General features: G+C 41.4%; 2 protein-coding genes across 10 annotated transcripts; both read left to right on the forward strand.

The window, feature by feature from the left end:
- Positions 1 to 23,523: 23,523 nt before the first annotated feature.
- OSBPL8 (oxysterol binding protein like 8) lies at positions 23,524 to 108,963 on the forward strand. Of its 9 annotated transcripts, none has more exons than XM_082280516.1 (25): positions 23,583 to 23,701; positions 37,991 to 38,065; positions 40,144 to 40,261; positions 52,378 to 52,481; positions 61,624 to 61,758; positions 78,610 to 78,680; positions 82,008 to 82,088; positions 82,927 to 83,028; positions 84,217 to 84,420; positions 88,216 to 88,300; positions 89,435 to 89,606; positions 93,291 to 93,525; positions 94,929 to 95,113; positions 95,811 to 95,892; positions 96,580 to 96,678; positions 97,123 to 97,219; positions 97,568 to 97,666; positions 99,176 to 99,273; positions 99,963 to 100,052; positions 100,622 to 100,758; positions 101,118 to 101,303; positions 103,641 to 103,728; positions 104,129 to 104,231; positions 104,788 to 104,893; positions 105,124 to 108,963. In XM_082280516.1, exons 5-25 carry the CDS (start codon positions 61,668 to 61,670, stop codon positions 105,257 to 105,259), a joined length of 2,547 nt encoding a protein of 848 aa, XP_082136642.1. In that variant the 5' UTR covers positions 23,583 to 23,701; positions 37,991 to 38,065; positions 40,144 to 40,261; positions 52,378 to 52,481; positions 61,624 to 61,667; the 3' UTR covers positions 105,260 to 108,963. The 9 variants fall into 9 exon arrangements, with proteins under 9 accessions (XP_082136644.1, XP_082136643.1, XP_082136641.1 ...); XM_082280512.1 differs by having other exon boundaries at positions 61,627 to 61,758; XM_082280517.1 differs by lacking the exons at positions 37,991 to 38,065; positions 40,144 to 40,261 and adding an exon at positions 60,780 to 60,872 and having other exon boundaries at positions 23,570 to 23,701.
- A 421-nt stretch (positions 108,964 to 109,384) lies between these two features.
- On the forward strand, positions 109,385 to 111,424 carry BBS10 (Bardet-Biedl syndrome 10; the record flags this gene model as incomplete). The annotated part of the gene is made up of 2 exons (XM_082281050.1): positions 109,385 to 109,566; positions 109,635 to 111,424. 2 exons carry the CDS (start codon positions 109,385 to 109,387, stop codon positions 111,394 to 111,396), a joined length of 1,944 nt encoding a protein of 647 aa, XP_082137176.1. The 3' UTR covers positions 111,397 to 111,424.
- Positions 111,425 to 144,179: the final 32,755 nt, after the last annotated feature.

Here is a 144,179-nt window from a genome sequence, read left to right on the forward strand (position 1 = left end):
AGGCAACAGCTCAGCACATCTGCTCTCATGCATACTCCTTTTTCTTTGTTATTCTTCTGAAATACATTCCAGCTCCTTACCCTGCTTGAACTGACTGGAATAATGAGGAGTCTTATTCAACATCTTGGCTGTCCTCTGCCTTGTGTTTCACTTCTTAATGAGTGGAAAGGGTCAAATTACTAGCATAAATTCACTCCAGTAGCTGCTCTGACTATCCATACTTTCAACCAGTGCTACTTTACTTGGACCAATTACATTCTTCTAATTTGCTTTTCCTTGCCAGTGTCACTGTCTCAGTGCCTGACAGCTTCTTACAGTTTCCACTAATATATCCCTATCCAGCAGTTCTGACCAAAGGTGTCCTCCCCTTTAGGAGAACTCAAATGTCTTCATTACATTACTGGAATCATTCTCTGGCTCCCTTCACTGTGGAATGTAGTCAGTCTCTTTCCCCATCACACAGAGGAGAGAGTGTGCCCCAAGGGACATGCTTCTTTTGGTCTGCTTTGGGGAAATGCAGGTTCCTACGGCACACTGCAGATACACATTTGCTGACTGCAGGGCTCAAAAAATTAACTCAGAAGTACAATGACAGCATTGGAGGTGACAATTCCCTGCCCCCACCCCCCCCCCCGAAACTCACAAATGTAAGGCAAAAAAAAGAATGAAAAGTACAGGTCCTTTTGTTAGACTAGAATTTTAAGTATCTTCTAATTTGACCCTCTCTCTCTAAATCCTTGATCTGTCTATGAAAACACACACACAAAAAAAGAAAAAATCAGAAAGGGTTAAAAGTTACTGAGAGAGACACTTTTGTAGATCAGAATTAATTTTTTCATTGATTTTCTGTACTTACATTACACTTTCTTGGCATCTCGGTTTTAGTCGTGTGTCTGTAAGTTGAAATGAACATACATTGCTCCTTATCTCAGTCAGGAGGTTAGCAGCTCTCCATCAGTGTCACATTTGTTTATTGGTCTGGTTATTAGCCACCCAAATTTGTGCCCTATGGAGGTATCCTTTTGAAAGATGAGCCCTTTCTTTAGTGACTACTTCTTGCAGACAGTTACTAGTTTAGAAATTATTGTTCTTTTCAGCAATGCATGCCTCTTGCTTACTTTTCTAAGGTATTACCCTTCTGGTACTCCTTGGAAACCTGTGGAGGTACATAAGGAAATTTGCATATGCAGATTTGAAAAGAGACCAAGAGGACTTCTCTATTTAGAGTGCAGCGTAACAACATCATGCAGTGGGTTATGTTGATTTAAACTGATTTCTGTGGTGTTAGGTCCACGGTAAACACTATAACTGATGCAAGACATTTAGTGCCAAGTAGAAATATACAGTCATAATAAAAACCAAATGAATAAGCACTTTTTAAAATAAAAGCAACAACAAGAACAACAACAAAAACAACAAAAAAAGAAAAGCATTTTCACATAGTTCTACAATCTGAAATGAGATTTTGATTACAGGGTGATGGGCTAGACAGAGATGTCTACGGTTATTAAACACATGCAGCTTCCTTCACTTGAGTAATTTGGTATTGGTTTCCAGTCAAGGAGAAAATATTAGCAGAAGATGATGCTGCAAAAGCATAACAAACCTGGCTACGTCAATTTTAAAGTCTAAAAGGGTCATTTAGAGATCTGCTGAGAACACTACATTGCTCTTTATTGACCTGGATAACACACACAAATTCTAGTCCCATCTGTACCGGACATCCAGAGATTAATACAGGATTGCAATATTACAGTTGTCATTGTAAAGCCTTTCCTCCAAAGATAAAGGAGCTTCAGAGTCATTAGTGAACGAGACCATACGGTATTCCACTGAAACAAGCTTTGCAAAGATGAAACACAGGAGCAGCAGTGAAAAGGACCCACAGAGTTTCCGCTTGCTTTGAGAGGTGTGGTGGAGCTGTGTGTCCATTTGTGGTTTCTCACAGAGGCTTTTATCAACAGCAAGCAAAACATAATGGCTGCAGAAGAAGGTGCTGTACACAACAGGAACAGGAAAGCTCACTCCATTTTGGGCTGTATGGAGAGCTCTGTCCATCCCTGTTTTTCTCAATCCCAGGCAATGTTGTGCTCCTTAAGTCCTGAAGGACACATTTGTGGCCTAAGAGTTGGGCCTGGCACAAGGAACAAAGTCTCACTCCTGATGCCCAGAAGCAGTGCAGAAAAGCAATCCTACACAGAAGTTAACCATATAGAGAGTATTTTTTGGCAAGTCAGTAGCAAAACTAGAAACAGGATCTTATTTTTCTTCCACTTTTCTTCTACATAGGCACAATTAATTTAAATGTTCACTACAAAGGAAACATATATTTGAGAATGCCAAGGCTTTCTTCAGTACTGCTCTGTCTCCAGTGGAGTCAATGGATGGGCAGCAAGGATGAAATTTCTCTTGATCTAACTCATGGTGCAAGACAGTGCCTAATTAGACAGCTATTTGCTAAGGAGTCCATTTTCACTTCTCTCTTTGTTCTTCTTCTTTTATTCCCCTCTTCCATTTCTGCAGTTAATTCCGTTCAGTCTTTCTGCAGGAGCTCTACAGAGGAAAAATAATGAAGTTACCTGTAGCCTGTTAATTAAACTTTCTTCTTTTATTAATTGTGCCAGGAACACTCAGAAGTGAAGGCAAAATTTTGATGATTTTGTTAATGACTGATCATTACCAGTTCCTCTAGATTATCAACAGTATAAAAGAAATCATAGGCATAACCGTGCTTCAACAATCAGTGTAGGAGGCTGGAGCCCAAACTCTTCTAGAAAGAACAGTTGTATGAGATACGTAAGTGGTAAAGTCTTGTAGATGTGTAGGAAATTGCTGTTTCTGGTTTTAAAGCTGGTCTGTAAAGCTTCGTTACAGCTCTTGTCATCTTCATGTTTAGTTTGTTTATCCATCATAAAATATGATGGATGAACATATTTTTAATTCCTTTTCTCTTTCCTCTGCCCCCTCAGTATCCAAATGTTTCAAGCAATATCTTTGCAGGGCTATTTTATTGCTACTCCCTCTTCTCTTTCTTGTCTCCTCTGCTTCCTAATTTCCATTACTAGTTAATTACTGTGAATCTTGTTTCCATTTTATTTGGACATAGATTGTTGGTCTTCCATGCTGTCAAATGTGGTTTCTTTTCCTTAGGAGAAACTAATTTTTCTTGCATCCCAGACTGTTGTCTCAAAGTACATGAAACACTCAAATCCCTTATCCAGTTATATACAGGTTCTAGCATTTGTCCTCTTCCAACGACTCCCTTCTCCAGTCTTCTCTCTAGGCACCTTTCCCCTTTTCACCACTCCACTCCACCTCCCCATCGCTCCCTGCTGTACACCAGTTCTTGTCCTGCTGTTGCCAGGATTGATGCAGTAGAAGGAGCACTGAAAATCCAAAATAGGCTGGATTTCCTCTCAGCTGTTTTATCAAGGACCACAACGTCTTCATCAGCCAGAAGCAGCATCTGCAGGGCTCTTGCTCGTTATGTCTCAGCTTGGGCAAGAACTGTGCTTACTGCAGATCAGATTTCTCAGGAAAATGGGTACCAATCACTGAAAAGTCTTTCTGGATCAGTTCACATTAACTGAGCTACTGTAGTGCTTTATAATCTTTTCAAAAATTGTCTACTGTCAGGAGACAAGAAAATAACAAATTTCTGACATGAGGCCATTCGCCTGCCAAATATCGACTTCCATCTCTAAAGCAGGAAGGCAGCAGAGAACTTGCTTTAATATGGAGAAGCACTGACTCATGCCAGGGAGTCAAGTGAGGCTGCCAGGATTGGGAAAGTTCTGTGTGGCCAGCAAGGTGGCAGCCGAAGAGTCTCCATGCCTTGCTGGTGCTGGTAGCTGCTCTTCTTAAATTCAGCTGAATGAAAGGGTTCCTTCCAGTGAAGTATCTCCTGTGAGAGACTGAAATGTTAATGACTCAAAGCAATCAGCCTTTTTTGGAGGCTGCAGGGTGCTTTGCGAGGGCTGGGTTTGCACCCCCCAGCCAAGGAGGAGAAGGATCTATCAACAAGAACCTGAGTTACCCTCACCTTCAGGGGCTGGTCATAACACCCCCGAACCTGGATGTTCACATTACCCAAAAGAGGCTCTGAAGACCACCAGGAAGGGTCAGATCATTACCCAACATGACAGTGAATCAAATTATGTTGGCAACATTCATTGCTGCATCGCTACAGCATAAGATTCACAATACCTCCCTACCAAACCACTTTCAGTTCTGCTCTCTCAAGAATTTTGTTCTGCTCTGCTTTATTCTTGCTTTTTCACCTTTTTGGCCTCTGGAACTGTGGAAGGGTGTCTCCCTATCCATTTATCTATCTTTCTTTCCCATCATTAGACTTACTCAGCCTCTCAGAGTCATTAATAAAGAATCTTTCTCCTTCAGAGATATGGTTCCTGATGCCATCCCATCATTTCAACACAATCACGTAATATCCCAATTCCTGCAGTTATTTACAGATAAAAGTAGCATTAGGAAATAACTGTTTGGCTGTTTATTGATGCCCCATAGTACCTGGGGAAAAAGAAGAATGAGTACTCCAATACTGCTTTCTGCGAATCACCAGTACTTTCTCTATGAAACATAGATATGTGAATGTAGCTGTGCCAGGGAGGCCGGTGTGCAAAGGAAGTATGGAGACATTCTCCAGTCTTCCTCCCACGTGGCTGATATAGAACAGACAAGATGAAGCACCAAGGAAAGGAGAGCTTGTGCGGAAACCATGAACTACCAAAGTGCACGCATAGCTGCAAGATTAATAAATTCTAAGATCGTGTCCCAGGCCTGAGGTATGATCACTAAATCAATAGGTATTATTTCCTGTTTTGGGTATTATTCTCGAGTCACTCCCTCTCCTAGATCTGAGAGCTTCTTTCCATCTCCAACATTATCCCATCCCCCAAAGCACAAGAAACTATCTGCCTCCATTCTCCATTCTCTCTGCACCGTGCAGAGGTCAGCTGTGCATGTGGCTTCAGTCCTGAGCAACTGAGAGGATAACTGGCCATCTTGCAGATAGTTATGCCCAGAAGACACGTCAAACTCACCTTTCCCCTCCCTCCTTCTCCTTATTCCCAGGTCGCAGGGCAGTAAATTGCTTTTGATTTGCTGTCTCAGCTGGTCTGACCAGTGAGTACAGCAAAATGGAATCAAGGCTCTGCCCTCTGCCCAGCTGCTCATGGTGAAGGGAATCACAACTCTGAATATTCAGGTGTCAGGTCCTGGTAGCACCCTTAAGGTTGTAGGTGAGGTTCTCAATTCCCAGAACTAGTACATGGCTTTGACCACGGTCTAATTCTGAGTCTAACCCTAATCTGCAGGGCTCTGAAGCTGTTAATTCCTGCTGCTGGCCTGCCAGCTCCCAGCAGCACCAGCACACAACAGAAGCCTTCAAATGCTGCTCTTGCTGTCAGTGAGAGCAGCACAATCTTCTGGGCCATATTAGTACTGCTGATAGGTGGGAAGGCAACAGATGGAAAATAGGTTTAAAAGCTCTGGGGACATCCATGATGCTCCAGGGACTGCAGATGGCTGGGAATGAACACAGTAAAAGCCACAGCAAAATTATTCAGGGTCTCTTACCGTCCTAGAGCTGAAGGAGCGATTAGGATACCTTGTAAACAATGCCCATGACAGATGGTTGAATATCTATCTATTCAGAGGTTGCTAATAGAAGTATTATGGCAAACCTTGAATTCTGCTAATCTACAAATTCTAAACCTGCACAAAAGATACATGGTAATGTTAACTCACAAACCAAAGAGCATAAATAGAACCTACACATCCGGAGACATGAATTAGTACTTCCTTACTCTTATTTAATGTGGCTCATTAGAAGAACGAGAAATATATGACAGCTGATTTTTTAAGTGACTTTCTCTCTGCTCCACTGACCTTGATTTTGAATAGGATGTATGAATTACTGCAGAACCACATTGCATTCAATTCTCTCCTACTACCTTCTCAAAGAGAGGGGAAAAAGTTCTTGAATTCTCATCTATTTAAAATTCTGCTTGTATTAAGAGAGCACAGGCAGAAGCCTTAACTTTCATTGTAGGGTTTCACAACTGGGCTACAATCTGAGGCAGACAGAGGCTGGTAGCAGAGCAGGGAACAGCACTCTGCCCATCACTTCTAATGGGTTGACTTGAAGAATAGGACATCAGATAAGAAATGTGCCAGAATTGGAGTCTGAAAAAAATTTATTTGACCACATATTTCTGTAGATGAAAAACATTATATTTATTTATCATAAAAATCAAGAAACACAATAAAAAAACAATTTTGGCATGAGCTACACGAGTACCTGATAACTAGTTGCTGTTCCCAGTGGAAGGAAACCCTTCCTACTCGGGTTATTAAGTTTCTAAACCCTCAAACAACAATTTCAACAATAAAACAACAATGAACGGTTAGCATTAGAAAACCTAGAATGCAGTGTTTGCTAGAAGATGAGATCTCAGGAGTTATTTCAAAGTTTAGCTAAAAGGATGTACTTAGATCAAGAGTTCATGCTTACAGTCCATCTTCCTAGCCATCATTCTAACTCTTCTCCATTGTATCTGAGCACATAATAAAGACAAATTGATCCAAAGAATATAACCTTATCTCTTGAGGGCATTGCACCCAATTTTCAGGTAGAAAGTTGAAAAACTCACTGATGTGTGACTTGCCAAAAGATGTACAGAGAATAATGTATTGATGCCTAGAGTTTAAACCTCTCTGCCTTACCCAGCAGCTGCTTTACCACACAGTGGTGAATAAGGACTTAAATTACATTGTAGCAAAATATTATTTTCTCACATTATTTAAACAATTTACTAGAGTAAGTCGCATAGCCAAATATCATAAGAGCAGCCATGTGATGTCATATGAAGTCTATCTAGCTCAGTATCCTACCTTCATCAGTGACTGAAAATAGATGTTGAGAGCTATCACAGAAACCGGAATATCCTTCTACTACCCTTCTACTCAGCACATTTGCTTGTCTGAACTTCCTAAACTGCATGTCAAAGCTATGTGGAAAAATTCTGTGGGCTTTCATACGTGTTATGGACAAGCTATGACAATTCAGCTGTAGTGTAAATTTGAGATACATGGACTATTGCTGGCTGTCCTGCCAGATGGCTTCCACATCTCTTCCATCAGAAGAGATTATCTGTTTTGTTATCTGTTGAACTCCTAACTCCACCAGTTTTGTTCAGGGACCTGCAAGTCAAAAAAGGCTGGATGTTGCCTCTTTAGGGATTCGGTTTCAGGTGATTCAACTTCCCGTTGCCTGTTTGTAGCTGAGAAAATTCTGCCATCTGCTGGAGAGAAGAAAATCCGCTCTGGGTCCTGCAGCTGTTAACTACTCCTCTTCTGCGTCTCATGTGTTCTTGTCTCAATGTTGTTTCAGTAGGTTTTTTTTTTTAATTTTAAAGTTTAAGATGGTTTAATTCTCCTGTGTGAACAAAAATTTGCTAAGTCATTTATGTGCATACACATGTTAACACCTCTGGTGTTAACTCTGGTTTTTAATTCCCACTTCTGTTTCACAGTGAGACAAACACAGTCTAACATCATTTGTACTAATTAGAAGCTGCATGTGGGGGAAAAAATCTTACTTTAGCATAATTTATTGCTTCTTGAGGTATAAGGTGACTTGATCTAGTACATTTCTAAAAAGCAGCGTTTTCATGCTGACTAGAACAGAATATAAGCAAATTAACTCAATAGTAGCACACCAATCCAGTACTGCTCATTACTTACCACTTCGCAATTTCCCACTACCTTATTCCTAGGAAGCAAGACCAACAATTCTACCTGTGCCTGTGTCTGGGAACAGGAATGGCTTTAGTCAGCTCTTCAAATCTTGGTCAGTACTGCAGGTGAACTGAGGCACTTGAGCAAAGCCCTTGTCACAGCAGCCACTTTTTCATTCTTTAGAGGCCATCTAAGACTGAAAACAAGGAGAAGCCCTTGAACTCCATTACCTGCTGGGAGGTTTGACACCAGTTTTTCTTAGAGCGCACAGCAAATGCAGCGCTGACCCATGCACTGCCGGTCCCGTGCTGTGGAGGACTAACATAGGCTGGCTGTTTTGGGGGACAAGATATCTCACCAAGAATCCATTTCTTTGGGATGCTTTTCACAGCCAGCCTTCTTCAAGACCCCAAACCAGTACGGAACATGTGCCCATTAGATATTTAAGGCATGGTAAGAGTTTCTCTTTGTCCTTCTTTCCAGCCTGGTATCTGTTTCAGCACAATTCAAGTTATCTGAAGGACGAACACATTATGGTGACACTCCTGTCCATGTGAGTGCACTCAATGGCACACCCCGATTAAAGAAGACAGAAGGCTGGCATATTTTCCATCCCTCACACATGGTGTTTGTGCCCTGTGTTAAACACAGGACCCAGCTCATAGATGCAAGCACACATACATGCCTACAGGCTGGATCTTGCATCCTGGCTCCATCTGCCAAGGCTTTGATGGATGCATTGGTTGGAGTCAGAGCAACAGTTATGGCCCTCTTCTGTGCTTCTTCTCCAGTAGCACCATCCTGGCTCCTGCAGCAAGCCCAAGAGCAAAGACACCAGGAACGCATTCTTGGATAGGTCTGCTGGGGTCACACGGAGCTTGGCTGTCTCACAGACATTTACTCTACTTACCCTTTTACCCATGTAAATGGTAGTGGTATTTCTCTTGCAGGTAACCATAGATTTTGTGCTATGATAGAGCATAACAAAAACCAGCAGGAAGCTAGGAAGACAGAGAAGTTTTTTCCTCTATTCTTTCTCAGTTTCACTACTTAAGCCCCAAATGTAATCCCAATGTCCAACATACACCTATCTAGATACCAGTTTTTAAGTGCTATTTATAATGATATACAATCTAAGAGTCAAACTCTGCAAGTCACAGGCTTTAAAAATACTATTTTATTCTTTCTACCATGTGTAAAGCAAGACAACCAAAAGCATTGTGACCCATATTTTTAACGGTTATTCTGCTTTAGTCATCTGCAGTAACATCATCAAAAGAAGCAGAATGATTTATAGCCTAATATATAGCTGTCTGCATTATGAAACAGTAAAAAAAAGGAGCACATGAAAACCCAGGAAGGTAGCTAAAGTATCTTTGATCTCATTATTATTTCTCTCTTCAAGTACAAAAATGAAAACAGTGGGTTTCACTCTGCATTCTGTTCATCTTATACCTAGAATAATACACAGAATCATGTAAAAGGACCGTTGTCTAACAATCCAAAATCCTTTATTTGAAAAGGTGAAAATCCACCAGCCCACCACTTGTTCCTTCCTGGACAGCTGCAGAAAAAATGAAAGAAAAATATGTATTCTGCAGTGTATCCAAAGATGGAATAATCTAACTCTGGCAGATCATTGAGTTCTAGGGAATTTTCTGCAAAATGGCAGTCAAGCATGTGCTGACAGGGAATGAGGGCTCTGGGAGATTTTATTACAAAGTTACAGCCTGGAGTGGTAGCTGCGAGATGTGCCTCCACTGATTTCTATTCTGTGTGCTTGCAGCAATCCGGCAGTTACCATAAAACTTGTGCCTGACTAAAATGCGTCGGGCGTTAGGCAGGATATTTTCCCTTTTATAGGATACTGCTGCAGATTAGAATTTCTTTTCGTTGTACAACTAGATAAGAATATAATGCTGGAGTCTCTTGGTGCTTTACATTTTAATGCAAATAGGTTCTTCTGATCTAAAGCCATATAATTGTGGCTTTTTCAATTCACAGAATTGAAAAAAAAAAGCTAGAAAAATAGTTTGCACCAAAATAAGTCCCCTGGTGTCCATAAGGTATGCTAAACAAGAATATGGGAGATTTTCTCAGGGAGTATCAGAAAGAAATATTGTAAATAATTTAAAATGCATACGTGCAAGAAGATGCAGAAAAGATGTAAAAATAAAAAACTGGAAGAAGCAGAACAGCTAATTCTTATGACTTTTAAGTGAAGATAGAAAATCCACACTGGAATCTTGCTTGCGGACACATCTATATTACTCCAGCTGAATTATGACTTGTATTGTTATGACTTACCTGTTACATCAGGTTTATCTGATGTAACACCCCTATAACAGACACCCACACAGATTTTATCAGCTATTTGTTTGGATAATCAACTTGATAAAAATCAACCTAGAACCACTTAGGGCTATATACATATTGACCTGCACTGCTATAATTAAACAATTTCTAAAAATCTCATTGAATTCTATATATGGACAAGACTTGAAATATCTTACTGAGTAGTGCTCAAAACAGCAAAAATCTCTTTTGAGGAATCCATTGCTAATGCTTCCATCATTCTGGAAACCAAGGTCAGAGAAAAATGCATTCTCTCTCATAGGCCTGTGAGTGAAATGGCTAAGCACATCTTTGTTTTATAGCTGTTTGATCACTCTTGTTCCTTAGGCACCTATGAACCTCAACACCACTCAGGTTTATGCACGCAGGTTCACACATCCCCAAAACTGGCATTGGAAGAACACTAGTGTTTGAGAAATGCAGTCAGAGCCAGGAAAGGAACAAGAGAAGGATGCCTTTGCTGGCTTGTTTCAGTGCCTGACCACATGCAGTCCTCACCCTGTACACTTCCTCATCTGAATCAGGACTGCTGCCTGAACACAGCACAGGGAATGTACCTGAACTGGGGAAAGCAGTGAGCAGCAGTAAGTAAACCATAGGTGCCTTCAGGAATCAAAACAGGGATAATTTTAAAGGTAACACTTGCTAGTAAAACATTCAGACACTGAAAATGTTCATTTCATTTCGAAATCATGTTAAGAAGGTCACCATCATGAAAAATTTGTAAATATTTTAATTAGAAAAAAAGCCCTGCACCCAGCAGTAGAAATGAGAATTCTCCCTGAGCCTGCCCCTACCAAATCAGCAGAGTCCCTGTCTCCCACAGCCACTCAGTTTAATCTTGCTCCAGCTGCAGTTGTCTTCTTCTCATCTGCAAGTTCTTTTCCCCACATACCCTAATGGTTTCTGTTCACCCTATTTCTTTCCTGTAGCCTTTTCTCTCTCAGACTGCATCTTTCCACATTGCTTGCTCTCTGTAGCTGAGACAATGTTGAATACTCCTCTCCATCTGGTGTCTTGCCCGCCCCCGTTCACCCTCTCAAGTAAAAACTTCCTTGAACAAAACTCAGCATGTAGCAGAACTAATCTGCTTTAATGTGATTTATTATAGACATGATTGTAGAAATCCAAGCCAAAGCTCAAAATACTTAACAAGCATCATGAAAATAGCTTCCTATTGCCAGCAACAGAGTAAGAAGCTTTGAATTCTTTTTTTTTCTGACTGTTTGTTATTTATAGTAAGCAGGCAAGCACAGGGGGTGACTGCAAGTAACTCCAGGCCAAACAGAACGATGGTGAGATTTGCCAGGGTATGAACCTGTCATCACTCTCTCTCACTGAAGCACAGAAAAACAGGGAATGAGGATTTCCTGCTTGATACCCTAGGCTTTTGAATAGCCCATTCTCTACCTCAATAAAAGTACAAAATGAAGAGGCATTTCTTCCTGCAGCTGACTGCTAGCAAAATGATGAGGCATTGGTCTTCCTGAGGATTGGAAGTCTGGTGCGTTTTGGCAAACCCCTTGTTTGAGACGAGTTTCCCTGCCACCACCTAATGAGTTAAAATGCCCAGGATGCTGAAAGAAATAGCAGGCAGATGGTGCTAGTGATTTATGCATTGTCGGGTGCAGAGGATAAGTGAGAGTGCTTATAGGAGCCATCTGCAGCTTTATACACTGACCCTACAGTCCATTCATTGTATTTGGGCTGGACACCAGCGAGAGGAGCCTTCAGTACAGAAGGTGGCTGTGAGCTACAGTGGAAGCTTACTAAGGTCAGTTGTACTTTACTTAGTGCTTGGAGATATTGTGAGGACATTTCTATATTATTATATTGCTATTAACATGCAAATGGACTCTACAGTGAAACACAATGCATATTGCTTCTGAAAGGCCACCAGCCCGTGTTTTGGGACATGTAAAGCATGCGTTTCAAAACTGTTTTTCCTATGAACAGCAGAGATGGGTCTGAATTGTAGTAATTCAGACAAGAGTCACACTGTACCAAAACATTTGACTTAGTTGCTTAGACTTGGAGTTCAGGGTCAGGTCTGTCTACTTAACCAGACACTGACCGCGAAGGAGAAATCCCATGGCTTTCAGATAAGGGTAAAATCCTGGCCCCATGGAATTTAATCAGAAGTTTGACTGGCTCCTATTCTAGCACTTCAGGATGGAAAGTTTTGATGTCTTGTTGCTATCCTCAGCCCCTGCCTCGTGGATCTGAGTAAGCAACATCAAGTTCGGGACTTAAACCAGCAAGAGGACTACTGGAGTGTATCCCTACAGCTCTTGAAAACTACAGGCTGGAAAATACTGAAGCAAATGTGGAAATTTATTGGAGAGACAATTTATCCAATAATTCAAAATGCAAAGGGAGGGCCCAGAGGTAAAGCACATCTTCATTAATGCAGACAAATATTCTTGAAAAATTCTGAGCAAGCTGGGACAGTCCTGACATTGAGGAAATGAGAAAATACAAACACTATGGCATTAAGGCATTGTGGCATTAAGGTACCAACTTAGCAAGGGGAAAAAAGAAAACCCACACTAAACCCTGAATAACACCCTAAGAATATACTTCTGGAGAACGTATTTCTGAGACTGTCCTTCACCTGAGGTCTCTGCAAATGCAGCAATAGAAGGAAAAAGCTTTGTGCCTCTGAGGCTTTAAATTAAGATTACTTAAGAAGGCAAGGCATTTTCACAACCCATCACCATCCTCACAGACTGGTATCACAACTAATGTTTGCAACAGTACATGATCTGCAGAGATAGATAAAAACATGTATGTGAGAACTTTCTCTCTTTTTCAAGAAAAACCTTAGACTTCTGGGGACAAAAATAACTTCGCTACCACTTGATTACATTATTGTTCACAAGTGTTTGCATTAATAGGGATAGAGTACCTGGAAGTATTTTGCCTTGTTTTTGGTTTTCAACACATAGGGCCATACATGGCAGATACGTTTAGTAAGAGGCAGTCTCTCCCTATCATCAATAGGCTGATGTCTGCTTTTAGTAGACACAAAAATGGTATCTGATGGAAGACAGGAGAGGGTTTTTAGAGGCAAAACCATGCAATTGCACCTAGATTTGGGTTGGATTTTAGCATTTTTCAGTTTGAAATTGTTTAAAATCAACATTTTCTTTTTAGAATTTTTTGCATGTATATGAATAGTGGTATTAACAATTCTATGGCCTGCCTAGCCATTTTTGCATTACCAGAGAAAACCACGGATTTACCAGAAAGAAAAGGTGTTAAAGACCTCTGTTACAGCTGGGGATGTCATGTGAAATGTTGGGGATATGTAGTCCCAGAGAGGCCTGAAGGGAAAGAGTGAGAAGGGAAGGAGTTGTAGAGAGGAGAGTGGCAGAGAGCAGTCATCAGACAATCAAACGCTACCTCCCCTGGGTCACTGCATGACCTGCAGTGAAATAGGAGCCTAGGATGGAAGCATGAGAGGTGTTTGGCCAAAGCAGAGCCTAAGGAAGGAAAAATGTCTCTTAAAGTGTTTAATTATGTTTCCTCTTTTTCCACCCAAAACCTGAATCAGTTATCAGTAGCTGGTGCTAACTGGGAGTAAATAAATAAAAATTCCCTGAGCTGAGAGGGTTTCACCTGAAACAGAAGGAAGAGAAAAAAACCAAACAAACCCAGTTATCCCCCCTCCTTGCAATTCCAGGAAATTCAGAATTGCCTCCCCCCAGTTTTTCATTAATCCTACCAATGGGCTGGTTTCTCAGAGGCTCACAGGCTGGGTACCTACCAGCAGTTACCCTCCCATCGCCCACTTGCGCAGCTGTGCCCTTCACTGTCCCGCTGCACCACGTGCTCTCTATTTCCATCTCATTTGCTTTCAGGTCTCAAGTCCACATTTTTTCTCCTGTTCCTATTCATATGCCTCCCTCTGCTGTTTGTTTTTTATTCTAGACTTCACAGTTGTATCATTTATGTGAAGTACAGCAGTTCAGAACACACTCTCCTAACAAGCAGTGCTTTTCTGAGGGGTGCTGGAGAAGGAGCAGCTGGTTTTAGTAATAACCACAGTTGTCCTGTAATGATCACTTCATTGACTTAACAGAACCCTACCCATAAAGGCAGGATCAAATTCAGAATCACTACAATTTATTAGAGTAATCATCTAGGTTTAGACTCAGCCATTTTTAGTTATGAGAATTATTAAATGGAGCTGTTTGCTAAGTTAAAACTTTCATGAAAAAAACGCAGACCTTGAAACTATGTTTTTCAGTTTACAGGATGTAATAAGCTTAAATCTACACCCATTCCCACTGGTGAAACTCACTTGGAAGGGGTAGAGTCATTTCTGTAGTATAAAGGTACCACAGTTCAGAAACACACACTGGAGAATAATGTAATAAGGTGTCCAATTGCAGTGGTTTTTTTCACTTGTATGTGTTCACGGTTATTGAAGAAAACTTACACTGTGTGAATGCTTTGCTTCAGCAAATAAATGCTGTGGACTGGCTGGACTTCATGAAGTTGCCTTTACACAGGCAAAAATAGAGGAAAAAGCAGTGTAACTATCACTAGCAGAGAACTTTCACATTTATTTCAATAAAGTACATAGAATAAAGGATACTATTGTATTACCTTTAATCATTTTCTAAAATCCACAGGAGCCACTGTCAACTTTTCTATTTATCAAACCAGAAAATTAAAATTCAATGTATCTTATATTCCCACTTTACTGATGCTGTATGTAAACTGTATCTTTGTACTTACTAAGGTATTACCAAATTTAAAATACATCACATTGACATCCTTCCATTCAGAAAATTCCTTGGGTAGAGAAAAAGAGGGTAATTCCACATGATTTGTTCTGATTTATTAATGCCAGCTGTTGCTCATTACCTTGTTATCTTCTAGAGGCTACACATAGATAACTTCATGCTGGGCTGTTTCTAGGAAGGAAAAGGGGGCTAAGGGTATTTTCCTTGGTTGTTTTCTTCTCCCCGTCCATCCTTTCAAAGGTGGCCACTATGACTTCCATTTCACAGGCCTCTAGAATTTCCCTCATCCTTGATAACATATATTCTCTTCTGCAAATAAATAAAGGGCTCAGGACTCAGGCTGTTACTCATGAACAAGTTTCATGACAACTGTACATACACAAGACCTAAAAGACAGCTCAGATATTTCATAAGATAGAAATGCAGAGCCATCTAGGCAACTTCCAACTAGATTTGCAGACAGCAAGGCTGCAAGCAGAGGGATGACAAGAAGTTTCCTGTAGCTGGGGCAATGGTGAGCATACACATCATATTTCATTTGTTATGTTTACATCTATAAACACAGCTCTCATCATATCAAGATCAGCCTGTCAAGGACCAGATGTGAGACACTGGCCTTTAACATATTAAGAAGATAAGAAAAACATGATGAAGAATGCAAAATAGAATTGCATGACATGGAAAGGACCTAAAGACACATGGAGTGTGTTACTTTTACATAGTTTTCTCTGCATCAGGCTTTCTTATGATATAAACAAAGTATCAGGTAACACAGGAGCTGTGTGGTACAAGAGCTGAAAGAAAGTCGTTTGAGCTGCCTTTCCCTGATTAGAAAATGTTTCATAAGCTTCTGACAGGCTGGAGACCATGTAATCACAACACACATTTGCAGAGGTGGATGGAGTCTTGATTCAATTGCACTACTGCTAAATAAAAATCCAACCAAGACTCTGAGACATGTCTGTGCTTTACACGGAATTAATGAATGTCTGTCTGTGAGAGGAAATCAAATGTGACAGCACACTTGCTTTGACAAAACCCCCCAAGCACTGACTATACAACTACCCTGAACAGTGAATATATAAGTTTTCTATTCAGTAATGATGTGCTAGAGACCAAGCATTTACAAGCTAAGTGAACTTAGCTGTCTGCCAAGAAAAGGAGGCAAAGAAGGAACTGAGACATGATCAACACTGCTTAAGGTTAAAATGAGGCCCGGAAATAGAATATGCTTCATGGATTATGCATTAACGACATACAATAGAAAGACATAAAACCTGCATACATTAAGGGTATGAATCAAGCTGCCAGTCAAGGGTCAGGAGGGAGGCTTACAGCAAGACAGAGTCTGCTAAGGACCAACTGCAGTTGTTGCTTCAGCTGAGGCATCATTCTCAACAGCTTGACACAGGGGGACCATATTCATACCTGTCATGGTCCAGCTGAACAGGCTTGCTTAGCCAGCAACCCAAAATAGGTCTGAGAAAGGGAGGGCCTGGACTCACTCAGAGTTAAATGAACTTCCTTTTCCAAATTTAGGCTGGTATTGCATTCAATATAGAATAGAGTTATTGAAAAAAAAAGAAAAGAAGGGTGAAAGAATCATCCCAGGTGACAAAAAGACTCACAAAAGGCGACAGAGAAGCAGAAAAGAGAGCCTTGATAAAAAGCCTGTAATGGAGAGACCAGCAGATACTGCCCACTGACTTGACAAGAGACCAGAAAGAAGCCTCACAGCTATGGAGGTCCCTTCCTGCCCCTACAAGTAGGCTCTGTCCTTTTGAAAGACAGGTTTATGACTTTAAGTATATTTTCTTCCATTCTATAACTGAGGAAAACACAACATATCAGCAAGAAATTCTGGAAAAGAAGGTTCAGCCTGGAGCATCCTGATCTTAATGTGTACATGTCTTCCTTCCTTCCTGAAAAAACTGGCATGTGGTAAAGGAATTGTGCCTATGGGTTATCCCCAGCCACCATCTTGGCACCATGCAACTGCTCACTCACACACCCCACACCCCACTCTGTGGGATGGGGAGAGAATCCAAAAGGTGAAGATGAGAAAACTTTTGGGTTGAGATAAAGAGGTCTTAATAGGGAAAACAAAAGCCACGCATATAAGCAAAGCAAAATAAGGAATTCGTTCACTACTTCCCAGCAGCAGGCAGAAAGAACTGACGTTCCGTACAATGTGAATGGTTTACGTCCTTCACGTTTACCATTCAGTGCAAGAGTTGATGCACTGCTGTCTTCTATTTCTTCACAATACCAAAACTATTACGAAGAGTTCTGAGAAAACTGACTGCAAAGGTGTGTAAGCTAAGTGGCAGGTGAAATAGATGCATTAGGTCTCCTTTCTGGAAGAACTCCCTCTCAACACAATTACTGGATTAAAATCCTACTGATACAGCTAAATATAATCCTATCAAGCTCACTTCACTGTACATGAGAAATATGAAGTTGTCTACATGAAAGTTGGAGGCTAAAAACAGACACATGGGGGGAAGGAATGTCTCCAAGACAGAAGAGGAGCTGATACAGCAGATATTTAAAGAGGACTTGTCAGACAAGAGCATACTGAAAGCTGCAGAAATGACAAATCAGATCAGGGCTAAGAATACTTGAACTGGTGATGCAAAAGAATAAAAATATGTGGGTACTTGAAAAATGCCTGAGTTGAATTAAAAATCCTGTAACATCATGTCCTAAATAACTAAATATAATGCAGAAGATCGGGACTGACATATCTCATAGAGACAAGCTTAGATCTAAAGGAAGGAAGAACATTCTGCAGTGCCAAGGTCTGTGACAGAATGAGTAGTTCTGCATCTAATAAAATAAAAATGTGCTCTAACAGTGGAAAACTAAGTTTGCCTTCTTTTATGTTAGTCCCATGAATGACTGGGGTAAATGATGGATTACTGCAGCAAAAGTAATTTCCTGAGGATAGCATTCATAACTGTGAAGAAATTGAAAACAGTGAGAATTACTGTATTGTAAATAAGAAATACTTCAGATACCTGCCATACAGCTTTTAGAATCAAAGAGGAAATATTTTCATCTCATTTTTAATTAGCATAAATGTGCTGACTTTAAATTAGAGACTCAAACCATCAGCAATGTCAGTGGCTTTAAAGCTTCAAAACGTGTCTTCTAAAACAAGTGCGCAGTACCAAACTCAATGATAAAAGCGCTACTTCTAAACATTGTTTCCTACCATGTACAATGTACTTGCCACCCAGTAATAATCCTTTCTAAATTTAATTAAAATTCTAATTTCACTAATGTCAGAATGCAGATAATTGCTCCAAAACATGAAGCTATGCAGTGAGGCCACAAGAGCTCAGAGGCCCCAGAGCTGATGGCTCTATCAGCAGCACTAAAGCTCTCCCATAGAGGAGGGACCCAAAACTGAGCTTTCCATCAGAACTGGCTAAAACCACTTTAAGTGCACATTTACTTAAGAAGTTTTTTACTTCTCTGCCAAACCCCTGCTGCTTTTTAATTAAGACCAAGTTTCGTTAATTCGAACAAAGGTCTCCATCTTAACTTCTACTAAAAATGATTTTGTTTAAGCTGAGAACAGAAGCCTCTGTTCTCTTTGACAGATGCTGGAAGCTGAAACTTCCGGGAGAGCAAGAAAGACAGCTTCCCTGAAAACACAAAATTGCTGTATTTTTCCTCTTCATATTTTTAATATAGGATTTCTGGGGGTTTTTTTCTGGTTTTGTTAATTTTTCCCTAGTTGTTAGAGCTCTTTACCCCTGTAGATGTAGCAGGAAACTGCTATCCACTTCAGAGAAACAAAAAAAAAAAAGTGAGCGTGTTCAGAAGTCTCCCTTGCCAGGACTGCAGAATTCTCACTTTACTTCAGACTCTGCTGTTGCTTTTAGTCTTTCTCTGTTTTCCTTTACAAAAAAGCCCCATGTGGTGTGTGTTACCACTAGATAATAAGACAACACCCAGCAGGATTACAATGAATATCCTCTAGCAACTCTGCAAGTATGTTATCTGAGAATAATGCAGATTTCCTTATCTTCTTTATGAACAGAGCTTGTTTGTGTTCCTATAGCATATACCAGCCCTAATCATGTGCATATCATAATCAAAGATATGCACAACCACAAAACAAAACAGTCTGCCTTTTTATTGTTCACCTTTAACTCTGAAGTATTTTATCTTGTTTTCTGAGAACAGATGCACTTGGGAACTAACCCTGAGATGGTGGCACTGCCAGAAGCTCCCACACTCCAGGGGGAAGTTGTTCTTCCTGTGGCTCAGCTTCATGTCTAGCACACAGCTCTTCTGTCACCATTTCACCCCTTCTTTTGCAAGAGCTAAGTCAGGAAGGAGCAGCTGCAGGTAGCTGAAGTGAAAAGCTCGCTTCAGTATGGAATTGCAAATTTTATCCTGTAAGGAAAAAAGGGACCAAATGAACTCCTTGTGCTCCTGAGTGCACTAATAATCCTTAATGGCTCTAAGCAGCCTCATCTGCAGCTTCTACTTACACTGATAGGCCCAAGAGCTCTATTTAAGCACAACCCTGGGCCTGCAGTTCTTATTTGAGCTATGTTAGAAGAGTGCTAAGTCTGTGCTATAGTAATTTTTGATCTGAGTTTTGACCTGTAGACTGCCTGGCTTGACACCAGCCTGGTCTCATTGCCTTGGTGGTTGCTGGACCTCAACCTAACCCTAACTAAGGGATCTTGCTCCTGGCTTCTCCTTGGATCTCTGTCTTCATTGTGATATTGCCTTATGATCCAGACTTCTGGCTGACTGTCTCTAGGTCTGTCTGGCTCAACTGAGTGTGAGAGTGGGTCCTGGATGGTGAGGTACTTGCTCTGACAGGTATCTTACCAATGTTGGCTCCCCACTCGCCTTTCCCTTAGGGAACAGTCCTGTCCTTGCCGTTCCCTGACAACCTCAAACATCAAACCCTTTAAGTTACTTGAATCCCTGCTGTTTTAAATGGGTTGGAAATATGCCCTATTAATTAAAATTAAACTAATTAAATATGCTCTATTAATTAAAATTAAATTAATTAAAAGCCTATGTTAAAGATGGAACAGAGCTTTTCCCCTTCCATGGAGCAGTTTTCACATCCTTTTTCTGACCCTCATATTAACAGAATTGGTAGTTGTGGTGTTTCTGCAGGAAAAAAAATAGATAATTCTTTTATTCTGCTAGCTGTGGGCCTCCTGTTGGTTTATTCCTGGTCACAGATGTGTAACAGTGCAGGAAAATGCTTTCCCTAGTCCAGAGCATCCAGCTCTGGGATCCCTAACATAAGAATGATCTTGACCTGCTGAAAAAAGTCCAGAGGAAAGCCATGAAGAGGATCAGAGGCAGGGAGCACATCCCTTATGAGGCTGTGAGAGTTGGGGCTGTTCAGCATGGAGAAGAGAATGCTCCAGGGAACCTTTATAGGATGTTCCAGTACCTGAAGGGACTCTACAAGAAAGCTGGGAAAAGACTTTTTACAAGAGCATTTAGTAATAGGATAAAGGGGCATGAATTTACACTGAATGAGGGCAGAATCAGACTAGATATAAAGAAGAAATGCCTTGCAATGAAGGGTGGTCAAACACTACAACAAGTTGTCCAGAGAGGTGGCTGTTGTATCATCCTGTAAACATTCAAGGCCATGTTGGACGGGGCTGTGAGCAACCTAGTCTAGGTGGAAGTATCCCTGCACTTGGCAAGGGGTTTGGACTACATGACTTTTTAAGGTCCCTTCCAACCCAAACCATTCTAGGATTCTCTGTATTTGAAGTGATAGTTAAGTATTTTTTCCATCTGATAGTCCTAAGGAGTGAGATGAAGCTGTGGTACTTTAAGGGTATTTCACCCTCATTTTCCCTATAAGAGATCCTTTAATGAAAAATATCTGAGACATAATTCAGCATTGTGCAACCCATGAAAGCATCAGCATGTATATCATTCAGTGTAAGCAGAGGCCTGAATTCTCCATAAACTGTTGCTACTTTGGTGTGCTGCCAGCCTCCCCCTTCTATCTCAGACAAGACTACAAGAACCCTATAAAGCTAGAAAAGCACTCTAAGGAACAAGTAACAAGAGTTTACCAGTGCCCTCCAGGAGAAGCAAAAAGCATTTTGGATTCACCTGGCATACTCACTCAGCTGCACGGAACAGCCTGATATCACATACTTTGTGTATCTGAAACTGTGACCCCTCCATGGGTGTTTACCACAACTTGAAGAACTCCCATGTTTTTTATGGAGCTCTCAAAGTGTGAAGGTGTGAAATATGGTGTCCTTGAAAATAGCTTTTAAAGCTTTGCTCCATCACAAGGCAAGACATAAATGAGTCATGAATTGCACACATGCGCAGGACTGCTTCCCAAAGCTAGAGTCAGTCTGTTCTGTAGACTACAACCACCCTTGTGAGTTAAAGCTCTGCAGTAAGAAAGCCTGGGTGAGCAGCTCTTGTCAGAGTGAATTATCTCATTCCAGAGCCATCCTTTGGGAAGAAGTATTGTTTAATTATAAAAAGCTTTGTACAAAGAAACTTCAATTTTGTTTTCATCATTAGATATGTTCTCTGTATTATTCAACATTTTATACCTCATTGGTGAGAAGACAAAGCAATCTTCCACAGCCAGGAGCATGTACATATCTTTCTACAGATGCATAAAAAAGTATTGAGGAAAGAATAGCCAGCCTTTTAATTAACTCTGATTCCAAGGAACAGAATGAAAAGATTGTGAGTGGAACATTAGCCCAAGATAATGGACTCCTAGTGACACTGCTACACAATTGAGATATAGCAGATGATTTTATGAAAATTGGACAGAGCAAAAAGACTTATTTTTGGAGTTGGAAACATTAATCCTTTGTCAGCTTTTCTGAGTCATTCGTTGGGGGTCAGTGCTGAAGGTGCCAGATATCTTCTGAATATACTGACAGTACTTTCCCTTGAAATAGAATGAAGATGCTCTGCATTCTGCAACTGCTTTCAGCACTGTCAACTCGCAGGCAATAACAACCTGAGGTGTACATGCTGATATTATTTGGAATACAGTAATATATGTAAGTAGCTCATGGTGGTTCTTATTACCGAGGACGTGTTTAAAAGTGTTAGGAGAAGAGGAGGCTCAGGGGTAACATTATTGCTCTCTACAACTCCCTGAAAGGAGGGTGTAGCCAGGTGAGGGTCAGTCTTCCACGCAGCCAGCAACAAGACAAGAGGACACAGCCTTAAGTTGTGCCATGGAAGGTTTAAGATGGACATTAGGAAGGATTTCTTCATAGAAAGGGTGATTAGACATAGGAGTGGGCTGGCCAGGGGGGTGGTGGAGCCACCGTCCGTCCCTGGAGGTGGTTAAGAAAAGACTGAATGCGGCATTTAGTGCCATGGTCTACTTGACATAGTGGTGTTAGGTCATAGGTTGGATTCGATGATCTCAGAGGTATTTTCCAACCTAACAGATTCTGTGATTCTGAGAACTCACATTTTGAGGTGACAAAAAAAAAAAAAAAAACCCAAAGAAAAAAAGCAATGCGCGTTTCCTCTTGCGATGTTCATCTGACACCACGTTTCTCAGTTTTTCAGGCATGCTTCAGACCGCACTTAATTTCCACTGCAACTACTTTTTGGCCGCCTAAGTTATCCCGTAACACCACGCGGGGTGACCGATACTGCGCTGCCGCGCTACCCCTGCATTCCGCGCAGCCCGCGGCTCCCACCGGCAGGAGCAGCGCCGCTGGGAAGAGCGGGCACCGCTCCCGGCAGCTCCAGGGCCCCGCTCCCGGCAGCTCCAGGGCACCGCTCCCGGCAGCTCCAGGGCCCCGCTCCCGGCAGCTCCAGGGCCCCGCTCCCGGCAGCTCCAGGGCACCGTCCCCGGCAGCTCCAGGGCCCCGCTCCCGGCAGCTCCAGGGCCCCGCTCCCGGCAGCTCCAGGGCACCGTCCCCGGCAGCTCCAGGACCCCGCTCCCGGCAGCTCCAGGGCACCGTCCCCGGCAGCTCCAGGGCCCCGCTCCCGGCAGCTCCAGGGCCCCGCTCCCGGCAGCTCCAGGACCCCGCTCCCGGCAGCTCCAGGGCACCGTCCCCGGCAGCTCCAGGACCCCGCTCCCGGCAGCTCCAGGGCACCGTCCCCGGCAGCTCCAGGACCCCGCTCCCGGCAGCTCCAGGGCACCGTCCCCGGCAGCTCCAGGGCCCCGCTCCCGGCAGCTCCAGGGCACCGTCCCCGGCAGCTCCAGGGCCCCGCTCCCGGCAGCTCCAGGGCACCGTCCCCGGCAGCTCCAGGGCACCGTCCCCGGCAGCTCCAGGACCCCGCTCCCGGCAGCTCCAGGGCACCGTCCCCGGCAGCTCCAGGACCCCGCTCCCGGCAGCTCCAGGGCACCGTCCCCGGCAGCTCCAGGGCCCCGCTCCCGGCAGCTCCAGGGCACCGTCCCCGGCAGCTCCAGGGCCCCGCTCCCGGCAGCTCCAGGGCACCGTCCCCGGCAGCTCCAGGGCACCGTCCCCGGCAGCTCCAGGGCACCGTCCCCGGCAGCTCCAGGGCACCGCTCCCGGCAGCTCCAGGGCACCGTCCCCGGCGCTGCGGCGGCTCCCGCGCCCCCCGCGCGCCGCTCCCGTGGGGCGGGGCCGCCGCCGCCCGCGCCTGCGCACGCGCCTCCCGCCGCGGCGGATGAGCGGATCAGGCGGCGACCGGGCGCGGCCGCGGCGGGAGCAGCAGCGGGAGCGGTCGGTGCCGCGCGGGGCAGCGGAGCCCGCGCCTGCAGGGGAGCGGAGGGCAGGGCAGGGGTCCCGGCCGCCGCCCACCCGCACCGGCCGGGCGCCTCTCCGTGCCTCCCGCCGGACCCGCTGCGGGCAGAGGTGAGGGTAGCGCCGGCTCCGGGGCAGCGCCGCAGCCACCGCGGCTGGGGACGGGAGCGGGGGGCGTGTGACACGCCGGTGCCGCGCTGCCGAGTGTGCTGCCTCCCCGCCGGCTGCCGGGCGGGAGGGGCTTTCTGGGAACCCCCCGGCGTCTCCGGTAACGCCGGGCCCGGCGCTTCCCGGGGGTGGGTGTTGCTGGGCGCCGGGAGGGTTCGGCACCGGCCGGGCTGGGTCCCGCGGGCGAGGCTGAGCTGGCTGCGGCGGCTCGGTGTGGTGTCGGGCCGGCAGCACGGCCCCGCGGAGCCGGGCACCGCGGCCGGGGGCTCCGGAGCCGCGGGCCGGCTGGTGCCAATCGCCGTGCGGACAGCCCGGGCCCGCCGGCCGCCGTTGGAAACCGGTCGCGTTAGATGCAGTTAAAATGTAGCTGCTGTGGCTGCCGGTAACCTCCTTCCCGTCACACTGGGAAAATTATCTTGTGCTGTAGCCGTGCCCTGGAGAGCGAAACGTAGTTACTGTCCCCGGTCCCGTGGCGCTGCCAGCTGCGCTTCTGTATCTCTATCAGCAGGCCTTGGAAGCGGCTCGCTTCCTAAAGAGCCTGGGCTCTGCGGGGGCTTTGCTCAACGAACTCGGTGATCGTTCAGATGAGGTTCACACGGTTGCTTGAAATAATAGTCTTCACAAATTGTGTGTTGTAGCAGTGCGCTGTAGAATCCTTCTCCTGAAAGGAGGAAAGCCATCAATTCACTGTGTCACTGAAGATGTTTTTAACGTGTTTCGTGCTGCCACTGTCCAAACAAAACAGAGTTCTTGGGACTGAGGTCAGGAATCCTTTTAAAAACAGCTGATTTTCATCTGGCAACTAACATAACTGTAATCATTCCAACTTAATCATAGGAAATATAGATCTCTTTGATCTGTTAAGTGTTAATACAATCGGGGCCCTGCTAATGCTTGTTAATTATCAGCCTCAGTTTTGAAGTTTTGAAAACACAGGAGCTGGTACTGACTTGTTAGTCTGCAGTGAACATGATGGGCAGTAACAGAACTGTGTAAGGAGCGGTGCTTCCCACTTATCTTTGTCAGCTCTGTTGTCTGGAGAGGGAGAATTTAGAGAATTTAGAGTTGATACAGTTCTGGTTTTAAATGATGTGGAAAATATGAGAAGAACATAATTGCACTCCTGGCTATCAAGTAGCTGTAGAAGGGACTGCTGAAATTTTCTGTGTGCTGTTTTGTTTTAGAATTCCCTGCAAACTTCTGAGGTCAGTTGTTGTGTTAGCCATGTACTAGTTTTTAATCAAAACTCCTAAGCTTTGAAGTAATTTGTTTTGTGATTATACAACTTCCCAAAACCTGGCCATAGAGCTCTCCTTTCCAGATGCTTGTTTGATGTGTCTGCGTCAGAATTGAAACTATTTGGGGAAAAAGGAGATGTGTGATTGTAGTCACTTGGGGACCCTTTGGCTCCTCGTTATTTTTATTTTTTTTGTTGTAGAGTTGTGAAGATCACAGAATCATTTAGCTTGGAAAAGACCCTAAAAATCATGTTGTAAGTAAACCAAATTTGTCAAGGCTGATGTAGCTTAGACCTGGCAATAAATAAATAAATTTGTTTCTACTTTATTCATGGGTTAGGGAAAGAGCTCCTTTTAGACATGCTGCTTTGTCAAATTAGTTAAAAAATTACTTTTTAGTAAAGGGCCATTCAGCTCATATTTCTGCTGCACGTGTAAACCCCAAGAGTACCTCAAACTCTGTTCTATAAATGCTTGTTGATGTTTGTTAACTTTTACCACACAAGGAGGAATTTTCTGATGCTGCAGGAAACAATGCTGGACTCGTACACTTTTTACAGAGAAATGAATGGGGACAGAAAGTCAGACTTCTGTACTCCTGTTCTTTTAATAGTGCTTGCTCTGTTATCTCAGGTTTTGCTCCAAAGAGAAATAAAATGCAGAAATGAAAGGAAAATAATTTTGGGGGAAGTTTACTGAAGATTGATTATTTTTAGGTGGCCTTTCCTTAAATTCTGTTGAAGTGATTGAGAAGGGTCTGAGGCAATGTAGCACTTAACCTTTTTCTTTTGTCTGGTCTGCTGTTACACTTTCAAATAAATGGTCGTGCAACTACCTAGTAAAGAAACTATGCATACTTTGTATTCTGTGAAGCTGTGTTCCAGGCTCCTCTCTGTCCAGTAAATCTTTGCATAGAACACTCAGCCAAGTTTTAATGAACTGTGTCGAGTCAGTTATTAGGCTTTCATCTCTTCACTGATTACTGTTTTACCACCTGCTTTCCCACTGCATTTCCCACAAATTCTGTTTCCTGAAGCATGCAGGAGAGTTTTCTAAGTTTTCTTTTCTCCCTTCCTGTGCCGTGTAATTCCTCTTGCTTTAGGCTGTCTGTCAGATAACTTATCTCTTATTGTCTTGGTCTTCTGTTTCAGAACAGAAAATAAATTTGTTGGAGAAATTACATAATGTTGTATACTTAAGACTTCCCAATGGGCCAAGCAATGCGGTTTGTTTTAGTTCTGTTTGTTTCTTTTTAATGAACATGCATAAAGCTCTACATTACTCAAATTTATGATTAAACACAGAATAACAATTTTTATTTTTCAACAAAATGGAGTGTGAAGGAAAACAGAAAAAGACCTTCAGTGAAGAAGTAGTGATAGCTGTAAAAAATAGCATAGTCCTACTCTCTACAAGTATGGGTTTTCTCCAGTCTGTATAATGTAATTAAAGTAGTACAAACACAGAAGTTGATGATCCTATTCTCCAAACTGTAATGTGAACATCTTGGTCAGGCAAATTGTGGTTCATGATAGAGTATTCTGTTAATGAAGATCTTGCTTCTATGGCAGATGTACAGTTGGGAAGCAGAGAAGCAGTAGCAGAAACCTTTTTGAGGGAGATATTTGTGTAGTCACTGTTTCTACAGGAAGAGTGAAGCAGAGTAGTTCTTTGCCTAGACTGTTTTGTTGAATTGGTGAGGAAGTTAAAAAGTGTCACACGATTCTTTAGATGATTTCCTGAGTGAACTGCCTTTACTGTTTGGCTTCCCCCCCCCCCCCTCCCCCCCAGTGTTCTGATGTGGTCATAATGATGTTGGATTAGTTAATCTTTTCTGTTTTGTTAGACAGAAGTTGCAATTAGCTTCTGTTAGAACAGGTGGTTGATGCTAATACAGTTCAGAAGTATATATCTGTTTAAGACAGAAGAAATTATGGGCACAGTTTTGGTCATTTGTTTTGTTGAAAAAAACCCAACCAACAAAAAAATCCCACAGCAACAAAAAATGTTTTTCCCAAAGCCTTTGATTCAGTTTAGAGGACTGTCTCTGAGTTTTGCTTGAGCGATTTCTTTTGCTGTTCTCTTCTCTTTTGGATAAAGTTGATAACCTCTGTGTTTAGCTTCAGCTGGTCAATAGTTCCCTTCCTTCCCTCTGCTGCCTGCAGCTTTCCCACTAATGCAGGGTCATACCGTGGGTTTGAAGCTGGAGCTATGTGAAGGGCTTTGTAAGGCTCTTGCTTCTGTTGAGAGTGTGTGAACAAATATTGAGACGAGTGTGACTTGCACAAGATTTCTAGTTATTAGAAGGTCTAGTAACCAGAAATTAGAAAAAATAAGTTACCAACTTTGAAAAATTAATACTTCATGGCATTGATAATTACTAGAGGAGATATAGCGTTGCTGCCTTGTGGACTAATTTGGACCCTGGACTTGGAGAATCTGCATTGTTTTGGAGATTTTTTTATGAATTAGCATCTGATCAAGGAGGTAGTTTCCCTGCATAAGAAACTCCATCAGTTTAGATGCAGTAGGAGCAGCTCTGTGTAGCTTTATCTTAAAACATATGCTTGTCCAGCTTGCGGGAACAGCAAATTGCATGCTTTCCTGGTGATTTGTCTCATTTTGGTAATTTCATATCGTGGTAGAGAGCTTGGTGGAGCTTGATGTTCTGAAGACTAATACTGACTTTTAAAAGGAAGGCTTCTGTAGAGTGTTGAATCCTGTAAATGCAGCATGTGAAGTTCGGGAAATGGTGTTCATAATAGGCCACTGATTACCAGCAGATATGTTAAAAGCGTTTTATTCAGAGTGACTGGTCCTGGATTGTACACAATTGAAATCTGGAGCAGTATTTTGCTATATTTGTTATAAAACAGTGTTTAATTCCATCTGTACTCTACAAGAAGGAAATCTGTTGCAGATGTAACATGTAGAGTAGCATAAGAAGCCTCTTGAGAACAGCTAAAACTGCTTGACAGATGGTAAGAGGCATTTGGGAAGTAAGATTTTCATTTTCGGGAAATAGCTTGGACTTCTGGTGCTAGGAGAGGAATAAATAAACCTCGTTTTCTTCACATTCTTAATTGTGGATGTAAGGTTTTATCTGAGCTTGTTCCCTCAGCACAGGGTACGGCACTGATCATTTATCCTCTAAAAATGCTACATCTGTCTCTCTGGAAGTTCTTAAGGTCACATTGACTTTGACACAATATAGGAGTGTGTGTATCTCATCTTCCTTTTTTCCATTTAACCGTTCATTCATCTGTTTGAAAGTGTTCTCATTGCATCTAAGCTTGAGCTAGCTCACATGCTATCTGTATGTTCAGACATTTTCCAGTGCATTAATCCTGTCACCCAGTGTTGGTGTTGCAGTACTGCAGAAGCTGTTAATATGACTATTCAGTTGAGATAAGGAAAACCAGCATGTTTCCTTCCAGAGTCATCTTTTTCTTGCCTGCAAACAGAAGCCATGGTATTTTGAAGGTAATTTCAAAAGACCAGTGAGTTTCTTTTGAATAGGCTTGGACTTGGAAGTGCGGGTTTAATACTGGTCATTTAAACATGTGAAAAAATTTTTATTTAATTGAGTATTCTTGCTCAACTTAGGGAAGCATGCTTGTTGTAGGGAGACATTTTTTTGGTTGACAGTTTTAGCTATTTAAGGAATTACACATCAGAAGATAAGTGGGTGTTTTTAGAATTCACATGTTTAAAGCTGATAGTAAGCAGGTGGTCTAGTAAACAGAGTTGGGTTCTTGACTGTGGCTTGGGCATTATTTATCTATTCCTAAGAATTCCCAAGGTTTAATAAATTAAAGGATACATTCCACCCCAAAGTAATGAATAACACCCATGAATGGTTCATGTGACTCTTCAGCCAGCAGAAGTGTCATTCCAAACCAGGCTTTGTCTCATGTACAGTAGGTCTTTTTCTAACTATCTAAGAGGGCCACGTCTCAGTGATTGGCATATTTTTCCTCCAAAATGTTCTTTAGATGTTGTATTTCTTAGAGATGATTTGGAGAGTTAAGGCAAACAATTTATTGCTTGTAACTGGATAGTGATACTTGAAAAGAGAGTCATATTCTTGATATAAGATTTGTGAAAGCAAATTATGGATTTAGTTGGTGTCAAGTTCATGAATTATAAAAGATTCCTGGCTTTATTCTAAAGGTGAAGTTTGACATACAAAGATTCATGAGACATTTGGCCAGGTACGCAGCAAGTTCATTTGCTTGAAATTTCATGTGGAAATTTTTTTTATAATTATAGCATCCTTTATGGGCAAAGTTGATACTTTTTTTTAGGTAAAATATGGGTGACATTTGCTTTGATATTGCATTGACCTAATTTTTTAGTTAATATATTCATATTTTGTGGTCTTGCAATCTTTGCAGGCTTTAAAAAGAAGTGTGGTAATGCAGTAAATCTGTGATTAGATATTCCTTAAATGGCACTGAATTGAGAAACTTGAAACAGTAGTTTCCCTGGTCTGGTTGCAGTGTAGTAGAAAAGGTGACTTGGTATGAGGATACGTGGTGATGCATATAAGCTCTTTTCAGTACTCAATAGCATATTTTTTCTTTCTTTCTTGCATGTTTGGTTCTAGTGTAAATAGCTGCTTATGGGTCACTGTTTTTTCTTTGAACCAGGCCATGGCATGGTTTGTCTCTGCAGGGGATGAAAATAATGTAGAGTGTATGACTGGAGTTAGGGAAAAATACTGTTCACAGCTGCATGAAGCTTTCAGAATAAATCCCAAGTTTGCCACCCCCTGTGCAAGCTGTTCCTTCCAGTCTTGTCTCAGAGGTGGCTGCCCGAGAGACCTGCAATGTGTGTGGGGACGGGTGGTGGAGAGGAGCCGGGTAGGAGTTTTGTTCTTTGTGCGGTGGGATGCTGGTGCTGCCAGGAGAAGAGGAGGCAGTTTATTTGCAGTGGAGGTTTTGGTGCAACTTGTGAACCTTTATGCTGCCATAGTCGAATACTGTTCTTTAGCACAGAAGGGATAGCTAGGATATTGTTTAGGCATTAAAGCAGTGAGTCTGCATAAACTGCAGTTTGTTGTTTGTCAGCTGTGGGACTCACGTACAGCAGCACCATACTGTACCAGGAGAGCAGGTTTCCTATTGTTCCTCACTGGAGAACTAGTCTGGGAGAGGGACTGAAACATACTAGAGTTTGTCTGAAACTCTAAATACATCGCAAATACAAAATCAAATATTTAACATGGCTGTAGAAGGTCTCCTTCCTTGCATGACTTTACCTTTGTCTAATAAGAGCTCTCTTACAAGGCTTTTGATGTAATCAGAGTTCTTGTGATAATTTCTTTCAGTACTTTTTCCAGTGGAAAGCAATCACAAGAACAAGTTTATTTGTGTCTCTGAACAGAACTGAGCCAGTTTAGATATCCATTTAGAGCAGTGCAATTGATTACATAATGCAAGGAAAATGTTTTGGTCTAAGCAGATGTGTTACGGCAATGCATATAATGCAGTCTGTATTACTTGGGCCTGACTTTTAAGAGTGAACCACTTTTTATTCTCCCTCATCCCCACCCTCACATGTGCAGTATGGAAATGAGGCAGCTTACCTGCTTGATGGAGTAATTTATTTGTTCTTAGGCAGTTTACCGTGGGTGCATCTCCTGCTTTACAGATGGGCACAGATAATCCTTGTGCTTCCTGTGTAGGAACATGTCAGTCGTGCCGACTCCTTGCCATCTACACCATGGCTGCTGAACGTGAAACTGCATTTGTCTGCTTTACTGAACGCTGCCTCCATAGAGTTACAACTGGGAGCTAAACTAAATGTAAATTGTAGGAGTGGTGCTGGGTGGAGGTGGTGTGAACCCCCGGAACTGCTTTGTTTCAGGCTGTGGTCATTTCCAGGTGAAGAGTACCTGTGAAGTCAACCAAGTGCTCTTTTCCCCAGTAGGTGGATGTATAATTCAATTTTTTTGGTAGAAGTTGAATACTCTGAGTAATGTTAGTGTTATCTTTTTTCCACAAGTCTTGGAAGCTGCTCTGCTGCACTTTTTGAGGGACTATTGGACACTCAAGATTACTGGATTTTTTTACAAAGAAGACTGGGTAACTTTAAAAAAAGGATATGTATTTTAAGTACTTGAAACATGATGATTCTGTTAATGCATAGTCCATGCAGAAATATGGAATAAGGTATCCAAAGACATCAGATTGGTACCTAAGGGAAGTGTTAACTTTTTCTAGTATACCAGTTCTAGAAACAGAGGAGTTGTTCTGAGTTGAAACATTAATAAGATGAAAGTGACAAGGCTTGGAAGTGGCACAGCTATTGCTCCTTTTTTTTTTTAGGTTTTTTTTTTGAGTGTTTGAGTAATTATGAATATGTTTAATCCACATCTGCAGGAAACATAGTTTGTCTAGATGCAGAGTTAAATAAAATAAAAGCTTAAGTATTATTTGTTGAAGATGTCAAATAACAGCTAGTGTGATTGAGAGGGAAAACTGCAAAGAAGTTCTGTAGACTTGGGCCATAAATAGGCATCAGCTTGGTGTAAATTCATTGTTTCTAATAGCTTGTTCTCCTTCTGGACAATATTGCCACATGGAGATATTATATACCAGCTAAACTTGGTTAATAGTCTGCACTGTAAACCTGGGACAAATGGAAAGAAAATTTGGCTTTGACTCATCTCAGTGGGTTTGTTACATGTACTATACAGCCACCATACATTTATTGTGGGTATAGTGTGCCAGACAATGTAATTTTGGAAAATGTTAAATATTGCTAGTATGACTGTACAGTTGAGTAACTGATTTTGCTGCAGCAGAAGATAATGCAGGCATGCTCTCTTCTCTTAATGCTCATTATTCTTAAAGCTCTCTTCCTCTTTGGGAGGTGAAGAGAGAGGTCTCTGCAACAGGAGAAGTCATTTTGGTCTTGTATTGGGGAGCCAAAGGTCAAGGTCTACAAGAAGAAATTTCTGTATCAATATTAGTTTTTAGGCTTGCATATTTTCCAGCTCTCCTGATGGCTGATCATGAATGATTCTCTGAATAAGAAATCTGCTCCTCTGCTCTTTCCATTTCTTATGGGGGACCTTACAATGAATGCTTTGTGCTTCTGTTATATTGCCTTCTGATTTTTGTCCCTGATAATACACTTTTCCAATTCAGACAATGTCACAAAAGTTACAGTAATGTGAAGGACAGGGAAAGGAGGAGGATTGAGGAATACTGTTAAATTCTTACCTAAAGTAGCAGATAGGGTTAGTGTAGTGTCACTGAACATCTGGCCATGCTTTTTGTAGCTGATATCTAACATAATTGAAGTGGATGTAATGTGCACATTACTAATGGAGGGGTATCTTTTGTGAGTGAAGACCACTTGCATCACTTTCCTAACCTAATGACATCTTCTCTGCCAATGTTGAGATGGCCTTTTTGCTTCTCTTCAGTCCATTTTTTCTGTGTAATTAGGAAGGTGAGGGCCTCCTTCTTGCTAGCTTTATTGAGGAAAAGACATCTGGGATTACTGCTTTTTCTTGTGAGATATGACCTGTCTGCTTTGTCTGCTGTTCCAACTACATTACCTGTTCCAATTTCACTGGATACTTACCATCTGTCTTCTGCCTTGGTCTCCTACAAAAATCACCATTAAAGTGCTGAAGGGAATTTTCTGTCTGACTTCTTGTAGCTCTAGGCACCATCTGACTAACTGTGACTTAGCTTTTTCAGGGGAGTATAGTTTTAGAAGAGGATACGATCAATTAATATTGATACGGAAATTTGTTCTTGTAGACCTTGTTCCCAATACAAGACCTGAATGACCCTTATATTCTGTTCAGATAGGTCAGACACTGTGAAGGAGTACTAGCCTGGAGGAGGGTTTATTTTTTTCTCTTCCTGAAGTGATGTGCTTGCCCGTGTTACTCAGGCAGTGGTGCGTGCTGTCTGGATGTGATACATGGGCTGTGTGGTATCTGCTTTACTGCAAGGACTTGCTGAACCTGTAGAACATAATTTGCATGTGTACATGTATATATTTGCATAGGAAAGAGTGTCCTAGCAATACATTAGAAAGAGATAACCTCCTGTGAACTGCTAGCTGGCAAATCTCAGTGCAGGGCTCCCAGCTACATCTTCAGCCTAACACAACAGTCGGGGCAGCTGTGACCTGCAGTCCTTCATCTTATTTGCAGCCTCCTTTAGAAAAAAAGTTCTTGGTATGGATAAGTAAAGCAATTTGGCTTATCTGTATGATGCAAATTGCAGACTTTGAAGGTATCTCTTTGCTTCAATTAATGTCTTTAAAAAAAAAATTCTAAATCGAATGTGCACAATACATAAAAAGTTACAGTTCTAATGCTAAGGGTCTTACTGGGCTGTCTGTTATGATCTGTTGGAGGCTGGAAGATTTATGTTACAGCACATATTTCCTCTGCTGAAATCAAAATTTTGTAATTTCTCATCAGTAATTGAAATGTACTCTTTGATTGTGCAGAGAAGCCAATAAGCTAACATTTGGATCTTGTTTTGTACACAGAATTGAGGACCCCACACTAACCTACCTATAAAGATTTACTGCTTGCTGTTTTTAAAAACACTACTTTGATTCTAGATTGCAAGCCTTGAAAAGGGTCAGGATAAGCCTTAATGCAAACAGCTACACTAAAAGATGTGGGATGGAAAGTCATCAGAGGAAAGCATGGACTTGAGGCCTGGGATACTGGCAAGCAGAAAGCATTTCCTCTACAGAAATTATAATTCCATCTATTTAAAGAGCATGCAAAATTACTGAGGGTAAGCAGAATTTTTAAGACACAATTCTGAAATCATCAACAAGAATGAATGTTCTTCCTTGATGAAAAAAGTTCTCCTTTGATTAAAAAAAAAAGTCTACTAAGGCAAAGCAGCACCAAGCAGAAAGTTTATACATGCCAATCAAGGTAGAATGCAGAACAGGGAGCTGCCCTATAAAGTGAAAGAAAAACTGGCAAAAAATGAACCTGAAAGAGTGTACAGATGGATCTGTACCATGTCTGCTACTTTATTTAAATATTAACTATACCCACTTACTGTCAGTGCTTCAAAGAACACCGCTCAATATTTGTCTCCATGCGCTAACAGGAATATTCTTCTTTGAAGCTCAATAATCAGTTTTTTTCAGTGTCATCAGCTCTGGTTGTCAGCTTGGAGCAGGGAAACATACTTTCTTCTTATGTAAACTAAGAACTTGTGTAAGGAAATGAGGCTTGTGGTCTGAGAGGGCTTGTTTTTTGGTGGTTTTGCTTTGCTTTCTTTTTAAATTTGTAGAAGACCTCTGCTCTGGTCACTGTTAGATCACATGTTACAAATTGTGCTACTTTGGTGTTCAGAGACACATTCTTGTTGAATTAAAACAAGCTTTTGTACTTTCCCCCCTGTTTTTGGCTTATAAACAATATCTGTCTACTGAAGACTTAAAAGTTTCCTTGTATATCTTAGTGTTGATCTCTGCCTTCTTCCTAAACAGAGCTTGATCTGTGTCAGAAAGAAGGTTAAAGATCTGGTAGGTGGTGGTTATTTTTCAAGCTTAAGAAATCGATGGCTGCATGTTGTACCATTTGTTGAGTATAGTTATTTATTTTTTGTTACTAATTGACCAGAAAAGAACTCTAATACACTTGTTTTTACTATTTATTTTATCAGTTATCAAATTATATTTCATCTTTCTTCATGACATGAAGAAAACTGGATTTTTTTGTTTATCTTAAGACACTTTCCTCCGTGATTGAGAGATTCTTTGTAAATATAACCTACTTATAAACAGGACTTGTGTTATCTCTTACTGTAAATATACTGAAGTAATCTCCATCTTATTAACTGCCATATTAGCAGCATAGATAGAATTGAGGCATGAACAGAATAAGGCAAAAGTCAACATTGAACTGTACTGTTTTAGTTGCTGTATTCTGTGAATGCTTCACAGTATCATGAGTAGTCTTTCATTCAAAAAGAGAAGAAATTATTTATCTTTATATCTTATGTAGATTGAATATTTGCCAATAGGAATCTCAGACAAATATATTGTAGATGTAGCTTTGCCTATCTTCCTGCATATTTGTTCTTTTTTCCTTTACATGGATTTATTTCTGAACTCTGTTCCTGAATTATTCTGGATAATAATTTGTGGACTCCTTCCTCTTATTACAGGTACAAGAATTCATCATGCATCTGAAATGCTTACCAGCATGACACTTCTCATGCTGTGAACAGTTAAAAATCATATCTTCCTGTCTTCTTCATCAGAACTTGCAACAGCATCTTATGGATCAGGCTGATGAAGATCCAGCAGAAAAATTAGATGGCTTAGTCTGCTTTTGGAAGAAGAGACCGGTAATTTTTCTGTAACACAGTGGTCTCTTGGTATTGCTGTGTAGCAGCAGGAGGCTCAGGCTTTTCAAACTGCTGGTTCTTTTGGGCTTTGGGTTTAATTTTAAACTTCAGGAAGCTAAGGCTTGTTGCATTTTAAGAGAACAGTGTTAAGGGTAACTTCATTGTGTATTGTTCTTAAGAACTAAAGACAATGAGTTATAACTTTTTTAAAATTCTGTATATGGAATATTATCTGGCAGTTGACCTTTTGTGAATTTAATATGTAAAAAAGCATTTGTGCTGGCAGCCCAGGAACAGGAAAGGGAAATTAGAGTGGGAGCGTCCTGGTGTTGATCTCAATGTACAGTGTTTAAAAGTGATGGCTGAAACATGTCTGAGGTATCACAAGTAAATTTGGACTGTGATTCATTGTAGGCATTTTCTAGATATTTCTGTGGGTTTAAAAAAATGCATTAGTTTCCAGTGTTAGCTAACAATTTCATTTAAACAACTTGGTGGTTTTTTTGTGGTGTGGTTTGGTTGGGGGTTTTTTGACTGTTAGTTTCTTGTAAGTGATTAAAACATAAACTGCTTGTTTAGCAGATATTTCTGTCTTACAAATGCAGGTTTAAGAAGCTTGGGTTGTCCAAATGAGTAGCATCTGTTGTGATTCATTTGGCTTTAAGGTGTTGGGGGAAATGTTGTGGAAGCAAGGTCTTGGCTTATAGAATAATTTTCTGAATATAGTTTAGTGCCTTCATAGAGATGGTGTTTGAATTTGCACCTCTGTCTGTAGACTTTCGGATGGAGGGAAGGAAGAAAGGGATGTGTTGGTTTTGTTTTGTTTTGGTTTTTGGTTTTTTTTTGTTTGTTTGTGGTTTTTTTGTTGTTGTTGTTGTTTTTGTCAGGGAGCAGATGGTGTTTTAATGACTTGTAACTTGCTGTAGCTGACCACCTGCAATCTGCACAGTGTGTTCTGCAGCAGGGCAGCCCAGATGGGAAATTGTGGAGGAGCAAAAAGTAGCTGCTAAACACGTTTCTTGTGAAGTCTTAGAAAAGGACCTGAGTGAAGGAAGGTGTGCATGTTACCAGGGTTTTACACTCAGTCTGAAAGCTCTCACTGAATCCTCACTCCCTTCTCCAGTGTCAAGGGTCCCAAGAGTTGAGTGGTGGGGGAGAAGAAAAGAAATGATGAGGCTTTTTTATTACCACTCGCAGGTGTAATAGGTTCAGTTTTCCAACTCCACTTAGCATCTGTCCTCTTCTTGTGACACAATGCTGCTGTTGCCATCAGTACTGAACGAAAGCCCACGTGAGCTCTGGTGGCCTTAGTCACCATCCTGTTGCAGGGTCATGTTTGCTTGAAATTTATTCTGTGATTTAAAAAAAATGCATTTATCTCCATGTTTGTCCTGCTGTAGTCATCTTTCAGGTGATGGCTCTGTGTCATTAACTGTTTCGGTTATAATTGTCTGACGATTCTCAACATCTTTTCTCTGTCCCAGCTTTATTCTATGTCCATAATACTTTTATCTTTAGCCCCATGCACCTCTCTCTCCTTTCACTTAAGCATATAGTAGCATATTTGTTTTTTTCTTCTTTGTTGCTGTCCTGCCTGTCTTAGCAATTCAGAAACCTAGCAGTGTTTGTCTATATTCTTGTGCTTTGCTTCACTTTCTCTGGAGAAAAATACACGTGTTCACGGATGGAGGCTTGCATGATGCATGAATATTTTGCAGTTGTGAAATTTTAAATGTCTCTACTTGAATCCCATGCATGGCAGAGTTTGCTGCTTGCCTTGCCAAGATCATGCTATTGTAACAGTGTGGGAGAAGCTGCAGTTCAGGTGCCTATGTCAACATCTCCTCCCTCCTCAAACAAATTACTGCAAGCATAAGCTATAAAGCAAAATTAGTAATACTCTGCTCCTCCCAGAACTGAGTCCAGGGAGGTTGTTATCAGCGTAAATTTATTTGCTCTGACCAACACTTTTAAGAGCCCTACTGATGATACTCTGGTGGAATGCAGTGGTATCAGTCTGCCCTCCATTACAGCCTTGGAATTCATTTCCTAGGTTAGTGAGGCCAACATTGTGTCTTGGCTTCTGCTCCTCCTTCATCACTATTTCTGGTGTCTCATGCATCTTCTAGTTCCCAGCAAATGTTTTGCTGAGTAGCAAAGATAGTAATTTTGATCTTCAGCAGGCTGTCCTTCATCCTAAGGAATGGAAATGCTAGACTCCTGTGAATTCTGATTCGTGAGCATTACAAAGACAGGCTTGCATGCTCGGTATGCTGGGAGCTAGTGTTACGTACTTTGCTTGAGATGCATAATGAGGCTGACAGCTAGGAGATGAATTTTCTGGGGGAGCATTGAAATTGCTGTTGTGGTGGTTCCTAAAGCTACTGACTTGCTAGTGATTGAGTAATTTTTCTACCCATTGCGAAATAATGTGAAGCCACCCATGGTGGCATGGGATTTGCACAGTTTGCTCCTCAATCTGCTTCTGGCATGTGCAGCAGAACACCTAAGGGTTGTAGCAATGGGATACAGCATACTTTGCTTTTGTCAACTCCTGCTAAAATTTTAGAAAGAAAGGGAATTGGAAGTCAAGGCTATATATATATACTTGGATCCATGTTACTTATGTTTTCCAGGAGTGAGTGGTAGCTCATTCCTGTGAAGCTTGTGCCGTGCACATCGTGATGTGAACAATCAGCCTCCAGACAAAAGTGAGTGCTCTTGGGGGGGAGTTCCATGTGGAAAGTGTGTTGCTGACAGACTAGAACTGTATCTTAGTGTGAAACTGAGATGTCCTGTGCAGGCTATTATTTTCTGAAAGTGCCCCAATTTCAAGTAAAGTGAAAGCCCAGGTGATCCAGATGTACCCACCTGCACTAGAACTGCACCTTCTAGTCAGGAATATGAGGTTACTACGGAGAACTTGGTTTTATTTTGGTAATCTGAAATGAAATGTCTGAGTGTCTCAGATCCTATGCATGGGAACAGTTTATTGTGGATCTCTGTTTTAAGGATGATCTCACCTGTGGTAACTTAACATTTTTGTTTGACTGGCATTATGGTACATTTCTTTAATCATCTGAGAGGGTTGCTTTTCAAATTAAAGCATTTTGCATACTTTCTTACTGTGTATGGTATGTTGTGGAAATGCTTGAACTGAAGATTCTTGAAGCACCCTCACAGTGCATTCCCTGTTCTGCAGTCCTTAGCCCCAGGTTAGGGCAGGGAGGTGAGCTCTGTGAAATACTGCCATCTACAGCACTGTCAAGGATAACTGGACAGCAGCAAGAGAGCTCCTTGGAAGTTATAAGGCTTGAAATACGCCTTATCTTGACATGAAGATGATTCTGACTTTCAGCCACCGCATAAAGGACCTGTTTTCAAAATGAAGAGCTAATTTAGGCTTGTTTAAATATTCAAACAGATGCCTGTTAAGCAGCTATACTGTGTATATTTAAAAATAAATTTATAATGGGGAAGAAAAAGTAATTAATGCCACTCTGAACTCCAGTAGTGAACTCCAGAAGTTATACTAAAATATAACACTGGAATATATCACTGGAAACAAAATTCTGATGTTAAAACTGGATAGTTACTATAAAATCAGCTCCAGTTCACTAGAAAATCAGAAATCACTTTACCTACCTTTCCTTCTGTTGAACAAATAAAGTTACAAAAAGAAATGTGATAGTCACAGAGTCACATGCATCTAAATTTCATGGCAAGTAGGCATGTGGAATTTTTTGTGTAAGAGGAAATATCTATGATGTAGGAAAGAAGAAGTTAGAAAGAAAAATGAGAATTCCAGCTCCTTCTGCCTGTCTAGTTGTTGTGCTAATTTAAAAATGGCAGACATGAAAAAAGCAGGTTGGGTGACATAAATTATAAGTAGATTTCCTTGTCAGTAGTCAATCTAAAAGGCAGAATGAATGAATGTACCTTACTGGGGAGAACAAAGTTAAGCTCTTTGAATGGAAATGGCACTGTACAATTAATATCTGTTGTTAAAGATAGCATGAAAAGGCAAAATCAAACTTCATAGCCCACCTAGATCATCTTTATCTTTTGTTTCTATGGCTGTTTTTTTCTGTTAAACCTTTGATTTTGCCTTCATAAATCTTAAATGTTTCAGGATCTTCATGAAGAATTGAAGAATTTTTGAGTCCTTGTTAAAATGTGGTTTATTTATGAATTACAGTTTTTACTGAAACAGCTAACAGATCCTTGAAGGTGTCTAAGGAGACAATTGTACTATGCTTTTTTTTTTGAGTGAATGCTATTCTCCAGTCCCAAAGTAGGCAGACTGCTTAGCATTTTAATTGGTTTTCAAGATGAATTCAGGTTTACTCTTCAGGGCCAAAGACAGGGTTATGAAGGTTAATTATACTTATCAAGATTTGGGAGCAGTCAATTCTCATTGCATGTGGAGTGTTGGCGTAGTGCTTTTTTTAAGGGGGGGGAAATTGCTTATTACTTCATTCTGTAACTGGAATGCTTGTGTGCTTATCTTGGTTAGGTGCTTTTGATGGGTGTCTCAGTTACTTCGCAGTTTGGTGCTTATAAATGGCTTTGAAATATCTAGCTGGCTATTCACTTTTAATCTGGATTTTATTAAGTTAATAGCACTCCTGGAGTTACAAGCCCTAATTTCATATTCTGTGTCTGTTGCATACAATTTGGATATGAAAAAGCCAAAGCTGTGAATGTCACAGACTTTTTAGAAGCTGTCATGGGAGTGTAAAATTTGCCACTGTATTAAGAATTACTGGCTTATGGTATTTTTTCTCAGGTTGTGATCATCAGGAAGAGGACAGCTCATCCTGCTCTGAATTCTGTTGAGGACTACAAAACGAAGGAACAAAATCCTTTCAAATAGGAAAGATTATGTATGCCAAGCTGTTTTTGAGGTTAGAGGCTCTGCATGCTTGTTGTTGTCATGAAAATCACTATTACATGTGCTTTTTCTTTACAATTTTGGAAAAAATATCCCAAAGCAATAAATTTTTACTCTTCTACATGTTCATGATAAGATTTCTTGAACAAATCATAGCTTTTAAAAGTTAAAGACTAGTTGTAACTGCACTGTACTTGGTGAAGTTGACTGGTTTGTATCTGTGACAGCTGGTTTTGGATACTCAGTTAATAGTGGATTGAAAGGGCAGGACACAAGGTTCCTCCAGTTGCCCCTGTCAGCACTGCACATGGTTGGAAGCATGGACTGCTGGTTACTCTTAGAGCTGCTCCTGCAGGAAGTCTAAATGGGTACCTGCAGTTTTCTTCCTTCTGACACCTCACAGCAGTGTGTGAAGTGAGTGTCAGAGACGGAATGTGCCCCAGGAACGTGCTCTCACTCTATGGGTAGGTTGGGATGTACATTTTTGTTCAGTTACAGCTTCTGAGCTGTTGCTGCCTGGCTCCATTTATTTTGTAAAGCATGGAAATTGGTGTTTCATTCTTTTCCTACATGTTAGACTTGGAAATAGATGTGTAAGCTGCCTTCAAGGGAATAAAATGTGTAACATTATACACAGAGGTGTAGTTAACTGCTTTGGCTGAGATACAGGGTATTGAATTGTTTTATGCTAGTGTTATCTTGGTAGTTAAGCTTGTGTTATCTTGGTATTGTGTGTGATTTTCAATATGAAAATAAGTTATAAAATGCTGTTAACTGATAATTCTTGTCAGTTTGGGGGACAATACTGGGATATTGTCATGCTGTGAAAGGGAACGATGAAGGTTTTTTCCTTTTAAAAAAGAAACACATTCTCTCTTGGAATCATTCTTTCCCTTATTTATCGTTTGAGCTCACAAGTATTGCATCCTTCATTCCCAGCATTTGTGTCTGTCTTGTGTCTGATCCGGCATTCCTAAATTACCTGATGTCTCTTGCCACTTAACTAGCTCCTTTAACTTGCTGAGTATTGAGGGGCTGGATAGGGGAGGGTGAGGAGGCAGGATTCAAAACTTCCTATCACACAGTCCTATGGGATTGCGCAGCTGAGAGGATTGTATTCACTTTAAATCAGGTGCTCAAGCTATCTGATGGCCCCTTTAAAACATTTTATGGGAAAGAGAATTCCCAGTACTTAAGTAAACTGGATGGAAGGGCAGGAGGAGGTGCCTTATCCATTAAATATTTGTTTAGCCTTGGACAGAATAATGCTTTGCCAAGGATGTCATTTTTTCCCCTGTTTTCTTCTCCGAAGCATTTCAAAGAACTTCCAAGGAAGTGTCAAGGCTTTGTTTTCCTGTCTGTGCTTACAGCCACTCCCTGGCTGTCAAGGAGCAGAACCCTTTATCCCAACCATGACACGTACTCAGTTGATTCAAGCAGAAAAAATAGTATCTTCTATATTGGTCTCTGAAGCAGAACATTAAATGTATCCTGATAATATGTGGCTCTTGCTATGAAAAGTCTTGGTGTTTCCTTGCAGTACTGGGAGCAAAAAGCATTCTGCTCTTCAGAAATGGGATATGTTTAATTTCTGTTTTTGAGGGCTGGCTTTGATCTGTGAAAGGCTTGACTTCTATTTTCACCTCTGTCAAAAGTAACTTTTATATAAGTTGCTTGTTTGTTGCAAATAGTGTGAGCAGTGGCCTGGCTGACATTAGGCAGTGATACTGACCTGATTTCTGAAGGCTGTGAATTGCAGGTAAGTTGTCACTTGATGGTGCTTGTAGTTCTTCCCTGGCCGTTTGTTGTGGCAGGTCAGGTGCTTCTCATTGCCCAAAGAAATGTCATAGAGGAGCTTGTAATTTGTAAAATAGAAATGGGTAGGTAAACAAGAGGTTTATTGTTAGGTCACTTGCCAAGTCTGCAATGCAATACTGTTGTACAGTTCCTGTGGATCAGGCTATATTGTTTAAATACTGCTGTTCATCCTGTTAAACTAAAAGCTATGTGAGATTGTTGCAGCATTTCCAAATCAAAGTTGATTGGCAGTTACTCAGTAGCTTCAGAAGACAAGCTCAGATGTTTGGTGCTAAAAGCACTAGTTCTTGTTAAACCTGTAAGAAATCTATTTGTAATATTTTTTTTCCCTGTATTTAAAAAAACTCCCACAGAACAACAATGAAGAACCTCCCAAAAAAACCCCAACTTTCCTCCCTAGGATTCCCCAAAAAACCTCACAAACCATAAACAAACAAACACAAAAAACCAACCCTGCCAAAAACCCTATGAAAGATCCTGAACTGTGATTATGTAGAACAGCACTGACATCTAAAAAGCAAAGTTGGGTTCATCAGCTCATTTTACTTTAGCATTAGAGTGAAAAAAACCCCAAACTTGGCAGAACCAATGGAAATCTAAATTAGACTTTCTAAAGCTTTTTAATAAACCATGATGTGTAAACCAGATACTATTGCTGCCTGTTTGAACCTGCTACTACTTTAAGTTAGGATTTCTAGGGTTTTTCCTATTGCAGTAGGTTACTCTGACCTTTTGTTCTTAAATTCTTGTACAGATATCCTGTATCTTAAACTTGTGTAAACTACTTTCCAGCACTAGCCAAAAGAAATACAAATGAAGGCCATTTCTTATGTCATCAACTCTGTTTTAATATCAAGAAGAGATACTGCTGCTAAAATAAGAAAATTAAATTGTACATGAGAATAAACATAAAGTTCCTGTTTGAAATATCTGCATTTCAGCTTGCAGAAAGACCATTTTTTAAGAAACCTCTCACATAACATAACTGTAGTACAGCCAACACAGCTCAACTGAGACTTGTTTGTCTGTGTTAAGTCTTCTTTCATATTTTTCATCTTGGAACTTGCATTGATTTTTCTATTTTATGGTATTTCAGTTTAGAGCAGAAATTAGGATTGTAGTTAAAACTCTCTTAACTGAGCTCCTGTGAAGTGTATTCATGGTGCTCATTAGGTAATCTCAGTTCCTACTTTGGTGAAACAGCCATTGGGGTACAGAAAAGTGGTTCTGTACTGGTAGGCCTTTGGGAGCTATGACACTTAGGGTATCCTTTCAACAAGTGTGAAAATTTAAAAGAAGCCTTAAGGTTTCTTTCACCTCTTGAAAATAAGTTGGGCATCCTTTTCAGTTCTCAGAGGCAGCAAAATACATAGTGTGAAGGAAGAGCTAAAAGCCTAGTAGAATTACCGTTAGAAAACTGGTCTTTGCAGTGACTCAGTTTTGGAGGTATATTATTCATTTAATGGAATTTTTTTTGGATTCATTTAGGAATTCAGTTGCAATAGCATCTGATGTGGCAGTGAACCAGTGTTGGTACCTATCTGTCCAGGCAAAATCTCTGCAGCTTCTGAGATACAGGAACTTTATGGTAGTTTAAGCTAACTTCTTACTTTATTTGCAGTAGGTGAAAAGCACTCACCTAGTCACATACAGTTTATCTAGCAGTTAATAATTAATTGATCTGTAATAGTATGATTATTTGCAATAGTTTAGATATACTCTCAGGATAGCTTTCTGAAACTTTATTCCTTATGAAGTAGATTGTATTCTTGACCTGCAGATGAGACTTAAAATATTTCTGTATCTATGATCTCATTATAACTAAAATGTTTAGATACATCATTTGATGTATTGAAGTAGACTTCTAACATTCTCTTATTGAGGGTTTTTCAGCACAGTGAATTAATTCTTACATTCTTAAAATGTTTTTCGTAGTCTTGGGTTTTGTTTTGGAAAGTTCCATGTGGAAGAAATCCAGATATATTTGTTCTCTCTGGAGGGCAACTGATTCCACTTTGGCATCAGAATCAGAAGGATTTGTTCTGCCACCTGTCCATCTTGTCTATGGAAACATCTCTGCTGACTTATCTTACTTTTTCAATTAAGACAAATGTCTAACAACAACAACATTACTTTTCCTTTTGGCTTGGCTTGATTCCCTTCATTTCCTGAAGTAGTTTCCAGTTGGTGTTGGGGGGGTCTGTAGCTGTAAACACAGTCCGTGCTTACCCAGGCTGTTAGGGTTGGAGTGAGGTGAGTGAAAAGCTGTCCCTCAGCTGCTCGTTACCACTGCAGCGCCAGACCTGCAGAAGTCCCACGACCTAGCTCAGTTTAAATGACAGACATTCTGTGAGTGTGTGTTTAAAATAATTTGCAGTAGTGGGGATGCCTTTTGACTGAAGAAGGTTAGGGAGCACCTGCACAGACAGTCTGCAGGCAGTCCCTCAGCCACTGTGGGGAAAGAGGTGGTAAGGACCAGGTGTGGAGGACTGGTAATCTCCTAATCCCTTTCACCTGTCTCTAGAAGAGTGTGTCACACTTCCTCTTCATGCAGCTGCTAAAATGAGAGATAAGACAGAGAGTACCATGTGAGAGCCTGTTACTAGTAACTTGTCAGATGTGAAAGAAAATCGCAGTGTGGAGTTTTAAAAGTAATATGGTTTGCAGTGTCTTTAACCACTTAGTTTTAGCCCATCTTTTTTTCTTCAAAATCTAGACTATCATCGGCCATTTTGACCTTGTATTGAGGTGGTGTATGACACCCACTTAGTTATTTTGCTGGTTACTACTGCAGCAAAGTTATTATAAAATATAAAAATTTATGTAAGGATAAAAGGCTAGATTTGGTGTCGTAAGGTTTGAATAAATCTTCTTTCCCTACTTTACAGTGAAACAAACAAAAAATCTGAGTATTTTATGAAGCTTCATAGGTTCTGTCTTGAACAAAATCAGTGCTTTATTGTCTCTCTTATTTTTATGTTCCAAAGTTAGACCAAGCCCCAGGTAAAAATGGCTTGTGGAAGTGAAGTGTATAATGCTGCAGATAACTAGACAACCTTTAAGTGAAGAAGCAGATGTTTTTACCATTAAGACAAGCAACTCATTTGAATCATGGGAACAGTCTTGCAGAATACGTATCATGAAGACTGGGATAAGTTTGGGAGCTTTGAAGTGTGTTTCAATGGCCAAAGGGCTCCAGAACCGTAGGTACTCAAGCTTTTAGAGAGAATGTTGGGATTTAGTACCTGTAGGTGACTTTTACCATCTTTTCTGTACTCCTTCATTTTTTTCAGGACAAGTTTGTCTGTGGACCACCAGTTTAAGGTAGTAATTATTAAAGTTGCAGTGGGTATTCAGAAATTTTTTATGCTTTCCTTGGCCTTTGTTGCCATCTAACTCTCTCAAAAGATAGAAGAGGTATCTGGACTATGCCAGGATTTTTATAGATGAGAGATGTTTTCAAGTCCTGTTCTTAAGCACTTCAACTTTCCTGGGGTTTTTTGGTGGTTTGGTATTTGATATTTTTTCCCTTCTGAAAACAGCAATACAGAAACAGAGGAAACAGCTTGCTCTACATGTGGACTGTTTATTCAGGAAATGAGAAGGCAGGTGATGAAACTCAGGGTGGAAGGAAGTGTTTCATAAGGGTAGATTTGGTGCCTGATAGCATTAAGGGATCACAGTGTACTTGGGGGACTTGAGGCAGTTGTTGATTCTGGTGTGGTTATACTTGTAGCAGACTTTTGAGCATTCAAATGTTGCAATTCAGAGTTAATGTAACTATGCAGTTTGCCATCTATGACTTCCCCTATATAATTACTGGTTTTGTTAAGCTCTACTGTGAAGTCAGTTTGGACTGACTTCACAGTAGAAGAAATTGAATCTAGAGATTTACTCAACTCTCAGATTGATCTTCTGCTGAATTTTTTGACCCTGTTGCCCCTCCTCCATTTTTACCAGTAACTCTGCTTCAGTTCCTGCTTTCTTGGAACTGATCTCAGCAAACATGGGGTACTTGGCATGCAGTGGCACTGTGTCATGTGCAAGAAGCTGGCCTAATCTGTAGCTTGATAATGAAGTGTACTTGGTGTGCAGACTTGTTAGCTGAGGAAGATGATCCGTGGCCTTGCGCTACAACCAGGAGGCTGCTCTTCCTCTGGTGCACTGTATTCAAAGAGCCTTGAGAGTAAGACATGTACTTTTATTGCCTTCTGTGCTCCCCCGCTGCATGGAGCAAAGTGACAGTGCGTTCAGCAGTCATACAACAGCATGAAAGACACTCAGATTTTTTGAGAGCCTTGGTTTGATCACCCTAGTTAGATTTAGGGTGTAGATTTTCTTTAATCTCTTAAAACTGATCCTATACCTCTTAGGAGTTGTAGGTAGCTATAACTGTTATAGTTAGCTCTTGATGTCTAGGAAACTTGTTCTTTTTGGTTTGTTTTAGCACTTAGATACCTTTCTCAAGTGTATTACCTTGAACTTTGTCATGGACCTTACAGAACTGCTTACCTAGAGTTCACCTGGTTATCCTGACAGATCGTTGAACATGAGTCAGCAACCTGCCCTTGCCATAAAGATGTATGGTGTTCCTGAATGCATTAGATAAGGCATTGTCAGCAGGTTGAGAATGGTGATCCTTCCTCTCTACTCAGCACTGTTGAGTTCATATCTGGGGTGTTGTGTACAGTTCAGGGCTCCCGAGTACAAGAGGGATGTGGATGTAGTGGAGAGAGTCCAGTGAAGGACTATGAAGATGATCAAAGGCCTGGATCATCTCTTGTGTGAGGAAAGGCTGAAAGAGCTGGGTCTGTTTAGCCTGGAGAAGAGAAGGCTCAGGGGGAACTCATCAATGTGTATAAATACCTGGAGGGAGGGTATAAAGATGACAGATAAAGGTTCTTTCCAGTGGTGCTCAAGAGGTACAAGAGGCAATGGGCACAAACAGAAACATGGGAAGTTCCATCCCAACATCAGCAACATTTTTTGACTGGGAGGGTGACCAAGGACTGGCACAGGTTGGCCAGGCGGATTGTGTAGTCTTCATTCTTGGAGATACTCAAATGCTGTCTAGACATCCTTCTGTGAAGGATCCATCTTGTTGTGACTCTGCTTTACAGCAAGGACCTAGGTGAATTTTTATCCTTCTTGACATCACTCTAAGAACTAGTTTTGTTTTCTCTTTGTGTGCCTTGCCTTTGCTTGCTGCCACATTGATCTTTAAAGTCAATATATAATTATGCTTGTGTCATCTTAAAAAAAATTTACAGTATTTTCTTATCTGATACTCATATCAGACAATTTAAATGCTTCTATTTATTTTAGGCTTTAGGGAAAGAAGGCAGGCGACCTGCAGAGCTTAGGTCAATTTGGAGGTCAGAGCCCAGGAGCACGCTTCCCTTTGGAAAGGCTGTCCAGAACACAGCAGCCGTTTCACCACGCAGCCCAGGGGCAGGTCACGGTGAGGCTGGCCTTGCTTGTGAGGTTTGGTGCTGGAGTGCAGGAGGGTACTGTGATACTGTAACAGATCACAAAGCAGTATCACAGTGCAAGTGCCCTATCTAATGACCGTAGGTGATAGTCCTTAGGAAGAAAGCTAAAACCTGCCTATATAATACAGTATGCAGGTGTTCAAGTAACTTGGTCCATTGACTAAAAAGAAAATGCATTAGATTCAGGGGTCATCTCTACCACTTGGACTTTGTGGCTGCACCTTGGCTGAAATTCAGCAACTTGCGTGGGGACAGTGGGGACTCTTGATGAAACTCTCCAGATGTAGTGGAGTGTTTGAACTGAAGCTAATCTTGTGGGGGAGAAGGGGAAGAAGAGTCCTTTTGTGAATTGAATTATGATTTAATGTTATAAATATAGTACCAATAGGGTATTACTGCCATGGTGTCAGGGCTAAACTCTCTTGTGCCTGGAACAAATATCATGTTTGGTGATGAGCTCTTGTTATGCTGGCAGAAAAAGGGCCTTACATTGCCTAGTAAACCCTGTATTTAGTTAAACAAACATAACCTGCAATAAAAGCTTATGTAGTCTGGTTAACATAGGGAATATGTAAGTCAATGCAGAACGCTGCCGTATCCACTTCACTGATCCCTACAGGACTGAACAAAAGCTTGCAGTTTCTCTCATGCCAAGGGACCTAAGTTGTGCTGCTTTTAGTCTGTGGTCTGTGTAACTACATCTAAGATAATATTGTATAACAGTATAGTACTGAGACATCCATTTTATGGCTCTTGAAATTATTTTTTTTTTAATGGGCAGGAATTGTTGTCCTACCTCTTCCCATAGGACTTTTGAGCATGCATGTTTGTAGATGGTTAGAAAAGATCCTGTTCATGCAGGGTAGTAGCTTTCATTGATGCATATTTTTCTTTCCTTATGTGGGAGACCTAAGGAGGATTTTCCTTTTCTCAAGGTGCAACAAACTGAAAACCAAATTGTTACAAAAACTACCAATGGCTGAAGCAATCTGTTAAAACCATAGAACCACAGAATGGTTTGGGTTGGAAGGGACCTTAAAGGCCATCTAGCTCCAACTCCCTGCCATGAGCAGGGACACCTTCCACTAGACCAGTTTGCTCAAAGTCCCATCCAGCCTGGTCTTGAACACTTCCAGGGATGGGGCATCCACAGCTGCTCTGGGCAACCTGTTCCAATGCCTCACCACCCTCACAGTAAAGAATTTCTTTCTAATATCTATTTGTCCTGAGATGAAAGCAGAGTAGAGCTGTGAATGACCTGGTGGACTGACCTGCTGACCACGCTTCTTTTGATGCAGCCCTGGGTACAGTTGGCCTTCTGGGCTTCAAGCACATGTTGCCAGGTCATGTCTAGTTTTCATCCACCAGTATTCCCAATTCCTTTTCCTCAGGACTGTTCTCAACCTGTTCTCCACCCAGCATTGGGTGTTTGTGCTTGCAAGTGTGTTTGTCCTGGGGATTGCCCCAGCCTGGGTGCAGGATCTTGCACCTGGTCTTGTTGAACTGACTTCCTGAGGTTCACACAGACCCAGCTCTGAAGCGTGCCGAGGTCCCTCTGGATGGCATCCCTTCCCTCCAGCTTGTCAGCTGCACCACACAGTTTGGTGTCATCATCAAAAATAAGATGGAATGCAGGTGTTAACAGGACAGGTTATAGATTGTGTGATAAGAAGAAAACATTTCCCTTCTGGTTTAAATACGTGTTTTCGACCTGCTCAACCTTCTTCACAGTTGGAGAGAATGTGCTTATTTTGTGGCAGGATTTGTCTGATTGGTACAGGTGCTTTAAAATAAGTAATACATTTGTGAGTGCATGATTGTATCCATTGTCTATAAAGGAAAAATTGCTGACTAGCTGGATGCCATTATAGAGTTATTTTCAAATAATTTCATTTTGCATGTGCCCTCCTGAACACTTAAGCTTTTAAGAATTAAGATTGTCAAGGAACATTTGTTAATTAAAACCTCAAGTTGACCAAATTGCAAACACTTGTGAATGTTACAGAGAGCAGCAAAAGCATGTAATGAATGTTCCCTAAAAGCGAAAAAAAATCACTAAATCAATAAAATGGTGCATTTGGGGTTTTATCTTCAAATCTAATGGTTGGGTTAGGTAAAGTAGAAAAGAGCTTGCTTGCTTGTGGAAGTACTCTTCATAATAACCTGGCTGCATTTACAAATAAGTAAATTCCCCTTCCCTACATTGGTTGGAAAGTTGTTTCAAAGCCTCGGGGCTCAGATGGTTAGAAGTGTTCTGTAATTTTCAAAATAAATCTGTTCTCCAGAACTTATTATTCATACTTATTTGATTCTTTGGCAACATCCTTTTGCTGAGAGAGCCCTTTTCCTTCCTTTGTATTTATTTTGGCATATAACAGAAGCAATATTGTTCACTTTCAGCCTTCATTTTGCCAAGAAAAATAAGCCAAGCTGGCTGTCTACTCATAAGCTAAACAGCTTGGGGGAAGGTAGTCCTTAACCATTTCTGCAGCTGCTTTACTGCTTAAACATGAGCAGGTAGAATTTTTTCCTTCCCTTTCCCAGAAAACTTCACTGAAGCCTTTGGGACCCTGCTGGATTATGAGTGTCTTTGGGACAGTGATCAGAATGCTAAGAATTAGACATTAGGCTACCTGTCTGATGGTACTGCTCTTGACACTAAGATAAGGAAGGATGTAGTGTCTGTGGTCATGTGAACAAATGGAGGAGCAGATTACACCAGGAGCATTGACAATAAAAATTAAGAGTTAAAAAAAGTTTGTTAAACATAAAAATGCGTTAAAAGTGGTTTAGGCTGAATGTTCTGTCAGCAAAGATCTGTTCCTTTGGATAACTTGAGTGTGGTTACAAGTTTGTGTAACTGAAAAAAGCAAAAAAAAATGGCTTTAAATAGCAGCGCACATATCTGTTTGTAATGCCACTCATTTTTCATCCTATTTAAAAGAGTTTGCTGTAAATTGAATATGCATGCAGTCTGGTGTACCCAATCTGCATCTCGTATTTGGGTGTGGAAGGTAAGGGTCACAGTGCTTGCTGCTCTGCGAAACAGAGCTTTGGGGTGAATTCCTCTTTCTGTGGTAATGACAGCTTTCCTTTTATTAATGCAAATTAATCATTTTCAGTCATCTCCTTTCAGATGTCTACTGTTTCTAATTTACATGAGAACATCTAGCCATGTGCTTCCCAGTTATGTGCCTCCTCAGTTAATTACTCAGGTGCTTGGGCAAGGTCCTCCTCAGTTCATTGGACTAAGTCATAGAAAGCTTTTAACTTTGCAATTTTGTTAGCACACAGTAATTTTGTTAAACTATTTTTTTTATGGTTCCTTTTGTGGATTACTGGCATATATTACGGTAATTTGCTAAAGTGTATTAATACTGTATGTTTTTTCCTGAGGGAAAGTTCTAACTTGCTTTACATAATACAGAACCAAAAAAACAATTATAATAAAACATTGAAAGCAGTTGAATAGATAGTTGTTCTTTATGGTGAGATTTGTTTTCATTAGTGTCTGTTTCCTGAGACAGACCTTGAACTATGAGATCCTGTGTATTCTGGTTATCTGTTTGTCTTTCTCCCGTCCTACATTCAGTATGCTCCTCAGGTTCCCTGGCAGCACTGTGATGATTCTTCCCACCTCACCCTTCCATTTTCACTTAATCTGTTTTTACTAAACCTTGCCATTAACCCGATGCATAGATTAAGCACAATATGTTAACAGCATAGCGTAAAAAAAACCCCTCACCATCTCCATGCTAGCTAGCCCTGCTCTTGCTCAAGTGTTGGTTTAGCAATTAAGTTTGTAATTTAGCTGCTTCCTGCCCCCTCACCCCACCCAAGACAAAAGGAAAAAGAAATTGTCCTTGGGCTAATTGTCTGATTGCTGTGGCTGGCAGGAAGGGCAGAGTGAGAGCAGCTTTGCAGAGGGACCACAGGGTTTTCTCCCTGTGCAGTACTGGCTGTACTGTTTTGAACAGGTAGGCACACACCCTCCTCATCCACTACTGTCTTGTTTGAAGGTGCTCTTGGAGAGAGAGGCAGAGTGATGGGCTGTAGCTGGGCATCTCAATAGGCATCCCAGTTTGATCTGCACCTCTCCTGAAACTGGCTTAACAAATCAATGGTTAGAGCGCTTTCTTTCCACCAAGTTTTGCTTGATTCCAGACTGTGTGCTTGTCTCACTAATGACTTCAAATATGCAGTGAATACTAAGATCATTGTAGATTTCATCCTCTTGCAAAAAAAGTAAATAGGAAATGCTTAGAGAATGAGGCATTGCTTTCTGGCTGTGTGTGGTGACCCCCAGATGAGTGCCCGCTGTGCCACAGAAGGGGCTGGCTTGCACATATTATTTAATTTCTGTGTTTTGGTTCCACAAAGCAATATGTGGTTGTTTCTGGAGTTATGCTGGGAAGCCCTCAACCCTGCCTGCTCCAGAATAGCTTTGTTTTGTACCTAAACAGTTGGTGTACACATGCCCGTGGGGCGGGAGCGGTGTGCTGCTGGGAACTCTGCAACAACGGGAAATACGGGGAAAACGTGTGGGTTTCTTTTTTTTGCGTAACTCTCCCGAATTTGTAGAAGTAAATGCTTGCCTCTGTGAGTAGTTTTTGTTTTGGCCATTTTATTTGAAACTATTCTGTCCATTTCTAAGTTGATTTCTATGGGTAAATGTTCATGTTTTGTGAGGAACTGTAAAATGCAGAAGTTACCATATAAGAATGTTTACCCTGTTAAAACATAGGGGAGAGAAAGTGTAGCTCTCTAATGGATTTCAGCCCTTGGAATTAAATTATTACATTTTTGATTTCCTCTCTAGGATCTCAAGTAGCAGGATGGAAGAACTCTAACTGATAGAGACAGAGAACGGGCCCTTGCAACATGGAGAATGTTCCAGTTGATGGGGAACTGGATAGAAATTCAGTGAGTAACTTAAGTGTGCCTTTGTGTAATGAGATGAATGTGAAGATGCTTTTGCAGGGAGAGGGTTAAATGGCTTGAATCTGTTCACTTTTGGTTTGAATTGATATTTTTCTGGTGAATGCATTTGGACTGTCATGTAGTATCATGTATCATTTACTAGATTCTCATGGCAAGAGGGCTGACCTTCAAAAAAAATTTTGGATTTTGGATTTGATTTGATTTTAGCATTTTGTCTCAGAGTCCCAAAGGAAAAAGGTATTCCTCTCAGTCTAATTGGCACGTTGCTAGTTAGTGACTACGGACAATAGAAAAAATAATGTAGTTCTTGATGGAATGAGGAGCAGAAAAGACAGAAGGAGTGATAATTATATGAGAGTAATCTGAGGTGTAAGAGTGATAAGATGTACTGATTATAAAATTTCTGAAGCAGTGAAGCTCTTTCTAAGCACAGTTTAAAAACAGGAAAGGCTAGTGGGTACTATTGTGCTTCATCATCATCATAAATGTTGAAATTATTTAAGAGTTTAGTTTTTCCACAAGCTGTGTTATGTAGAAGCACTCTAATAGCTGAAGCAGGAAATGTTTTATAGTTTCCAAAACACTGCCTCCCAAAGGCAAAATAGGAGATGTTTTCTGTAACTGAGGTGAAGGTCAAGTTTAACACCTCATTACTGACAAACTTTATTTGTGATAGTCAGCTACTACATGGAGCTATTAATTTGATCAAGTATTTTATTACTGTTTTTATCTTAAGTGATGATTTTGGAGACAAACTATTTTGCGGTGCATTAAGAAAATTCTTGGCTTTTTTCTGTAATGAACTAATTCATTGGTTTGCTGCTGGCCCATGCATCTATATCCCAGATGCAGCATAGTATGAGTATCAACTCTCACCTGTGCAGTAGGGTATTTTTATTTTTTAAAAAAATCCTGTCAGTTCAGTTGCTGTGCTCCTTGTTTCCTCAAAATATATAGAAAAGTACCAGTTTAGAAAACACTTCAAAGTAACATAAAATGTGCTACTTTTCTATTTGTGACATTCCTTCAGAATAGCATGATGTTAAGAAGGTACCTCAAAATGAGTCTCTGTTTTACCAAGACTCTTTTGGAAGAGTGCTAAGTGTAAGGATAGATTGCCTTTCATCCTGTGTGCTTCTGAAGTGTCATCTCACAATAATTTTTTTTTAACTGATGGTATATTGTAATAGGGTACTCTAAGCATTTCTTGCCAAAATACCAGCTAGTGGGGTAATTGTCTTAACTGCAGTTACAATGTCAAGTTTTCTGTGTTGCACTACAGGCGTTAAAAACATTTTTGAAAGCTTATTTGGTAGTCTAATATGCTTGGCCTAGTGTATATTGTGAATAAAAGTGAAAATTAAATATTAAAAATGTCATACATATTTTAAGAGAGAGTGACCCAGTAATTTTGAAGACCTTCAGTCAATGCAAATCCTGAAACTTCCCAGAAATTTAAATTTTTTAAAATCTTGTTTAAAAATTTTCAGTATTCTGGACTTTTAGGGGCAATCTGTTTGGGTTTTTTCTTTTTAAATTCCATTGTCATGGTAGAATTAATGAAATACACGAGTTGCAATGTACATGAGGAATACTGATCAACGGTTTTCTCCACTTTTAAGTCCTTTGAGATGTGTCTAGGAGATATCTGAAAAAGCTTTTTTTAGAGGTGTCAGCTTTGTAACTTGCTTTTTTGGCTTGTGTGTAAAAGAGGAACAGATGGGGAGATCACAGACCTTAACGCTGTGCTCTTTCCTTTCCAGAATCAGTATAGGCAGAAAAGTCTTGTGTTAAATGCTCTTATTGTCTAATAATTAGGTTGATATGTACTGAATATAAATTTGAAGACAAAGGCTTGTGACAACTCAGAAAACTATTTTTGTAGTCCAGCACCATTAAAACAGTGCAAAATAATAGATGCTTTGCTTTGAGTTCTTGAGAGCAGTTTTTGTCTACTTTTCTATAAAATAATAATTTAATCAAGTATCACTGCCCCAGATCTTAGAATATTGCATGGAAATGTATGGTATAAACTATTGTTTTTTGAAATTATTTTTTTAGTAATTTTTACTCATTTCTAATTTTTGCTAAAACACATATTTAATAAATAATTTGCCTGTAATATAACTCGTACAGTCAGTGTCAGTCCTTGCTACTTAATCCATCAACAGACACAAAAGTACCTTTTTTCCTAGAAGCATTGAGTAGAGGTTCTTCTTATTGATCAGATTTCTGAATTGGGTCAGTGGTCTTGAATTTAAATGTAACTGGATTAATTTTAATGGTTTACACGTATTAGAGATTATCTTCAGCAAGGTGAAAACTCAAACTTGGCTTTAGAATGTTCATGTAGACTATTAAAAATTTAGCTTTATGTTTTGATTGTAGAACTAATAAGTGTTTTTAAAAAACTTCCGTAATATGAGATTCAGACATGCTAGTGTGACATATGCTTTTTTTTTTACCCTAATATTCAACAGGAAAAGGATTTTGTTTTTTAGTAGAACTTGGCAGATAAAACTTAAAGTTTAGTAGCAGTTGTTATAAGCTTTATTTCTGAGAAATGAGAGTCTAAAAATAGTGCTTTTTTGAAGCACATGAGCTGCCTTTCAAGAAAAACAGAATTACAGCTGCTGTCTCATGTGATGCTTTATATTGCTGGATTTATATTGCTGGTTTTACTTCTTAGTCAAAAACTTTACTGGGAGGAGGACTAGGCTTTATATATTTTGGTAGCAACTTTTTAAAGTAATTGTGCCTCTGTAGAAGTGAAATTGATCACGTAGTGTTGAGAGCCTGTCAAAGGACTTGTTCTGTAATCTGTAATCAGAGTCATCAATTATATAATGTGAAAATAAGGGGAGGCCTCTGGAAATACGTGTTTGTTTCTCTTAATTTTGTATGTTTAGAATAAGAGTTGTGGGTGGTGATGGACAGGAATGTCCTGAGGGCATTCTTTTGAGAGAAAACATTGAAGTAGTAAAACTGTCATGTTTTGTTCCCTTAGTGGTTTGGAACCCCAGTCTGCAGTGACATGGATTGCAGATGATAGAGGTGCAGTAGGCCATTGGAAAATGAAATGGTCTTTTTGGCCAAAATAGTCTCATTTCACCTTAACATCTTGCACTGATGTTTACAAATATACATTCTGCAGGTTTTAGGTAAATACACGGACCAAATACCTCTAATGAAGAGAGGGGATTGACCAGGAACAGAGGGAGTTTGGTGTGTAAACAGAATGTCTGTTGGAGAAGATCAAGGACAGAGTTAGACAGGCTTGTGTTTCAGCCTCTGGCATAGGAGCTGTTTGTACCAGTTCATAGGATTAACCATGCAATGCTAAAATATTTACATGAAAAGCCCCTGCATCATCGTCTCAGGTGACGGGTTGCCCTGCTCTCTGGTGTCATGTTGTGTCCTGGCCAGGGCTGCCTGCAAGGCAGGCAGTGAGACAGGACCTGCCGCGCTGCCTTTTCTCTCCTGTTTGTTCCACACGTAAGTACCGCGCTGCGAGTGAACATCTGGCTGAGCCTCAGGCACTCCTGATCCTCTGTGTCTGTGTACAAGGTATTTTTCCAGCTCCGTTCTCTTGCTTTCCGGCTCCCAGTGACAAATAAAGCAGCCCAGTGCTGAATAGCCGTGCTCCCAGTGCTGAATAGCCGTGCTCCCAGTGCTGAATAGCAGTGCTCCCAGTCCTTCAGTCAGCTGCTGGATCTCTGTACAGTTTCTGCAGGCTGCTTCTTCTCTTGTCAGCTACTATTCTCTTGAATGTAAAATCAGCAGAGGGTAGGACAGTTCCAGTCTGAACATAAATAGTTTCCAAGTCTGCAGTATGTTATCTGTACATTAAGAATAAACACTTTGCCTTGAAAGCCGTTGAATTCTTGAATATTTTTCATGTACTACTGGTAAGTTCATGGGTTTCACTCTTTGACCTGAATTTAGTCTCTGGCAGGAATAGAAGGTTATTTGCCAAGTGTGCTTATATTTTATTTCAGTTTTTTCTGGTCAATCAAGTCCTGTTCCAGAAAGTGCAGAATTATGAAAGAAGGGTTCCCTCACCTTTCCAATGATGTGTACTGCAGTTGCTGTACATTGATTGCAGTACTTTGCATTTGCACATTGCCCTGTCAATTTACAGTTTAACACCCTTAGGCAGATATGAGGGATAAAAAAAAATGAATCAGTGTTTTGAGATCAGGAGTGCAAGACAAGACTCCTGCTTGCAAAGATTTTGATTATGATTTTTCTTTTTTTACATTTCCTGCTGTTAAGTCCTGATAAGAGAGGCAAGATTGGATCCTATTTAAAGCAGAGCAAGGATTTCTCCACTTTATGGAGCACAGGTTTTTTATTTGGGATATAGAAGATATGTCATGTTTGGATTTATTTTACTTTTAAGGAGGAAATGTTCATGCGGATCAATATTCTTTTTTCTCCTTTTCTACTATTCACAGATTTCAAAGGTAGTAAAACCTTTAAGACGTAAGTGGAATTTGCCCTGTACGTGTACATGGCTGAGCACAGCAGGATCTCAGCCTTGACTGTGGTCTTGGTTAGCAAGGATTTAAAAAAGATTTCAGATCAAATATCAGAAAGGAGTACAGGCTATTACTGTGCAGTTACCATCCTTTAGTGCCTGTATGTGATGGATTCAGTGGGAGAGAAATTATTTTTTATGCAACTTGGTTCTATGGAAGTACTTAGATATGAAGTATCCTCTTAAATTTAAAACCGCACTGTTTGTCTTGCATCCTGAGCAATTTCAAATGTTACCTGTGTTTGTAGATGAACTGAATCTGTGCCTTCTAAGTTTGTGTTTGTATGCAAAAAGCAGATAGACTTGGATCTAGCATTTGTAGGTGCTTGCATATTACTGATGTCTTTAAAGGTTTTTTTCCTTCCAAAACACTTTTCTGAAAGTGCAGTGCTTTTGGAAACATTTTGTGTTACTTTAGCTTTCTTCAGAGCTTCAGTCTTTTGAAACCATTCCAGCTTAAAATTTCTTAAAAAATGCTGTGTATCAAGTCATATGAGCACTAAATTGCTGCTGGAGAGTTTCCACTCAGAAGAAGTGGTTGAGGCAGTTGCTGTTTACTAATGATGGCTTCTAATAATGGCTTTTCTGTAAGCATATTTGTCAGATTTGTTGCTTCAACTTTTCTGAACTGCTGAGTCTCTGTAGGTCTTGCCTTTGGCACTGAGGTGCATGTTGTATTTTAGTTATGAACTAACACTGTTTTCATTGTCCTTCTTTCCCGCTGCTGCTGCTGCTTTTTGTGCACTTGCTTCTTCCTGGCCTGGATTTTTATGTTTGCTGTTCTTCATTCCTCAAATGTATGTGTACACAGCATCATGGTGAGAACAGAGACTCTCCTGGACCATCAAGTAAGTGACTCCTCTCTCCTACATTATGTTTGCACATACGTTCATAGTAGTTAGCATATATCTTTGCATATAGTTGCTGAGATAAATACTAGGTTTTCTTCTGTATCATAATTGAGAAGTTAAAGTGTGATGAAAATTTGCTGTTGGAAAAGTGTATTGCCTGGCATACCACTCATCCAAATGTCTCCCTACCTTAGCTTTTATTTTTTTAGTGGGAAAAGTTTATTCTTCACCTCTCCCAGTTATGGCCAGGAAAAAAAAAATCTTTTATATTACTTATCTGGAAAAGAAAAAGCTTTTTTTTATCAGTTTGAAATGAAATCTTCAAATGCTATTGTAATATAGATAGTAAAGGTACGGCAATAATGGTTCAGAAAGAGTTTTTTATTTTTGAGCTTGTCTGTTTAGAGTGCTATGTGTGGTTCACCTGATGTCAATAATTTTACATATTCAGAACTGAAGAGGTGTATATATACTGTAATACTTCAGGGTTGGATCTGATGAGGTGCTAGGGAAAACTTCAGGTGTATCTATGTGCTTACACGCAGCCAAAGACTTACTTTAGCTTTGTGGGCATTTGTGTGATAGTATGATTGGCAGGATAATTTTGCCTGGGATTAAGAGTTTGTGTATGTGGGAAAAAGAAAGGTGCAGGCACAAATTGTTTCTTTTTTCTATGAGAAATCTGTGCAGAAGCTGTGGTCTTAGCTGATATGGCTTATTACAGACATTGGAAAACAATGTTGAATTGAATTGCAGCAAACCTCTTCCTGTATATGATGTCCTTGTGCTATTTTCAGTGGTGTAGGCACTTCCACAGGCTCATTATAGAAACAGAGGAAGTATGAATCTGACACTTCAGTTATTTTTTTTCAGAGCTTTACCTGAACTAAATTGGCTGTAAAAGACCCCGATTTATGTTTCTAAGGTATGAGTTGTACCGACAAACTTTTATATTAGTAATTTGATGGCCAGTAGGATGAACATGAACAAAGTATGTATTCTCAACTCTCAACAGTTCTGTTGGTATTGAAATGTGCCCTCTAAAGAGTCACAAGGAGGCTTTGATATTTACTATTTGATGTTTCTTCTCTAAAATATTGCCTTGTTTTCTCCCTCACCTCAGATGCAAACATCTGAGCATTAGGGTGAGGCATTTTGCAGGAGGGGGGCAACTTCCTCCTAGTGGCTACTATGGTCTGGATAAATAGTTATGTTCTTAACTAATTTATTTCCATTTGTTTAGTACTTTTATAATGGTTTGTATAAAAAGGAGATTTAAAAACTCTCCCGCTAATCATTTTTCAGCTTTGTAGATGGAATTTCTCAAAAACTCACTTGGTTTAAGAAGTTCACCTTGAATCCCCAGGCATGTAAAGTGCTTGCCATGTGATATTCTGTATTAGGTGATACATAAGCTCTGTTTTGTAGGAAAAGAGCCTTTCTGACAGTGCTAGGAGTTGTTGCAGGACCTAATTGACTCCCAATGAAGGAATATGAATTTAACAGTGAGCTTGAAGCTTGTAGTCCCGTTAGTATGACTGAGTCACCATTGCTGAATGTAGCTCATGCTTTAGTAACACCTGTGTGCAGAGCTTGCTTACACTCCGGGTTACTGGCAAGTGCTGCCTGAGAAGTTATTGCATTGTGACAGCTTAAAGAAACCTTTGGAATTCCCAAAGCTTAAAGCTTTCAAAAACATTAGCAGTGCTGCATGCTGCCCATTCACAAACAAGCCTTCTGCACAGGTCACTCAGGAGAGGGTTGCTAGTGCTAGAGCCCATGTTGTCACCTGCTGCAGTGGCATGGGAGCTGGCAGGGGCACCTGAGAAATCCCATCCCTGTGGAAGCTAAGTGGCCAGTGGCTCATCAAAAGGACTTTTCAGCTAGTTGGCTGAAAGTTGGTCTTACTTCAGTGCACTGTACACCTTTAATCTTTAAAACAAGTATAGCTCACTCTCCTTGCAGCGACCCGTTTTGTGCAAACCTGGCAAGCAGCTGTTTTCTTACCCCCTTTTTATTTTTGCATACCAAACCTTTTGTGGTACAGTCCCTTCCCAAGACTTCAGCAGCTGCCCAGCTCCCCCCTTTCCTTTGTAGTTGCAGAACAGTAAACACCTAGTTAGGTACTACAAGAAGAGCAAAATCAGACACTGCTTTGAAATACCAGCCTTCTGGCACTGATAGACTTGAATTCTGAACTGGTAAAATGAGCTTGTTGCCTCCCTTGTCCATTTCCTTACATATTTTTCCTCAGCAGCACTTCACATAGAGTATAGTTTGTCTGGAGCAGAGCTTCAGATGGTTTACCTGGTGTAGAAAAATACAGGTGGGTATATTGCAATCCTTGCAGTCTTCATAGAATCGTTTAGAATGGAAAACACATTTAAGGATCAACAAGTCCAATAGTTAACCCAGCATTGCCAAGTCCACCACCAGACCACTTCCCCAAGTGCCACATCTACACATCTTTTAAATACCTCCAGGATTGGTGACACTTTCCTGGGAAGCCTGTTCCAATGCTTGAGAACCCCTTTGGTGAAGAAATTTTTCTAATATCCAATCTAAACCTCTCATGCCACAACTTGAGGCTGTTTCCTCTTGTCCTGTCACTTGTTATCTGGGAGAAGTTACCTTTCAGGTGGTTGTAGAGAGCAATGAGGTCTGCCCTGAATCCCCTTTTCTCCAGGTTAAACAGCCCCAGCTCCCTCAGCCATCCTCATCAGACTTGTGCTCCAGACCCTTCACTATCTTCCTTGCCCTTCTCTGGACACTCAAGCACCTTTTTATTTTTTCATACTGCTTTGTGTTCATTCCAGGTTTTGATGCAAAATGTTTCCACTACTGTAATAATAGTAGTGATAAAGCTAAGAAGGCCTTTGTACTTTGCAGAGTCCATCCAGAGAATAGAACTTGTTTGGTTTGACTCAAATCTTCTGCTGAACTTTTAAGGAAAGCTTGGGAACTCTTAAAACCATCAGTGTTGTAAGTTCCAGTCTTTTCTTTAGTAAATATTGCTTGTTTCCCTCTTTGAACACGTTGTCAGTATATCTGCTTTCACGTGACAGGTGTTACAGAGACAGTCATTCTTTGACTATGAAAAAAGGTACAGTTTTGTTGTGTGCAGCTTAAGGAAATGTACAGAGACTATAAAACAGGATGGCTGGCGAGGTTATCCTAGAAATAGGTAAGAAGACACCAGACAAGTTTTTCAGACTGATGAGGTTCAAGGAGAGTAACTCTTCTGCTTTAAGCCTTTGCCTCGACAGAATTTGTACATGATGTTTATTGCTAAGACTTGTTTCTTGTGATGTATATACAGACATTCATCTTAGCTTTCTGCGATGTTGGTACAGCTTGATCTGGCAAGCTGTTTCATGGGTTGGCTGAGTTGTGGCTAGTTAAACCAAAAGCTATCGCAAAAGTGGTAAAGAAAAGAAGGATTTCAAAAGATAAGCTACAGCTCAATGCTGTATCTGTATTCAGTGTCAGCCTTTCCAACCTCATGCTAGTCTTTGTTTTCATCTTCTGCCTCATGTCTTAGACCAGTCTTACTGGCTTCTTTCTGCCATCCTCTCCAAAGCAAATACATGGTTTGAAAACCTCAGTTTCTAGAATGAAATGTTTCGCAAGAGAGAAGTTGAAAACCAGTTTCATGAATAGCAGTGAAGTTCTTAATAGAAATCTATGCACAAGCACATAACATCATTGAATGAGCACCTATTTTGTATTTCAGCAGTGGTAACAAACAGTGATGAACAGCCTATAACTCCAGGAAAAATGAACCAGCACCAGGGGAAAGAAGGTTATTTTACTCCAACCAAAGAGTTACTCCAACCATGTCTCAGTCCAGGAACTGCCCACAGTCATGGTAAGACAAAGTTATTTTTTACAGAGGTTTTAAAGAACTTAGATTCTGACTTTATCTGTTCCAAATACTGGTTCAAAATCACTGCCTTTTACAATAAAGAGGTAAGGAAGAAAGCATATTAAAATTTTGTATGTAATTATTTGTATCTTTATGTGCTAATCTGAAACGGGAAAAAATGGCATTACGTGATGCACTAGTTTATTAGAGCATGCTATGATTTGTTTGATGGGAGAACAGTCCACGTGATGGTAGATGATTATTTGTGTGTAGTCCTGTAAAACCCACAGTAACGTTCTTTTCTCAGTATTTAAGTTGTGCCTTTATGCAGCAGTATTGTGATGTACCATAAGTGGAACTTCTGTGTAAAGATACTTCAACAATTACTTCTACTGAAAGATCCTTCTCTTTAGAAAAAGAAATAAAAAAGTCTCAACACTACTTTTTGCCAGCTTTCAAGTGGTCCCTCTGCCTTGCTAATAAACCTGTTGAAAACAAGCTCTGTGTATCCATGAGAACTGACTGGATGGAAAGTGAAACTCATTAGTAGACCTGACATGCTGATAGTCTATTCAAGAAACAAAAAAAACCAAGCAATAGTTGCTTTTGTGCTTGTTTGCTTTTGAAACTACTTGTATTTATTGCCTAGGAAATCATTAGACATTTTTCTTGGAGTATTCTTAGTGAAAACTTCAGGCTTTTAAAATTAATATTCTCTCCCCTTTTACTATTGGCAGCCATGCTAGTCATCCATGCTTCCTTTAGTTTTTTTCATGAGCGGTGTTCCTGACATGGTTTTATACTTTTTACTGGTTTTGCTATGAGTTTCCCTAACTCCCATAGCTTGCTTTGTCAAAGTAATGATATTAGTGTTTCAGAGTAATAAAGGCAGTGTCTTAGGTAACTTTGAATCATATTCCTGTTTTCCTATTCAGTACTATTGAGATAAGAAAAAAACTTTGAAACAAAGACAGTTGTTACTGTGCTGAATCTGGTAGTATTTTAGTGTATTTTAAAGTTATTATGGTAGTATTTTTGGTACTACACACAGTTAGCTCGGATATATTTTCTAATTCCTGGTGTTACCTCACTGGAACAGCACTTGATGTCCTGTGCCTTGTTTCAAGCTTAGTCTGGAAATATCTTCTGTATAATATAAATATAACTTGTTTATAATTTTTATTATGTTGGAAGAACTTTTGGTTATTTTCTCTCTGTACTGTATTGTATCCTTTACTAGACAAATGCTGGAGTTATGTAAGTGTATTTGAATATTCTAATAAATTCTTCCTTTTAATATTGCCGTTCCCACTAATTTGTAAAGTCAAATTGTTGTGTTTTTTTCAGGGCTTTCACTCATAGGAAAATCATTGAGATGGGCTTGAAAACCGCTAAGACTTGATTGTCCTATGTCAAGTTCCTTGCAGATATTAAGTTTTCTCTCCAGATTTTTTTTTTCATCTGAATATTTCAGGGCTTATGTATGTGGATTTAAGCTGGTTAAATGTATTTGTGCCTTTTTTTGCATCAGTCATCACTGACTTCATTTTCCAGGAGCACTACTAGGAATAAGGCTGTAGTTTCATGAAACAAGAAATTTGGCTTGCATTTAATTTCAGTAGAGAAATGGTACAATGTGGGCTAGGCTTCAGCAACCCACAGTTACTGTCTTGCAGCCTATCTGCAACTTGGGAGGTGATTTTTATGGAGTGGGTTGACCAACATTTGAAAATTGGGTGAATGGTAGTTATTCCTATGGCAAAATTACAGTGCTGGAGAAAATGTGAGCTTATTACACTGGAGAAAAAGAGATGTTGTGAAAGCCTGAAGAATATGAAGTAGAACAGAGTTTAACGTGATGGAGTACTTGAGGCTGACTGTTGTAACTGAAATCCAGTTAACGAAGGTCTTACAGTATAATGAGACAGGGAATGCTTAGATGCAGAATTTGAAGGCATTTACGAGGAACTAAATGGAAATACTTTTAGTCACTGATACCTGAAGTCATCCTTAGGAGATGGGCAATGTAAATAATTCAATATCATGCTAGGCACAGGATAACAGAGAATCAAAATAGAAAAAATGTGTGATACAGTTGACAAAGAGCTGAGTAAAGGTACATAAGGGAGAAGTGTGACACAAGTACTTAGCATTTGCCTGTGGACAGTTGGATGTTGTGCAATGCCGTTTGGCCTCTTTTACCTAGGCTATGTTGTTTCCTGCTGCCTGAATAAAAAGTGCCTGTGTTGCAAGGATCTTTGGTATAGAACCTGTAGCTCAAAACCAGATGAGTCGGAATGAAACAAAGCTTGTGATGGGGCAGTCTCTGGAACAACCAGCACTAACTTTGGTGTTAACGTGGAGACCACCATGGTGGCTGTCTAGCATCTGTCCAGGGACAGGCATGCTCAGTGGCCATTTCTTGGAAAATCTACTGGAACAAGCTTAATTTATGTCTTCTGCTTGTGTTTTAAGTCAGATCCTAATGACAAGTATTACAAATATGGTTAAAAATGCACTAGTCTTAACATGAGGGAGGGGAGGTAAATATTTAACATCATTCTGAGCCACTGACTTCCTATTTGGAACAAAGAGAACTATGTAATCTGTCATTGTAAAGTTGTAAGTGATATGTATTTTATCATTTTAGGTGGTCCTGTATAAATACTGTGTTTTCATTTGTGACCATAGCTCTGGATTTCAGAAAGCTTCTATTTTCCTGTACTTGGTTTCTTAGTTTAAGACGTGTTTTCCTCCTTCCTCATTCCTGTCACTCTTGTGAGATGGAACTTAGTATGTTGTCCAAGACAGAGACGGAAGTCTTCTTCTTGGAGTCCAATGCAGATTTATTTTACAGATGTAGAGTACAGTTTGATCTGGCAGCATTGTCTAGTGATTGTTCAGCCAAAGTCTATTTAAAATGTCACTGTTCTGTATAAACTGTGCATTGTTTTACAAAATATTTTAAAGATCCTTGAAGTTATGCTGTCCTTTATTCTGAGGCTGAAGTATCTTACCTGTGACTGGCATGTGTAGGTGTGGAGGTCGCACTCACTTCCATTGAAAGCTTCAGCAAGGTTTGATGGAAATGTATTAAAAAAAAGGGATGGTGGAGATTTTTCCTGTATGATATTAACCTGTTTATGTAGAAAGTTTAGTATTTTAGTGGTCAAGTGCTAACTTGGCCCTATATAGCATGATCCTGAGATGGGCTTTTAATTTTAATTTTTGTGGATTTAATTTATTCCTGCCTTGCCCATCAAGTAGTTAACTAGAGCGTCAGAGTAGGCTAGTCCTGATCATAATGCTAAAACTAGTGTGTCTTGAACATACTAAATGATTATACTATGTTTTTTTGCTCAATATTTTATTTACATTTGTCAGACTTGGAATAAGACCTAAATAATTCAGTAGCCTTTTGATGGAAACTTTAATGAGCTTGGGGAGTTAGCTTTATCTGTTAAGCTTTGTTTATGTTTGTGGGATGGTGTGTCTTTAGGCTTTAGTGTGCAGCATGGCCTCAACAACTCACCAAGACCATATTTTTTTAAGTGTAGTGCATATAGATGTTAGTACTGCTAAATCATCTTTCAGTTCTAGCAGCTGACACACAGATAGTATGATGGTAATTTAGCTCATTTTCTGTGTTTGCATTCAGTGGTTAAAAATGTTATTAACTATTAACGAACAAACAACTAAACTTCTATCAAGATTATTTTTGGAATTTTTCCTTTTTAGCCTAGTGTGTGACCAAAAGGAATAACTGACAAAATTATTTAAAAATTAACATTAAAAATATCAAGTACAAGACTGCATTTTCAAAAGTTGTAGAGCAGGACTCTGCTTGCTGATGTCATCTATTTATGTCGAATTATCCCTGGTAAATTGGATTCTTGTAAATCTTATTAACTCAGGCATACTGATTTATTTCTTTGATAAAATGAATCAATGCAGAAATAGTGATCACATTAAATTTATGAAAAAACTCAGTCTCCTTATAAATGATTAATATTTTTAGCTTTCTGATGTTTTCTTTAAACGTATTTCAAACTTTCTATGAAGACAGCATAGGTGCTTAAATAGCAGTATTTGTGGTAAATAGAGGAATCTAGTTAAGATAGTATTATTTAAAATTCTGTAATAGAATCCTTGAAAATGTCAGACTTTTCTGTATTTTTCCTGTCTTTATTCAAACATCAGTGAGATGCAGATGAGGTTAAAATGTGAGCGTGTTCTTCTGGGACGTGTGTGCCCAGAAGGAGCCTGACATGAGATAAGAAACAGGATCTGCTGTTCTTTTCCAGCAGAGGAGTAGTAGTTGTTCATTCATTTTGCAATACGATAAAAATGTATCGTGTTACGTGACTGAGAAACAGAAGTGACTTAGGTGCAGGCAGGTGGGTTGACAGTGGAAACAAAATTACATGTCTGCCAGTGATGATGATGACCTTCAATTGGAAGGAGGAAGTGAAGCTGGTTTTGGGGAAGAGTGAGGGCGTTTTTGGCTGTGCTGAGCTTGTACTTTAAACAATTCCAGAGGAAACATTTAAAGGATATGCTAGTGCTAGGGTTTTAATCCACAGGATGCTGCATTTTTTGAGAAAATACAAATTTTTGTATGCGAGTAAAGGTGGAAAGTGAAGAATAGGCATTTTCAAACAGGAGGTCCTAAAGAACAGTTATTAGCTGGGATGAGATGCCTTTTGAGCCTTAATGACCCAGAAAATATCAGACTCAGATATTACTGGCTGTGTACCCAAGGCAACTAAGAAGTTAAAGTTGGTTTGTTGTTGACCTGTGCAACTTGCAGCTTTTAAAAAAACCTATTTGTTTCAGTTGTTTGGCTCAGTTGACAGCAGGAACACAATTTGTTTCACTGGGTAATAAGAAAGGTCTGGAGCTCCTGACTCGTCATCCCTGTTCTGGATTCCTGGTGGTCAGTGTGCAAGAAGCCCCAGAGATACAGCAATGCATCTCCTCTTAAACAGCTGTCAGTGAAGACAGATTACTGAGGACCAAGAGAAGGAAAGATACAGCCCTGTGACAGTGAACTCGAAGCCTTTTCAAAGCATTAGCAACTCTACCTGAGACAGGCATTTGGCTGTGGTGCTCTGGGCACCTTTCTGCCAAGAGGTCACAAGAGCCTGTTCTTTCATACAAATGCATGAAACTGGAGCCAGAGCAGAGAGGAACTGCCTTGGAGCTGGGGAGAGAAATGTCGCTGCCCATAATTACAACAGCAGATGGAGGCATCGAGCACAGGCAAGGCTGTAACTCCTCTGGGAGTTGATCACTGTTTAAATTCCAGTTTGTGCTGTTACTTTTTTTTCCAACCAGTGCTTTCAGTGTATTAATAATTCTTTTTGATTATAGTATTTGGCTTGCGGATGGCAAAATCTTGCCAGTCTGTCTGGTTCCAGACCAAGCTGTTTTCCTGTATAGTTGGGTTATATTTAATCTTTAATAGTGATTTCTGTTTTCCTTTTCACATTTTCTATGAGTTTACTCTCTATATCTAGACAGACTTAGTTATGGAAGTAACTTCATGCAGTCTCCTGTTTCCCTCTATCTTTTCTTTGAATAGAGAAGCTGAAGAGAGGTGAAATAATTTATTATCTTGACACAGTAAGAACAATTTATTACTAAGCATATCACACTTTGTTACTTCGCTTCATCTTCCATAAGTCTGTTTCATTGTCTCCCTGCTAAAGAAGAAAGGCCTAATTGAGGCTCTCCAAAAATCTTTTTTTAAATACTTCCATATTAACAGTAAGTGTTACTTCTGAAGTAAGGCACCTTCTCTGCAGAGTAAATGCATTTAACGTCTTAGAAAAATGTTAACACTTTTGCTTTCTCCTTCTGCATAAGAATTCTTTCTAAAACCTTGCAAGCCCTCATGCTTGGAGACTCTTGGTCTTTCTTGCTATTTTATTAGGAGGTGTTTTAGTTTGTCTTGATTTGCTTTTGATGATGAGGAAGTATTCTGTAATCAACAGTGTGCAGGAGCCATGGGCACTGGTTGTTCTTTAGGTGGTACTGAATTAGTGTTGGTTGTCCTGCTGCAGGAACCTGAGCCCAAGGACACAGGGGGGTCACTTTTTAGTTTTTTGATGGAGTGTGGAGGTGAAGCCCCAGTTCCACAAAACTGTGTAACTTAACTTGGAGTAGCTTTAGTGATGCTTGTCTTGAATGGCATATGAGTGAGGCTCTGGTCACAGTAGGAGGAAGGAGCTTGAGCCTTAAGTAATCTGATCTTAGTCTGTGTTGTAAGACTGAGTTTCTCGTAAAATGTTTTAAGTTCTGCTGTGTGTGATTAGTTTCCTGAATACATTATCCTGACCTCCTACTTTCTTACTGTAATGCATACTCTGGCACATTCCTCTCTGCTAGTCATTGTGTGTTTATTAAAACTTGCCATTTCTGAAATGCTACTCCACCCAGTATTTGTGGCTTGGGTAAATTGCATATACTCCTTTCTGTGTGGGTTATAGCTTTATGACAGCGTGGTACTGGATTTAAAAGGCACAGCAGGGCTGATTGCTGTGAAACATCTCAAGCAAGTCCTCTTTCTCCATGACAGTCTCTGCAGGACAGGCCTACTTGAACCGGAGCTGTGACCTTGAGAATTTCATAAGGGCTGAGATGACAATGTTGAAACCTGAGCAGTGAGCAAGGCTATTTACTCCATGTGGGAGGAGCCGAGCAGGCTGTTAGCAAGTGAGGAGGTGCAGCCAAGTACAGTTGCCAGCAGTGCATGGGGAGCCTTGGTGGTCATTCATCACCACTCTCAGGCTTGCCTCTGGAATTACTCCTCAGCTAAACTGCACTGGAGCTGGAAATACCAGAGAACAGAAGAATACTTGGTGAAAGAAATCTGCCTCTCTAAACTACTCTCCAACTTGTAGCCTCATGGTTTAGGTATAATTTTTTTCTGAATCAAATATCAGTGCTGAAGGCAAGTATATCTTTAATACCCTTCTTATTAAATAGGAGAAAACCACTTTTACTTCAACTCCACATATGAAAATCAGGTGTTGGATAAAACCTTTTTAGGTATGATAGTCTAGCTGCTTTCCTTTTTTGTTTTCTGCATGCTGCAAAGAGCGTGTTTGTACTGCATGTAGAGAATTATTTATGACCTTTCATGGACTGGGAGAGAATCCTACTGGAAAAGGTAGCGATGTTGAAATGTCAGGGCAAATTGCTGTCAAAATTGCAGGGCAAGTCTAAAAAGCCTCTGTCTTCCTCTACTACACCAACCTGTCCTTCCTCCTTCTTTTCTCTCTAGCTTTCACAGAATTTGATTTTAAGAATATTTTGGCTTTTCCTTGGGTACCTTTAAGGAGAAAAGGGTTATTTTTTTTAAATTTGCATCACTAGACATACTCTTTGGTTGTATTACTGCATCAGTATCAGTTTGTAGAATGTGTTTGTTATTCTAAACTTCTAAAATCTCTATAAAAAGGATTGTTATAGTTACAGTTCCTCATTTGGGTAGTCCAGATTTGATTTGAGTTCAATTTCATGGAATTAATACCTGTACAATTTAGAGAGGTCTTTTTTTGTTAAGACCTCTGTTTTGTGGTTTTTTTAGATGTAGATATTTTTCCATTGGTGAAATGTTTTAAAGCTAAAACCAGACTTTGTCAAAAGTGTTCACAAATTGTTAGAACTCTAGGTATCTTCTATTTGACTTTGTTTTGTACACTGAGATTTACATTTTGCTCCAGTCAATATCCTGGAAGAATGTCTTAAGCATGGGATTATGGTTAGTTTTCAGCTAGTATTTACTACTGAAGAAGCTCAGATTTAATATCTGGGAAGAATATGTGAGAAATACGTTCTGGCCTTTAGAAAAATGTATACATTAAATAAGTTTTCCTCCTCTAAAGAGATGTTCAACAGATTGACTGAGAATGAATTCTTCCCCTTTGTTCCCTCTTAACCTCCTGCCCTGAGATACATGAACTAAGTATTTCAGTTGTGTAGGGATTTTTGTCTTCCTACTGATAAAGGTATTTTATAAAACAGAGAAACCAGGAAACTTCTTCTCTCTTTCAGTGGCATACTTAGTCTACTGCCTCCTATCATGACTTTTCATAAATTTTTTTATGAAAATACTCACATGTTCATGCGCAGATACACTGTGTCATGTCCCTGATGCCTTTAGGCTAAAGTGCAGATACTTTCCTGTTTATGCAGGCTTTTCTGCCATGTCTCACTTATGGAGTTGGACTTGGCTGTAGTTCTATTTGTGAGTATCTGAAACAGTGTAAGTTTCTAAGCTGTGTATGAGAGTGCATTTTCTAAGTATGTCAATTATTAAAGCCCTGGAAGCTAGTATCAAAAGTCTAGAAGGCTGCCTGGGACATTAGTCTAAGATCACGACGTCTGATTTCATCAGTACATGGACCTTTTCTGTCTGAATTTATTTTCAGAAAGGAGAGAAGAAGAAAAAGGATTTATGGTGTTTTTTAGTCTTTGAGGGGTAGGGAGTGAGCAGATGAAGGAGGAAGCTTAAATTAGGTTTTTTCTTTTCCTCTTCTGTTGTGGTGGTGAGACAGAGTCATATTTTGGTAAAAGGCTCAGAGCCTGCCTCTCCTGGGTTGCTGTTGAGTTAAAGCAGAAGGTGCTTAGAATACCTGGATAACAGCTTCCTTGACTGGAGAGAGCCTCAGAGAGGGGAAACGTAACATTATTCATATTGAAATTCTTAATTTTATCTATCCAGAGAGTTCACTTTCAGTTCTAAATGGAGAAAAGGGCATAGGAAGGAGAAAGAGGTATTTTAATCTGTTCCTGTTTACAGTTTGGCTACATGAGCAGTGTCAAGGGACCTGCGAGGGCATGAAGAGGAGTGAGAGAAAGGCCTTCAGGATTATGTTGTTTCCTGAAACCCCTGGAAGTGTAGGCACTTTTTTTTTCAGTAATGTGAACATAAGGTGGCAGAGAAGACTCAGTTGTGAAACAAGCTGCTGGGCTGGCAGGCATGGTCAGGCATGGTCAGGCATGGAGGCAGATGCAGACCAAGGGATGTGCAGGTGTCTGATGGAGGAGCCACCCCTCCCGTTGGTCTGTGTGACTCAGCCATTCCTGTACAAGACATGGAAACGGCCAGATACCAGGGTCAGCAGAGCTCTGGGCAGGGTCACAGCCCTGACTCTGAAAGAGGAGATAACAGCCCCATTCATTAACTGGGCAAGGTAGGTCTGTAATGAGAGGATACAGTTCCTTCTGTGTGTAAGGGGAGTTCTACTGCAGCTTTCTCTTGATTTTAGTTAGAATAAAAAAAAAAGAAAATGCATATTCTGAATAGATTTGGACCAAGGTATTTGCTCTGTTTTGTAGTTAAGACAGGTTTGGAGAGGTGATATGGAGCTGTGTTTATTAAAACAAAACCAAAATCAAACAGAAAAAAAGGTAGTGTTCTCCCTCCTTTAATTTCCTCCTCACTGCCCCACCATTCCACTCCTTTAGTTTTTTAGCTGCTCTTTCTGTTCCTTCTGGGACATTTGGACAAGGACTGCTTCAGCTGAAAGAAGTGTGAGACACAGGGCTGGGTAAATGGAGACAGGCCTGAATACATGATGCTCATCCAGTTTTTCCTACTCCCTGTGCTTAAGTGTTTTTCATGCAGCATATAATGGTTTCTATTGATGGCTATCCATGCCTCATATTTGTTTTTATCTGGTACATCTTTTTACCTTGTCATATATTGGGAAGTTAACTACACTTCTTTGTATAAGGGGATGGAGTAAATAATATTATTTGAGGATTAATCACATTCATGCTACTATTGATTTAATTTATGGCATGTGTTTCACTTTGTAAGAGAAGGAGACCTCTAGTATGGAGTAAGGTAGAACTCTAGTTCTTAAATTCAAGACAATTCTTGGTGTCCTGTTTTTTTAGCAGAGAAGGTTTCAAAACCTGTTTCGTCAATCATAAGATGTGGGGAAAATGGGACCCACAGAGAAACACCAGATGGGAAGGAAGTTCCACATGTGGAAGAGGGTGGCTGTGCATGCTAGTCGTTGTGGCAAAGAGGCTACTGATGTAACCAGCAGTGGATAAAGGAGGTTAGGGAGAGATTATTTGACTTTATTCTGGTAGCTGCCAGCAGGAGGAGTTTGGATCAGCGGATTTCTAGTCTTGAAGCACAATTTACTGGAATCTTTTTTATGTTTAAAATTTAAGTTGGTCCATTAAAGTGTTTTATTCCTTGAATAAAATATTTGGGGCATTAATAATAAAAAGCCTATTTGTGGAGATTATTTAGGGCAGCTCTTCCAGGAGTCAGGCTGGTTTGTATATATAAATACGGGAGAGTTTTGAGAAGAAAAAGCAATTGCCTCACCTTTTAAATAAAAATAAGAAGTGAAGTTGTAGAGGCCATGGCAGTCAGTTGACAAAAGCTAGTTAGGTGAGTGCCTGAATGGGAAAGTTTGACTTGGCTGCACAATGCAAATGATTGGCTCCCTTTTCAGATTCCCGTAGTGTACCACAGTATCAAACAGGGAAGCCACATAGCTCATGAGTTGTCTGTTGTGCGATATAAATTTGGGACTTGAAAGACTAATGGGAACTTGATTTAAGGAGTCCTTAAAAGATAAGTACCATTTTTGTGTGCTTCAAAACTGAGAGGTAAAAAATGAGATGTGGTGTGTTTCCCAGAAAAAAGGAGCTGAAGCAAAGCCATTGCACTTCAAGCATCCTAAGGGCTTTGATGAGAGAAGTATAGTGTTGCTTGGCTTGCTGCTGATTTGGCAGCCTCTGTCTCTTCACTGCATTTTTCATGTGCGCCCTTCGTTTGTTTCTTTTTTTTCCTCTTTTGTATCTTACTCATCAGAATGTGAGGTAAAAGGCTGCTACCGCAACACTCTTGTTCCAAGCAGCTTATGCTAGCCAGCTTTCCCAGAGAACATAATCCTTACACAAACACCTTAACTCATGAAGGAAGAAGGTCCAGTGCGACGTAGGTTTTCTTCATGTGCTGGGATTTCTTCTGTGTTTTCTCCACGAGCTGATGGCCGAAGGCTTGTCCGGAATGCTTCATTTGGCGGATATAATGAGCTCTCTCCTGCTTTACCAGGTTTGTTTCGGTCTTGCATTCCTTAAAATGAACAGAAGCGAATAAAATTTTCACCTCAAAGTTTTAAGCTCAAATGAAAATAATGTACTGAAATGTTGGTAGAAATCGGAAAGAGTACTGCTTGTATGCATTTAGATAACAGCTCTTTGTAGTGGCAAGATTTGCAGACAGGCAAACGAGTAAGTTAGCTTTTACACTGCCACAAATCTCACTTTAAAATGCATTGGTGGATTTGAGACTGACTGGAATGTTTGATTTGGTTGTTTGGGCTTTTAGGACTGAGGTTCTGTGATGTGGTTTATAAATGCCTTCCTTTCTTGTACTTTCTACTGCCCCCCCTCCTCCACCACACACACACATAATGGATCTGCTTTAAAATTGTAAGGTACAGCAGAAGGTTTTCATTTAGCTGTAACTACTGGAAAATCTGCAGGCTGGTCATCAAGGGTTTGACATAAAATGACAAGACAGAAAATGGGGGCTAAAACATAGCCTTGCTAAACTCTGTAGTGCAAGATTTGGGTTTCAATCTCCTTTTGCTCAGATACGTTGTTTCCTAAAAATCAGTACTGGAATATTGAAATGGATTGGTAGAGTTTCATTGTTCCTAATGTGCTCTTCTGATGCAGGTACCTGAATTTCAGCAGTTTATTTCAGAAAGCCTTAGTGCTTGAAAATGTGTTACAGGGTCACCCATTCCTGAAAGGGGACATAGTACAAATTGTGCATTCTTTCCAGGATTGCTCTGGGTCTGTGATTGGTCTTTGTGCACAGATGCACTTTATTGTGTAGTCCCACCCCACACCACAGGGCCAGGATGCTGCAGGGGGAAGGAAAGGGGGGAATAAAATAGTTTTCACTTTCTATTGCAGAGGTCTCCTGGAGCATGGCTCACTGCATTTGTAAGCCCTGGTTCTGAAGCCCTGGAGCAGAGTTGGGTGCAGAGCATGGGGGAAGTTGCAGACTGGCGATTAGGGGGTCTCTGCAGACACCGTGTCTTAATAAACTTGTTTTATCCTGGAATGTTTCCTTTTACTCTGCTCAGGAAATGATTAGCCTTCTACCAAGAATCTAACACTGAGTTTTATTCAAGCTGCTTACAGAATAAAAGATCTCAAAGCTTGAAAGCATGGGGTTGGCAACTAGACAGATGCTTCCTACCTTTAAAATAAATGTGTAGTCTGGTAATTAGTGAAAACAAAAGGGTTTCATTTTGTATTTGCTTCCTTTTTGAATAGAATTCTGCAATTAAAGCTGATCACTGTTCATAAGCAGACAATAAATGACTACTTAAAATGCAGAATAAATGGAAAGAGGTTTTTAATGAAAAAATTCAAGTGTGTACATAGAATTAAAAAATGCTTTCTCTTTTGAAGTCTTCCATTATATCTGAAGAATTTAAACATTCCTAACATGCTTAATAAGCGTTCTTTATATACTCTTTCAGATTGGCTTAAGTAAAGAGTAATTGTCTAAAAGATACTCATATGTAGTTACAGTGATGACAGTCTTTGGTTAGGTTTTTTTATTTTATATGGTGCTTGCAAAAGAAAACACGACTGTGAGAAAACACATAAAAGGAGTTGCTTACTTTTCTGATTACTTCACTTTTAAAGTCCATGGAGGAATCTGAATTAGTTAATATGAAATTGTAGTCTTAAATCTGGTTGTCAAGAAGCTTTTGAAAGCCCGTCAGTTAAAAAGACTACTGTTCCCTGTGTTCAATTCTTTTAAAAGATTTTTTTCCCAATGTGTTTATTATATAGCACCAGTATTGACAACTCCCACTAAGTACAGCTCATACTTCTTCCAGAAACATTTTCCAGCTCAATTATTTGTTCCACAAAACTGCACATGCACACCAGTAATCAAATCAGGCTGTTCCTTTCTTTTCACTTGGAAGTCAGTAATATTGTTGCTTGGATTGCTGTTTGTGATCTTTTCCTGCATTGCATTGCTTTTTTGCTGGTTTCTTCTGTATGTTTCAAAAAGAGCCTCCAGTGGATAGTAATTATTTCTTTTATGGATAAAATAGATCTGACATTAAAATGTAACCATGTTTATTTTCTGATGTATTTTTCTCATGTATCGTAATTGCAAATGGCATTTATTGAGAGGCACAAAGCCAGTATTTGAGATGAAAGAGTTATGTGGTAGGTTTTGGTTTTTCCCTTCCTTCAAAATTGATTGAAGGGACAGACTGTGGGTGCAACTTTAAAAAAATACATGTTATGCTTGAAAATTGAAATCTATTACCTTGACAGTTTTGTTTGAAACTGTACCCTGCCACAGTCTTTATCCTAAATAGTCTCTAATCTTGGAGTGTACATAGCCTTGTTTTTTGTCAACAGTGTTTTGAAGAAGTTTTTGTTTGGTTTTTTTTTTTTTTTTTTTGGATTGTCTACATAATCTGTTTCAATCTCTAAAGCAGCACTGTTTGACTTTGTTTCATCAGCCTCTTGTATACAGTGGTTCTAGTTCCTCTGTCAGGCTCTTATATCTGTCTGAAAGCTCCTAATGAGTTTAATGTAGATTTTCACCTGCAAGTTTTGGAAGAACATGCTGAGGGAGTGCTCGCAGTAGGAGCGCACTAATGGACAGTTTCCCGTGGCTTCTAAGGTCATACCATGAACTGTGGCTGACTGCACTGGCATTGGGATCACCTTTCAGAGCCCATGGGACCTGTGCTGTTAAGATAAGGAAGGTCACACTGGGAGAAAGTCTGTTAAGATGTGGTGTTGCTTTGAACATAACTGCTGATGCTCAAAACTGCTTTAGAGAGTACAGCAGTGGCACTGCTAACTTTAAAGGTTGCTTTCAGGATTGCAGGTAGAAAATGATACATAAATTCAAAGGATTCAATAGAGAGGAAATTACAGAAAGGGACTGTTCAACACCTGAATTTCTACATTGTAAAATGTGAGCTCAGGTTATTTCGTTAAAGAGCTGCTAATTGAGTTACAAGATGGGAAAGAACAAGTAAGCTAAAATATTAAGTCCCAAACCACTGCTGATAAACACTGAAAAACTTGAAACACTTTCTTTATATTACCCCCTGCTTCTATCCTTTTGTGCCCTGGCAATCTCTGCTCCAGACAGCTGTCTGTATTGTGAGCTTATCCCCCTACAGAGAGGGGGGGTTACAAGTAGGATGGTGGGGGATGCAAAGCTGAATAACTGGGTTTCCTCACAGACCGAGATGGGGCAGTGCAAGGTGTTCCAGCAGGTGCAGCACCCTGACTTGGCTTTGCTGATGAAGCCCTGAGAGAGCCCTTTTCTGTGCATGTGGGGGAGGGAGGGAGCAGTTGGTGTGGTGGTATGCTCATGAATCACCTGGCACACACACCTCTCCAGCTCGAGACACTGAAAGCAAGGAGATGAAATTCATGGAAATGCCACTGAACTTTGGTCTTCATGTCCAGTTCTCTGTGACAGAATAGTTCTTTCTGGTTTCATTTCTTCTTGGTGATACTGATGCAAAGCTTGTTTGTGAAAATAAAAAATGTATGTCTGTTAGATAAGGCCATGTAAAGTTCTTAAAACTGTTGTGCTTTAGAAAGCAAGCTTTGAATAATAGCTTCTTTCCGTAAGAGCAATCCTGACTTAGCACTTCCTTGCTGATTTCCCTCACTAAGCCTTCTGTATGTGCCATTAAATAAATAAAAATGGCAAAGACATTAGAAAATGCCTGCACTGCATTTTCAATGGGACTTGATTCCTTTTTGAGGAATTTCTTTGGGTGCTGGATGAGGTCTGTTATGGTCCTGGGGTGTTTTTGACTGCCTAAGGCTGGCATCGAATCCAGTGACTTCTCAGTGAGCTAAGGCAAATCTAGCCTCTGAGGCTTTAAACAGCCTTTGTTTTGTTTCATGCCTGATAACTAATGCTATAGCAAATGTGCTTTTGCATTTGTTATTATCCAGGAAATGTGGCTTCTGGTATCTGGATTTTTTATGGATTCCCTAGTACTACACATCTGCCTGTCAAGGTACTTCTTCCCTTTTGTTAAATGGTCTTCTGTGTTACAGATTTTCATTAGCTGAACAAACCTGTTGCAGGTGTGTGTTGGAAGAATTTCAAAATTTAAGGATTTAGTGAACTGTGCCCAGGTGGGGCTTCTATGAAGATGTGTAAAAGTTGTTTGTAAAGGCATGTAGGGCTTCCTTTTATTTATGTGAACATAGAATGAGATATTGTACTGCAGTATATAATTTTAAAAAATCTGATCTTGAAAAATAATATCTGCACAAAAATAATAAATACAAAGGGAGAAAAAAACCGGAAAAAACTGATTACCAGACCAAAACCAAGAGGAATCTCAAGATTTCTCGTGTAACCTGGAGATCAACCTAATGCCTCTTTAACTCCATGAATCTTCCCAAGATGTGTAATTGTGACAAATGAATCAGTTCTGTCTTAGAGTTTCTATGTATCATAAGTTGTGGAAGGGGGAAGACAATAATTAGAAAAAAAAAAAAAATTCCTACAATGGACAAACTACCCAACACCACTGCTACCAAAAGTTAGAAATTCTTCCAAAGCTCATAGTTTCCCCGCACATACACACATTTCCCTGAAGAATGTGAAATCAAGGAGTTGCCCTGGTAAGTTTTCTCATTTCGGGGATCAGAATACCGACTTGTGTTCCAAAGTCGGGACCATGCCCGGGGGGACGCTCTGAAGCTCTGGTGGTGTCGGTGGGTGCAGCGTGCCCGGCTGGTGCCGTGTCCGGGGCGGTGGCCGTGGGTGCCGGGTGTCCTTGCTGGTGCGATGCCCTCTCGTGGGCACAGCTCTCAGACACCCCCAGCTTCTGAGACCAGGCTTCTCAGCTGCCTGGGCTGTTCGGATATCCATGTATGACTGCATGGTTTAATCTGCCTTCGCTCTGAAGGGCGAGTAAACGATGGCATGCTGACTTACTCGGATAAATGCATTGTGCAATTTTTTTTATTCCTGTTTATAAAAGCTGTATGCTACCACCACCCTATTCAAATAAAATGGAACAGCGAGTGAGATTGTTGTGTCTTGTAAGCAGAGTAGGCGATTTTTTGCGAGAGGGTGCCAGGTTTTCAGTCTATGCTCTGTGGCACATAGCAGCTGTGTGGCAGCACCCATACCAGTTGTGTCCCTGTTTTCCATTGTCACACATACACAGACTTACTTTGCTTTACTGGGGAGGTGTGGGGTTTGTCACAGAAGAAAAACATGGGATTTTGATAACTGTTTTAATATAAAGCCTTGTAGTTATGCTTCTTCAGTGTCAAGTTGGAAGTATAAATTCAAGGCTAATGTAAGGAACTTTTTCCATTTTCTTGCAAAAAATTCTGACTGGTGATTTTCATCAGATTTGCTTTCATATAGCTGGTATTTAACAATTATCTAGCTACAGAAATGAACAAATAAAAAAAGGCTTTATTTAGTACTCTTCTCTGTGCCTGCATGTATGCAGGAGAATGAGAAAATAAAAGGATGAAAGTTGGCACATTGTATTTACAATTCATCAGGTGATTGGATCAGGTGTGGCATTTTCCAAATACAGTGGACTGTTCTTGCATCTTAGTGGGTATTAAATTAGTGTATATTGTAGTAGCTAGTATGTTTTCAACTGATGAGACAGATTGGTATGTATATGTTATTTGGAAATCCAATTTACTTGTACTTTTTAATGTTAAACACATAGGTAAGTTTATTTCAAAGGCTAGCTCATGTAAATTGTTAATGAATTTAAATTATTTGCAATAATGCTGGTTTTTTTCCTTAAGGTTTTGACAAAGGGAAGGACGAAGCATCACAAAGTAAAGAGGATGTGGCATATTCTATGTCAAAAAGCAAGGTAAGGAAAACAACTTCTTAACCAGGCTTAAAAATGTTGGTGTATAAAGGAGTTAAGCATTTTTAATTAAAGGCAAATGTATTTAACTTTTGTTGTAGATAATCTTGAAGATTACTCTTCAGATTCAGCAATAGATAAAGATTAAAGGGAATTTCTTAATATAGATCCCAGGATGACATCACATGCACATGTGTGGTTCAAAGTAGTGAAAATTAAATATGGAGTCTTCTTGCTGTTGTCTTGGAGTGGGATGTTTCCTTGCCATAGATTTTAAATTACCTTGCCATAGAGTTTGAAGGCTCTAATTTACCCAGCTATATGGTTTTGTGTTTTCTGCTAGCATGTCCACTGTCTTTTTACAGAGGCAGATGTGGTAGCAAACACTTAAACAGATTGTCAGGGTGCAGCTGGTGTGGGCTGCTCTGGAAGGTGAGGACCAGATCTTGAGCACAGCTAGCTCCCAGGGGAAAGGGGGAAATTCCTGATTTTTTGCTGCTTTTGTGCACAGCTGTCCCCACAGTGCTCTGTCCTGGGCACAGGCAGCCACACCCCTTGGAGATATGGTTTGCACTCAAGGTCTTGACACAAATTTTTCTATGATATTTGACATAGCAGAGCTGTAAAGAGAAACATTCGAAAGATATTGAAGGAAAACGAAGAGACGTAAAGATTATAGTAGCATTTCCCAGCTTACATGGTGTCATTGAAATTGCAGCGGGATAAGCAGTTTCATTTCTGCAGCTGATGCTGCAGTTTTGTGGTGTGTAGCTAAGCATTTCAAACTGCTGATGTCCTACACGTGACTTGGAATCATGAAACTTTGTATCTTTTTGCTTTAGTGTATCCTAGAGCCTCACTTGTCAGGGATATCAAGGAAGTGTACTTCACCATCCAGCTTTCTTCTGATCAAAATATTGGTCCAGAAACCTCAAAATCAGTTTGACTTAGAAATCAAGTTAATATGATCTCTTCTGACTTGGATTTATTCCAGACTCTCAAGAATCATTTATCTTTGACTATCCAATTCCTTTTTCCTTTCCCTTATATTTATTTTTCTTGGTTCTTGTCTTTCCAGGATCTTAAGTCTTTGTGTTCTTTGCTATTACTTTTTTGTGTCTTTCTTTTGAAAATGAGACCAAGATTCCTAATTCTGCTAATACATGCTTTTTTTCACCCATTTTTTAAAATTGCTGCATGTGGGCCCTGATTATACTAGTGGAAGTGAAATAGCAGCCCTTCTTCCTAAGGGAGAATGGAAAAGCAGTGATGGGACTTGCCTGGAATCTGGTACTGAATGTACTTTGCTGAGAGTTACAGCAGGTTCTCTTAAAGTGTTTTATTCTAAATTTTTTATCCCATTTGCTATGTGTAGATGTAACAGTGAGAAGGTTACTGGCTTAAAAATATGCACTGACCTGTCTCAAAACACTGAATAGGTAAATCTAGACCTTTACTCAGTGTCATATTACTGAGATTTAAAACTGAGACAATGAGAAAAGGAGTTTTTGTAGCCTGTGAAACTTCCTGGTTTGGGGCTTTTATATGTGTGACCTTTAGATTGCCTTAGCTTTCTGTTAGTGAGCAACTAGAATATTTTTTAATGTTTTGCTTAAGTTGCTCCATTATAGCTTGCATAATGAATTCATTACCTCTTCTTATGTGACAGTGATAAGCATTTCTCCCCTCTTCTGTTGTTACATTTAAGGTACTGTATTTCCTTTAAATTCTAGAGAGAGGAATTTAATTTCAAGTTGTATGCTCATCTTAAGGCTAAATTTTGAGTGTCAATAACATACCTTTATTGCAAAATAAAGAGGTTTCCTTCAGTTTTCCAAGACAGATACAGAAGTTAAAGAAAATTTACTTATCATTAAACCAGTTTTGAGCTAAAATTACTTTTTGTCAGTTATTGCACATATCTTTTTTACAGTAGCTAAGTAGACTCCTGTAAAGTCTTAGTTCTGAATAAAAGATGTAAAATAGAATCCAGGTTAAATTGTTCAGTACAGCTTGTGAATCTTTGTGTTTTGTTTCCTTTGTTTGAGCAGCTTGTGAGTTACGAGAGTGCTCAAGTGCACTGTTTTTACTATTGCAGTAAGTTTTCCTCAAAGCTTGCGTATTTTTGACTTTCATTTTATAGTATTCCAAAATACAAATTCAGTGAATAGACTTTGTGCTGTAGTTTGAGATTTGAAATGTGGAACATCTTGAGGGTTAGTTTTAATAAAATGTCTTTGAATTTGAATTGAATACACAGTTTAGAATGTTACGCTGATTTTTTTTTTTTTTTTTGACAATGCAGAAAGTTTGCATCCACCGGGCTTATGTTTCAGTGTACAAAGAAATACAACTCTTTGTAATTTATCTGAAGTTTGTATAGAGTGCATACCTTCTCAATGTTCTGACTTCCAATAGGAATGATATGAAAACTCTGTGATAAACTCCTCTTTTTCCTTTTTCTTCCCCCCCCTAAAGAGTGCTGTTCCTAAAGTGACTGTTTGATGTCTTCAGTTCCCTTTGAACTAGTAGGCAGCAAAAACCCTAGGAGTAAACTTTGAACCTTACAAGACATGGGGGAGAGGTGGGGGGGGAAGATCATGTGGTGCTGAGGGAGCTCGTTGTCCTGCATGAACAGGACTTGGGTGTCACGAAAAACCTGGGTCTCAGTCCTGCCTGACACCACTGTGAGCTTTGTGAAAATGACTTGCAAAGTAATCAGAGCGTGGAATTAGGGAGCAAGGAGCAGAACGAGTGCCATTAGTGGGCGTTTCTACTCTGATGTTTTATAGAGCACTGAATTCTAGACTGAAGAGGCTGTATTTTCCTTCATGAGTCACAGGGTAAGTGCCTCTATAGCAGTCCGTTTGGAGAAGCTGTCAAGTTGTGCATGAAGACAGCTGATTCTGTATTCTGATTCATACATCCTGGGAATGACTCCTGTGTTAAAACACCTGTATCCTCCTAAAACATTCTCTCTCTGCTAAAATAATGCCTAGCTATTCAAGCATTCTCTGTCTAGTAACAGTCTACATGAGCTAAATACTTACTGTGTATAGGTCAACTGCTTCCAAAGGAATCTCAGACTTCTTTCCCATAAAACCCTTATGAAAAGAGGCTCCATGAATAGGTGGTGAACACCTCATGTTACAAGTTGTAGTTCGTTGGTTTGGGTTTTTTTAATGGGGAAGCAGTAGAGAAGTGAGAGGGAATGGGAACCTTAGAAACATAATTGCACTTCAAACACTTTAAAAAGTGCAAGCATCAGTAATATATTCTTGTATCTGTCATTGTCATTTATTTATTTGTTATGTGTGTTGTGAATTTCAGTCTGAATCCAAGCTTTTCAATGGCTCTGAGAAGGACATCTCTCAATCTTCAAGCAAACTTACAAAAAAAGAATCTCTCAAGGTGAATTAATTTCCTAGTAACTCTTCGTGGACAATAGATGCATTTATGTAGTTTTATCTTATTCTCTAATAAGAAGACAGAAATGCCAAATGGAATATTTAAGTATTGTGAGAAGCTGTGCTGTTGAGTCTCTTCAAATTTTACTGTATTTTTACTTGAATAATGGCATTCTATAATGCAGTCTTTAAGATGGCACAATGTTGTAGAATAACGCAGAAGATTATAGGTTAACTCAAGTTGGCAGGGATGTCAGGACACCTACATGCAATGAAATGACAAATGGAATTATCAATATTACAATTTGACTGCATTTCTATTGCCTTCTTCCCCGTGTTGTCGCAAGACCAACCTCCACTGCTTGGCAGATACCATTTCAGGAGAAACGTAGAATTATTTGGCTTTAAATGAGGGAGATATGTTGCTGCAGATTTCTCCTGGGGAGGGAACATAACTGGTGGGTAAGGACCACAGATTGGATAATGTACCTATAAATTGGAACCTAGTCCAGTTTTGGTTTTGTACTTTACACCAGGAAAGGAAGAGAGGAGGGGGCTGGTTTGGTTGGTTTTTTCTCCACTTTGATTCTAACAGGAGGTTCAAAGTCCTCAGTTTAAAAAGAAAATTGCAGAAGAATCTGAAATTGGCTACGTCGTAGCTGCTCTTGAAATAATTGTTCGCACTTTGAAGTCAAATACTCTGTTTTAAAGTTATTTTTCTATATCTGTATTGTGAATTGAATTTAGCAGGTTTTTCCTCAGCTTATATTGGTCAGTGCCTTTTTGTGCTGATAACTGGATTATGGCCGTGACACTGTAAATATTTTTATTATTATTTACAGGTTCAAAAGAAAAACTACAGAGAAGAAAAGAAGAGAGCCACAAAAGAATTACTTAGCACGATCACGGACCCCTCAGTTATTGTTATGGCTGACTGGTTGAAGGTCAGAATCCAAGTGTGAAACCTGAGTTGAAGATAGAGCAGTTAGTTGCTTGCTGCTTTCTGGCCAGAATAGAAAAGGCTCAATCTTTTACTTGCTGTTAATGTTTTTCTACAGGCACAGCAGCCACTAATTGCATCCCAAGGTCTCTGTGCTCAAATCCTAGGGGACTAATAGAGGAACCTAGCTCCCACTTACTGCAGTCACCCTGGTCACATGCATCCTGTGTGTATTGCCATCACTTTGGGATGAGTTGGCTTTGCAATTCTCATTTTGTCCTTCTCATTTTACGCTTTGAAGTGCAACTCTGTTACATACATAACAATAGCAAAAATTATTCAGTCGGATATTTGAATGCAGATTTCTCAGTGTATTTCTCATAATTTTCCTTTCCTCTTTTAAGAACTAGCTGGTACTGCTATCTCAAAGATAGCAGTCCATGTTATCAACAGTAGTGCAGTTTATACATTTCAACGTGTTCCTTACATTTGTAAATATATTCTTTGGCTAGGAATAGCATAGTATACTGTACTAATAGTGCAAGAAAGAAGATCTTTAACCTGTTTTTACTGTTTGCTCCAAACAAATAACTTGCCAGGAAAAAGTTTCTCCAGTTTTTGCAAAAATTGATGTAAACAGGCCAAAACACTGCTCAGAGGTCAAGTTGTAATTCAGTTCTACAGACACAGAAGCAATTAAAATTCAGAGTTGACAGAATTGATGCAAGCAGTCTGATGAGATGTGGAAATTCCGGGAATTCTTTTAATTCACAAACAGGTTGAAGCTAACAGCTGTTGTAAAAGGTTTTATCTAAGAACTTTGAATATATGAGTTATTTTGTTAATATCTTGTTTTTATTATCAGATGTCTGACCTGTGTTCAGAGGAGCTTTATTTCCAAAGATTATCATGTCCTTGTGCTAGTGATAAAATATATTTCAAATAGGAAAATTCATTAAGTTTTCAGATGAGTTGTCATACTTCCCATATCTGGATGTGTGCATACCCAGTTGTAGAATTGAGTACTCATCAAGACAGAAGAGCAAGCATACCTTTATATTCTTTAATAAACCTGGGTAAACTTTTGAAAGCTTTTAAATAAAAGCTAATAAATTTCAATTTTAATTTTGTTAAGGAGGATGGTTTTGGTATTGACTTCACTGAGATACAACTGTAATTATTTATCTTCTAGATTCGTGGTACCTTGAAAAGCTGGACCAAACTGTGGTGTGTACTGAAACCAGGAGTGTTGCTTCTTTACAAAACTCCCAAAAATGACCAGTGGGTAGGAACAGTGCTGCTGAACGTTTGTGAACTCATCGAGAGGCCTTCTAAAAAAGATGGCTTTTGTTTCAAACTTTTTCATCCTTTGGAGCAGACTATATGGGCTACAAAGGTTAGTGGTAGCATGCATGGTTCTTAAGGGATGACTAGCATTAATCAGCTATGAATAAAGACAACCTTAATGAAAAGCTGAACAATGTTCTCTGTTTCAGCTTCCATGGTTTGTTTATTCTGAATATAAGCCCTCAACATCTAGTCTTGTTTATCAGAAAAAGTGTTTGATTTATGCTGCTCTGTGTACTTAAAGAGCTTCAGAAGTGTTGTGTGCAAAGGGTTGCTGTTAAAAAGGTTAATGCCATCACACATCACATAAATGAAAGGAATGAGTGTTTAACATTGTATTTTACACCAGTCAAATCTGAGAAATTAAGGGGAGATTTGCCAAAATGAGACAGTTTTGTTAGAAACATTTCTTGGTGTCCAATTCTATATTCATGTAATAAAATGTCACCTTAGTTCAATTTGCTTTAAGAGTCAAAATGCAGATTGCTTGCTTGTGCAATACTAGCTTATATTGCAACTTGTTATGATGTTAGGAGGATAAATATATTCATTTAGTTCTGATGTCTGTTTGCCTTGTCACACATGGCATAATATTGTGAGCAGCTCTTACCTGTGTTGAGAAGCACAGTGTGTTCTACAGGGCAAAGGTTTATTTCAATATCTTGTAAGGATCTTTAATGCTTGCTCTTACTCATTGTGTATAACCTGATAAACTATTGTAGTCCTTGTTTTGTGTTTGCATGTGGAGAGGGGATGTGGAAGCACAGCACAAGTGAACATATTTTCCTTCTGAAATAACTTCTTGCTGTAGATGAAATTACTGTACAATATTAGGGCCCTTGTTATAATTAATTATACCCTCTGCAATATTCATCTTACAATCTCACAATCAGTAGCTATCTTATCTTCTAAATCTTAAATTGATATAGATGTACTGACACATCTGTAGAATATGCTGTATTAAATTTGTCATCCTTTTCCTAGGGAAGTCAGGCAGTATAATTCCTGATGCTTGGGGTCATCCTGAATTGTGATCATTTATCAGTGTTAATCTAAATTTGCCAAACTTAGATCAAATCACTTGTAGTTTCTTTTGAATAATTTATTATTGCTTAGGCAGACTTTTCAGTAATTAGTGGTGATCTCACATTTGCAGAACACAAACTTCATATCCTTTTCCAAATCTGTAGCGTTGGATGGTAATGTGCTTTATTTATGATATGTATACATACATTGCAAAGCGGTGGCCTGTCTGCAGAAGATCACAAATCAGTCTTATATTTCTTTATTGCTTGGCAATGAGAAATGGATTTGTTTGTTTTTTTAACTAGATATTTAGAATTTAGAGGACATGCCCTACCAGATTTTTACTTTTTTAAGGTAGGTCAAATTTTAAACCTGAACGAGTTGATATTGTCCATTCTAAATGTGCTGAGAGCTGGAGTGACGTTTGTTCATTTTGGTATGGCTATTTGCAGTTGAGAATTACTGGATTCCTTTAAATGAAAGGCTTTTAAGTTTGAAGCCCTGTTCTGCCTTGTTTACCAAGTCAATCATAATATCCTAGTTACAGATTTATTGTCGTGAGGCAAACTTGTGTAAATGTAATAGCAATTGACCGATCTAGAGTGGATTTAGCAGAAAGAACCTCAAGTCCAAGGCAAAATGAGCCTTGTTTGCAGTCCGTGCAGAAAGATAGCTTTGCAAAAAACATGTGTAGAGGTATAAGTACTGCCGGAGATTTTCTTGTTTGAACACACTTGCCATGGTGTGTCCTTCTGGCAGACTGCAAATTCTCTTCTTCAGTAGTTTGTGGCCAGTCACTTCACATGCTCCCTTAAGCCTGTTGCTGTGGTCTTTGATGTTCCTCCTGCACTCTGAGGTAGCTGATGCACTGTACCTTGTTTTGTCTTCCTTGTGTGCCTGGTCCTGATGCCATTTCAGTTTTCTGAAATTAATAACTGGAAAAGTTAATGCAAATAACTTTTTCTGAGTCAATTTACTCAGGGGTGACTGCTTATCAGTTTCCATTGTTGTCTTTGAAAGAATGTTCATGACATTTGAGTTTTATTGGCATGAATATTCTGTAAGAAGTAAACTTCAAAATTTTCTTAATCTAATGGAATTTTTGACTTGACCATTGGGTTGGAGTAGTTGTAGCATCATTCCATCAGGAATAGAGACAATCCAAATAAAGTCACCCAGCAAACAGAAACTAATTTGCCTCTTGTACAGATCACTAACTACTGGAAGTTGGTTTTGAAACCATAATGGGTGAAACCAAAGAAAAGTATCCAGTGCTGCTATAACAGTAACCAATTAGAGGAAATCAAGATCTATGAGCAGTTATATAAAATAAGTCAACTTACTTAAATATTTGCTAAAAATTACTCACTTGGTTTTAGTCAATATATTGTTAAAACAGGAAGTGTAACTTTCTTGCAGAAAAAATAGCAAAACCAGACACCAAAACCATACTGTGCCTCTAAATTGTAGTTGTTTGGTACAGAATAAGTAGCATACCCTGAAGTGGCCACAGTATAAACCCAGAGGGCAGATCTCATGAGCAGAAGTCTGCTTTTAGTCTGTGTCCTGTGACCCAAGTGTTTTCAAGGACTTCCGATGGTTGAGGCCTTTGCACAGTGCTGGTGCGCCCATGGTGCTGTGGTCCCCTCTGGGCAGCGCCCCAGCACCTCTCCCACCCCTGCCTGGTGTGGTGCCATGGTGCTCTCCCCTCCTCTGCTGAGACTGGGCTTCTTCCCTGCCTTCCCGCCCTTGGGGTGAGGAGTGATCGTGCTCTGGGGTTGTCCATCTTGGTTCTTGGTACCCCCTAACTCCTAATCCCAGTGTTGCTGCTTCACCAAAGGCTTTTTGTAGGCACAGCTTTCCTCTCTCTCAGGGGGAGGTGGAGGTTTGGAATCTTGTTTCTAACACGCAGTTGCTGTTACTCTATACTGACTCCTTGGGAGTTTCTGAACATCATTTACACCAGCTCTAGCTTGTCTGTATTGGTATTTAAGTGCCACCAAGACTACTCCTTTACCTGCTTCTCACCCTCAGAAACGTTCTGGCTGTTTCATTTGCTTGCTTCTAAAATTATCTGCCTTTACCTGCTTTTGCTCAAAACTTCTGCTGGCTTTCCAATTCCCTCTTCTAAGCCTTATACTGGCTTTCCATTAGGCTTCTCTGGGGGAAATCAGTAAAGATCAAAGTATGTTAACACATCAGTTAGGCAGGCTTAACCCAGCTTTCAGCGATAGCTTCACGTATGTTTAATACAGCCCTCTTTGCCTATCAATTGTCTTTAAGTTACCACAGGTAAACTTTTTTGGAAGGGAATTCAAAATGGTTATTTAAGATTTTATTCCAAAATGAAGGTTGACAGAAATGGAAAGGTCTTTTGGATTTTTTTTTTTAATGTGAAGCGCGAAAGACTTCATAGTGAAAATAAAAGTTTGGCCAAGTCTGATTTACACACCAAAAACCAAACCAACCAAAAAAAAAAAAAACCAAAAAAAACAAAACCCAAACAAAAACCAGCAAAAAAACCCCACTTAAACCAAAAACAAAACAAAACCACCAACTAAACAAAACTTTTTTTTTTAATCCCAAAGACCATTCTTTTTAAAAGTAGGCTTGAATTGGGTCCAATACTTAGAATGAAGTCTTTGAAGAAGAAATCCAGTGAAAGAGGGCTGTCCATCTTTCCATTCATGTCTTCATTAGATGTTGCTGAGTGACAGTAAATAGCCCTGCAGTGTGTCAGCTTCTTACTACATTGAATGATAAACTGTAAAAATGAATTAAAATATCTGATGCTGTTTCTTGTTTTGTGTATTTCAAGGGTCCTAAAGGTGAAGCAGTTGGTGCTATAACTCTGCCATTGCCCAGCAGTTACTTGATCATCCGAGCCGCTTCAGAATCAGATGGTAAATAGATATTTCATTGATTTTCAGCAGTGACAACAGTTAGTTATGAGAAAGAGATGGTTTCAGTTGTCTTATCATGTCTGTTACAGCACTTTGATTGCAGTTTAGTTGTTATTAAGGTTCTCCTTTAATTTAGAGCATTCAATTATGTTGGTACTTTTACATGGTTATTAAAGGATAATATTGACCTGAAGAAAATGTTACTGAACTCCTTGTAGTTGTCTTTTGTTGACTAGGTAGAGGAGGGGGAAAGGGTTATCTGTGATTTAGCTGTATTAATATATGTCTAAATATCAAGCTAGTGCCATTGTAAAGTACTAATACGGGTGTATTCTTATTAAAGCATTTCTGTGTTAAGTGCAGCAGTTGCACAGAGTTCTAGTAGTAAAGATTCCTTCAAAATATAGTTTTGTAACACCCTTCACTGGGAAGGTGGTGATCAGTGCAACTACCTTCTAAAGTTAAAATGTGAAAAAAAATTTAAGACTGTTGTGTAGCCTTTCTAGCAGGTGCTTTTCATCTACTGATAAATTAAGCATACCCCTGCAGTCTTTAAAAATAGGACTCTTTGCCTTTTATATTGAGAAATGGATTAGATAGATGGAAAAGAAGAAGTGGAAAGAATATACAAATTTGTTTAGTTACTTTTTGCCAAAGAAAATTAGAGTATCTGCTTTTTATCTTTTGAAATGTTATTTATATGCTATCATTATAGCTCTTTTTCCACACTGTTATCATATTGCTTGGGCAAATTTTGCCAAATGATGCAGTTACTTAGTCTTCAGAATTAGAGCAGGGCTGCAGGCAACTTTGGAGGCATTCCACAGTCAGGGCCTGGGTGGAACCAGAGTTGCATTAAGGAAGAAATGCTGGAATATGCTCTAACAAAACCATGATTTACCTTGCTTGTCCTGCCCTGAAGCATCCCTTGTACCAAAGCTGGGTATTTGTGCGTTGTTTTTACATCCCCACCAGATTGTAAAATCCAATGCATGTAATATGGAACTACTCTGAAGTGTGTCTTCAAAGGCAATGTGAGCAGGCCCAAAGGACTAATTTTCCCAGTTAGGAAACAGAAGTGGTATAATTCTGTTAAATCCTGTATTTTTAGTCTAATACTAAATTTGTCTTTAGGCAGGTGTTGGATGGATGCTTTGGAGCTGGCACTGAAATGTTCAAGTCTGCTTAAACGTACAATGATTAGGGAAGGTAAAGAACACGATTTGAACTCCTCAGCAGACAGTACTCATGTCTCTTTCTATGGCCTGCTTCGTGCTAACAACCTGCACAGTGGAGAAAACTTACCGTAAGTGAATTAATTGCTAAACCTGATAGCTTTTTTGGCAGAACCTTGTAGTGATAATTTCACCACAGGGAGGCTAAGGCTGCAGTTTATTTTGCTCCCAAGTTCTCTTTATATGCCTTATTTGCACTGTGTTTTATACTCTGCACATAAAATGAAAAAGTCTTTTATTAAGGGAAGTGGATCCAGAGGAAAGTTTGTCCCAAGGAAGTTGGAGTATCACATCAGTAAGTTTAAGTACTCAGTTAAACTGTTCAAAATAGAAAAAATTAAAATTTTAAGTTGATGTCTCTTGTTAGCTTCAGCGGAAAATCAGAAGCTTCGTACACATGACAAAAGTTGGTAGATGTGAATTTACATTGCTATTCTTTAGTTAAAGAAATGAATAATCCTTTATTTAAATGGTTTCAGCATGAATCATCGGATGAATAATAATTCAGTCACCTTATGATTAAATGCATAAAAGTTAAAATTGTCTGATATCACCTGCTGTCTAATGTGTGAGTGCCCTTGAGTTGCTCCCTGCTTATTTCAATAAATACTTTCAGCCAGGTTTTTGTGAGCATAAGCTTTTGTGGAAATAAATTATTGAGTGTAGTGAATGAATGATTGCAGTGGGTTGATTGTGGCTGATGCCAGGCAGCCACTAAAGCCTCTCTCTCATTACCCTGTGCAGCTGGATAGGGAGAGAAAATTTAACAAAGGGTTCATGAGTTGAGATAAGGACCAGGAGAGGTCACTCACTAAATACCATCATGGGCAAAACAGGCTTGAGTTAGAGATATTGATTGGATTTATTACTAACAAAATCAGAACAGAATAATGAGAAGTAAATTATGACCTTAAAAAACACCTCTGTCCCACCCCTCCCTCCTTCCCAGCTCTGCCTCCTTCCTCAGAGGCACAGGGAGACAGGGAATGGGGGTTTCCAGCTGCTACTCAGGGAGAGGAATCCACCATGGGGATCGCTCCCACAGGAGATAGTTCCCTGAACCCCAGCATGAGTCCATTGCACGGGCAACAGTTCTCCATGAACTGCTGCCACATGGGTCACTCTTGCACAGGGGGTGGCTCTTGAGGCACAGCCTGCTGCAGTGTGGGTCTCCCACAGGGTCACAAGTCCTACAAGGACACTGCTTCAGCGTGGGCTCCTCTCCCAAAAGTCTGCAGGCCCCTGCCAGGAGCCTGCTTCACCACAGGCCTCCCATGGTCTCACAGCCTCCTCTCAGGCATCCACCTCAGTAATCTTCCACCAGTTCAATATACTTTCAGGTGAAGATTTAGCTGTTCATTTGTCTTTTCTGGCTGGGCAGGAATTTTGTACTGCTGCTAAGAGTGTGCTGTCCCAGGGAGAGACCTGGACTGGGAGAAATGCAATTCTTTTTATGCAATACATAGATGGTCTGAGAAAAGCACAAAAAAGGCAAATTCTTGCCCCCTGCAACAACTCAAGGCCCTATCCAGATGACCAAGCTTGGTTCAGCTGCAGTTTTGCTCCTTCTTTTATCTCATAGAAACAATATGACTGCTGTGTACAATTCAGCTGGAGATCTGTACTCTGGAATAGCTGTTTTATATCAACTGCTGTCCCAGATTACAATCACAGCAATTAGCTACAGCTGTTAAGTCTAATTAAGACTAATGTGTTAATTAAGTAGATCTTTTGATATGGCATATTCTAAGAGTATTCAGTGTGCTTAACTGTCTAAGGAACAAAACTGGCAGATCTAGCTTTAATTGGGTTGAGAGAAAAGGGAGAAGAAAGGTGAAAGCAATTTTAGCTTCAGCTGAGAGAGAGCTTTTTTAAGTAGGTTAATAGCAAGAGAAGGTCCAAGGAAAACCTTGGACCAATACTTGTTGAAGATGGTCACCTGAAAAACAGGGATGAAGAAAAATCAGGCATGTTAAATGCTTTTTTTTTTTTTTTCCTTAGTCATTAATACTACTAGTAGACCTTGGGCTGCTTGATGCCCCTCAGTTGGAGGCCCATGAGTGCAGGATCAGTGACTTTCCATATGTGGACACTGAAATTGTGAGAGACCAGTTGTATCAGCTGAATGTTTTTAAGTCTGTGTTATCCAATGGGATTCATCACACAGCAGTGGAGGAGCTAGTGGATGTTATGGCAGGATACCTCTCAATTGTCTACCCTAGGGTCTGTGGAGTCTGAGGAGGTCTCCACTGACTGGAAACTAGCCAACAGTATTCAGATTTACAAGAAAGGCCTGAGGGAAGACCCAGGAGCCTATAGACCTGTGAGTCTAACCTCAGTGTGTGGAAAAACTATGGAGAAGATCATACTGTGTTCTACTGAAAGACATTTAAAGAACAATGAATCGCCAGGCACAGTCCATGGGGAGTCATGTTTAGCTAATATGATATCCTTCTATGATAAGGTCAGTTGCCTACTGGATGAAGATAAGGTGGTGGCTGTAGTTTTTCTGGATTTTAGTAAGGCTTTTGATATTGTCTCTCACAGGGTCATTCTGGACAAATTATTCAGCTGTGAGATGAGCTGGTCGCAGTGTGCTGGTTGAAGAACTGGGTGAATGGCAGGACTCAAAGGGATGTGGTGAATGGAGCCACATCTGGCTGGTGACACCAGCAGTATCCCTCGGGGCTCAGTCACGGGCCTGTTCTGTTCAGTGTTTTTATCAGTGATCTGGATGTAGGAGTTGAATGCACTCTTAGCAAGTTTGCTGTCAATACCAAACAGGGAGGTGCTGCTGACTCTCCAGGGATAAGAGGCCTTGCAGAGGGATCTGCATAAATTGGAGAGTTGGGCAATCATCAATGGCATGGTGAAGTCCAAACGCCTGATTCTGCACCTAGGGCAGGGTAATGCCAGGCACAAGAATAAATTGGGAGAAGAGTGGCTGGGGGGAGCAGCCTTGCCCTCACAGTGGCCTTAGGTGACTGTTGGGTGGAGGCGGGCACAGGGCTGGACAAGGGGCAGTGGAAAGGGGCCAGGGGCTGCTGTCTGACAGCAGGATCAACATGGATCAGCAGTGAGCCCTGGCAGCCAAGAGGGCAAACTCCATCCTGGGGTGCATCAAACAGACATTAACTAGCTGGTCAAGAGAGGTGATTATGCCACTGTATTCAACACTCGTGTGGCCTCACCTTGAGGGATGTGTGCAGTTCTGAGCCCCAAAATTTAAAAAGTTTATGAAGGTTCTTTACTATGTTCTGAGGATGAGCAACAAATCATGTTACAGGGCTGGAAGGCATGTCCTGTGAGGAGGGACTGAGAACTTTCAGTTTGTCTAGTTTTGAGAAAAGGAGGCTGAGGCAAACTTGTAGCTATCTTACAGCTTTCTGAGGAGGGCAACTGGAAAGGGAGGTGCTGAACTCTTCTCCCTGGTATGGAAGCATGGGAATGATTTAAAGTATCATCAGAAGAGGTTTAGACTGGACATTAGGGAGCATTTTTTTACCGAGAGTATGGTCAAGATACTGGAACAGGTTTCCTAGAGAGGTGGTTGGTGTCCCAGGCTCATCAGTCACTTGACAGTTCAGTGAGAAGAGTATGCATCCTATATGTTTCCAGCAAGGTTAGTTTGACATTTCTGCCACCTCAGGCTTCATACTGGCAATTTCAGTGTGTATTTTTATTAAGATCCTGGTTTGGAAACAACAAAATGATTGTGTAAAGTTAAAGATTCATTTAGCCTTTGTTTTTAATAGGTTAAACGACAGTGAAATTGAAAGGCATCACTTTAAAGATCAAGATACGTACTCTGACAAGTCCGATAAGGAAAATGACCATGACCATGAGGAATCTGATAACGATGGATTGGGGAAAAGTGAAGAAAGCGATAGTGACACATCGGAGCGACAGGATGATTCTTATGTCGATCCGGAACCAATTGATATCAAGGAAACTACTTATTTAGAACAGAGTCATGAAGAACTTGGGGAGGTAAAAGTGCTGTTGATGTACTGAGCAAGCAACTTCTCCAAATAGTAAGCTGATATTTTAAGGGTCAGACTACACTTGAAAGCTGATTTACAGGATTGGCTTTCGTATTTTCAGCAATAAAGTATAGAAAAGGTTCTGTTCGCCCATATTTTGCTCTGCTTTGGCACTCTTGTGCTAATGTATGAGATTTTAACAGATAATGAAATTACCTGGTGTATTGCTCAGACAGAAGGTACAGAAAGGGCCACCTGCAGCAGAAGTTCATAATGACTACTTTTGTTGTTCTTTTTTTGTTCTTTTGTTGTTACTTCTGTTTGGGTTTTATTAACTTAGTCCTGTTTTTTTTCTTCAAGTAAAAATCTTCAAGTTGAAGGTTTGAATGCAACCTGACACTTTTTTTTTTTTTTTCCTGCAAGAGAGAAGTTAAGCAGTTGTAGAATCTGCAGAATTTAGTGGAAGGCTTGCTGTGTTTCTGATGTCACCTTGCATTCTAACGATGCCCCAGAGTTGTTATTCCACTTCTGCAGATTGTTTTATGTATTTGCCTATACAGGCAAATATGACAGGGAATTGTAAACCAAAAAACTTGGTAACAGAAATCGAAATAAACCTTGTCACTAATCTCCTCTTTCTCCTTAAGAGAAATGACTATGCGATTTGGTTTTTTTTAATACTCGTGGAACTTGAGTATCTTATGCTTTAGTACTTTCTAGTACCATTTCTAGACAAAGCAGTATTTTAGGAGAAGCTGAGGAGTTTTAAGTGACAAATTTTTGAGTATGCATTTTAGAACTGTTCTGAAAAAAGAGATACCTTTCCTTGCTTTTCCTACAACCATTGCTCTTGATTTCAGAATCTATATGGGATAATATCTTCCCTCTTCCTGGGCAGAAAGGAGCATATTGGAGTGTGGCTGCTGGTTTTGCTCAGTTACCCTTAAGTCATGTTAATTTTTTAAGGAAAACCACTGATGCTGCTGACTGATCCAAGGCAGTGAAAAGCATAAATATGTCAGCTTTCATGGCTGGGAAAAGCTGGGAGAATGAACAGCCCTTTGGAGTACAAGCCCTGCATTTGAGAAGAGAGTAATGCACTTGGTGCCTAGGAAAGGACTAAGGGAGGATTTCTGAACAGCATTCTACCTCAAATTTTTCCAGCTTAGGAATGATGAAAACAAATGCAGTTTTTAATGCTGAATAGTATAACTATCATACTTCATTAAAGATGTATCATAAGTGTATTTATAGAAACTTGATCTAACTTCATAGTTGCTTCAGCATCTCGGAGTGCTTTATTTTAAGTATCCATTTCCCATTCTCACTGCAACCTTAGAATATTTGACCTGTCTTCTGGAGGATTGTTTCCTTTCTCCTTTCTGTAAGCAATTTTTTGGTTCATCCCAGGCAGGGGAGGCTGCTCAGACAGAAGAAGTGTCTGAAGAAAACAAAAGTTTGATCTGGACACTGTTGAAGCAAGTCCGGCCAGGAATGGACTTGTCCAAGGTTGTACTGCCTACATTTATTTTGGAACCTCGCTCTTTCCTGGACAAGCTGTCTGATTACTACTACCATGCAGACTTTCTGTCTGAGTAAGTCAATCCTATCTCGGGTTTTCATTCTTACAATTTTTAAAATTAAAGTTGGATAGCAGTGTCAGATACTGTCATTTTCTGAAAGCTAACTGCCTTGAGAGCTCATGTGGTACATCTTGAAGTCTGGCCCCTCATAGTAATTTAATAGCAATTGTGTTGCAGGCATTTCTGCTTTAGCTTCTGAAGACTGGTTGAAAGACTTCTGAAAATGAGTTTAATTTTTTTCTCTCAAAGACACATATTTAAAATGAGAAACCAATACTAGTTAATATTTTTTAATACAGTGTTAAGTTCTGTCCAGATTTATAGTTGTCTCCTCAAATGTAGCAAATAAAGACTGTAAATAGAAATATTATTCAGCTCAGAGCTCTGCATGTAAGTAGGCTGGTAGTAAAAAGATACTAAACTAGTAACCTGTAAATGGAAGAACCTGAGTGGGGATGGGACAGAATTTAATGTTACAAAGAACAGCCTCAAATATGGAAATACCATTTCTGGCATTTTTGTTTTACTTCAATTTTCAGACAATTATTTGAAAACTTTAAATTTTGTGAGATTGGGCTGAAAGTTTTACAGTACTGCAAATCACAAACTTGTTTTAGTCAGCTCATAGATTCAAGATATATCACAATAATTGATAGCATGTTATAAATGATGCAATACTGACACTTGATCTGTGTTCTCTGTTTCACAGAGCTGCTCTTGAAGAGAATGCTTACAACCGCATGAAAAAAGTAGTGAAGTGGTATTTGTCAGGATTCTACAAAAAGCCAAAGGTATACTTTCACATATTATTTTGTCTTTAGTCATTGTGTCTAGTTTGAGGGCTTAGGGACATGGTGGAGTAAGTTTTTCTTTTTAAATTATATTGTTATGCATTTTTTTTAAAAGCAAGGTAAAGTTTTCATTGCTTATACAAACACATCATGGAAATTTTTGGTCTCTAGCCATGCTTAAAATAGACTATATTCTGTTGCATTTGTCCCTTGGAGTAGAAATTGAACTAAGTATTTTTTTATAAAGTTGAGCCAGTTTTGTATTTGCTATTCTTCAGTGATAACAGTCTGAAATTGGAGGACTAACGTTTCCACCACTTCATTTAGCTTTGTGCTAAATACTCTTCATAGTCATGGTGTTGGGAAATAGTATCGACAGAAAGTACTTACTATCTAACTTCAGACAAAAGTTCTGTAATAATTCTGCAAAAAAACCTCCCTTGTATTCTGTGTCCTTACAAGTAGAATAGTTTAGTGGATATATTGAATGTATGATAATTTTCCTAGAACGAAGAGCAGAGTATTTGAGCGTAGTATTCAAATGATGAAATCAAGTACCATGTACTTTAGCATATATATTAGGATAATTTTTTCTCCTGTGTCTTATCTTCAGTGATAGACTGATAAAATGCTTTGTGACTTGTGTACATGCATGGTATGGTTACTCTCTATTCAACTTCTGTTTAGGGACTAAAAAAGCCGTACAATCCTATACTTGGAGAGACTTTCCGCTGCATGTGGATTCATCCAAGGACAAACAGCAAGACTTTTTATATTGCAGAACAGGTAGCTGCGATAACTAGAACAAATACTTTTAAGAAAAATCAATGTATTGTATATTTGTGCTAGTTAAATACTATTTCAGTTTCAGAAAATGTACTGAAATGTACGAATTGTATCCTAAAACCTCTCCTGGTGAGCATGGTTTTCTTACAGATGTCTCTTTTAAGTGTGTCTTCCTAAAGAAAGAGAGGGAGGAAGGTGTTTCCAATATTTCTGTTCCCTCTTCCTCTGGGACAAGTCACGTGCTGATTTTCTTAATTCTTGAAATTCAGTAGGTGATTGCTTGATCTTTATCTCTGAAGATTTTAGTCAAATTTCACATCTATTAACTGCATTCTAATATGTGCAGCCTGAATTTTGCATTGTCATTATCAGCTTAAGGCTTATACTATATTTATTGTATCGCTTGTTTTTGTTTTTCTCAAGTATGTGGTTTTTTTCCAACAGGTATCACATCATCCTCCAATATCTGCCTTCTATGTTAGCAACCGCAAGGATGGTTTTTGCCTTAGTGGTAGCATTCTGGCCAAATCAAAATTCTATGGTAAATAATGGGGTTTTTTTGGTTGTATGTTTATTGAGGGATGTAAAATTGGTGCACGTGAGCTGTGGTTTTTGGGTGAAAGAAGGCTGTTAGAAGAGTCAGTGTTTTGGTTGTTGTACTGTCTTGTCCTTACAAAGTTTTTGCTACTGGTCTTCAGAATTTTAGTTTTTATTTTTGGAGTATTTTACTTTTTAATCAGAGACACTGTGTATTATAGTGGCTTCACTAGACATGATAGGTTGCAGTGCTAAATATATTGATGTTCTTAATTGTATTGCTTAGTTATTAGGGAATGTTGACTGTTGTCTTGCAGGATGAGAAATGTGACAGTCTGTCTTTGAATTTCAGGGAATTCATTATCTGCCATACTGGACGGAGAAGGACGGCTAACGTTTCTAAATAGGGGAGAAGATTATGTAATGACAATGCCATATGCCCATTGTAAAGGTAGTGGGGTTTTTTCGTTCTCTAGATGGCAAAGTTATGAGAAAAGAAGTTTGTTATTCTAAATAGTTAATTATTCTAAATAATGTACTGTGTTGGATTCAAACTTGTCAGCTGAGAAGAGTGTTCTTAATATTGGCAACAGTGGTGGCTGTAGGCTTCCACATATTTTATCAGGAGAAAAATACATGTGTTGTTTAAGCCATGTTTTAATTTTTGACACAGAGAAAGATTTATTTTTTTTTTTCATAAATAGTAAGAGATAGTAAGAGTGTGTGTGTATATATATATTTATATAGTAATCTGTCACTACATTACATTAATTTACTGTTTGAGTTGCCTTTTTTTAGAGAAGCTTTGAGCTTTTCCAATATTTTCCTCTTGTAAACATCAAAGGCAATGTAGTATCTATTCCATAGTGTGATTTGATTGTAAATCATGAACATTTGTCTTTAGTTTCACTATGGGAAACGGGTCAGTGCTTTGTAAAGCTTTCTGGAAGGTCGGTAATAGCACAAAATAGATTTCAGAATTGCTCATTTTTAAGCTGTAGCTTATTCAGTATTGTCTACCCCTGTACTCCAGAATGCCCTTTCAGAATAGCTAGAATTCTCTTTCAGAAGCCTGACTGTAAAGTTACCAAATATAATACTTTCTTCCTTTGAGATATATGAAGATCAATTAGCAGAAATAGGTAATCTGAGTTTGGATTTTTCTCTTTCCATTGTTTTTTAATGTTTTTAATATTGTGTTGTATTTTTTTTTATACCTTTGATGGCAAAAATAATACTTAACAATTAAAGCACATAACATATACACATACATTCAAGTCAAACAGGAAGAAGAATTAGTGTTACTAATAAAGCTGATAGGGAGAAAGGTAGAAGGATATGCAGGGAAGGCATATTTGCACATGCATCCAGTGTATGTAAAATATATTCAATGATTCAAACACTGCATTGCAGGGGGAAATAGTAATCATGGGAAAGCAAGCGTACTCAGCACTGTCACCCTTGTACTTTCAAAAGTCTTTAGGGAGTGATCAGAGTTGTCATACATTGGTTGTCCATGAGTGTCTTCACCTGTGGCCTGACTGTACATACTGCTTCTTTTTGAGTGAAGTTTTTCTTTGCTGTCTTTGTCATAGATTATTTTCTTGTCTTAACCTCAGAAGCTTCCCTCCTCCAGTCATCTCCAATAAGACTAAACATCACCCTTGCTAGAGCCGGCAGCTTACGCTGCCAAAGATACGTCTTCATAAACTGTTTTTCTGCTTATCTGTAATTCCTTTGGATCTTTTTGTTTCTGTTTGGGTTTTCTTATTTGGCAGAAAGATCGTGATTATCATTAGGAAAGGCCATCTGAAAATACAATTTTTCCTCTGGCTTAAGCATGTTTACTCTAGGAATTGTACCCAAGTAACTTAGAGGTTTTGTTTAGTTAAAAATACTCATTTTAGCTGGTTTTTTTTGTTCTTGTTTTTTTTGTTTTGTTTTGTTTTTTCTCTTGCAGGAATTCTTTATGGAACAATGACCTTAGAGCTTGGAGGAACAGTCAACATCACCTGTGAGAAAACTGGCTACAGCGCAACAATTGAATTCAAACTCAAGGTTAGTAAGTGCTGTGAGTGGGCGCAAGAAGCAGAATGAACATCATGTCCACTCACATAAGCTAAACAAAGGTTTCTAAACTACTTCTAGATGGCTTCTGAAAATTGCATTTGCCATCTTTGAGGCGGAAACTGATTTAAAGCTGAAAAAACAGTTTTCAAGAAGTGTGCATGTGGAGAGGGAAACTGCATTCAGTTGAAATTATAGGGGAAACATAAAAGTTGGGAGGCTGTGTTAACTGACAATTTGCCTTGTCAGTCCACAAGATACATGTGCAGCCTATGAGAAGGCCAGAGAAAATCCCTGGCAATCATTGTTGTTGTTTCTACAAAAGATAATCTCTAGTAACAAATGGTCCTTGGCAAAGCTGTGAAATTAGTGCTGCAAACGACTGTGTCCTTTGGGATATCATTGTGTCACTGTTTTCTGCATTATTTTCTGCTTTCTTTCCACATTTCTTAGACAGTACTTATACTCAGCGAATCTTTTAAGAAGAAGGGAAAAAGAAACTACTTACTCTGGTTTTATACTTCTTTTGGGGATTGAATAGGCAGAAGATACAATATTAAAGCTATGCGGGCTGTTTACAGCACATTTCACAAATTCACATTTTCCCGTAATATTAAACATATGAACAAAAATCATATGTTACTCAAGTAAACATGAAACCATTTCTTTTTGTTTTGCAGCCTTTTTTGGGTAACAATGACAGTGTTAACCAAATATCAGGGAAAATTAAGCTTGGCAAAGAAGTTCTGGCTATTTTAGAGGGTCACTGGGTAAGTAGTGAGTGATGCTCTTTTATAAATGCTGGCTGATGGTTGAGACAGGTTAAAATAGCACTTAAATACAAAAAAGACTCATGTTTACAAAAAAGTTAAGTACTGCTTTTGTAGAAAGTATTCAAGAAAGTATAGAATCAACATTGTTCTATTTGCAGCTGTTAAAAGGTGGAAAAATGCACATTTAAGTAGTTTAGGAAGAAAATGAAATGTTGCTTTACAATGAAGCTTGCAAAATATTTTGGTATATGCATTAATTCAATGAAGAATTGTTATGGCACCAGCATGAAATATTTAAGGTTGTTTCAGTTCTGGTGAGGTGACATGGCATCCCTTGGTTTTAGGTGTGGTAATGATTCCATCGCATCACTGTTCCAAGCTAGAACCTAGCACAGAGGGCAGAAATTGAATTTTGAAGTTAGCATATCTAATTATTCTTAACTGCATGCATTCAAAAGAAAATAAATTCTTATTACAAAAAAAAAAGGCAATTATTCCTTGCTTTTTTGTTATTTTGGCCCTCTCTGAGATAATTACAATTAAAGTAACAATCATATCTGTTACAGGACAGTGAAGTTACTATTAGTGACAAGAAGACAGGTGTTTCAGAGACATTCTGGAACCCAACATCTGATATGAAGCAGCGTAGGTTACCTAGATACACTGTGAAGTTTGAAGAGCAAGATGACTTTGAGTCAGAGAAGTAAGTTCACTTTAGAACCATGTATTTATTTTGCCAAAATAAAACTCATAGTCTTCTCCAAATTATAAGCAAATTATCATTACTTTCCCATGTTTGGTGATACTAGCCTTTGATGATAAAAGAAAGTAAGACTGTTAAATATAAGATCATTATTTATAAACCTTACAATCATGGAAATCTTGATAGAAATGTAGATAAAACATCTATTAAAAATGGTAATATTCTCTTTGGTGGGTGATGATAATATTCTCTTTGGAGGGTGGTCCATTTACTTAGCCTGTAATTGAGGAAATTGTTTGCAATTATTTCTGTCAACCAGATTGTGACTCTGGTGACTCTGTATGTTGTTCATTTGTCAGGCTTTGGCAACAAGTGACAAAAGCAATAAATAATAAAGACCAAACAGAAGCTACTCATGAGAAATACATTCTGGAAGAAGCTCAGAGAAAGAGTGCCAAAGAGAGGAAACTTAAGGGTGAAGAGTGGACATGCAAGCTGTTTGATCAGGATTCAGTCACAGGAGAATGGCACTACAAATATGCTGAGTGAGTCCTGGAGTGCTTGGTAATGTTGCTGAGCCACTTCCTGTGGTTTCAGGAGCAAAAGAACTGAGACACAGAACTTATTTATGTATAATGACATAGCTGTGCTATGTTCTAGATTTTTTTGTGGCATGGCACTTTGGGGTGCACTGTCCTCCCTTTTTCCCCCCTTAGACTGACCAGAACAGCTACACAGATTTCCCAGACTGGAAAATATGGTACCTATGGGCATACCAGCTGGAAATCAGAAAATCTCGTACCTGAAAATCAGAGAAACCTGTGCTTAGTTGGATTGAGCTATTTAATTTGTTACATATTAGAATAACTCTGAGAATAGCAGGTTTACAGCAATAGTTAATGCTGGGACCAGTGGTTCTGCCTGGCAGTCAAATATGCCCTGCACATGAGTGTGTGTGAATCAATTTGTGTGATGCTCTAGGTCAGAAGATGAAGATGTAGCTGTCTCCCTGATTGCTGGAGGGATGCATTCTGTGTCCTCACCAATGTTGCAAAAGTCCATTTGAAGCTGAGCCCTTTACTAGTGACGGTTTTCACAGAGCACCCAAGTTCTGCTGATTTTTTTTTTTTTCAGTACCCAACATGCTTCTGTATTGTAGGGATTGTAAAAGTAAAATAGCCAAAGATGATACACACAGAGTTAAGTAACTTTGGAGCCACGAATGCTGTAAGTATATTCCCATGGCTAAACCTGGGAGGCCTTTACTTTTCTGTACAGGAATGGCAATACTGAGGTCATGGCCTAAGGGTATGTACAGGGAAGAGTATGAGATTCCTGAGTACTCTACATGTCTCCAGCAAATTTGCAACTTGGAGGTTTCGTGGAACCAAACAAGGAATCTGTGTATATATCAACTCTCAGTAAATTTATTTTCCATGAATTTCATTGGTTTCCTATTAAGTTTGTGCAGACCTTCACCTCCGAAAACATCCTGCAGCAGGGAAATTCCCCAACTAGACTAAATGCTCTGTGAAGCACCCTGTCTTGGTTTGAACCTTCTAGTGCTGTTGATGCCTCTTCCTGCTGGAAGAGTTACGAACGGTCCAGCTGAATTGACTGCCCATACTCTTGAACCCTGTGTAAAACCATTAGGAAAAGGACAGTACTTGCAATCTGTTAGACTGTCCTCTGCAGCTTTAAGACCTATCTTGTTAATCTGCATTATTTCTGGTGTCCTTGAGGCCTTGTGGTTCAAGGATGTGCCGCAGAAATTTTGCTATGTGCTAGAAAGCAGTCTGCACTGTCAGCATTGCCTGGAAGAAGCCTCTCTCTCCTTTTAAGCATATAATGCTGGCTCGCCACCTGCTCCATGTAGAGAGCAGCCTTCTGCACTTACTGTGAAAGATGTGTGCAGTGAGCTGGAGCATTTGTTAAGGTATCTGGATTATGGATTTAGGCATCTGGATTACAAATACAGAAGAGAGCAATGTCTAGTTCTTAACCCAGTTGCCTCAGATGACATTTAATTCAAGTCAGGTTAAGCTAAGATATAAGTGCAGGTCCATGTTCACAACATCTGAAACAGCTACAACTATTTAAAAGGCATACAGAAGGACACGAAAGGAAATCCATGCTTAATCTACTCTCACTAAAGCTATGTGTCAGAACATCCTTCCTGCAGCTCACTTGCAGTTTCTGTCCTGAAAAGCCTGTGATCAGCGGAGATGTTGGTATTTGCCTTTGGCTGCTTGTTGTTCTCTAATGAGCTATGTCTCTCATGCTGTTGTGGTTTTTTATAAATTCTGTATTAGGCTGTAATTGGAAAAGCACTCTTAAAAAATCAGAACAAGAAAACTGCATATCTCATTAGTGTCTCATGACACTAGTCTTGATTACCATTAGCCACTAAGGGATGGAAGCAGGTTTGAGGTAATTGATTCTTAAACTCGCCTTCCTAGGCATTTTTTAAAAGGAAAAAAAAAAGAAAACTCAACAGAAAGCAGTTAAATATTTTTAAATTTGTCTAATTTCCCAGTAGTTCTAAAATAATAACTGTATCTGAAGCAGGACATCTCTCCATGTTTGCAAATACATATGATCGGCAAAAAAAGATACATAATGATATTGGTTAATATAATAGTTTATACTCTGCCAGCTGGCTGGGGGTTTGATCTGGACATGAAGTTCATTTTTTGGCCCTATTTTAGCCATTTATTGGCCCTTCAGGTTAAGACTGGACCATAGGTAGAAGATAAGATCCTAACACCATGTCTGATTTCTATATAGGGAGATTTTTTGCCTCTTCATACTGAGTAGTTTCTGAGCAAGGAAATATTTCTTATTTAAATTGCTGTAGTGTTAATAATATTCTCTTTGTCTAGTACCAGACCATGGGACCCTTTGAATGATATGATCCAGTTTGAAAAAGATGGCACAATCCAAACAAAAGTTCGGCATCGGACGCCAATGGTATGTTCCAGTTCTGACAGCACATGCAAGATACAGGAACTTGTATATGTTGCCCATTATGTGTATAAAGATCATCAGAGCATTGGGATTAATTGGAAATGCTATTATCCTACAAAAATGTTGTTTACACAGTCCAAACAATGTCTTTCACTTCTGTGTTGCATCCTAAGTGGTAAAAATTACTTGATTGGATACGAAAATAAAATACGCAAACTTGAGCTCAGCAGTTCAATGTGTATTTTCCTTAAATGGGAAGATGCACAAAATTCAGACTGCTAATACATCAAAAATTTTAACTTGGACTTCTATTAGATATTGTGCTTTTAACTGTCACTGTTGGAATGTGCTGCTTTGCTAGAGTTCTGGTTCTCTGGAAATAACATAAATTTATCAATTTTAGGTTACTGTTCCAAAAATCAAACGAAAGCCAGCCAGTCAGAAGAAAGGAGAGTGTGGTTTCTCATCCCCAGAGCCTGATAACCAGGATTCCTCTGGGAGTGAAGGTATGAGAAGACACATTTACATACAGAAATAATAAATTTATTTGACATCTGAAGAGTTCAGTGTCATGCATACTCATCTTAATGTTTTTACTATGCTTTAGTTTTATCCAACATGAAGCACATTCTGGAAAACAAAAGGAGCAGAATGGCTCATGTTTTTAATTGCAGATTTTCTAGTCTTTTTAAATGCAGTGTAGGCTTAAGTGCTGCACATATTTAGTACCTAGGGAAAAAGAATAGTGTTCGTAAACTCTTTCCTTTCTTAAAAGATTAATTGTTTTAATTTGTAGATTAGTATGTGGCTAGAGGGTAGATTTTTGTTGTTGATAATGTTTGCAGAAGCTAAACAATATGGCAAGTGTTTAAAAGACATTTCAAGCACTTAAGTTGCTGTCCTTCTGTGGTATAGGTGACTCTGAAATTAAGTTTTCAATAGAAGCTAGCCAGAAAACTTTCTTCTCATTTTTACAACAGGCTTAGTTTGTCATTCATACTTTGTTCCTTTTATGGCAGCAGTGACTTCAGTCAATTACATCTGACTTTTGTATCCTTCTAGCACAACTTCTGAAGCATAATACAAGAATAAGGAAAAAAGGGGCAGACCTTGGTGAACTGCAGAGTGCCATTGAGTCTATAAAGGAAACACAGGAAGACATTAAGAGGTAGTACTACTTAAAAACTAATTAAAATGGTTTATAGAATAGTAATTTCACAGCTTTTTTTTTTTCCCCATTAGAGGCTGGTATGTATCTTTACTCTTCTCTAATGTTGACTGCTCATTGATGTTTCATAGTTTTCCTCTAAAGCTGCCTTCTGTAGGGAGCCCTAACATAGTAGAAAATGTCTAATTGTCTAGTTTGTAACTTACAGGATATTGTTTTCTATCTTACAGGGAGATCATGGCACTACGAAATAGAGTCACTTCTAATTCATCACCCTGGGACTACCATTCCTTGCAGTTTAAGCACTGTGTCTTCATTATACTCATGGTTCTGCTACAGCTTATCATTAATTTCTTGTTCAAATAAGAAGTATGAACAAGGGCCTTCTTGAACTGGAATGATCGAACTGTTACTGGGGACCATATTTTAAGCTGGACTTCAAATGATGCAATATTATGTAAAAGAACTGTGTAGCAACAACTTACAGAACTTTGCCTCAGCGTTCATGGTTCAGAATCATACTTCTGTCTACCCAGTTGCAGTAAGAATTGTGTAAGTGCCAGTACACTCTTTTGCCTGGTGTGTGCCTCTGTCTCGCAGTCATACGACATCAGCCTTGTGTTTATATTGCGTCATACGCTGTACTGATGAATCTTCACCACGGAATAGATCAAGTTAAATACTCAGAGGTCAGACTCTGTAGGTAGGATGGGATTCCTGTTATGGTAGAATGATAAACAGGCATACTCCATTATATATAAACCTAGCATTTTTGTAACAAAGGAACTTTTGAAGTAGTCAGCAGCTTTTGTAAATGGCATTGGGTGTTTGGAAGTAAACTTTTGCTTAAGGTCAAACAAATACATTATTATACAAAAGATTGTGAGTATTAGGAAATGGCAAGTAAAAAGCTAAAGTCTTTGGGAAATCTGCGACATAATGTCCGTGATTTGTTTTGGAAGTATGAGGTTTTTATCCTGAATTACTAAAGGCTTGTAAGCCAGCTGTTTTATAGTTTAAAAAATTCAGATTCGTCATAAAAACATTCCTGCATCTATTGTACAAAGCACATTTTTAACAGTACAGCACCGAGGGAGGTACTGTCTTGGTCTGCTCTCTCTCATGATTTGCAAGTATCAAGGATTTCTGGTATGTTTGTAAGTCTTCAAAAGTCTACAGCTTCGAATTTACATTTGTGTATGGCCACGTCACAGTAAGCAGACAGACTGCTGATGCCAGGACTCATGGTTATTTTTGAAACAAAATGTGAAGATGAAGAGGTATGCTTAGTGTGTAGCTTGAGCTGAATCTCCAAAAGGCAAGGTAGAATAGGATTTGGGCAATGTCATGCGTACACTTGCAAATGAAAATGTATGTGTTTACACAGGGAAAGCTCAGAAATTTTGTGATGGCTAACATCATATATCTCAAAACAAATGAGAGGAAAATCCAAGTGTTTGTGAAATCCTTCCTTACTGCAAGTGTATACTACCTACCAGAATACATGGATGCACCTTTTTAGTATGCTGTAGCCATACAAATTCATGCGAAGCTTAAGTTTCAATTCAAAACCAGGGTTTCTAACATTTTTTATTTGAAGAAACATAGGCATGTATAGAATTTGTAAAATTCCAGCAAAAAATGTAGTGCCGGTGTTTATCTGGTGAGTTCCCTGTGCCAGTCAAGCATACCAAGGCAAAAAGGGGCTGTAGAATTGTATTTTCAGTACCCCAGGCGAGACAACAGGACACAATGTGAAGGACAGCCAAGTTCGTTTTCAGAGGATCAAATCCATCCTGGGCAGTGGAACAGTTCAAAAGTCATGCTTAACTTTTTGCCATGGCCACGTTTTATCCCTCTGCCTTGGACAGCCTACCTGACTCTCCAGGTGATCTGCCTTTCTGTTCTGCATCAGTCTCACTAGTATTTAGTGAAAATACTGTTTACTCGTTTATCTATCCAGCTTCCACACACCTCCCCTTCTCTTTTACCTTTCCTCTTCCTTGGGCCTCAGCTGCATAAAAGTTAATTGTGTAAGCAGTGAACTGCAGCATATTTATTACAGCTTCACATTAGCATGGTTTGGTCTTGAATAATTTTTCTGGAACATGGTATATTAGCCAGATCTTGTAGCTATGGGCAAGACCAAACCTGGTTGGACTTCTATTAAATCTACATCTCATAAGGTAAAATTTGTGAACGTAGAAAATTCCTTCATAAACAACAACAAAAAATGATTACAAATGCCTCAGTCTCTAAATGGAAACTGAAGTTGTCATCCATGCATGAAATGGCATTAAGAAAGCAGAGTATTGTGACATTGACTTAGTGTTCTCAGCCTGGAATTTGGCCATTCATTATTGCATTCAGATGGCAAAGCTTCCCTTGTCTTAAGATCCATTACAAGCCTTTAAACATATTCTAAACATGAGAATAATCCAATGAGTGAGATTTGGGCAATAACTTCAATCCCCTAAAATAATACTCTGCTAAATTTGCGGTGCTGAAACTCTTGACTGATAGTTACAAGCTCTTATCTCCCTTGTAAATAGAAGTGTCCTTCTGCCTTTTCAGGCTGATTTTTAAAATCACTTCTATTCAAGAGCAGTGAATAACACAGTCTGCGTGCATTTTTACATGAACTGCATGGTAGTGACTGGATTTGACCCAGCCAGTTGGCTGGCAGCTTGGTGTTAGACATTGTCAGACTAAAAAGATGCTCTACAGCTGAAGTTCATGCTCAGCTCAAGGCAGGTAAAAGACTTGAACAGAGCGAAACAAAATCCTTATGCTTGTTTTCCTTTTCAACTTATTTTTTAGAGTTGAATTCTGTTGAAAAAGTGTTTTTAGTGATGATCTGGAAAGGTAAAGAGTATGTGATGAAACGTTTTGAAAAGTAAAATTGCAGACTTCTGTGAGACTGTATGATAAATTCTGAAAAGTACAGTGAAAACCTAGTAATTCTTATTTTGCTGGGTTTTGTATGATGTTCCCTCATTTGAATAGAACAAAGTAACTTCTTCCCTAATTTTTACTGTACAGTTGGTCACAGATGTGTATGGATCATTTTCTTTAGTGCGTCACCATTGTCCTCTTTAGCCATGATGTACAGCAGATCTTGACTTACTACCTGCTTAAGACTGAGCTCTGCACATATATAAAAATTGATTGTACAGTTTGCAGATGTTTGAGGGCTGTGGTCTTCTACTAATTTTTAAAGTTTATAACAGCACGTTTTCACATTTGATTTCCAAGTCCTGTTTTGTTTGGGTTTTTTTTCTTGTACAGGAAATATCTGCAGAATTTATTGCCATGTGGTTTTGTTGGGTTGGTTTGTTTGTTTTCAGATGCACTCTATGCCTTTAAGTTGCCATTTAGGTACAGGTTGCCTGATTGGGTACAGATGACCTAAGATAAGAAAAAGTAAATATGCCACGTGAAATGCAACAAGTATCATTTTCAACACTAGATGATGTTTCTTGAATTTCACCTGTTGATTCCTTTTAAATAGTTGATATTACTTGATGAGGGCATATAGCCCGGTTGTCATGTCCTTCCTTCCCCTTGTGAAATTTCACAAATTCTTTGAAAGGTTATCCTGTAAAATGTAATGGTTGTGGTTTCTTCTTTTTTGTTGTTTGCTGTCCTTCTGTGCCTTTGGCAATTTTTTTTTTTTTTGCTAGACTTGTGTTCATGAAACAGATTTGTAATTCTTGTTTCTTGAAGGCTGTTATTTTTGGCTATTACCATTGTTTGTGTAAATAATGTGTAACAAAAATCCTGTACATCCCTTAAGTTTTAATTATTTTCATTTCAAGAGTACCCGCAAATCACAGCACATTTAGCAGATATCCGAGTATTGTAAACAGTGCCTTCTTGATGGGTTTCTATGCTGTTCTGAGACATGTAAAGATTTGTCAAATTTGTGCCATATGTAATATCAGACCTTTTGTGAGGGCTGTTGTATTTGAGAACTGATGTTCCTGCTTAGTCAGATTGGGGGGAGGGGGGGGAGAAATCAGCTCTTTCTGGCTGGTGCGCCGAGAGTGGAGGATTTTGGATGTTGACAGTGAAGCTGCACTACGTTGTGGTAATACAGAAATAGTTCGAACGTCAGGGCGCGATTATTTGGGCTTTCTCTCTAACTTTTTCTCCTTTATGCCCTACCCTGGCCTTTCGCTCTGCCAAGCGGGAAAATCAGCCCTCAGGACACAGCGCCCGCTTTCCCGTCCCGTGTGTCCCGCCCTGTCCGACACCCGGGATCACCGCTTTGTGGGAGGGATCTGAACTGTTACGGGCCGCCTCCAATAAAGATGTGTCGCACCTCCGCGTCTCTGGGCTCTGTGCACCGCTCCCCGGCCCCGCTCCCCCTCCTGCTCCTCGGTCGCCGCAGCCCGGCTCCCGCTCCCCGCGTCCCCCCGCCCCTCAGCCGCTGGCCGGGCGCGGCCGTGACGCGCGGCGGGCGGAAGGGGCGGCCCGGGCGCGGCGGCCATGGCGGCGGCCGGGCTGGAGCCGCTGTGCCAGGAGGCGGCGGCGCTGGCGGGCGCGGTGCGCGGCGCCCTGGGGCCGCGGGGCGGGCGGGCGCTGCTGCTGCGGCCCTCGGGTGAGGTGATGCCGACGCGGGACGGGCGGCGGCTGCTGGAGGCGCTGAGCCTGGAGCCGCCCGCGGCCAGGTACCGCGGCGGGGGGGCCGGGCGGGGCTGCTGGGGGCGGCTCCCTAACGCTGCCCGTGTGCCCGCAGGGTGATGGCGGCCCGCGCCTGCAGCCACCGCGCCGCGACGGGGGACGGCGCCAAGAGCTTCGTGGTGCTGCTGGCGGCCGTGCTGGGCGGGCTCCGGGCGGCGGGGGGCGGCGCCGGGCTGCGGCGGGCGCTGCGGGACTTCGAGGGGCAAGTGCTGGAGCGGGCGGCGGCGCGGGGCCTGCGGCGGCACCTGCGGCCGGCGCCGCCCGAGCAGCTGGAGGCGCTGCTGGAGCCGTACCTGGCCGGCCGGCTGGGCCCCGGCGAGCGGCAGCGCCTGGCGCGGCTCTGCGCCGAGCTGTGCCGCCGCTGCGCCCCGACCGCCGCCGCCCGCCCGCAGGCGCTGCGGCTCCTCGGCCGGCGGTTCCCGGAGCTGCACGCCACCGTGCCCGGCCTGCCCCTGGCGAGCTCCAGGGTCCTGTCCGGCATCGTCCTCCGCAGGGACTTCGCTGCTTACTGCCCGGCGGACGGGGAGCTGCGGGCCCTGCTCGTCACCGAGCCGCTGCGGCCCGCCCTGACGGCTCCCGGCGTCGAGTTTGTTGTAGACTCTGAGGGTCAGTATCAGGCTTCCCTGCGCTGGGTCACTAGGAGGACAGAAGCCTTAATGAAACGCTTGCAGAGCAACAACGTTAAGCTTTTACTGTCGAGTGCGAAGCAAGAAGAAGTAGTTATCTACTATGCCAAATTATATGGTGTGTCTGTGGTAGAGTGTTTATCGTCGGAAGAAATGGCCCTTATCAGTGAAATCACCGGCGTCTCCCCTTACGCATCTTTCGGTGATAACATGGACAGAGAAATAACCGAAACTGCTGTGGTAACGTTTTGCCTGCCCTTGCTGCTTATCTCCAAGAGATGTGTCCACATTGGCTTCAGCAGTGTGTGCGCCTTCCAGCCCCATTGCCTGATCCTTTGTGGGCCGGTCGATGGCGTTAATGAGCAGCATGCTGCTGCTTTACAGGAGGCGTTCACAATGCTGCAGCAGGTGTTTAAAACAGGTGATCAGAGAGAGGAATGGAAAGCGGAAGGTGAAAGCCAGAGTGAAGCCTCAGATGTTTGCACTTGGCATTTTTCAGCTGCTCAGAAACAACTGGTAACAGAAAATACTTGTAATAGTAACCAGGTTTCTGAATGTCAGCTGAAAGCACTTAGTGATGAAACAGAGACAAAAATTTTAGACCCTCATAAAAGTGATCTGCTGGTCCACAATCAAAAGAACCACAGCACTGCTGTGCTAGTGGCACATAACACCGATATAGTCACTGTGTCTGAGTGCCTGCATGGTGGCAAAGGTCTAGAAAAAACATGTTGCCATATCATTCCATTTAAAGAGGAGGAGAGTTGTGTAGGTACTGCACAGGATTACTCCAACTCCCTCATAGAAGCGGGACCAGTTTTGCCAGTAGGAGGTTACTTTGAAATCCTGTTACATTATTATATTCAGGACTATGCAAAACAGTGTCAGCAGTCAGAGGTAACTGTTGTGTCTAACGTGGTTGCTGATGCTTTGCTAAGTATTCCCAAGGCCTTGTACAGGAGGGCAGAACGAGATGGCTTTACCAAATTCTATCTTGAAGCCATTAATTCGCTCCGAAAAAATCAGCCACTGCCTGTAAATAGTGAAGGCTTAGAGTCAGTGTATTGCAAATACCAGTTAGTCATTTCAGTTCTTCATTGTGTTACAGAGCTTCTCTCTGTAGACTTAATAATCGGTATTAGGCGGCCGCTCCAAAGAATTGAGGATCGTGACTCAGAAAATGACTTTTGAAATAGTTAATAAAGACTGATTTTGGTTATGTGTTGTTTTCTTGTGTCTTCTTGTCAAATGGACATGTCTCAAAATTCAATGCTAGAGAGTAAAAGATGTCTTTTAGACCTAATGTGCTTCTTCTCTTAGAAGAAAAAGGCTAACCAGCTGAGACTGTGGAAAACTGGGTTGTAAACAACATGAACTTGACATTTTGAGCATGAAAGTGTAGCTGATTTCCACTGCAGAAGATGTGCATTGCAGTCTTGTCTCGGTTTTGAAAGACAGGTGTCTGCTAAGGAAGGCAGAAGCCCCCCTTGAAGTGGCAGATATAACCCTTTTTCCCTCCAAGTTATTATATTTTGAAATCAAGGGCCTCTAGGCAGAGATGTGGGAAATAGGAATAACAGTTCTTTACTATATATATATATATATATATATATGTATATGTATATAACCAGTCAAACAGAACAACAACAACTATGACAGTAACAGCACACACAAACCCAGTCCCAGCCTTCTCGGCTGTCAGGCTATTTCCCCTCGGGTGCAGTTCCGCTCGCAGCCGGCAGGGGCGCTGGCGGCTCCCGGTGAGCAGGGCAGGTGCGATGGTTCCCCCGCGGCTGCAGGGGGCGCTCCGGAGCGAGCTCGGGAAACACGCGGGCAATGGCGGCCTGGGATCCCGGGAAGGGATGGGACAAAGGCTTCACAAACCGCTGGGCAGCCGATCCCGGACTCTCAGGAGCAGCAGGCTGGGAGCGGCAGGCAGGAGCGGCAGGCTAGAGCGGCAGGCTAGAGCGGCAGGCTAGAGCGGCAGGGACGAACGCAAATCCCGGGTGGCAGGCGAGATGTATCCAGATGGGAGAACCCCACGGATGCCCAGGCAGGCAGGGCGAGCAGGGCTACAGCGTAGCGAAAACTCGAAGCAGCAGCAGCGGGGCAGGGCAGCCACAGCTCGGCCTCCAGCAGGGCAGGGAAAGCGGCTTTTGGGGTCCCGGCGTTGTTTCCAGCAGGAAGAGAAGAACGGCCAAAAAGAAAGAAGCAGCAGCTCCTTTCTCTGCAGCTTCTCTCTCCGGACGCTCAGAGCGAACTGCCCCCACACCCAGGTGTAGACAAAAAGGTAGCCAGGCCCGCCCCACTCCCTTTTTGTCTTTCTTAAGTACAGCTATTTGTCCCCTAGCAACATGCATATGGGAGAAAATTCCTTTAACAGAAAAAAAAAACCCTAAGACTAAACTAAAACCCCAACATTATCCACCCCGAATTTTTTCCCATACTAACATGTTACATGAAACTTAACTTTTTCTTAACCATATAAATCTATGCATTACCCAAATTATATACAAATATACATGCTGATAGTGATACAAGTACAGAGCCGTGGGTAGTTCACCCTAAAACAAGGTCCCCTTGAGGTAAGCATCGGGTCTCTCCATCCTTTTGCATCACCCACCAGGTGCAACCTGGTCCCTGGGCAAAAACGACCCCACGGATGGGTTTGTCTTTGCTCAAGGCAGACTTTACCCAAACAGTTTTTCCAAGCATACCTCTCATGTGCACCACTGGAACCTTATCTCCGTCTGTTGTTTGTAGGGGTTCGGATTGGGCAGGGCCTGCTCGGCTGGTGGAGCCTCGGGTGTTAACTAACCAGGTGGCTCTTGCTAAATGCATCTCCCAGTTTTTGAAAGTCCCCCCACCCAGTGCCTTCAAAGTGGTTTTAAGCAATCCATTACACCGCTCAACCTTCCCAGCTGCTGGTGCATGGTAAGGGATGTGGTACACCCACTCTATGCCATGTTCTCTAGCCCAGGTGTTTATAAGGCTGTTCTTGAAATGAGTCCCATTGTCAGACTCGATTCTCTCAGGGGTGCCATGCCTCCAAAGGACTTGCTTTTCCAGGCCCAGGATGGTGTTCCGGGCAGTAGCGTGAGGCACAGGGTAGGTCTCCAGCCATCCAGTGGTGGCTTCTACCATTGTGAGCACATAGCGCTTGCCTTGGCGGGTTTGAGGCAGTGTGATGTAATCAATCTGCCAGGCCTCCCCATACTTGTATTTGGACCATCGCCCACCATACCACAGAGGCTTCACCCGCTTGGCCTGCTTGATCGCAGCGCATGTCTCACAATCATGGATAACCTGGGAGATACTGTCCATGGTTAGATCCACCCCTCGGTCTCGTGCCCACTTATAGGTGGCATCTCTGCCCTGATGACCTGAGGCATCATGGGCCCATCGAGCTAGGAACAGTTCTCCTTTATGTTGCCAATCTAAGTCTATCTGGGACACCTCTATTTTCGCAGCCTGATCTACCTGTTTGTTGTTACGATGTTCTTCATTAGCCCGGCTCTTGGGAATGTGAGCATCTACATGACGGACCTTCACGGATAGCTTCTCTACCCGAGTGGCAATGTCTTTCCACTCTTCAGCAGCCCAGATTGGTTTTCCTCTGCGCTGCCAGTTTGCCTTATTCCACCTTTCCAGCCAACCCCACAGAGCATTGGCTACCATCCATGAATCAGTGTAGAGGTAGAGCTTTGGCCACTTCTCTCTTTCAGCTATGTCCAGAGCTAATTGGACAGCTTTGAGCTCAGCAAATTGGCTCGATCCACCTTTTCCTTCAGTAGCCTGTGCAACTTGTCGTGTGGGGCTCCATACAGCGGCTTTCCATTTCCGGCTAGCGCCTACAATTCGGCAGGAACCATCAGTGAAGAGGGCGTATTGTCTTTCACTCTCTGGTAGCTCGTTATATGGTGGGGCTTCTTCAGCACGTGTCACCTGCTCCTCTTCTTCTTCAGAAGATAACCCAAAAGTCTCACCTTCCGGCCAGTTCGTAATTATTTCCAAGATCCCAGGGCGACTTGGGTTTCCAATTCGGGCGCGCTGCGTGATGAGGGCAATCCATTTGCTCCATGTAGCGTCGGTGGCGTGATGCGTGGAGGGAACCTTTCCTTTGAACATCCACCCCAGCACCGGTAGTCGGGGTGCCAGGAGGAGTTGTGCCTCTGTGCCGATTACTTCTGAGGCAGCCTGGACTCCTTCATAAGCTGCCAGGATTTCCTTCTCTGTGGGAGTGTAGTTGGCTTCAGACCCTCTGTAGCTTCGGCTCCAGAATCCCAGTGGTCGGCCCCGAGTCTCACCAGGCACCTTCTGCCAGAGGCTCCAGGACAGACCATTGTTCCCGGCTGCAGAGTAGAGCACGTTCTTCACCTCTGGTCCTGTTCTGACTGGGCCAAGGGCTACGGCGTGAGCAATTTCCTGTTTGATCTGGGTGAAGGCTTGCTGCTGTTCAGGGCCCCAGTGGAAATCATTCTTCTTGCGGGTAACCAGGTAGAGAGGACTCACGATCTGGCTGTACTCGGGAATGTGCATCCTCCAGAAACCTATAGCGCCTAGGAAAGCTTGTGTTTCCTTCTTGTTGGTCGGTGGAGACATTGCTGTGATCTTATTGATGACCTCAGTGGGAATCTGACGCCGTCCATCTTGCCACTTTACTCCCAGGAACTGGATCTCTCGGGCAGGTCCCTTGACCTTGCTCTTCTTGATGGCAAAACCAGCTTGCAGGAGAATTTGAATTATTCTCTCTCCTTTCTCAAACACTTCGGTCGCGGTGTTCCCCCACACAATGATGTCATCAATGTACTGCAGATGTTCTGGAGCCCCACCCTTTTCTAGTGCAGTCTGGATCAGTCCATGACAGATGGTGGGACTGTGCTTCCACCCCTGGGGCAGTCGGTTCCAGGTGTACTGCACGCCCCTCCATGTGAAGGCAAACTGAGGCCTGCACTCTGCTGCCAGAGGAATAGAGAAGAATGCATTGGCAATGTCAATAGTGGCGTACCACTTTGCTGCTTTGGACTCCAGCTCGTACTGGAGCTCCAACATGTCCGGCACGGCAGCGCTCAGCGGTGGAGTCACTTCATTCAGGGCACGATAGTCCACAGTCAGTCTCCATTCCCCATCAGATTTGCGCACAGGCCAGATGGGGCTGTTGAAGGGTGAGTGGGTCTTGCTGACCACCCCTTGGCTCTCCAGCTCGCGGATCATCTTGTGGATGGGGATCACAGCATCTCGATTTGTCCGATACTGCCGGCGGTGCACTGTCGAGGTGGCAATTGGCACTCGTTGCTCTTCCACTTTCAGGAGCCCAACTGCAGAAGGATTCTCAGATAGTCCAGACAGGGTGTTCAATTGCCTAATGCCCTCTGCCTCCACAGCAGCAATACCAAATGCCCACCTGAGTCCTTTTGGGTCTTTGTAATAGCCATTCCGGAGGAAGTCTATGCCCAGAATACACGGGGCCTCTGGGCCGGTCACAATCGGATGCTTTTGCCACTCCTTCCCAGTCAGGCTCACCTCAGCTTCCAAAAGGGTCAACTGCTGTGATCCCCCAGTCACCCCAGCGATGGATACAGGTTCTGCCCCCACATGTCCCGATGGCATTAAAGTACACTGTGCCCCAGTATCAACCAATGCATCATATTTTTGTGGCTCTGATGTGCCAGGCCATCGGATCCACACCGTCCAGAAAACTCGGTTCTCCCGTGCCTCTTCCTGGCTAGAGGCAGGGCCCCTCTAGCCCTGGTTATCATTCTTTCCCTGGGTGTACATGCTCGAGGTACCTTCAAGGGGATCCGACATATCATCCTCCCTTCTGTAATACCTGGCAGCTCGATCGCGGGAGGCTGAGGCTACTTTCACCTTAGGGGAACCCCCTCGGTTAGTGCCTCCCTCCTTGAGTTCACGCACCCGCGCTGCCAGGACAGAGGTGGGTTTCCCATCCCACCTCCTCATGTCTTCCCCATGCTCACACAGGAAAAACCACAGCTCAGCTCGTGGGGTGTACCCTCTCTCTCTAGCAGGGGGACGACGGGCTCTGACTTGGGGGCCTGTGACTCGCACTGGTGCCACACTGACCCTCCTCATCTCCTCCCTCATCTCCTCCCTCATTTCCTTCCTCATCTCCTTCATCTCCTCTTTGAGGTCCTGGACCACAGCAGAGACATGAGCTTTCAGCGGGCCATTGATCATGCTGTCATAATGCCTGAGCTTGCTGGCAACAGAGCCCACGGTTTCTCGGGTATTGTCAGCATCAATCGTTGCAATGAAGGTGGTGTATTGCGATGGCCCTAGCCTTGCCAGGTTCCACATCATCTGTCCTGTGCACCTGACCTTATCGGGGTCATTATCATGCTGTCCATCCCTCCCAAAGAGTACCTCTAATATTGCCACCTCTCTTAGCTGTTGAATCCCTTGCTCGAGTGTCTTCCACTGCATTCTATGATGGTACTCCTGCATTCTTTCTTTGTGAATGAACCTTTCTCTCACACTCATTAAGAGCCGCTCCCAGAGAGAAAGGGGCCCTGGCTCCCTCACAAATACCTGGTCCACACCTGGGTCCTGGGTCAATGATCCCAGATACCTTGCCTCACCACTATCCAGTTGCACACTTGTGCCCATAAGGTCCCAAACCCGAAGCAGCCAGGTGGTATAAGGCTCACGCCCCCTTCGCGCAATGTCGTTTCGCATACCACGGAGACTGTCGTACGACAGGGACTCAGTGATGATTTCTGGCTCTGGCTCTCCTGCTGGTTGTGAGGGCCCTGGTTGCCCATCATCATTAACTGGTCGTACTGATTTGGTCTTACACTTCCTCCTTTGCACAGGGGCGACTGCTGCTGGCTGTGGTTGTCCTTGTGGTTCAGCTGAAGCCTGGACGGTTGTAACATCCGTGGGTTCTACTGCTGCACCATCGGACTCACCCTCTTTGGGGCAGGGAGAGGGCTTTTCACTAGCTGAGGAGGTGTATTCCCTTAGCAATTGGCATATCTCCTGGCGCACCTGGCCCATCTCCTGGCACATCTCCTTGCGCACCTGGCCCATCTCCTGGCACATCTCCTGGCGCACCTGGCCCATCTCCTGGCATATCCCCTGGCGCACCTGGCCCATCTCCTGGCATATCCCCTGGCGTACCTGACCCATCTCTTGGCACATCTCTTGCATCCCTTTTGCCAGTACCCCCACCCAGTTTGGGTAGTCCATTTCTGAGGTGGGCTGTTGGGCGGTATCAGTCTGTGGGGCGGGGTCTCTAGTGTCTGGGGCTGCGTCAGTCTCTGGGGTAGGATCTCTAGTGTCTGGGGCCGTGCCAGATTCTGGGGCAGGATAGGGCTCTGGGGTAGGATCTCTTGTGTCTGGGGCCATGTCAGGTTCTGGGGCAGGATCAGGCTCTGGGGTAGGAACTCTACTCTCTGGGGCCATGTCAGGTTCTGGGGTAGGATCTCTAGTCTCTGGGGCTGGTGTCCGGGTAGATATCCAAGCCAATCTCAACTTATCCTTGAGTGCTAAATAGAGTAGGCCTATCAGCAGCAGATGGTTAATATTCAGAGGGAATTTAAACCCTTCGAAAATTGATGGGGTGGGCCCGAAGAACTGGTTGAGGGGTTGGGGGAAAACTTCCCCTGGTGTCATTTCCTCACAGAAGGTACCATTGTTAACATAACCCCAAAAACATGTGCTCAGTGTGTGATAGCCATTTATCCATGTGCCCACATTCCGGAGGAAGCTAAAAACCCATGAATTCCTCACCTTCTCAACCCATAACGCAAGCTGGATAACAGCAATGGTAGCCTTAGTCAGAGGACCCATATTCAAGTAAGGAGCTGCAAAGGGGAAGAATATAGCTACGGCCACATGCCACCCGAACCAGGGTAAACTAGACCACATAGTGCAGCCAAACAAGGTTCCTATATCTGGCACACAAAATAAAGTTCCAAGAACTGTTATTCCTTTTCTTTCACCTCTCTCTCTTAATGCCCTCAGGCCCCACGTTGGGCGCCAAGATCTGTCTCGGTTTTGAAAGACAGGTGTCTGCTAAGGAAGGCAGAAGCCCCCCTTGAAGTGGCAGATATAACCCTTTTTCCCTCCAAGTTATTATATTTTGAAATCAAGGGCCTCTAGGCAGAGATGTGGGAAATAGGAATAACAGTTCTTTACTATATATATATATATATATATATATGTATATGTATATAACCAGTCAAACAGAACAACAACAACTATGACAGTAACAGCACACACAAACCCAGTCCCAGCCTTCTCGGCTGTCAGGCTATTTCCCCTCGGGTGCAGTTCCGCTCGCAGCCGGCAGGGGCGCTGGCGGCTCCCGGTGAGCAGGGCAGGTGCGATGGTTCCCCCGCGGCTGCAGGGGGCGCTCCGGAGCGAGCTCGGGAAACACGCGGGCAATGGCGGCCTGGGATCCCGGGAAGGGATGGGACAAAGGCTTCACAAACCGCTGGGCAGCCGATCCCGGACTCTCAGGAGCAGCAGGCTGGGAGCGGCAGGCAGGAGCGGCAGGCTAGAGCGGCAGGCTAGAGCGGCAGGCTAGAGCGGCAGGGACGAACGCAAATCCCGGGTGGCAGGCGAGATGTATCCAGATGGGAGAACCCCACGGATGCCCAGGCAGGCAGGGCGAGCAGGGCTACAGCGTAGCGAAAACTCGAAGCAGCAGCAGCGGGGCAGGGCAGCCACAGCTCGGCCTCCAGCAGGGCAGGGAAAGCGGCTTTTGGGGTCCCGGCGTTGTTTCCAGCAGGAAGAGAAGAACGGCCAAAAAGAAAGAAGCAGCAGCTCCTTTCTCTGCAGCTTCTCTCTCCGGACGCTCAGAGCGAACTGCCCCCACACCCAGGTGTAGACAAAAAGGTAGCCAGGCCCGCCCCACTCCCTTTTTGTCTTTCTTAAGTACAGCTATTTGTCCCCTAGCAACATGCATATGGGAGAAAATTCCTTTAACAGAAAAAAAAAACCCTAAGACTAAACTAAAACCCCAACAAGTCTCCATCCACATGCTGAGGATCCTGTGTACGTTCAAGCCGAGGATGGACTTTGCCTCTTTTGGTGGGTTGAGTGTTTTCACAAGCTAGATGTGATTAGTTTTCTTGGCATGTTAAAAGTTGCCAGTATGACACGAGCCACTGAACTTGCAAGTTACAAACCAGAGGGGGGATTTTTTTTAGCCTTCATAATTAGCCAGATTAAATGGTTTTTTTTGTAATTAAAATATTTTTAATACATCGTGGTTTTGAATATAAAGGGAAAAACATAACTGTTGTTAGCCTGTTCAGCACTGGGGCAGGCAGCAGTAAGCCACTGTGTATCCCAATGAAGAATTTTCTGATAGGAGATGCAGCATTTTTATCTTCCACTGAGTTCATTTCAGTTGAACTAGAAGAGTGAGGAATAATTTGACTTTATGGCGGTTTCTCTGGTAAATTAGTTAATGTGACATTCTTTATTACAACATGGGTTGAGTTGTGGTCCTGCTATAAAAGGCTGTATACTTATGGGAGAAGTTGAGCCAGGCCTAATGCAGTTCTGTGTGAAAAACCTGAGACAGTTCAGACTTTGATCATTAGGGATTTTATTCTGGGTTGGTTCTTCGGTTGCTTCTGGTTTTTCCCTTTTTTTTTCCCCCAGGATTTTCACCCTAATAATATTTGCTTTAAGCCCAGTACCACATACATGTATACCTCCCTTTCCACTGGGTCCTAAAAACTACAGGTTTGGTGGAGGAGGTTTTTGAGTAACTTTATCAGCTGCAGCTGATAATGGTATCAAATTGGTTCTCTGTGCATTTGCCAGTGTTGCATAATACTGAGAGTAATGGCATTTTTTTCTTAATCTTCCATTAAATAAAATTAGTGGGGCTGTTTAAAACCAGAGACATAAATCATGTTTACCTGCTATACCTGAGATGATTACAACTAGTAAAGAGATTCACACCCCCCCCCCCCCCCCCATTACTTTATGCTTTTCCTTTTTCAGTTTCTTCAGAAGACTCAAACTACCAAAGTTCTTTCAGGTGTTTTGTCAGCAATGCTTTGTTTGACTACAACTTTCTGTTGAAATTTTACATATATTCCTGATAATAGTAATAATTTTTTTCCTGACTTAATACACTCGTATAGACATCTGCATATGAATAATAGTGAGACTCAGGGCTCACTGGAGTGATTTCTTTAATAAAGAACTAAGGGCAGCAATTCTTTTTGTAAGAATCTTTTGGCAGGTGCGGAGGTGGGGGAGAATTAAACAGGGAGGAAAGAGAATCCCATTCTTGTTGCTATCGTGTGCTCTTGGAAGCTGCTGAATATGACAAGTCTAGTATGAGCCAAGAGAAATCTCCACTGTGGAAGGTTTCAGAGCTGTGTGCCCTGCTCTGCCTGGATGGCATCGGGAGTTTCCACTAGCCCTGGCACTTCAGCAGGCACTTGGGTCTGCATTTTAATGTTGTAATGAGCTGATTTTGTTCTGCTTTTGCCCAAGTTTCTGCAATACTCTCTTCAAACCACTGACCAACTTGCCAGCCAAAGATGAGTGATTTGCACTGTGGTACTCTTAACAACTGTGGCTTAGCACACGTGAAGCCTTGTGGCAGTGGGGGTTGTCTTTAGAAGCAAACCTTTGTATTCCTAATCAAGGTGCTGTCTAAAGAAAGAAAGTACTGTGTCATTTCACATCACTTTACACCATTTGCACATCTGGTCACTTTCAGATTTACTGCAGTTTCTTTGAAAGGTTAAAAATATTTTGTTACATGAATGGCCTTCTGGTCGTTTGATTTAAATTGTGCCATTCTTACTGAGAAGAAGAAAAGTCCAGAAATTTCACCATATATAGAACTCTTATTTTGCATGCCAGAGATACAAAGGAGAATTAAAAAATGACAGTTACATAAAACTTCTTTTTTCTGACCTGTTTCTGGTGAAACCTTGTGAGTCTGAAGATTCATTGAGGCAGGAACTGTATTTCTTTGGCTTCTCTGTCCTTCTATATTTTATGGATGATCAGTTTTCCATTTTGAACTACTGTTTCCCTGTTCTGTCTACAGAACTGGAAACATGGCAGGCTTTTCCCTTGGAGAGGAATGTCCCTTCTTTGTCCTGGTCTGCAGAAGTGAATGCTTGTTCAGGATATGGCTGTTTGGTTCCAGTGCTGGAGTCTAAGCTCATTACAAGATGTGCACCAGCACAAGGAAGAAAAACAAAGACATTAACTTAGTCTTTGGAGAGAACAGATTTACTGCTCTCGCAGCTCTTCCTTATCCTTAGGAGTCTTCTCCAGTAATTAGCCTGGAAGTGTAAACATGACCTAATCTTAGAAGATATTTTGGGTTCACTGCTATCCCATCTACCCTTTAAGAGAAAGGCTGTAGCCCTGAGAAACAGCTCAGTCTGTGTTCTGGGCTCTGGCTCAGGTGCTGTCACTGCCATTTCTGCTCTGCTGATGTTTCTGACCTGCTTCAGCAGCTGCCCCCCATTGCAGAGGCTACTTGGGCTGTTACTGTTGCTCAGTTCCTAAGCCTTAGGTATGCAATTATTCGTGACATCTCACAGCTATCCCAAATTTCAAAGCTGTCTCGAGCTGTAGCTTGCCCTTCAGTGGGGGACAAGTGATCTCTTGACACAGTGACAGGGACCAAAGAGGTTACCTGGGACAGCTTGGGAGAATGGTTTACTCAAAACCACAGGGAGCAGTGTGTTGGGGCATTCAATGGGGTTGTAACTGCCTACGGGTTTTTCTTGCACTGTTTTGCAGAGATTATTTCTCTTTTGCACCATTATTCTATTACTTTTATATTTCTAAATATGGGTTGGCCTCCATGCAAAGTGAAAGTCAGGTACACATGGACATGTGTTTCAACTCAGATCCAGTCCTTAAATACGATGTAAAGTTCAGGGATACTGATGCCAATCGCCTAAGATTAAAAGAATAGCTTTTAAAAAATCGTGATGTTTAACTCTCCTTTCTGCAGTCCTTAGCAAACTTACGTTCTGCCCCACATGAAATTCCTCAGAATATTTTGAAGGCATTCACCCCATGCACAAGGAGTTTAGGTATATCACCTATATCACAAATAGGTGATCCTATTTGTCAGGTAGAAGATTCACATATACAATCAGGTAGTCTCTTTCTTTTCTTAAATTTTAAAAACCCCAGTTTTAATATATGTGTCTAGTAATGTGCATGGGACTAGGTTGAAACTGCGTCCTGCATGCAGTTCTTGGGAATAGGAATAATCTATTCACGTGACAGGAACACACTGGCTTTATTTGTTGATTTGTGTGTGGGTCGAGTCTGAACAGTTTTGCAGGTGCTGGGACCACTCTGAGACAGCCTCCATTCCCCAGCTCTCCTGGAGCTGTGTCCCTGTTGCTGACCCCACCAGTCCCTTGCTGCTCAGCACCTTCCCTGGCCCTGCTTGCTGCTCTCCATGACACCAGCTCCCTGCTTACCAAATAGGTATTGCTTAACTTCTTTAGTGGGAGTTATGCAACCTGAGTGTGGCCTTACATTTTCATCCATGCTTAGCTGACCTTCAGCATTTTTGGCAGCTGTACAGAGAGCATCGTTGAACAGGAACCAGGCACAACAAAGACTATTATTCTATTGTGCCACAAATCTCAGGCTGCTGAATCACCTTTGTAAGAGGGGATAGGAGAATGCAACATTTTGTTTAGGAACATAACTGTATAGTGGCATATTTTATATTTTTCTGTATATTTTATATGCAGAAAAATCATATTATTTCTGTTGCTGTATCTAGAAGTCATCTTCCAGAGCCCAAAGGCAGGGGATTAATCACACCATGTGAGAAGATTAAGGAAGATTAAATTCTTCACTTGCATGTATCTCCTGGACTTCACTAGAATTGCATTCATCTGTTCCAAAGTTCCTTTTTGTTACATGACAGATCTGCTATAAGTGGTAAAGACTTCTGTTTACATTGCTGAATTATTTCTATGCTTTTTTAGATTAATCTATCACCTTGCATATTTTTTTTTAGGGAGGTTCTTTTAAATCTCATGTTAAGAGAGAGAAACTTTCAATGCTCAGTTGCAAAATTCTCTTTAATTTTGGAAATCTAAGAAACTGGTTTTGTCACTAGCAAACCCAAATATTAAACACTCGCTCTATTTACTATACTATTTATCCCATTATTGCTATTAAAACTGAACAAGAGAGTAAATGTCTGAATTTAACACCAGTCACTTTGGAAATGCATTGGCTGTAATTAACAGGATTATAATTTTGCAGTATCATTTTGTGTAAGGTGTCATTTGTATTCTGTTAATGAGACTAGAAATAGATGTTTAGATCTAGGATTTTGCAAATTACTTCTCCCTTAATAGAGTATTAAGCTAATAATTACTTCCAGGAATAAGAATTTTAATTTTTGCATTCCGAAACTAAAAACAATAGCAGAAATGTAATAGATGCAATACATAGTAGCTCCTTCTTTGTTAAATGATTCAATAAAGGACCAGACTTTTGTAAGTGATGCTTATTCCTGTAATAGATCAAGCAGTGCACTCTTTTTAAAAACAGTCCTGGCAAAAAGAATACCAAATATTTTTCCATAGGGACACCATTTGTGCTGGTTCAGCAAACAGTTTATTTCTCACAAAGTCACCAGCAGATAAAAGAACTGAGGCTTTGGTCCAGTGCAGGATTAAGGGCACATCAGTAATGCTCTGTTGTGCATGGCTGTGTCCTAAGCCATCTACAGCAGAAATCACTATAAAAGATAAAATTTCCATTAAAGGTATTTTTTAAAAGGTATTGTTTTACTGAACAGATTGTCTAATCTCTTCTTATTTTGAGATTCCCGGTGAAACAATCTAGCATGGTGATCTAGCTTTTGATAATAATCATGACCTACTTTCAGTGGGTGTCTTCATTTTGCAGGCTAAGCATCTGATTAAATATTACCTTAAAATGGGAATGCAGAGGGGAAACACATAGCAGGGCTTTCTCTGGGTACGTGGGGAACAGACAGCTCTAGATGAGAGTAACATCCACTGAGATATTAACTTTAGATTTGATACATGTATAAGGATTATATTTATATGCCATTCTTTTTGGAGCACTGAAAGTGACTGTAGAAACTGCTGAATTATATTCATAAAGCAAATAAACTGCTTGGGAGCTCTTTCCTAAAATCAGAAATACTCTGAAACTTTTAAATGCTGATGCAGTACTGAAAAAGTACAAAATAATACAAAGTGCTGAAAAAATTTTAATCTGTTATCAGTGTTGACTGTACTGGAGATGTTATTGGCACGTGTTTTAATGTCCTAGTGTTAGGAATATAATCCTGAGGACCAGTGCCCCACAGCAGGGCTGCTGCTACCATTCCTATTGGTCCTGGGGGTAGCTCTGCCCTTGCACTCCAGCAGTCACACAAAGACGGATCCTACTATGCCAAGCTTAGATGTGGCACAGTTCACCTTACCAGAGTGTTTAGGATTAAATTTCAGCAGCTCAGTAAATCTTGCAAGCTGTGGTTTAGGTAAGAGGAGGGTTTTTTGGCATTTCCAAACAAACAGTGCTTATAATGCTGCAAGTATCGGAAATTACATTCCCCGTAATCTGAGACATTTTTGTCACCTTGCAGAATTTTTCAGTGTGACACATTTTAAGCCTTGGTGGTAATTAGCAAGTAGTATCAGCATCATTTTGTTCTAGAACTTCCCTCTATTTAAAAGTTTGCCACCTGGGCTATAATCCTAAGTGCTGCAGAAGTTACAAGAGAAGTCAATGTGTAATCACGCAGAAAGCAAGAATTTTCCCCCTCCTGTTGCTTTTACTTTCTGCTTGACTGTAGAGCTCATGAGGCAGTGAAATATGGTAATAACTCCATGGGTGTGTGGGTCGAGATGGAGGGACAAGAATAAGAGAAGACAGGAGATAAGAAGGCCCAGTTCAAAAGGAAGAGGGAGGAAAGATGAAGGCTGATTGATGAATAGAGCATGGAAAAGGACTGTCATGTAGAAGGAGGAATATAGAGTCTCAGACATGTGAATGGGGAGAAGTAGCTCCAGCTTCCACACCTCCCTCCCTGAAAAGGCAGTAGCAAAGGGAAGACATTAAGTTCTGCTCTCTTCTTGGAAGAGTAGTAGATTGTAGTTGCCAAATGGAAAAAGATAAAATCCATAAAACTGATTTTCTCCTGTCCTGGTGTAGGGGAGTAGCTACCTTGGAAAGCATTAGGAGCAGTGGAGACAGCCTGTCTACATATCTCAAGGTGTCCTGGGCTGTAAATTTGCAACAGCCCAAGATAAAGATTCACATTTCTGTTCCTGAAGCTCAGCGTCTAGGAGTGGGTAAGAAATTACTGGGTGTGGATTACATTTATTTAGATAGCACATCTTGTCCTCACTGTCCTGAGCCTCTGGAATGTGCTTTGATCCTGAGGACTTTTGAAGGCACATGCTGGTATCAGCAATGCAGAGTTTGGCTCCCCAGCCTCAGCAGTGAGGGGTTCGGGGCTCGAGCCTGTGTAGTGCCTTGTCCCTGGGCAACACCGCACAAGTTCGTGTTACAGGGTGCCCGGCTAAAAACACGGGGCTGTAGTGGGAAGTTGCTGAGTTTACTGCTTTGAAAATAATTGTATGAACTGTTATCTAAGTCATAAATCGTCAGCTGATAATTTTGCCATCTGCTAGGCCTTAGATAATGTATCTAAATTTACTTGAGTTAAAGCATAGAAAGCCTGTCTAGGACCTCTAAGCTTATTTTTCATAGTGAAATATAGCAGGAGTTCAGTGCTTTTAGCCTCCTTATTGCATTGTGGGGAAAAAACAATTTTCTTGCGTAGTTCTGACTTCTCATAAGACTGAACCATTTTAGGAGAAACAATTCTTGTAAAAATCATAGGTTTCCAGTATCTCCAATACCAATGCAGTATTGATAGCATCTTGTTCGTTTAATAGTTAGCACTTAACAACCATGAAAAACATCTGGCCCTGCTGAAAACAGCAGGTTTCAGCCTCTGCATATTCAGACTCCAAACCTCTAATCCAAATGTATTCAAGTGATTATAAACAGAAGTATTGAATTGACAGAGTACCAGACCAGTAAAATTAATTGCCTAGCACTTTAGAGCAGAAGATGATTGATACCAGATTTTTTAAAATAATAGTTCTCATTGCTTTTCCTACTGAAAAAAATCCATGGTCGAATTAAAATGCATGAACAAGATCATAGATCATTTTCTGACTATTGTACTTAACATGTTACTTGAGTTTTAACCATTTATTCTGTGGTGTCTCTAGGGCTTGGTAAATATGATTAGTATCTGATTTCAAAAGCCTTTTATTTATTCAGTAACTGCCTGACTTCTGCTGTAACATTTTAACTGCAAAGATCAAATTATAATAAAAATGTAGGAAACATCTCTGAATATCTTGGAAATCTGACTCCATGAACCATTGGGGGAAATTAGTGTATTTTGTCTTCTGGAATTCTATAACAATGTGTGCCTGAAGTAAGGATTGGGTCCTGAACCAGCAGCATCTGCAAATAGTGCTTAGGATCTCATAAACTGTGCAACTTTTTAACAATTGTACCTTTACATTTTGACACTGCTCAGTTTATAACGAAGTCTAAGTTTATATCAAAATGCAGAGAAATAATTTTCTCATCATTATTCCCTCTGGATTCCTGTTGTCAGAATGAGTGGGTGTTCACATCAGAAGGTAGAATAAATGCTAGTGCCTTGAAATGCTGCCTCTACAGCTCCTAATGCTGTTGCACTTGTCATTTTGAGCTTTCCAAATGCTCCAGTTTTGAACTTGGAATAAATTTGCTCCGCTCGTAAAAACACCCACGTCTGTAGGAAGAAATGTGTGCATGTACCTTTCTTTAGTTTCCATAATGTGACATGTGTTTTCCCTCCCTAATTTTCCTCCCTGGCACTGTTTTGATGTGCCATGTGACACTGGCCATTCCTTATCCATATCCTTTCCTCAAGGTTGAAAGTTGTCATGTTTTGTTAAAATCTTAGATGCCAGAATTTCTCTTGACTTACTACTTATCTGTTCACATTTTTTTAATCACCCTATTCAAAAATTTTGTTTAAGAGTCATTGAATGATTCAATAGAGAACAGCAGATATGAATATTCAATTTAAAGAAAGCAAATGCTGAGGACTTTTCAAACTTTTCACAATAACAGGCATTTATTGTAAAAATAACTAACCAACAGTTGGTCTTCTGCAGGAATAGCTATTAAACACCATGGAGTGAAGATACCAGCTAGAGGAGGAGGCAGAGGTTAAGACCCCAGGGTATTATCATTGCTGGCACTGATTTACTGCACAGCCTGGAGTAAGTCAGTTAATGCCCATGTGATTAATTTTTCATCATGAGATATTAGTGGGCTTCATATTCATAAAGGTTTCAGACTGTGCTTTAAATCATTGGGAGTTCAAGGATAGATGCAAGTGAAATCACTGCCAGTTTAAAAAAAAATAGTAAAAAAAAAAGTAATGTGTTAGATGTCCTCTCAGTCTCTCAATTATATTTTTATAGAGTGAGGAAAACTGTTTCTACCAGGATTGCAGATATTGCATTTTTTATTTCTTTACCTATGACTACTATAGGAAAACCGAGTTGCTAATGAGAAAGCAGGCACCATTTCCTACATTCTTTCCCTTCTAATAAAAAACCAGCTCCCTCACATGCTAAGGATTTCTGCATCCAGTACAGAGAAATGTTTAAAATGCAACGGTTTGAATGAGCCCTTCCCTTTCCCCTACTGCAGCTCCATATTTTTTCCTGTATTTATCTAAGCCATTGCTTGTGATTGGAACAGGTGAAAATCAGGATATGTGCTGTATAGCCCAGCCAGGACAGGTAGCAGTGACTTCCAAAAGGTGCAGAGGAAGCCCTGGTATCCCTGGCTGAGCCAGCCTTCAAGGGCAAGCTGCCCCCCTTCTGGAGCTGGCATGGCCTGTGTGTGGTGTAATGATGTCCAGGTCAATTATATGACCTTCTCCATAGTCAGCCAGCCAGGAGTATTGCCATATTGCCTGGCACCAGCTCTGTCTCCTAAAAGCAATGGAGGAAAGGTATATGGAAAACCACTGCCTGGGAAACTCTCCCTGTGCAGCCAGATTTTTATTTATTTGTTCCTTAATCCATGCCCAGGTCTAATTTTTTAGGGAACAGCAAATTGTTACGTAGTGTGTCACTTGGTTTGCTAGGAGCCTGAGTTAAGTGTGCAGCAGACTACCCGTGTAACGCTGGGTGATTACATGAGGATGAAATATGTAGAGATGGAGACTATTTAGTGGGTTATACATGTCACATAATTCCAATATTTCCTTCTGTTAATCACCAGCACAAGTAAAAATGTCTTGCCATTCTCCTTTGACTGCTAAACTTCAACAGTCTTCATGAAATAGTCTATACTTTGGAAGACTTACTACTGCCATTAAAATAGTGAGTCCAATGCCTACATATTTATCATTTACCTATGGAATTTTGCTTCTTTCTTCATAGATACTGGAGATCACATTTTAAAAAAATTAGAAACTTATAACTAATAAGTTATGTTACAGTTTATAAGTTACAACTTTACACTAATAACAGGCCAAACACAAACCTCTAGGTCAAAATAAGGTACTTATCTGGGATCCTAACCCACATTTCAATCCTTCAGCCCTAATCTACAAAAGAGAAGTAATTTTGCTCAGACTTGTTCCAAATTTTTGGACCAAATTTTTTTGGCAACATTTTTTGAATATTATGAGAGATGATTTGGGTTGCTTATGAGTCAGCTGTATAATACTTAATTCACAGAATGCCATTTGTATAGCAATTCTTGTACTCTGTGTAGAGTATTAGATATTTATTCATAGAATTACATATGTTAGTTGTAGTCAGGTTGTTACAATGCTCTGACTTTGAACTTGAACTTCCACAGGAGCCTTGACAGAACATCCTAGCAGCAAAGACAAGGACAGAGAGGCATGATTGTATTAAAAAGCTGATTAATTGTCCTAAAGATTATATTGGAAAGTCAGAGAGAACTGAATCGTACGCCATTAGCAACTGAAACCCCAATTTTGTGTTAAAAAAAAGAAGGTTGATGCCTATTGTTGCTCATAAAAAAAGGAACAGATTTTGATTAAAATCGGAGTGCTGCTGCAAAGGAGATTGACTGGAGAAGCCCAATCCCAGCAGTGCACGGGTGACTTTAAATGTCAGAGTACTGATGAAACTGGGAAAGCGGGGGAAGGTTTTTTTGGCTTTGCTGTCCTAAGGAGGGGAAGACTGTTTTCATGCCCTGGGTCATGGAAAGCTGCCTGGAAAGCTGCCTTGCCTTACTGCCTGCTGAAAGACATCACTTGCAGTGATTTGCCCTAATATATAAAAATCAAATTCCCAAGTACAAATGGAAAAAAACCACAGTGTGCAGTCCTGGAGCTTGAACTCCCCTTTGCATTTGGTGAAATGGAGATCTCTTTTGCTTTCTGAATTCAAGATACTCTACAGAACTTGGGTTCTCACAGGATGGCAACTTGCAGGGTTTAGGTTTATGAGGCAAGGACCATTTGGGAAGGGCTGATGGTGAACTCCGGAGAGCTGATAAAATGCTTGCATGGACTCCTTAAATTTGAATGCAAAGTGCAAGTGCTGTGGAACAGGAATGGGAGTCAGGGATTGGACGGAGGGGGCCTATTGAGTTTCATTGAGAGCATCCTGCATGTTTATCGAGCCAAGGATATCTGCCGTCTGCAAGGCAATGACTCCCAGTTCCTGCTGAGGTGCCAGAACTGCAGGAGACAGAACTGGCCGTCTTCCAGAGGCGAGCTAACATTCCCTGTGATGCAGCAGCCTCCCATGCCGAGGTTGGCAGTCTCTCTCTGACTGATGTGTGTGGCACTAGAAAAGCTTGCAAAGAAAATAATTTTTCAAAAAGAAACAATGCTTTGTATCAGTATAGAGAACAAATGTTGGCCTCAAATGCCACATCTGCTTCAGGTATCCTGGATACTCTTCCTAGCCTTATGCAAAAGCAGTTTAGGTACTTTTAAACTAAATGAACCTGGCTCCCCTCTATCTCTTTTTTAACCCAGTTGAAAGGAGGCCTCTTTCTTTTCTCTCTCCCTTTTCTTTTCTCCTATCCCAGACACTGCCTGTGAAAACAGGAAAAGGTTGTGCGCTCTCCCTCCTCTGTTGGTCTGCTTGAAACATCACCAAATGATGGAAGAATCAGGAATCCTGAGAAGCTTTGCAAGCATTTGCTTGGTAGGTGTCAACCAACAGGTTAAAAGATTGGAGAGCCCCTTGGGCTGAGCTAGTAGTCCTGCTGTTATCTTACGGTGCCCTTCTTTCCAGCCCCTTCTTTCTTTCCTGTTAATGTATTTTTGTAAACTGTATGCCAGCAGCTCTCACTGAAGCATCTGGTCTCCTCCAGGCTGCTTCTTAGTTCCTTCAATTCTTTGAGGCTGAGAGGAAAACCAGCTCCAAAGTATTGAATAACATGGTGTTTCTGGTAATGGACAGGGCTTGAGTCTTCATCTTTTTTAATGCCTGCCTGTCTGCAGAGTTTAGATGTGAGGGTATGTGCCCCCCAGAATTGTTTTAAGTGAGCTGGGTCAGAGAGAGATGTGAGCTCTCCCCATTTCTTGTGACAGGTTTTGGATACAAGAAGCAGACTGCAGGGCTTGGTGTGCCGAGGCAGGCTGCCTTTCAGTTCACATTTGCTCTGCATAGGACAGACTGGCACAGCTCTGGCTACAGCTGATATTGCTGGCGGGGTGGGCTGGGGGGCAAAAGAGCATGTCATGTGGTCAGAAATCTGCCCAACCCTCCTACTAAATACAAGCCAAGAAAGGCTTGCCTTCCTGGCAACTGCATGGCAGGTGACTACACATGAATGAACACTGCTAAAATTCATATCTGTATGATTAAATGGTGTTCTTCACTCATTTTTTCCACTTTTCTACCTGGTTCACGTACAACATTCACTTAGTGTCTTTTACTAAGTGGTGGTCTCAGTGCAGTTGGTGGTCACAAGAAACAGTAGAGGAGAAAGTTCCTTCCACAGGAAAGACACATTAAAAATAACATCACCCCTGGAGGAGGCAGTAGTTGACACTGGAACTTTTCAACTCCCTTCATTTGCTAATGTTGTAAAAGTTGGCAGCTCTTTAAATTGCTGATGGCCCTCTAAATACGTCATGGGTTTTGGTTTGGTTTTTTTCTTAAATAAGTAATCCATCAGAATGGCAAAGTACCTTCGGAAAGAAGAGCATTGTGATATTAAGTTCATCTAGAAGTTACAGAGGAAAAACACAGCCTGACTGTTAACTGTTTTACTTCAATGCCTTTTGCTGATACTGAGCTTAGAAGAGCTCAGTAGTGATTTCAATTACTTGGGTGTAAATCTGGAAAATGACAGTGGAGTTGGTCCAGATTTACATAAGGACAAATGAGATTTTAAGAAATGTCTGTATAGTTTCCTTTCAAGCTTTAGATATAATTATCTTAATTAGCCTCTCAATTCAAGGGTCTAATTTCCACCATGGTTAATGAATAACACTTATACTTGGTGACTGAATTATCTGACTTGAATTATCATTTTTAGGGAATATTCTAAAGACTTCTAATGAGAAAAAAAAGCCTCAGAGTTCTCCAGCTTTATTTTTCCAAATATAAAGACTAAATATAGCACGTGTTCCCCAGAAAATGTGAGTGACAGGGATTAGTAATTCATCAACAACATGGCCCATTTACAGTCCTACCAGCACAGAATTCACCACGGCATGGAGAATATCAAACAAAACAACTCAGTTGACTTCCATGCATTTAAAACAATGAGGAATAAAAGCTTAATTCAGACTAAAACTCCAAATGCTCCCTGGATTTAGTTAACAGTAATGAAAACATTAAATAATAGCTAAGAAATAAACTGAAACTGGAATTATAAAAGGCTGAAAAATAATTAATTAAATCTCAAAAGTATTAAAAGTTGTAGTTGAAAATGAAGCTATGTTCTGTCACAAGGCTTTGCTCAAAAAATACTTTTCAAAAGTCCCCCCCAAAACCCATGGGTTGCATTTAATTGTATTTTAAATCCCTGCCAGCCCATTCCAAGAGGTGGTGTGACTATGAGCACCCCCTTGAGACTACGGTGTTTCTTAGCAGTTGATCATTTTCGCATGGTTTTCTTTTAAAATAGATCTCAGGACTGAGTTGCAGGGGCCCCAGTTCCTCAAGACTCATTTGGAAAGGGAGCATTTTGCACTTGATGCCCTGGGCAGGCGTGGAAAGCAGAGCAGAGCAGTGCTCCCAGGCAGGCTGACTGTGTCCTGTGTTATCGGTGGAGCAAGGTGCACTGGTGTGGCAGCAGCTGCAGGGGCTCCAGGCCACTGAGGTGAGTGATGGCAGTGGCTCTGAGCAACGATGGCAGAGCACACTCCAAACCCCTGTGAAGGGACACCAGGCAAATGCCACCATGGCATGTGGCACTCAAGTGCTGCAACTGCCTACACACCTTGCTGTCTGTATAGTACTCCTGCAGTGCCAGCAAAGGAGCAGCAAACCTCAAGTATCCAGAAATTATTGGGTAAGCTATGGGATCAAATAACCTTTAAATGATTGGCATATCTCCAGTTTTTGAGACTCATACTGCAAGCATGTTTTTGCTGCATTGTCATAAAATAACCTGGTAGCTTGAGCAGGAATTGCTGTCCTTCTCAACAGAGAAGGATTGAATATGAATTACCCAACCAAAGCACTCCTACTCACCATCCTAAAGTATTGCATATTGTATCCTCAGAACTGGCCCTTTCCCTGATACCACTTTGGTTTGTTCTCCCCAGCCGACTTTTTAGAGCACAACCTGCTATTTACACCTGCCCAGTCATGCTTCTGGAAGAGAAGAAGTTGGTCCAGCTGTACCTCCAGTGGCTGTGGATAGGAGGAGTTCATGTGTTTGCTGCCTTCTCTTCCCTTACAAAAGTAGCCCAAGTCCTTGCAACTTTGAGTTTCATTGTGTACCTCTGCTTTGCTTCAGGTATAAATCAACCACAGCAGGCATTTGCTGCCCGTTACACTACAAAGCATCAGACATTATCTGTAAGCACTGCACTCAGTTTTGCCACAGTTCAGTAAACAATGTACATGGTTGCTGTGCTCCAAGTGAGTCAGAGACCTAGAAATGAGCTGTTACTGTGCAGCAGGGTACAAACTAGGCCTTTCTTTGCCCAATCCAAGCACACAAAGCAAGTTATTGCTGTAAATATTTCTCTCTCTGGCCTTTTCTTCGTTGCAAAGAGAGGTACTTTCCTAATGTCTGTTAGAGATCCAAACCACAAACATATTAAAATATATTTGCTTGTTTATTGTAGCTGTTAAATCCACCAACTCCTGTGGTGCTAATAAGAATGAAAAGGGCACCTTTTCCCATGGATGGTTTTGTTCTTGGTGTATCCAAGGACAAGCAACTTTATCTTTGGAAAACCAAAGCTGTGTTATATGTTATGTGTGTTTTATACTCCTCAGTTATATGTGAATAATGTAATCAATGGAAAGTGGATTCCAACTTATTTTTGATGGCTGACAACAGATGCCTTGCTGTGCTTCACCTTCCCACCCAGTTCTCTGTCTTCTGACATTTCTCTTCCCCTGCCCTGCCTACCCCTGTTTTTCTTATTTTTGATTTTTTTCCCCTTCTGGTTTTAATTTAATCCTTTTCTCAACCAATAAACAAAACCCTCCTGTAAAATTTGCTCTGCATGAATGAATCATTGTTATGCTTTTTATCCCTTGCCTTTAATAAATGTTATAGGATGAACAGTGTTGCCCATGTTAAATAAATACAAAATAATTAAGAAAACAAAGTGAAAGATGTCAATCTCACTATCCATTTTCTCCTGACTGTAAGACAACAGCAGGAATCATGAGCTATCAGCCATGTGTGGCCTGCAAGCAAAAATCTCCCTGAAAAGCAGGAGCAACCTTCTCATGCCTCTCCTGTGGAGAGGCAGCACACTTACCAGAAACAAAGACTGCAGACAGTAGCTGCTGGCATGGATGCTGCCAGGGAATCATACACAGTTGAGTAGTAAGGCAAACTCCAGGAGAACTCAACCTATAATTAGCTAATTCCTGCATGAGCAATTGGCATCAAGCAAGTGAGAAGTCAGCTGAGAAAGAGAGGAATTGACTGGCTTAAAAGAGAGGCAGATTGACTGGCTTCATTCTGGGGAGGTTGGTTGGGTATTTTTGGCTTTTTTTTGTTTTGTTTTCATCTTTGCTACCTTTGTTTTTTTCTCTTTCCCTTTATTCTGCCTTGTGCACCTGCAACTTTTCCTCTCTCCTTCTCTCCTTCCCTCAGCCATCCCTGAGATGGCAAGCAGATATTATGCGCTGTCAGCTCATGTGTTGCAACAAGTTTTTCCTCCCGTGAAAGTGAATCTGGAATAAAACTTTGGGGAGCTGACCCCAGAGGAGTGCATGTGCAGAGTCCATGCAGGGGTGGCCCCAGGAGAGAGCAGCTCCAGCAGGACCCAATTTCCTCAAATCTCCTGAGTGGTTTCTGCCTCTGCCTCTGATGGGGTAAATCCATTCGGTTACAGATTGCCTGCTGGTACATTTTGATTGTAATAAACCCAGCGCAACTGTACATTACCCAGACAGTGCTTGCCTCCACATTTGCAAGGGGCTGCTGTGCCCAGAGTGCCACAGGCTGGTTGGGGGCAGCTGCCCAGCGCATGGAACAGGCTGCCTGCTCACTGGTGTCTCCTCAGGTGTCTCCACACTTTGCATGACCCAAAGCAACAGCTTTGGTCTCAAAGGAGGGATGCAGGTGCAGGTGGGTAGCCTCCCCCAACCCACTTGCACCTCTGGAGTCTCCACCAGGAGACCACCAGGTCTCCAGAGGAGGGCTGCTGCAGGGACTGGGAAACCTGCTTCACCTGGATTTGAGTAAATCTTGTCACTTACACATGGGAAGGACAGCTGCAAGGGAGGTCTCCCACAGCAGTCTTTTGCAGCAAATTTTCCTGTTCTTTGTGCATGGCTACAGACCTGTCCTGCTGTACTTGTGTCAGTTTTAACACCCGTACCAATCTGGACATAATAAAAGCATCTGTTCCCTGAGACACTTTCTGAGGAACACATGTGAATTCACTGAAATGTGGATTTGTGGGGTTGCTTCAATGTACTATGCAGAGTTACTTTCCCCTGCTAATTCAGGCCACAGTGGTGGCACAAGCAGTAGTGCTCAGGCAGAAATTGCTGCACAGCTAGTGGATGCCTGATCCAAATGAGCTCCTCATTGGTTCACCTCCCCTAGAACTGACCTGAAGGCTGGAGTGCTTCAGGCAGGCTCTGGGAGACGTCTGCCTGCTGGTCCTGCCTGCATGGTGCCTGTGCATGGCTCTGGGGTGTCTGGTCACACAGCTGAACATCCAGCTTGGTCCTTCCTTCTGCCTTCCAGAAGGGGAATGAGATTCATCTGAAAGTGCTCAAGACCAGGCTGGATGGGGCTTTTGAGCAGCCTGTTCTAGTGGCAGGTGTTCCTGCTCATGGCAGTGGCATTGAGATCAGTGATCTTTAAGGTCCCTTCCAGCTCGAACCATGCGATAATTCTGTGAGTGAACACTGCTCTTTCTGCTGCGTCACCTCAGCTTTGCTGAAGAACTGGCTGCCAGCAGGAGCTGCAGGCCTGGCAGAGGGGCAGGACACGCTGTGCTCCGGCAGGCAGCCAGCACTGCTGCTGCCAGCTTGGGCTTACTCATGGGCAGCGCAGTCATCCTGGGACACCTCAGCAGGCCCGAGGCAGCCCACATGGGGGTGAGCAGTCGTGATTTGAGTGGGCACTGCTAATTAACCAGAGAACTCATATGCTTTGGCCATGGGGCACAACAGGCATGTCAGCTGCTGTCCCCAGGGATGTTGCACCCAGACTCAGACATGTTTGCCCAAAGGAACAGAGAGGAACCTTGTCGGGGTACAGCTACCTCATAGCTTGGTGGTGCAGCTCTCCCTGTTTCTGTGCCTCTGGAGCACCATATTTGCACAGGAAAGGCTTGGCACCCATCAGGATCTGACAAGTCCCATGCAAGCAGCATGTGTGCACAAAGCCTCCTGCCTCTGGGCACAGGGTTCTCTGCTCACGCTGGACCACACACAGGAGGAGTGTGTGTGTGCACCTGTGTGTATGAATGCATACATGTGCACAGATACAGGTATGTATATGTACACTTACGTGTAATAGCAGCTACACTGGCTATGCAGGTCAGTGCCCTCAGTCTCAATGAACAGCTCCCCTGCTGCACAGAGTCAGCTTTGGGGAGAAGACTCGTACCTGGTGGCAGAGGTAGGGATGCAAAGATGGAAGGTCAGCACAGGAGAATGTTCAGCATGGTCAGATGCCATGCAGGCATCTGGAGACCTGTGCCAGGCTAGTGACTTGTTTTGGACTGTAAACAAAGAGCAGGAGTGCCATGGTGTTGTGAGGAGTGCTGCACAGCCATTTGAATACTGTTAATTTTGCATTGCTGACTCCAGCTTGGTAAGCGGGAGTTCAGCACAGCTTTGACTCTAACCAAGAGAGCTATCAACCTGCCCCCTGAGAAACTGCCTGAGGGATACAGATGGAATGTCTAAATGGGGATACTTGGCAGCTCATCCCTATCTTGGGAGTCCAGTCTAGAAGAAATAACCTAACACCAAATCTCTGTCTGCCTTGTGTTGTGGAAGTATGTCTGTGCTGGCCTGAGAGCAGTCTCCTCTGACCTCGGGCTTGTGGTCCTTCACAGCTGAGACCAGTGACCTAGGCTGGCTTCAGAGGCTGTATAAACAACAAAATCACAGCTGAGCAAAAGCAGCCCATCTGTCCTGAGCCCCAGCTGACTCTTGCTTTGCTTTGACAAGATGCCCTCCCAATGGTGTTTGCCATTGCCAATTTTTCTTTGTTTCTTTCTCTCCCTTATCTCTAAAGAATCACTCTTGTGCTATTGCTGTTGCCCAAATGCTTTAAAATCATCTTGAATACCCTCACTGTTTGCTTGAAAGAAGAGCCCTCAGGACATCAGTCTGCCTTCAGCCCCAACCATATCAGCCAAAAGCAGCTGCCCAGGCTATTAGTGTGACACAAGGCCTCCACTGTCAAGATTTGTGTGTCCTCCAGAACTTGAAAAGGGTCCTGTTATGCCTTTTGGGCTTTCAGGAGGAATCTGGATCTTCTGCTTCAGCCAGCTTATTCTTTGGCATCACAGCCTGTGATGTGCTCTGATGGTGTTGATGCAGCATCAGACCGTACAGGGGTGTCTGCCCCAATCTCAGCTCTGCTGCTGCTTCCTGTCTATGTGCCCTTGGCTGCTCTGAGTCCTCACCATCAAGAAGAGCAATCACCTCCTGTAGCATGCAGCCCCTCAACCCGGAGCAGCAGCTCCAGGGGCTCATGGTGTTGTGGCTGGCATGGCTCACAGCCACCTGCCCAGGCCAGAGGGCTTCAGATCCACCCCAGGCACCACGTAGCACCACCCACAGCAAAGGGCAGTGGCCACAGGTACTGCCTGTCATGCTCTTAGAGATGGTGAGTCACCCACAGCCATTCTCATTTTACCCTTCTGAAGCTCAGTACAGACTAAAATTAAATGTATCTGGAGGTCAGGTTCCTTCAGGACATGTGGCTGGGATTGGAGGTTACTGAGGCTGCCGCATCTCCTGACTGACTGCCCAAGTGCTGATGGTTTTAGTGCTGCTCTCAGGACCTCTGGAGCAGAGTCATCCTGCAGTATGGATTGCCTGGCACATGCCAGCCCCGAGGATATGGCCTTCATTATGCAGAGAGGCAGTTTGCCCAAAGAGAGGAAAACCAGCTAAGCCATGTCTACTAGCACAATCCCTGCCAGGCCCTCTGCTCCTGGGAAGATGAGCTGCTGGTATCTGAGCCAGTGCGAGACAAGCAAAAGCCATCCAAACAAGTCCACCTAATCCACTTCCAAAAATATCCCCTGGCTGTAAGAGGAAAGGCCCTGGGAGTTGTTGGCTGCCTGTTTCACTTTAGCACATGGAAAGAAAAAAACACAAACCACGAGGAGGTGAGGCTGGGGGCATGTGGGGTGGTTTTGGTCTCCCCCTTCAGGCAAGGTTTAAGGGTGAGCAGTCCTGAGGTGAAGAGCTGTGGTTTCACTTGGGTTTCACTGCAGGGTGGTTTGCCAAGGCCACCCACTGTCCCTGACAGCTCTTGTCCTTGTCCTTGGAGCATGTCTCCTCCAGGATTGCTTATACTGGCCTTTCCCCGTCAGGTTGGAAAAAAGATAAACTCAACTCTTTCTGCCTAGCAGACCTCTGCAGTTTCCTTATCTTTATTTGGATTCAGAACTGAAGCAGACATCATGCATTAAAAGAAGTAACCAAATGAGTTTCCAGGGTTCAGACTACTGGGGGGAGGAGGGGGAGCAATTTGCATAATTTTGATAAAGTACGGGGTCAGTCCTAAGACTGAATGATGCTACAGGTGACCACAGCTGAAAGGAAACTGCTCATGTGTGGGTGTGAAAATCGAGCGCACGAAAGGGGCTGCCTTGCTGCCCATGTCCCCCCTGTTCAGCCAGGACACAGAGAGAGAAGGGAGCTCAGGGAGGAGTGGTCAGTGCAGCCACTGCCTCCAAAGAGCAATCTGAATATAAGAGGAAGTGAACTCTTTCCCTGGTTTTACCCTCTTCTGATATTTTTTCAAAACTGAAAAAACAAGTCTGACTGAAAAACCAGTCAGAAACCACAGCCAATTTTATTCTGGTGAGCTATTCAATTCTTGCTCAAGGAAACAAGCATTTTCAGCCATGGCTGCCCCACAGTTTGTCAGCAGTGCCGGCAGAGACCTGAAACCATTCTGCCCTATCTTTAAGGCAGAAGGAGAAATTACTCTTGCTTCAGTACTCAGAACCTAGCTGCAGGCACCAGGCTCCTGGGGACCCTGAAAGTGCAAAGCAATATACTGTCCCATCCCTTGTGTCCCCTGCATCCAGCTGCTCCTGCCAGCAGCCCCTCTCCCCAGCGCAGCAAGCAGCCACCTGCCTCCCAGGGGCCTCAGGGTGAGGAGCACCTGGCCAAGGAAACCCCAGCCTGTGCTCACCAGGGTCCAGTTTGACCTGCACAGCCCAAAGCAGGATAGCCCTGGGATGGAAAAAACAGCTCCCTGCAGACCTTGTCCTCTGCACTTAAACCAGCCTGTGTACTGAGGGCTCTTCCTGCCCAACAGTGCAGTTCTCGTGCCTGGGACTTGACTGTTGTGGTTTGACGCTGGCTGGGTGCCAGGCACTCATGGTAGCCTCTCGCTCACTCCGCAGCTGGACAGAGGAGAGAAAGTTTAATGAAGGGTTCAGGAGTTGAGATAAGGACAGGACTCATTAAATACCATCAAGGGTGAAACAGGCTTAACTAAGAGATATTAGCTGGCACGACTGGCTGGTGGGGACAAAGGCAGCTGGCTGACTGTGCATTTCTCACAGCACATGACTAAATACATACAGTGCTTCCTTACTCTGGAGTTTGTCTATACATGTTGGAAGCATTTGGGGACAATCAGCTGACCAGGTGGCTCAGTGCACTCCATGTGTCTGACTATGCAAAGTACTGCTTTGCATAACACAGAGGTCTCTCCTGCTTGGGAGTTCTGGGTCTGCACCCACCAAAAGACATGGGAAGGTTCTCATGGGACTCCTGAATGCAGGGACAAAGCACCCTGCAGTCTCTATGCTCACCAAAATTGTTGGAGCAAAGTGAGCATCTCTTGGCATCAGGAGACAGGCTCTGTCAGGAGAGCTCATACATTTTATCAGACCATCAGACACAGGCAGGAGAAAAAAGCTGGCAAGTTTTGGGGCATTCAGGTGTCTCTGTTTTTTCTGAGTGTACTGTTTGTCCTAACAGACATGACTCCTCCTTGCAAATCTTGCTTCTCTTCTGACCTTAAACCATGGCAGTAGCAACAGCCTTCCTGGCATTGTGTCCTTCACAGGATTATAGTAGTGAACAAGAAAATGCTGGGCACCCACAAGTGCCCTGGAGAGGACAAGTGAGATGGTGGGGAAACACCATTGAGACTAATTAAAAATAAATAAAATCCCACTTTTTTGTGCCTTTCCAACTGTTTCTCGGGGGAGAGGCAGCCAAGGAGAAGGGTACTGGCTGTGTTCCGAGCCTGCTTTTGTTCTGAAAGCTTCCAACAACAACTGGGGTTTATTTTTGTCCATAATGACGATTCCAGTCTTGTCCTGAACTAAGCAGTGTTAAGCCTGAACAACTGGGATGTCCTCGCTCAAGATGGTAGCATTTTGTTCTCCTTGACTTCTGTCACTGATGAGCAGATACTCACAGAATCACAGAATATGCTGAACTGGAAGGGACCCACAAGGATCATTGAGTCTAATGGACTCAATGAGCCCAGCCCAGGACTCAATGAGCCCTGGACAGGACCATCATCAAGAGTTACACCATGTGCCCGGAGTGTTGTCCAAACACTTCTTGAACTCAGACAAACTTGGTGCTGTGACCCCTTCCCTGGGGAGCCTGTTCCAGTGCCCAACCACCCTCTGGGTGAAGAACCTCTTCCTGATATCCAGCCTGAACCTCCTCTGACACAACTTCAGGCCATTCCCTTGGGTCCTGTCACTGGGCACCACAGTGAAGAGATTGGTACCTAACCCTCTGCTTCCCCTCATGAGGAAGTTGTAGACTGCCATGAGGTCTCCCCTCAGTCTCCTCCAGGCTGAACAGCCCAGGTGACCTCAGCCACTCCTCATGCAGCTTTCCCTCAAAGCCCTTCACCATCTTTGTTGTCCTTCTTTGGGCACTCTAATAATTTAAATCTTTCTTATATTGTGGCACCCAAAACTCCACACAATATTCAAGGTGAGGCCGCCCCAGTGCAGAGCAGAGCAGGACAATCCCCTCCCTTGCCCGGCTGGCGATGCTGTGCCTGATGCCCCCCAGGACAGGATTGGCCCTCCTGGCTGCCCGGGCACTGCTGACTCATGTTCAACTTGCCATCGACCAGGACTCCCAGGTCCCTTTCCATGGCACTGCTTTCCAGCCTCTCATTCCCCAGTCTGTCCGTACATCCAGAGTTTTCCCATCCCAGGTGCAGAATCCGGCATTTCACTTGTTGAACTTCATGTGTTTAGTGATTGCCCAGCCCTCTGATTTCTCAAGGTCTCTCTGCAGGGCCTCCCTGCCTTCAAGGGAGACAGCAGCTCCTCCCAGTTTTGTATCATCTACAAACTGTTGTTTGAAGCCACTCTGCAGTCTGCTGCTATCCCACCCAACCCCTCTTGAAGCCCAGCCCTAACTAATGGTTCACACAGGCAAACAAACTGCTCCACAGGTTATATATATGAGAGCATCCATCAACATATGCACATTGTGGTACACACCACCTGAGTCCTGCTTTGATCTACAGCAAACAAAACCCATGCAAACAGCTGGTCAAAATCATCAACCTCCATTTTTGACCCTGTGCTCCCCCTACTATAAGCAGACCTCTCAGAAATTTTTCCAAGTTTTCCTGATCACTGCCACAGAGAATAGGATGAAAATGCCCACATTTTAGCTTATGCAGAGCCAATGTGTGGTGGCTTGGCTTCAGAGACATCTAGTATGGAAAGACCCTTGGTCTGGACACATCATACCTTTGTCACCCTAACTTTGCTGTAGAAATCAGTTCAGATGATTGAGATTTCAAGTTAGCTTAGCATTTGTCAGAGGAATCAATATTTCACGTGCATGAACAGACATTTTCCCCCTTTAGCAAGATAGCTTTGGATCAGGACCATATTTACTAGAGACTAATCTTCCAGTACCCACTGAAATTGAAGTGAGTCAAATGTTGTCTTGCAAAAGAAACACATTTGTCACTTCAATGTATTTTCAATGTGTAATGTTAATCTTTCTCATTGTTCGCACGAGAGATCCTTAGTAAATTACTGCCAATTAAAATAATTTTCTAGACAAAGAAGATTTTTACATTTCTTTTGCTCAAGTGAGGCTCAGAAATGACACAAAATGAAACCTGAAGCACAAAAGGAGGGAAAACAGCCTGTTGGGAGAAGCAATCCTGAGAAAGGTGATGATGAGCAGAGGCTGAAGCAATGAAACCCTCAACCAACATTCACAGAGGAGCTTTGCAGCATTCCCATAAAGCTACAGAGGAAAATCCCACTCATCTTTGGATGGAAATTTTCCCCATGTGACCACAAACCTATGGCCCATGGAGATGTTGCACATGATGCCCCAACCCTCGATTAATGGATTTCCCAGGAGAAAGACTGGAGAAACATCCAGCCCTTCTTCCAGCTTTTCAACCAGCTGAAGGGGCTACTGTGTTTTTTTGCAAGATTGAAAACTGTATTTTTTTTTTTGCATTAGGGAATGTTTTCCCATTTTCTAGCTGGCCACAGCCCTTCTGGAGCTTGCTAGTTCCTCTGTGCACACCTGAATTTCTGATGAGGAGTTGTACACAAGTATTAAAGTAAAAATAGAAGCTTTTGCTGCACTCCTGTATGTTTGCTGGAAAGCTCTCAGAAAGCACATTGAATACTGAATTTTTTCCATCAGTGCTTTCAGCACTTTCTTGACATGAAAGTGATGTGATAAAAAGTATTTTCAAGGACACTTGAGTGAAGTGCATCACTCTGTGTCATCTTTCTGGTAGAAATTCCCCAAATGGAATAATTTAAGATTTTTTGCATAGCTTGATGACTGTCAGAAGTCTCTCCACATCAGCTTTGCAGAAGGTTGTGGATATTTTCACAAAACATATAAAATGGGCCAGATGATATTCAGATCACCCTAACCTCTAGAAGAATAAATGCTTGTTTTGCAGGGTGTTTTGCCACAAAATAACAAAGAAGCACTAAAAAGAAATGAAATACAGAGAATCACCAACCTGACAAAAAAGCAGGAAAGATCTCTAACGTGACATTCAGAAAACATATTCTGACTAAAGACTATAGAACATCTGCTACAGCATCTGAATTTGCATACCACAAATTAAAACAAATAAAATATCCCTGAGCTGTCATCTACTCTCTGTTATGAGATCACAGCCTTGCCACTTCCTCTGTTCTTGGGGTAGGATGTTGAGACTGCCTGCCATGGCTTTGGCCAGGAGGACAAAGTTTTAGGTGGCACAACCTACCCCAACCTCCTCAGCATCAGGCACTGCTGATGAGTTGCTGACAGTTGATGGGCGCAAGCTGCAGATTTCCCCCCAGCATTGTTTTTGAGCAGCACTGGGGATGTACAAGGGAAGAAACATGGATCTAAGGGAGTGGCAAATTCCCAACAGGATCTTCTTGTCACCTCACAGATGTCTAGGCCCAGCACCAATCCGTTTTCTCTCCAGCTACACCGAAGCATAGTTTCATTTGTAGTACACTCATTGGCTTGTCTGTTGTACTGAGTTGTTGCCTGTGGTGCCTGGCTGCTCTATCCTGTTTTGCAGAGGGGCTGCTGCATCCCCAGCCCTGCAGAGGCTTTTGGTGCAGCCTCTCACCTTACTGAAGTCCAGAAGGAGTAAACTCTATTCACTGATTTGTCACACGTGGAGGGCAGGTTCTCAGCCGAACTGAGGGCCAGATGTGCAAACACCTCTGCAGAAGCAGCTAACAGCCCAAAGAGACTAGTCTAAGCAGATTATCTAGGCAATGCATTAGGGGCAGTAGAGTTTTAGGAGGGTTTGTCTCCATTCTGTAGCTTAGAAGTTTATGTAACTTCCTGCAGAGAACACAGGAAACATTTGGCATGGCTTGGATTTGAATTTATGTTGCTTGAACCCTGCTCTGACTTCATCACACGAAGGCCACCTATAAATCTGAAATGATAATGAGTACAGAAATAAAACCAGCCCAGCCTGTTTTTGCCCTGTGCTGTTGCATTCCACAGGGTGCCAGCATTGGGCGCTGGGTGGCACCATGACAGGAGAGTGACAGCAAAGCAATAAAT

This window comes from Coloeus monedula (assembly GCF_965178545.1).
Source record: "Coloeus monedula genome assembly, chromosome: 4".
NCBI classification, from domain to species: Eukaryota; Metazoa; Chordata; class Aves; order Passeriformes; family Corvidae; genus Coloeus; species Coloeus monedula.

Excerpts from the sequence above, each read along its gene's own strand:
- OSBPL8 (XM_082280510.1), top strand. The coding sequence starts at position 72,706 with ATGAAGGAAGAAGGTCCAGTGCGACGTAGGTTTTCTTCATGTGCTGGG. Across the intron at positions 97,667-99,175 it reads GCCATATGCCCATTGTAAAG|GAATTCTTTATGGAACAATG; the intron begins GTAGTGGGGTTT and ends TTTCTCTTGCAG. Across the intron at positions 100,759-101,117 it reads GATGACTTTGAGTCAGAGAA|GCTTTGGCAACAAGTGACAA; the intron begins GTAAGTTCACTT and ends TTCATTTGTCAG.